General features: G+C 37.8%; 2 protein-coding genes and 1 long non-coding RNA gene across 4 annotated transcripts; 1 reads left to right on the forward strand and 2 right to left on the reverse strand.

Annotated features, from left to right (window-relative positions):
• Positions 1-29435: 29435 nt before the first annotated feature.
• On the reverse strand, positions 29436-78760 carry MAPK9 (mitogen-activated protein kinase 9). 2 transcript variants are annotated; one of them, XM_081320990.1, is made up of 12 exons: positions 78670-78760; positions 53779-53949; positions 53476-53605; positions 52075-52133; positions 42936-43074; positions 41459-41624; positions 39939-40010; positions 36504-36686; positions 35306-35430; positions 34538-34601; positions 31232-31303; positions 29436-30775 (listed from the first exon to the last, which is right to left on the reverse strand). In XM_081320990.1, the coding sequence occupies exons 2-12, from the start codon at positions 53898-53900 to the stop codon at positions 30633-30635; spliced, it is 1275 nt and encodes a 424-aa protein (XP_081177116.1). In that variant the 5' UTR covers positions 53901-53949; positions 78670-78760; the 3' UTR covers positions 29436-30632. The 2 variants fall into 2 exon arrangements, with proteins under 2 accessions (XP_081177116.1, XP_081177117.1); XM_081320991.1 differs by having other exon boundaries at positions 29436-30780.
• A 6005-nt stretch (positions 78761-84765) lies between these two features.
• LOC308661110 lies at positions 84766-86155 on the forward strand. Its single transcript, XR_014024890.1, has 3 exons — positions 84766-84847; positions 85780-85902; positions 86120-86155. It is a non-coding gene; the product is annotated as an uncharacterized lncRNA (long non-coding RNA).
• On the reverse strand, positions 84840-109877 carry GFPT2 (glutamine-fructose-6-phosphate transaminase 2). The gene is made up of 19 exons (XM_081315875.1): positions 109720-109877; positions 104070-104177; positions 102763-102861; positions 101224-101349; positions 100302-100360; positions 99561-99695; positions 98870-98931; positions 98630-98709; positions 98154-98271; positions 96916-97079; positions 94336-94431; positions 94129-94226; positions 92877-92997; positions 92117-92274; positions 91658-91772; positions 90855-90982; positions 90154-90321; positions 86255-86416; positions 84840-85521 (listed from the first exon to the last, which is right to left on the reverse strand). Exons 1-19 carry the CDS (start codon positions 109724-109726, stop codon positions 85477-85479), a joined length of 2049 nt encoding a protein of 682 aa, XP_081172001.1. The 5' UTR covers positions 109727-109877; the 3' UTR covers positions 84840-85476.
• Between the last annotated feature and the right edge of the window lie 34302 nt (positions 109878-144179).

Consider the following 144179-nt stretch of genomic DNA (forward strand, 5'->3'; position numbering starts at 1 on the left):
AAATTCAGACTTGTAAGCTCTGATCAATACACTATCTACTACTATAGGCAAGACATTCCACAGAGAGATCTTTTTCAGAAATAGTTGCAGTAGTAACACTCTTTTGTTTGCATGGAGCAAATAGTCATACATCACTTTTTCCAGTGCCATTGTAACTTTAAATGGTCACTAAATGAAAAAGTTGTAAATTGAGGACTACCTGTATTAAATACTATGGATAAGCATATTTTTATGACTACTCTCATTGTTTTTTTTGTTTGCTTGCTTATTAAATTTGTATGCAGCTAACTCTTTTATACTTACAGTGGCTTACAATAACACAGGAACACGGTAAAAGGTCCATTGTAAAATAACAACGTGGACTACAATTTCACAAATCAAAACAAAATAGATACAATGTATAATACCAAATAAATAAACTGATTGATAACATTTCATTCCAGATGGTGCATTTCTCCCTTAAGATCTCTCAGAACAGCATGAAAGTCTATCAGTAAGACTGTTTGCTTTCTCATTTTTTATTCACCCAGATGAAGCCCTTTTGAACTTCGCTCTCACGTCTGCTACATGAAAGTGATGGAAATGTAGCCTTTTCTCGGGCGATGCACCATTTAAATCAACCATTTTGTTTCTCCAACACATTCAAGGTCTTTCTTCATTGCTGAAAAGATACTCAGACCATGCATTGTCTGGGTGTGAATTATTCAGCAAAGACTGCCTGCAAGATTAGAGCAGAAGCTCCACTAATTACTGATAAAAGAAAACAATTTTAAGTATTTGGTAAGTCTATAAAAGTAATTAACCTATTCACCTTGCCCCTAATCTTCCCCTGAATGAGAAGTATCAGCCTCTCTTTTCAGTATCACTAAGAGCTTCTCTGTAACAAAATCACTAGACATTCAATACTCTCTGTCCAAATTAATTAACCCAACAGGTCCTGCAGGAGGAAAACAAGAGTTAAGTGTCAGAAACAGAAGCAGAACAATGGAACTAAATCTATTTTTTAAAAAAGAAATATTTCTTTTCTATCCTTTTTCAGCCACATTTTTTATCTACCTTATTGTTTACTATTGTTCACATCTTGATTTTTTTCTCCTCTAATTTTTAACTCTAACAAAATCACTACAGATACAGTAAAATCTAACTTGGATCTTCTATTGATTTCATTTCCATACTCCATTTAAGTGAACAAGCTGTAGGGAACCTAAATGTTTGCTGGATGGTGTTTTGTATCTCCCCCACCTTTGCCTGCAGTATGTTGAAATCCCTCTTTTTCTTTCCAGATCAATTCATTCTCTTTCCCCATTACTTCTGAATTCTTTCCAGATTCTAGCTGCTTCTTTTATGTGTCTGAAGAGAAGGGATGTCCACAGAGAACCCCTGATTGCAGGAACTCCTTGATGCTCTCTTGCTAACCACTGATGATGTTACCTAGTTTGATAAAGAAAACCCCCAAGCTCAAAGCCCAATAAATTCAACCATGAGCTACAAATACTCTCTTCTGCTCCAATGCCTGATTTCCTGATGCTTCACAACCAACTGTGACTGGCATCTTCACCAGCATTAAACCCTGAAGCCCAATACTGCCCAACCTGAAGTTTAGTGATGAGTTGATGAGTTGCACAGTGGTGGACTCAAAATTATAATCTATTATGAACTGGTTACCCTATTCTCAAAGTCTTTTTTTTAAAAAAATACTCTAGATTGACCTCTTAGATGTTTCTGAATTTAATCTTTTCTTCCTATGTTATTTGATACCCTATGTACGGTTACCCACACCCTCGTCACTTCTCGCCTGGATTACTGCAATGCTCTCTACATGGGGCTGCCCTTGAAGAGCACCCGGAGGCTTTAACTGGTGCAAAATGCGGCCGCGTGGGTGCTTATGGGAGTATCTCGGTACTCCCATGTTACACCACTCCTGCGCGAACTGCATTGGCTTCCGGTTACCCTCCAAGTGCGATTCAAGGTGCTGGTAATAACCTTTAAAACCCTACATGGTTTAGGCCCAGGGTACTTGCGAGACCATCTGCTGCCATTGTCAACCTCCCATTGCCCAGTTCGCTCCCACAGAGTCGGCCTCCTCAGGGTTCCGTTGGCCAGGCAATGCTGGCTGGCGACCCCCAGGGGGAGAGCCTTCTCTGTGGGTGCGCCGACCCTCTGGAATGAGTTGCCTCCGGAGCTGCAGATGGCCCCTGACCTTCGGTCCTTCCGCCGTGACCTGAAGACGTGGTTGTTCCAACAAGCGGGCCTGGACTGACTCTGATTTTTAATTAGGCTTTTTATTGAGTTAAATTGTTTTGTAATTTTGCATTTATTGTTTAATTCTCTTTTAAATTTTTTACTCTATGTTTTTTAATTTTTATTGTTGTGAGCCACCCTGAGTCCTCAGGGAGAAGGGCGGCATATAAATTTAATAAAATGAAATGGAAAAAAAAGATACAATTTATTATTGTTCACTGGTGCTTTTTTACACTAGTTTCCTTTCTTTTTAGTGACCGTGTCGGTGTATTATTTGAATGTTAACTAGCTTAAAATTTTACAAAACATTGAAATACAGTAGTATTTTCTTGACTGTATGGCTGGAAACTTTGGGACCTGTAGTTCCATGCACATGAAAAATCACCATGTTTGTTTCCATGGAATAATATATTAAATTAATACAGTAAGTAGTTTTAGAGTTCCCATTCCTTCCCCTCCCAGCTACATCTTCCATTCTTTTGATATATTTACCACCTCATAGTTCATACTCTGATTAACCATGGATGTGTTTATTTCAATTGTACAAAATATCTATGCTCTGGTTGTACTGCAGTTGCCTTGTCATCCAATGGACAAAATAAAAAGGAACCAATCATCAATTATCTAAATTTGTTCACTTTATCAGATGTCACTTACCAATGGCCCACTCCACAGAGCAACTCTATTTTTTTCAAACTAGAGAAATAAATGCTTACAATTAAATCTTAAAGTGAAACTTCACAGGATTCTGTTCTTCCCCATTTTTACATGAGTACAAATCTACATATACATATACATGCACATGCACACACACAAAGGTGTTTGTGTGTGTACCTATGTGTTCAGAAGAATTTAAGCACCTGAAGGCAGGACAACAAGCAATGGATGGAAACTAATCAAGGAGAGAAGCAACCTAGAACTAAGGAGAAATTTCCTGACAGCTAGAACAATTAATCAGTGGAACGACTTGCCTCTAGGTTTTTAACACTGGAGGTTTTTAAGAAGAGAGTGGACAACCATTTGTCTCAAATGGTATAGGGCAGACATGTCAAACTCATGACGTCATGTGACATCACGCAACATATCAGAGCTTTTTCCCCATTGCCGGCAATGGGGTGGGCGTGGTTTTGTTGTGACGCATCCGGCCCGTGGGCCGGCAGTTTGACACCCCTGGTATAGGGTATCCTGCCTGAGCAAGTTTTGGACTGGAAGACCTCCAAGGTCCCTTCCAACTCTGTTATTCTGTCATAATTTCTCCATAATAATCTTAAACTTTTAAATATTTATGAAAGAATTTATAATATGGACAGTACATCATAATATTCAGCTAAGACATTCTCACGTTAAAAAGATCTCTGGTCCCATTTTATAGACTCAAGCAGGCTGTGTGTTCTACGGGTAGTTTCACAGAAAATTCATATATCTCTTAGACTAATCACTTCACAAAATAATGCCGCTGTGGTCAATTTGTTTACAAGATTGCCATATTCCATATAGGTTTATTTATTTATATATAGCCACCTTTATTACTTTTACAATTATTTCAAGGCAGCAAACATAGCCAATACACTTTGCTTCTATTTTCTCTACAACAATCCTGTGAGGTGGGTTAGGTAAATGGCCCAAGGTCACACAGCTGGCTTTCATGGTTACGGCAGGACTGCTTTCTAGCCCGTTGCCTTAACTATCAGACCAAACTGGCTCTCTTTCTATAGATGGATTCTTTTTCTTTCCCATAATAGAAACACACCAATTACTATGTCTTAATGAATTCTCAATACTCAACATGAGAAGTTTGCTAGATCTCCCTTTTCTACCTTAAAAAAAGCAATTTAGTTGGTCTAGGTGTAACTTGGGATTCAATCTCAAAAAGGTGTTTCAGAGCACGTGGAGAATAAACATAGCACCTGTCTCTGCCACACCTTAAAATTTTATTCATGTTAAAATTTTACATGACAAGATTGTACACTAATCACTATGGTCCAATTAAAAACACCCAGATATTTTATATAAAACTTTTCTTCATTTATTTTGGCCTGATGGTAATCATCAGTAGTTACTTTAATCAAAATTTGGATTTTTTTTTACTTGATCAGAGTACAGTTTCAGGTAAATGAGGTTCTCTTTTTCAATTGCAGAATCCTTATTTATTTAATGGAATTTGGTTTGTTAGATTCATGGCAATTTCTGAATGACCTCTCAGCATGAACACATAAGTATTCAAATTTGATAAATCAGTCATTTCTCATTGATTTAAAGGCATCAGGTGTGAAAATAAAATACGTTTTAACATTAAAAAGTCTCCGAAAGATCGCTCAGGATCAAGCAATGTATTTAGCTGCATTATTACAACTTCAAGAAGTAATGGATATTAATACATTAATGAATTTGGGTAAGAAAGCTGGTATAAATGTCTTTCCCATTGATTGGTACACGTTTTTACTGATATTCTCAGTCTTGTGCTTTTCTATCTTTTATTGACATTTTTACAACTGATTTTGAAAACTGATGAAGATATCCAAAATCTTTTTAATATGTGCTCAAGTTTTGGCTCAAAGTCTTTAAACCTCATTACCTTAAATAATTAATTCTGAATATCCTGGTTTTACAAAAAATAAGTCAACTCTTGGACAATATTAGAATATTAGTGGATATAATGATTATTTAGCCATATAATTGATTCAAAGTTGAATGTGGAGAAAGTCCACATTAATATGGCTGTCCTATGTAAGCCTTGGACTGCAAGCAGAAAGTAAGGCAATTACAAACCTTAAAACTTTAATTAGCATGTTATAAATCTTCCGTCATAGCCAAGACAGAGCTAAGAGCCGGTAATTTAAACAAGGTCTTGGAGAGTTGAAGAAAAGATTGCTTGCCTCATAAATTATATCAGAGGAACAAGCTGCTAGTCTGAAGAATTCAGAGGCAGGAATGTCAAGAGCAATCAAGACAGTCTATAAGTGCAAAACCAGAGAATTCCACAGAAGGGCTACAAGCAGGGGGAACATGGAATAGACCGGAAGCTGGAATGTTATTTCCAACAAGAAGAGGGTTCTGGAGCATGTTGTTATACAGCCAAAATGCACCCCATCTCTAAGCATTCCATCCTCTTCTGCTGCTGGCCTCCTCCCTCTTCAGCATTCTCCCAAGGACAAGCTATGACTTCTTACTATTGGGAATTGTTTATTTTTATTTATTTATTTTATTGAATTTATATACCGCCCTTTCCCGAAGGACTCAGGGTGGTTTACAGGGTACTTAAAACATTGATACAAAAATTAAAAACAATTAAATATAATTAAATTTAATCCCTGAAAAAGTATAAAAAACCCTAATTAAAAACTTTCAGCAATTAGTCACCAATTGCACTAAGTCAGTCACGTCACTTGAAGGAGGTCACTGACAGTCTGTTGTATTTTGAACTGCAGATAGAGTCTGCTTGTTCCTTCCTCCTCTTCAGCATTGGAGTCAGAAGATTCCCTAACAATGGTACAGGATTGTCTTTGGCTCACAGCTGGTCCTCGATTATACAACCACAATTGGCACTGGAACTTCTGTTACTAAGTGATGTGGACATTAAGTGAGCTGTGCCTAATTTTACAAAGAATACTTTTTGGTCATCATCAAGTAAACCACTGTGTTCATCTGGCCTCCCCCATTGACTTTGCTTGTCAGAAGTCCCCTGGGAAGGATTCAAATGGTGATCTCATGACCCTGGGATGCTGTAACTATTATAAATACATGCCGGTTGCCAAGCACCCAAATTTTCATCATATGATTGCCAGGACACTGCAGTGATTGAGGACCAGTCATAAGTTACTTCTTCAGTATCATCACAACTTTGAACTATGGTTAAACAAATGGTTGTAAGTAAGGTCTACCTGTAAAATTAGGTAGCTTACTCTACTCCCCAATGTTAACAAAATATAGAAAAAACACAAAAGCTCTTGACTTCTCTGGATCAAATCTGGTTGGTTTTGCTTGCTTGCTCTGCTTATCTTTGGCTTCGTCCAGCCCTCCAAGATAGTCACAAATTGGATGCCTTTCAAGATCTTGATAACTTGCTTTCTCTTGATCATCCAATCCAGTAAAGAAAGTTTGCCACTAGCCTTTTGCTGTTTATGGCACCAGCCCACTTTTCGTTAAGTATTTTGAAACTTGTTAGGTTGTCACGGCAACCATGAAACCCTGTATTTCTTTTGGATAGAGTAGCAGATGTTGAAGTCCTTCAGGGCTATCACTGTGGGAATCTTCAATGCTAAATCTGAGACAGCCTTAATCATGTTAGGCAGCAAACCTCCTGGGCCGCAGAAGGAGCTGCAGAATTCCAGCCTGCCCTGAATTTCAAACACAAGATACAAAACTTCCAAATTTGTATTTGTCCACATCAGTATCCAAGAGATGCCAAAGAAGAAGATGGAAATCCTATGGATGGTAGTGACCTATATAGCTGATCCTATATACCACCAATGTCCTAAGTACCTCCTTGAGCGCCGTGCACAATTCTTTCTCGGCTGTTGGTGACTATCTTGGAGGGCTGGATGACTATCTCAACAGTTCTTTTTTTCACATCCTCTCATGCATTTAAATCAACATTCAAATTTTATTCACTGTTCTTTCCCGCCCCCCCTTAGTTATTTGCAGAGCAGTGACTGAATTCCTCTAATCTTTATTCATGCTATCATGCACATTTATTAAACCTAGAACTAAAAACAACAGAGATAAATATGCCAAATAAATAAAGATTCCCAAAAGTAAATTCTGACCTATATGAATGGACCAAATATCAATTAGATCTGCCTTATGAAAGTGCCTACCTTAAATTATATCAGCTAAATAGTTAAAATAAACTCTGCTCAATACTTGCTATTTAACTTGTGTCTTGGAAGAGTGTCATGGTATTATATTCTTTTATTCTTTTGCTGCTAAAGTATTTTGGAATTTAAATAGGGAATAGCAGTGAGAAAGACTTAAGTGATTCCAAAGCACAGACCTCTGCCTATTTGTATGCTCTGCATTTTAACATGATCCTCCTCTTTGAATATATATAACTGCCCTGGAGAGGTGAAAAGAATTGAATAATTGTAATTATTGCACTATGTGCAGTGTGCTGTAAATATGTTCATCAAATGAGACTCGCACACAAAAGGCAGTTTATCTGTCTTATGGGCTGTAAATCCAGTTCAGTGATAACAAATTTTCCCAGCTCATATAAGAAACTGGAGATGCAGGGCTTGCCTGGTGTTTTAAGGCTTTGAAAGCCCAGTGTAAGCAGTTTTTGGCATCATCATAAAATCCCCAAACAGATGCATCTGTCAAAGAAGCAGTTGCTTTAAATTTCATCCTTACTGAAAAAGTTGGTAACTAACCTATTTGACTTTGAGAATTAGGTATATCCAAAGAATCCAAGCAGCAGTTTTGGACTGTGATCGGTGTAACATATGGAATACAAAAGAATGCCCATCCAGTGCTGTATATTGTACAGGTCGACTTTGAATTATGTTGGAGCACACCCATCACAATCATACTCATGACGGTGGCAAAGTGGTGACCATAGCAGTGATCATTAAGCAACCAATAGTTTCCTAAGGGTACAGTTTTACTGAAGCCTGGAAATAAAAGCTGGTTTTCAGCAAAACTGTTACAAAACCCAGTCACAAGACAGATGCTGCAAAAGGCTGTAAATGCAGCCCAATTGCCAAGTGCCCACAAAAAGAGGAGGGGGACTTGCACTATATGTAAGAGAACACTAGTTATCTACAGAAATGCACATGATCCAGGATCCAGTGTGCAGCAGCAGCCAAAAAAGCTAATACAATCCTGGGTTGTATAAACAGAGGCATAGAATCAAGATCACACGAAGTATTAGTACCGCTTTATAAAACCCTAGTAAGACCACACCTGGAATACTGCAGCCAATTCTGTCACAATATCACAAAAAAGATGTTGAGAGTTTGGAAAAAATTCAGAGAAGAGCAACTAAGATGATCAAATGCTTGGAGACTAAAACATACAAAGAAAGGCTGCAGGACTTGGGTTTGCCTACTCTAAAAAAAGAAGAACTAGGGGCGACATAATAGCAGTATTCCAGTATTTGAGGGACTGTCACAAAGAAGAGGGGGTCACGTTATTCTCCAAAGCACCAGAGGGCAGGACAAGAAACAATGGTTGAAAACTGATCAAAGAGAGAAACAATCTGGAATTAAGGAGAAACTTTCTGGCAGTGAGGACAATTAACCAGTGCAATAGCTTGCCCCCAGAAATCGTAGGCGCTCCATTACTGGAGATTTTTTAAAAAAGAGGCTAGACAGTCAGTTGTCTGACATGGTATAGGTTCTCCTGCTTGAGCGGGGGCTGGACTAGAAGACCTCCAAGGTCCCTTCCAGCTCTATTCTATTCTAATATTCTAAAAAGTGCAGTCATGTGTCTGTGTGGGGGAAACCATCAGAATTTCAAATGTCGGTCTACTTGGAAACTGCTTCTGGACTTTGTGCTTGAGGTAGAAAAAAATAAAACTTTGATTTTGGGTTTTACCAGTTAGGTAGGTTTGTTGTTATAGTAATGGCTAGTTTATATTATTATGTAAAAATAAAAAGTTGAGGTTTGATGCTATTATCTTGTTCTACTGCACCAAAGAGAATCGGAAGTCAACGCCTTTTCTTTCTTTTTTCCCTTTGCCCTACGCTTTTCTCTTCCCTTTTCGCTCTCTTATTTTCATACTATTTTCTTTTGTATTTTATATTATAAACAAATAAATAATAATATTAAAAAGAACTTATAATGTGGGTCATTAAGTACCTACCAAGTAGGTCTATCAGAACCTCCAACAAACTAAGCAACCATTTGTAAGTCAAGGACTACCTCTATTGGATGTTACAGCTACTGATAGGCTAATAAAAATATAACACTAGTGGAATCTCAGAAAATGTTGATTGTGGGAGGGATTATATTGATCACTTATTTCTTTACTTTGGGATTAGGTTAACATTTCCTGAGTTCCCCCTCAACAATCCTTTAACTCACATATCAAAGTTCTTGGTATGCAACACAAAACAACAAAAAGAAATCCCAGAGATGCTTTTTCATGAGGCAACTGGACTTTCTTGTTTTTCTTACACTTTAGAGTGTAAACCTTTCCATTCCCCACCATCCAGTCAGAGCTGAAGAAGCTTCTTGGATGAGAAGTGAAACGTCTTCAAAGAAAAACAAGAAAGTCCAGTTGCCTCTTGAAAAAGCATCTTTGGGATAAATATGACCTGGATGACTGAGAATCTCCATAGACAAACAAAAAGAAAAAACAACATTATAAGTACAGAATTTCTATTAAAAACATGCACATGTCTTTCAGAAAGAGTTATCCATTTTGACTGATCAAAAATTAGGAAGAGTCAAGATCCATTTTGGTCGGCCATTAGATGAGACCACTATCTACCGACCATTCTACTTAGATCAGTTTACATCTGGGTTGTTTTTTTCTTTAGTGATCCCTTCCACCTCTGTTGAGGCCCTCACTGAAACCAGAGCACAAAGTGGATGGAGCTGCAAATGTTGTATTGTGAGCTATCCAGACTGTGTTTAAGGTGGGCAGCCAGATAAATCTTTAAAGAAATAAATAGGTGATTCTAATCTTCATTGCAGCATACAGACCCCCATGGAGACATTTTCATACTAGAAATAAGAATAAATACAGTTATGGAATAACTGGCATTTAACATTGGTTGGAGAAAGAATTACAATATTAGTTTAAACATTAGCTTGGTTACAATCTACTTGGCACCATTAAAAATATAAACAAATAAATGAGAAATTAAAAAAGGCCATCCATTTTTCTTGCTTTGGGCAGTGTGGATTTCAACTTCAATAGGTTCTTTCCAAAACACTGCATTAGAGCAACCCCACAGCTCACCATAATGAAAACTGTAAGCCCCAAAGGTGCATTTCCAAAAGACTTTCTTGGTTTTTCCCTTGAAAACATTTTGCTTCTGATCTTCAGTCCTCAGCAATTGAATGAGAAGCAAAAAAAAAAAATTTTTGAGAGGAAAAAAACAAGAAAGTCCAGTTGCCTTTTGGAAAAGCATCTTTGGGACAACCATGACCTGGATGATTGAGAATCTCCCAGCCAAAACTGTAAGCCAGTGTTGCTCTTAAAAGCTGAATACTTGAATAAAGCTCTTACAATGAACAAGAATATCTTTGCTAAACTACATAATAGGAATCACATAGATGCTTATTCTGAAAATCCATAGGCTCCGGTCTCTCCTCAAGATCAAGCCACTGAAATCTAGCAGCAAAATGCCAAACATGTCCTGTTAATTTGGGGAGGAAAAGAAAGGAGGGACATGGGTTAAGAGTTTTACAGGCCTCCAGTACATACAAGACAAACCATCTCAGTGTATAAGGGGATTCACAAAAAGTGCTGCACAGTTCAGGAAAGGAAGGGGAGGCGTACGATTCAGTGGGGTGCACCAGAGGTCAATGCAAGAGGTACTGCATGGGATGGGGAAAGTGCTCAGACGTGACACAGGGAAGCATCAGTTGTGTGTGTGTGGCATAGGACAGAAAGGGTGCTTCTCTCTTCCCTTTCCTCTTTCTTCCCTCTGAGTGGATTCCTAAAATAACTCAGTAATTAACTTTCCCTTTGTTGGCCCTTCTTCTATGGACTCCATTTTGTGACATGCTGTAAGGCAGAGATTCTCATATTTCTTCTTTGAATCTTTCTTCACTTCATTCTTGAGACCCTACCTTTGTTTCTGGATGGTCGGAACGTGACATTTTTGTTTATACTTACTTAACTAGAAGAGTCACAGATCAAGCTTTAAAGGGTTGAAGTCAGAAAAGACCAAATAATGATATGTAAAAAAGATTTTTAAAAAGAGAACTATTGATTTCTTATTCTTCCAAAATAAACTCCAGTAGTGACACCTAGTGGCTACTCTCTAGCTATATAGTTTTCATTCGTTTTGATTTCAAGGTTTAAACCAATTGAAATGGCCGACAAATTGGTTCTTCTGGGCTTTTAGCAGAATAGCGTGGCATGAAAGTCATTTTATTCTGTCTACCTGCCTATTTCATGCTTCTCTACTGACATTGCATTTCCAGGTTCTTCTTGCTATTAATTGCAAAGATTTAACTGTGATTCATTTTGCAGTAGCTATCATGTACCATAGGCCTACAAGGGAGGGAGGAGGATTATATTTTGTGCTCTGCTGAATTCCTATGTTTTCCCAGAGATTGAATGAAATGGACATATTTAGCCCTGGGAAGAGAAAAACGTAGAGGGAAATGATAGCATTCTTCAAATATCTGAAAGAATGTCACATCAAAGGTCAAAACTTGTTCCCCATTATTCCAAAACAACAGGCTATGGAATAATCCATTTAATTTTATAGGAAGGCAGATTATAATTTTAATTGAATGTTAGGAGAAATATCCTAACAGTAAAAGCAGTGAGTGAACATATGTGGTAAAATAGAGGCTAGAGGAGCTTTAATCTAGATTAATCTGCTAGGAAAGCTTTAATCTGGATTCTTGCATAGTAATGTGCATAGTAATCCAATGTCTCCCTCCAACTTCTGTTATTCTCTTTTATGTTTATGTATATTTTTTCTCTATTGGAAGGCCAAATTGAATAAACAGAAATGTGTGAGGGAACCCAAGGTATATAAATAATTTATTAAATTACAGTTCAATCTAAGTCATCATTTCAATCTCATAACCCCTTTTTGTTTGTGAGTCTAATGCTGTTGTACATGTGTGCACATACACACACATACATAAACACACACCACCCTGCCTGTATACATTTAATCTGCAATCTGTTTTTCCTTAAACGAAATACTATTTAGAGTTATTTAATTGGCAATTTAGCCACAAAAGATATTTTTGAGTGTGCTTTTCACAAGCTCTCAAATTTCCAGATCTGTCCCTGGCCCAAAAAAGATGCTTATCCTATTCTTGTCAGCAGCCCACCTCTTGGTGCTAATGAAATACAGAAGTGCTTTTGAAGGAAATGATTATTTTCCAGTCTAGTTATATTTTAATAGCTACGGTAGTTGCTACTCCATTTTCTGGAGGTGAAGACCAGAATCTAGTCCCCTTGAGACACAACCTTGATGATCCTAAAAAGACTGGGCAAAGTGAAAACCTAGCCATCTGTCTCATTAATCAGAACCACGACACCGACTTTGTAACATACTCATTCTATGCAGCTAAGAGCGCACTGATCTAAACCTTTTGGCTATTGCCACTGCTCACACTCAGATTCACCCTAATTGCCTTCATCAGCAAGAGCAAGAGAGGAAATGTATTATGCAGCACATTAACTTCATATTTCTAATGCTTGGGTTGGGGATTATAACCTGCTAATGCGCTGGTGTATCTTGTCCATGCACATGTGTACAGATTCATAAGTTGATTCATAAATTGATGAGCTGAATTCCTCCCAAGCCTTTTCCCTCTGTAATTTTAATTCATAAGATGTAGCCCTTTGCCATCAGCCAGTGGTGGGATTCAAATATGTGAAAAACCGGTTCTCTAGCGAGAGGAATTAAAGTATCTGTCTGAGTTTGAACACATGGGATGGACAGAAGGATGATGCTATGTAGTGCTTTAGAGCAGAGGTCCCCAACCTTTTGGGCACCAGGGACCATTTCCGTGGAGAAAGGTTTTTCCACAGACTGGAGAGTGCATGGTTTTGTGTGCTGCCTGCATCCCACTGATGGGGCTTTGCTTGTTTGTCCAGACATACTGCAGCCTGGTACTGGTCCACAGACGGGGAGTTTGGGACCCCTGCTTTAGAGGTCAAAAACAGCATTTTGCTCTGAACACAGAAAATTATTGCCAGCACCCTTACTTCAGGGTGCACACTACTGAAGTGTTTCTCATTCATGTGTAAATAGGCTGTCACAATCTGTATCAACTAACATTTCCAGTTAGTCTCCAAAGGCAAAATGTCTAGCTACCATATAACAGTGGCACTTCATCCACCCTTACTGAAAATGGTATGGGTCATCTTAAAAAAAGACAACATTCAATTATTTAATGGAGAGCAGACAATTATTTGTCCCATACTGCAGTATAGGCATGAATCTGAAGTCATACTTGTATTCAGTCTTCACTTCTTATCTTTTACCATCAGTGTTCAATCATTCACTTTTTGCCCCATCATCTCCATGAGCTCCTAAGCAATTCAAGGGCTTGGTGAACAGAAAAAGGGTACTTGGGGGCAAGACCCTCATCATCTCTCCATTCAAGAGCTCATTGGGATGCATGTGAGGTTTACCTGCCAGACTACTTGGGAAATCTCCAAATGCACATTTGTATTATTTGTCAAGGTCAGTTTCAAGATTCAGTTTGAAAATTTATCCCTCATGATACATAGACAACAAGGGCAAGATAAGAATAGCCTCACTGCTACAACAAACTATGGACATTTGGTGCATGGCTTGAGGACACCTTCAGGACACAGAATTCATTTCAGAAGTATATTCCTATTCCAGCTTTCCAGCTTTCAGGCTCCAAAAAGACACAATACCTGAATGAGGTATTAATGTATTAATACAAATGGTTATGAATGAAGGCAAATATACGTGTTCCAGGATAATATTGCAGGATCCAATCTAGGTAGGTCATCTGGACCAGATGTTTAATCTTCCAGGCTTTCAGACTCCTGATGGTTACATTTATGTACACATACATGTCAGGGTTTACATCTCTGTGTGTACATATGCACACACACACACACATCAGCAAAAATGAAGTTTACATTGGAGCTGGAAAGTATTTTTTGAAGAGTACAAATAGGAGAACACTTATATTTTTCCAGTCTCATATTCTTGAATGGCTGGTGTAAGATTCTCCAGTTTTGTCCATATGGGAAAGGAAAGAATATTCAATAGTGAATGATTTGCCATAATATTCCTGTTAGAGTTTTTTTTTTACTTACAGGAAAATATATAGATCTCTTTCTTCAAGAAAAGCTATTTGCTTAAATAAGCAAAACACAGATGGCAAACCAGCAGGCAGGCATGTAACAGTAACAGATATTTCTTGAGTTTGAGAAAGCACATATCAAACTACTTTATTTCTACTACTCGCTGTTAAAACAGATGAATTATGTGAACGGATTCTTCAGCATTGCCAACAACTTCATAAAGATAGTGAGAAACAAACATAATCATATCTTAATCTTGCTTTCCCTATCCTAATGACCTTTAATTGTATTGCGCAACAGTTTTAATCTTCTCAACTACCCTGATGGGAATTGTCATATAATGGTGGCAGCAGGTTGTGAATGTTGTTTTGATATCAGCCACTGGCACTAGCATTACTAGCCTTTTACCCCAATTATTTATACCAGTGAATCTAAAGTAGACTGGATATATTTCTATTGTCTATACAAAAGACAGAAGGGAACTTGTACACTCCAGTTGTGCTGCTGCTGTTTCACAGCCAAGAGTAGCTTGGCAGATATTTGAACGGAAGCAAGTAACAAGCAATTCGTTGAAGAGAGTTCCTCCCACTGATGTCAGTCATGCTGCATATGAGAAAGGGAGGATAATGAAAGGGTGGTGGCAGATAGACCTAAGCCCTTGCTGCAAGAGGACATGGGAAGCATGGCAATGTGAGGGGCTTTCCATTCCTTATCAAGAACAAAGTTAGGGGTGAAACAAGATCCAGGATCCCATAAAAGTGGACTATTATTTCCAAGCATCTGAGAAGCTTCAGACAGCTGCAGCTGGGATAAGACCTCCATGTCCAGCATCAAATCGGAGAACAGGCAAACCCAAAAGCTATTTCTCACCTAGAAAAAAGCTGGATGCGCTTTTCAAATGAGCTTAAAGATTATCAACAATATTGCTGAGATCTAATCAAATAATTACCTAGATAATACGAAGCTTGGATTAAAACTGAAGTTTTGGCTTTTTTAATTAGGCATAAGCATAAAGAAGAATTTCCAGGGGCTAATAAGACGACAACAAACATTTGAGGGACTGCCAACAGCTTGGAACAAGGCCAGATGAACAACTGTAGCGAATGCTCCATTTCACACAACAACATTTCCACGTGTCAAAGTTTCTTGCGGTGCTACTTTGCCCATCTAAAGAAGCAGATGGCCCAACAGAGGGCAGAGTATGAAGCTATTATTTTAAGGTAAATATTCAAGTTCACAATATGTCAACAACTGGTACAGAGCTTACTGTATTTTATTTATTTCTTTATCAAATTTGTATGGCTGCCCATCTCGTACAAAGCAATTCTAGACAGCATAACATGCGTTTGAATATCCTGTGCATTGCTATTGTCAGAAATGTAGCAGAAATATTTGTTTGTGCAAAAATTTGTGGAATGGTTGGAATGAATACTGATAAATTAGCTTACAATCTACCAACAATGAGAATAACTATTTGTCTTGTGCTTTATATACTTCTAGCCATGCATTGTGAAAGACCAGCTAATATGGTTACACTTTGCATAGTAAACAGCAAGCTGCAAGCAGAAAAATAAATCACATATAATTTGCATGTATTGAGCGACCATCCTAATTCACATTTCATAGGGCAGTTTGTTTGTTTTTACTACTTTATTGAACTACAACTTTTCTATTCGGCGGTACAGTGTTTGGGCTACTAGTGTCAGATTCATTTTCTTCCTGTGAATAAGTGGAAGTAGTGATTTCAACACATGACAGGTAAAGGAGACAAAGATTTATTAAATAAATAAAATTTTATTAGATTTATATACCGCCCTTTCCCGAAGGACTCAGGGCGGTTTACAGGGTATTTAAAAACCAAACCAATACAAAATACAAAAGTTAAAAAAACAATTAAAAAAGATTAAATTATCCCTAAAAATAAAAACCCCAGTTAAAAATTCTCAGCCTGGGCCGGAAAGCTCAAAGAGCCAGGTCTTCAGGTCCCGGTGGAATGAACGAAGGTCAGGGGCAGTCCTAAGCTCCACAGGCAGCTGGTTCCAGAGGGCAGGCGCACCCACAGAGAAGGCCCTCCCCCTGGGTGTTATCCGCCAGCAATCTTTTACCGGCGGCACCCTGAGAAAACCCTCCCTGTGTGAGCGCACTGGACAAAGGGAACTTGATGCTGGCAGCAGGTGTTCCCTCAAATATCCCGGACCCAAGCCATTAAGGGCTTTATAGGTCATCACCAGCACCTTGATGAGTGCGATTATAATCTGAGGTGTTACTTTTTAGACCAAGTTATTACAACAATGACTGAGCACCCTTCTTTAGCTTGTGGCTCTTGATTTATATTACTGAGAATCTAGAATAAAACCTTTCAAGTACTTTCTACTTTCAAAATGAAAATAACTCGGAATAAAGCCAGAGAAATGAAGCACTTGTAAAATGAAAAACCATACTGTCTGTTTTTTTATGCCAACAGCCTGGAGCAACAGAATAAAGAAATGGACATAGAGGTTAAGGATCTACATTCAAAACTGGATCAGCAACGGCAGTGGCATTGTTTAATGGAAATTAAAATATGCAATGCAGAGAGGGCATGGAAAGATGCAGAGAGGAGAAATGAAACTCTTCAGAGAGAAATGGAAGAGTTTTTTTGTACTTTTGGAAAACTGACAAGTGAGGAAAAGCTGCTGGAGTAAATTACTCCAAGTTTTTAAATGCTATCTTATCCTAACTTCATCCGACAAAAAAAAACGACATTATCCAAATACTTAAAGGTAAAAAATACAAATAAAGATCCTCTTTATTGTATTTTTTAAAATACTAAATGTTTAGTAAATTTTTGTTTGAATGGTTAGAGAATTACATTTTTAAAACTGGGCCTGGAAAGATTTAAGTACTGGAAGAAAAAACTGAAGTATGCGTTTGTTAAGAGTAGAAAAAAGAATTTCTATAGCAAGCCCCATTCTTGCAAGAGAATGCAAGAGAAAAAAAAAGAAAGACTGAGAGTTGCTTTGAAATGGGAAATCTAGTTTACGGATCCTGAAATGAATCCAAACATCTCTCAAGATTCTACTTATTGTTAAAATGACTGATAAGACTATAATTATATGCTATCTGACTTCCGTTCAAAAAGATAGAAACACCTCTGTAAAAGTTACAGTAGATTCTAGGACAGGGCAACCAACCATTATTCTATAATTTTATTGTGTAACTCCATGCCATGAAGCATAGTGTACTAGAACTACTGTAAGCTAATTACAATGAGTAAGCAACGAGGAAAAAGAAAATGAATATTAAATATTAGATACAATTAGACATATTTTCTCTTATTCTAGCACTGAAAGTTACTTCAGATGATTTAACGGGAAAGATCCTCAAATTTCTACAACAATTTAGCTGATTGATACACAAGATACCCACAGTTTGGGGAGTCACAGTTTTGCTGCAAAGCAACTGGACAGTTTGGCTGCTTTTTTTGTGTAAGAGAATATTTCCCCTCCTACCATGCATTTTACAAGTACAGTTATGGCATCTAGTGGGTTACATATTTGGCATCTTGGTAAATGTCTTAGGAAATGTCAAGGTTCAAGACATTGAGGCTCACTCGTAGGAGTCATACAGTCGTGAGGAAATTTTGTATGAGCCTATTTTCCAGAAAATTTTTCCATTTTATAATAAAGTCCATCAGCTTTTTGTTTAGTGTTTTGTGTCTCTGTAATACAAAATCTTGGCATAGCAACAAAAAGAGAAAGAAAATGTTCTCTATTTTTCTGTTATATATTGGAAATACAGATGTTTACAGGTTCAGGCCAACAACATACTTTGGAATCTGTAAATGCATTAAAGTCAGTAGATCAACCAGTCCATTCCTTGAAATCATGGAAATGCATGTAATGATAAAATACAAATATTGTAAATTTTAAAAGATGTCCCTAATCCATAATTGCACTATCAGGTATTTGTTAACCGTGGCCTGACTCCAGTTTGCTATTTGGTGTAAACTGTTTGAGGTTTGTATAAATTTTGTTTTAATGACGTCCATATACTGTATATTCTTTTTTACTGACTGTTCTACGTCATCCAGAGATATGTCTCGTGAGATGCGTGGCTATTTAAGTCTAATTAATAAATAGTTTATAGCAATAAATATATTATTAAATCTAGTGTGTTGTGCTGTTCCTGAAGCTGCTGGATCTGCTAGTCATTATCTATACTTCTGTAAGTTATAGGAGACTACTGCAATGTGCTGTACATGCTCTTAAATAATATATAGAAGCTTCAAAAATAGTGCAAAAATGCAGGAGCAGGAGTAGGAGCATCTAAGTTTGATTTTTAACCTTTAAACCCTAGCTAGCTTAGAGGCCAATTGCCTGACAAAACACCTTTATTTTTATGAATTTTCTATGCACTAAAAATATTATTGAGGGCCTCTCTTAAAACACATTATGACTTCGAAGGTGCCTCATTTCCAAGCATTAGCATGCATTCTCTTTGACATTGCACTTAGCCCCACTATGTTCTTAGGAAAGGCTATGAATTAGACCAGTGATTATTTTAGCTGCTGTTCTAAACAAGGTTGTAACTAATTTATATTTTGTAGGGGATGTGTTTTGAAAATTTTTCAGGGGAGATGTTTTGGAACACATGACTGCAGTACCACTTTTAGAATCCCATTTTTTCAAGATTCCATGAGATGTTGCAAAATCACATGGCTTTTTTAATAAGCTGCAGCAGACTCATTAAACCTGCAGAACCTTTTCTCAGGCTTGTGCAGAAACCTGAAGAAGTATAGTAATAATTTACTGTAAAGGTTTGTAACTTCTGAAGCACCTTTTTCAAATTATTTTCAAAGCATTCACAACAGAGGGTACAGAGAAGAGCAACAAAGATGATTGGGGGACTGGAGGCTAAAACATATAGGGAACGGTTGCTGGAATTGTGTATGTGTAGTTTAACGAAGAGAAGAGTGAGGGGTGACATGATAGCAGTGTTCCAATATCTCAGGGGCTACCACAAAGAAGAGGGAGTCAAGCTATTCTCCAAAGCACCTGAAAGCAGGACAAGAAGCAACGGATGGAAACTAGTCAAGGAGAGAAGCAACCTAGAACTAAGGAGAAACTTCCTGACAGTTAGAGCAACTAACCAGTGGAACAACCTGCCTCCAGAAGTGGTGAATGCTCCAACACTGGAAGTTTTTAAGAAGAGACTGGACAGCCATTTGTCTGAAATGGTATAGGGTTTCCTGCCTGAGCAGGGGGTTGGACTAGATGACCTCCAAGGTCCCTTCCAACTACTACTACTTCTTCTTCTTCTTCTTCTTCTTCTTCTTCTTCTTCTTCTTCTTCTTCTTCTTCTTCTTCTTCTTCTTCTTCTTCATCATCATCATCATCATCATCATCATTATTATTATTATTATTATTATTATTATTATTATTATTATTATTATTATTATTATTATTATTATTATTATTATTATTATTATTATTATTATTATAACAGAATGCCTTAGTCTGCTTTAATCTCAGAAATGGAATAAGGGGTAGAAATTTAAATAAAATAATGGGAAAAATTGTATTATCCCCACCCATTCCAACAATATAGGGTATTTATTTCAAGAGACAAGGCTCAGTGAGTGATTGTATACATATTTCATCAACATTTAACTTTTAGAGTAGCTTTAAAATTGAATAGAGTTCAGTGTGACAAGATTATGGGTGTGGGGGTGGGAATCCAGTTTAAAATATATTACCAAAAGTTACCTTGCCAAAAGTTGAGTTTTTTAATCTTTTTGAAAATAATAATAATAATAATAATAATAATAATAATAATAATAATAATAATAATAATAATAATAATAATTTTTATTATTATTATTATTATTATTATTATTATTATTATTATTATTATTATTATTATTATTATTATTATTATTATTATTATTATTATTATTATTATTATTATTATTATTATTATTATTATTATTATTGGAAGGGACCTTGGAGGTTTTCTAGTCTAAGCCCCTGCTAAGACAGGAAACCCCATACCATTTCAGACAAATGGTTGTCAGTCTCTTCTTAAAAACTTCCAGTATTGGAGCATTCACACCTTCTTATTCCACTGATTAATTGTTCTGCCAGGAAGTTTCTCCTTAGTCCTAGGTTGCTTCTCTCTTTGATTAGTTTCCATCCATTCCTTCTTGTCCTGTCTTCAGGTGCTTTGGAGAATAGCTTGACTCCCTCTACTTTGTGGCAGCCCGAGATATTGGAACACTGCTATCATGTCACCCCTCATCCTTCTCTTCATTAAACTAGACATACCCAATACCAACAACTGTTCTTTATATATTTTAGCCTTCAGTCCCCTAATCATTTTTGTTGCTCGTCTGTACTCTTTCTAGTCTCAACATCTTTTTTACATCGTGGTGACCAAAACTGGATGCAGTATTCCAAGAGTGGCCTTACCAAGGCATTGTAAAGTGGCATTAACACTTCATGTGATCATGATTCTATCCCTGTTAATGCAGCCTAGCACTGTGTTGGCTTTTTTGGCAGCTGCAGCACATTGCTGGCTCATATTTAAGTGACTGTCCACTAGGAATCTGAGATCCCTCTCACAGTTACTACTATTGAGCAAGATACCACCTATATGGTACCTGTGCATTTGGTTTTTCTTGCCTAAATGTACCTTTTTTCACCATCGAATTTCATTTTGTTAGATAGTGCCCAATGTTCAAGTCTGTAAAGATCATTCTGTATCTTAAGCCTAAGTTAGTTTTTGGTTATGACTTTATTTGCTTCTAGGTGTTCTCTGATTCGTTGCTTCTTTTCCAGAATCTTCCTAGATATTGAGGTCAGGCTGATAGGTCTCTAATTTTCTGGATACATTTTTTTTCCTTTTTTGAAGATGGGAACTACATCAGCTCTTTTCCAGTCCTCTGGTGGTTCTCCAGTGCTCCAGGATCTTTGAAAGATCTAGTTCGGTGGTTCTGAGATCATATCTACCAGTTCCTTCAGAACCTTGGGGTGTAATCCATCTGGTCCTGGTGATTTGAACTCGTCTAGGGTGGACAATGCTCACTTACCATTTTCTTGCCTATTTTAACTTGTGTTTCTAATCATTTTTTTACGGTACTGTTTTTGATAGGTTGGACTATTTTTTCCCTTTGTGTAAAGACGGATGCAAAAAAACAAGTTTAGTTCTGCTTTCTCCGTTGCTTGTCACCTTCCTGCCATTTTATCACATTAGTGGACCAATCATTTCCTTTTTTCTTGTTTTTTACATGATGAAAGAAGTTTTTGTTATTTTTTACTTTTGTCACAAGCCTTAGTTCATTTTGAGCCTAAGCTTTCCTCACTTCAACTTTGCAGGCTCGGGCTATTTGCTGATATTCTGCCTTAGTTATGTGCCCCTCTTTCCACTTTTTATACTTGTCCTTTTTGTCTTTCAATTTATCAGAGTTCTTTATGCAGCCATGCTGGTTTCGAGAGCTGTTATTTTTCTTCTTTGTTGGTATTCTGCTAGACTAGGCTTTTATAATCTCAGTTTTCAAAATTTCCCAAGCTTCTTGAGTTCTTTTCCCCTTGAGGAAGTTTATTGAAATTAGCTCTCTTAAAATCCAAGACTCTAGTTTGACTATGTTCTATTGCTTGTGCTTGCATAACGTTGAATTTTAATATTGCATGATCATTCCCCCCCAAGGTCCCTGTAGTTTCAACACCTTCTATCATTTCATCTTCTGTTAATGAGAATTAAGTCCAATATGGCTGATCCCCTAGTTCCCTTCTCTATTTTTTGGGAGACAAAGTTGTCTGCTAGATTTGTCAGGAATCTTCCACTTCACATTAAAGGAAAGAAAGCTCTCCTTCATTTATATTTCAGTCTAGGGCACAAAATCCAATAGTAGGGTTCTATAACAACAATAATTTCTATTAATTAAGAGCGCAGTATTACTAGCATGATTAGGATTAGCATAATGGTTCAGAGGTTAAAGAGGCTGAGCTTCTCAGCTGCAAAGCTAACAGCCTGGGTTTGAGAACTGAGCGTTGCTTGACAGAGTAAGCTCCTGTTACTTGCCCCAGCTCCTGCTCACCTAACAGTTCAAAAGCATGCAAATGCAAGTAGATAAAACAGTAGATAAACCACTTTGATGACAAGGTAATAGCATTCCGTGTGCCTCAGCTAAGAAACAGAGATGAGAATTGCCCTCTAGAGTTAAGACACAACTGGGCAGGAGAAATCTTTACCTTTAGGATTTTCTTACCAAAGGGTTTGTGTGTGTGTGTGTGTGTATGTGAGACAGAGATATACTTAAAGTACACTATAAAAAATGTAATTTTTATACTATTACAATGCACTATAAAAATGTTTATATTATAAATATAAAAAAGCAAATCTATGATAAATTGCTAAAGTAATCTTTTATTGTAAAATCTTAAGAAATGAACTGATTGCTAATATTGGTATCTTTAAATCTAAGAAAGAAAGATGCACTTAGGTCACTCTGAAATCAGCCTAACAAATGTTTAAATGCAGATTGGGGAAAAATAGTGAATACTTCACTCACTGAACTTTAACCATGGATTTTTAAAGTTACTGCTCCATTACTAGGCCATAAGTCTGAAGTCATAATGAAAGGTGTAAACTTAGTAATTTTCTAACTGAAGTTAGTGGAAAATAAATATACCAAGAAAATTTGTTAAGCTAGGACCTCATGGCGAAGACGACTTCCTACAGGTTTTCCCATTGACTTTGCCTGTGGGAAGTTGGCAGAGAAGGTTGCAAAGTGCAATTACATGACTATGGGATGCTGCAATTGCAAGATGGGCACTAGCACCTGGATCAGGGGTTTAGGACTGCATTAATCTCAATTGTAATATACAAAATGTTATAAATGATTTACCAATAAAGACAGTAGGCATGAATATACTGAGAAGAATTAACATGCTTAAATTTTTTAAAAAAATTACTGGAGTGCAAAAAGTGAACAGCAGCATGACAACATGAACATTAAGATTTTAAATAACACAATGTAAATCTTAAACGCATTTTAAACATTTATTTCTCAATTTTCAAAAGAATTCATTTCTTAATTTTAGAACCAATTAAACTTGGGGTTTAATTAAATGTTACTACTTCCAAGACATTATTTTTTTTAAATTGTGTAAGTATTGAAATATAGGACCCAAGCTTATCTACAATATCCACAATGAGTTAGTGGCAGTGAAATTCACAATCAAAATTACAATTATAAAAATAAAATATAATTTTATAATTCAAAAATGAGAATGATTTTTTTTGTTTTGTACATATAAGGAGTAGATGGCTTGCAATTCTTCAATACAAAGTTCTTATCATGCACAGTTCATATAACATGAGACTTGTTACATAATGGCATTAAAAAGATTCTAAGCAAATTATGTAAATATTTGGCAAATTTTCATGTCCCAATGTATAAAATATGATCTCAGAAGTATACATGATGGAAGAAAGACATAAAATATCAGTGAGTCTTCTGAGAGAAATGAATTTGGGGCTCATGTTCTAGACTTAGGAATCGGTGAAACATACACGAACTTCAATTAAGTTCTACAAATACATTCATCACCAGGAAGAAACTCCGCTCCAATAGAGTAGCTAAATTTATATGCCGATTAGTTTTATACATCACAACTTCAACCAGCTTTACAGGCACTATTGATTTTAGATTCATAAAATTTAATCAAGGTTCTTAATATGCATTTCTTCAGTTCTGGATTTTGCAGTTCAACTATTTATTATACATAGACCTCATTACTGCAAAATGTATCTGCACTTAGAAACAGGATTTGGCCATTTTAGGAATTTTTATCCGGCAAGCAATTCTCAAACTGTAAGGGTCACCAATTCTGTTTTGGAACTCAGAATCTCTGAGATTCAGACATTATTAACTTGGCAATTTGCAGTACAGCCTAGCACAAATATTTGTAGACTGCATATATGCATTTTCCTTAATTCATGGAGCACTACATAATGGCCCAAAGATCATTACTATTACATCCTATTACTTTAGCCTTAATCCAACAAACGTTATACTTAATTCTATACATCAAAGGAGCTTTCAAAATAATATCCCAAGTTCAGCAGACGACAAGCATCTTGTGAAGCTAACAGAGTTTCAAAAACATATTTGTGATATGACCTGTGATCTGCCATTCAAAGGAAAAAGAGAGTCAAGGCACACCGGGCACATCCAGGCCTAAATTAGGAATATGATCTAAGCCCTTCTCTCTAAATTCATGTTTTTTAATAAAAAAAAATCATGTAAACATGATGTAACAGCAACAAGACTTCAGCATACCGTGTTGCAGAAAAGGTTTTAGATAGAATGGATCAGTGAAGGTGTTACAATTTTTAAACCAACTCTGAACCATAATGTAAACAGACGCTGAAGTCATCTGAAAAGTAAACATTTGGATGCATAAATATTCCCTTATAATTACATTTAATTACTGTAGTCTACATTTCTGACAATTTAATCTATACTAAAACAGCTTTATTTAACTTTCTTTAGGCCTTTGGCACACGTTGGAAGCAGCAGGAAGCACTACTGATTTCTGTCTTCACTTTTAAACTGTACTGCAGTATTAACAAAAGGTCATTTCATCCATTTTCCTATTAAGCCACTCTTTTCACTTCCTTTGTTGCTGGATCATGAACTGTACCTCTTGGCTTTAAAAAAAAATGATATGCACAGACATGTGCCTCTCTTCATATAATTTCATCATAAATAGGCAGTTTGTGTAAACTCATTTCCTTAAAGCACTTTCCAAACAATCCAGACTGTAATGTTTCTGAACAAAGAAGAGGGCACGTACAAAAATAATTTGTAAAACCATTCTATCTCTGCAATGCCATTCAGCTACCCAGTATATTTAAAATAATATGTATAGTACAGAAACGGAACATTTGCTAGCCAATTTGCTTCATTCTCCCTTTTTTTTTCAGGTGAGCAGTTAAATACAGGAAGTACACACACATTATGCCTATTAAAACATTTCACAGTAATGTCAGCGCATGCTACAGCAGACAAGTGCATGGCAGGATTTTCACAAAAAGACTTGCACATTTAGAAATACACACTTGGCTTTTGGAAAAGTAACGCTGAACTACGGTAATTTGGACATGTCAAACTACAGGTGACCGAAAGTATTTAGTAAATTATATACTATTTGATCTAAATTGGTAAGAAATGACTCTACTGAAATGTAGGATTCATCATCAAACTTATAAACAAAAAATGGAAAACAATCCATGTCACATCCTTCTTACATTCTTTTGTAGAAAGAAAACAAGTTGTGCAAATGTATGCTTCAGGCTTAGAACTCTGTCCTTATACTTAAAACTTGGACTAGTTTTATCTTTTCAACTCAATGAATAAATGTTAGAACTGTGTCACACTTAGGCTGGTGCCGGTATAATGCTAGCCAAACATTACCAATAGTTAAGATATGGAAAATGGCCATTGAATCATAAAGTTCAATTCATTGTTCCTTCCTTCGCATACTTGGAGTTGTCCATGTTTTTCTTAATGAATTAATGCCACATCCATTGCTCAAAAGAATACTGTCAACTAATTTATAACAAGGACATTATCTATGTCCTCCAATCAATTTATAATCTGTTATAAAACTCTATGGAGTGATGTAGAAGAAAAAAAATCTAGGCAAGTGAGGTTAAATATTTCTCTCCATCACTTAAATTTTGTATGTGTGTCTGTGTGTGTCATTTAATGGGACAGTGATATTTACTATTATTAATTCTATGTCATGATTTTTTGCAAAGCAGGAAAGAAATATAGAGAACTATCGTATTAATATTTCAATGGCTGCTATAAAAGCTGCATCTATTTGACCCTCTGTATGCATGGATGCAGTGCACTTCACTGGTTGTCCCAGTGCAACTACATGTACATACAACCACATATTTCTGTCTCCTCAGATACATAAAACAAAAAAGCTATAATATATACTTAGACCATACGTTATTCCCCATTAAATGATAATCCATTCATTTATCATTTTACACTTTCTTTAGCACACCCAGGATTTAGCCGACGATACTTCTCAATTTAGTTGTAGCCGAGATACTCTTATGCCGTATGCCTTCAGAATTCAGAAACAGCTGAATTGTTTCATAGGTTACCACTTTTCAAAAAAATAAATAAAATAAAGTGAAGAAAAATCAAGAGAGATTTTTCAAGGTGGAAAGCATAGAAATTCTAATCTAAACTGGCCTCAGACTATTACAGTACAAACTTTAAAGTCCTCTGGATTCATTCCATAGAAACAATGGGCATTTCAATTCCAAACCCCTCTTTTCTTCTCCAAAATGGAAATATCCTATATGTGATATGCCTATACCAATGCTTAAGAAATAATAAGATTCCTCTTATGTCTAGGGTTGAGTATGTAAATGCCACTTTCTACTACTGCTGAACAATATATTGTAGAGGCAGACACATTTTTTAAATATTCAATGTGCCTATAGATGAATGAATGCCCATATTTACAAATAAAATAGTCCAAACACAAAATTATTTTCACAGTACTTCTGAAAGTACAATGCAAACTCTTAAAGAGTTATGTCATGCAACCTTACATTATTTAGCTTTATTTAAAGTTACGTAACTCTTATGTAAGTTCATAATTTCAAAACTCATTAAAGCTCTTTTTGGAGGAAAGTTCTTTTACAGGAACACAAAGCAAAGCCTACATTGTCAGGCACTGTTAAGACCTCGACAGTTGAAAAACGTGTGAATGTATCATCTCTACCTCCTCTAACTCCAACATGGAATGGGAAAGGCTGCAAAGAAATTCTGATCGTACAGTTAGCTTCAGCTATACCCCCTAAATCCAAATAATTTGCTATGAATGATGTAGCAGTATTTTACATTTGCTGCTCATAGAACAAGCTATGAAAACAAAGGAATTAGCATGAAGTACAAATAGTTGAAGGGATCATGCTACAAAGCCTGAATTTCTCTGAAGATTGCGTATGTGCCTTCTAGTCCTTCTTGGCTAGATTTTGAAAGTAGTTCACCACTGTCTGCTGAGAGTCAGTGACTGGCCCAAGGTCACTCAGCTGGCTTTGTACCTAAGCTGAGACTAGAACTTACAGTCTCCTGGTTAGCCTGTGCATTAACCACTATACCAAACTGTCTTTCTTTATGAAATTTAGCTTGAATTTAAACTTTTAAATTATAATTGACTTGTCCTTTCTTTTCTTTCCTTCTTTGTCTAGAAACTCTTCCCATCACCTAATCTCCAGCCAGTTTGCTCCCACCCATTCTCTTTCTTTCCATTCTTACTGCAAGCATCGCTTCATCTTATTCTATATCCATCCTGTTCTATTGTTGGCTTCTGCTGGAAAAAAGGGGGAAAATACATCTGTATACTTGAATGATTCTGTATGCAATGGGGTGGTGGTGGTTTGTATGGATGAGTGAATGTTGGTATATGAAGATGGGGATCAATTAATATTGTGAACAAGGGACCTACGTTTTACAGGCAATGAGTTTTCATTAGTAGTTATTAGTTCAATCAATATACATCCATATCTTGTCAAATTCCTATCCTCATCTTCTTTTTGGTTAAATACAGTCCCAACTAGGATCCTGATCCTACGTGAATTTCAAAGAGTTTAATCTCCCCAGTGTAGCCTAAGTAAAATATAACTGTGGCTTTATGGTTGTTTGGCAGAATGGGATGAATTCAAAAGCAAGTCTGCAAATCTATCTTTTTACAATGTGCTAAATGTGATTGATAGTATGGGGGAAAGTGATTATTTTGGACACAATATTACATTTCAAAGTAGATAGCATTTACAGTGAGAAATGCTCTTCCCAAATTTCATGCAAGTAAATTGAGTGGGTTTTGTGCAAAAGAAGGGGCTGTACAGTTATTTCAAAACAGTTTGGTGGAATGCTTTATAACTTTATGAATTAAGCTTTAGTGGATATGGTTAAACACCTTTCTTTGTTCTTCACTTCAATCTTTTTTTCATTTCCTATGTTTATTTAATGAGCAATGAGATATGTTTTATTTAATTTTATTCATTAATATTGTCTTCTGAAATATTTTACTAGGGCAAATAATAGATTTTATGTCTGTACATCATATAATTTATATTTATATTCATTTGCCTTTTGGTACTGTCCATAGGGTAGAGGACAGGAAGGCCTGGAGGAACGTTGTCCATAGGGTCGCGATGGGTCGGACACAACTTCGCAGCTAACAACAACAACAATATTCATTTAAGGATAAATATGAACGTGGATTTTTCTGTTAATTGCTCACATGTAATGTAAGCTCTCACAGGCATTTCATGTGATCTCATATCTGAAGCAGAATGTTTAAGGAAGGCAATATGTTCAGTTGCAACTTAGTAACTGAACTTTATCAAGTGATAAAATTTCATGAATATCTTATAGCTATAATATCTGATAACAAATTCTATCTGGAGAAATCAGGAGTATAGGGCTCATTCTGAAAGCGTGTTTTGAAGAAGATACTGCTAAAAAGTGTTCTCTCTAAAAACAATGAATTTATGCTGTCATTCCATATCACATTTATTAAACTTAATAGTACTTGTTCCCAGTCATATGTTTGTGCTGCTAGTAAAGTGCTGGTGCCTGAAAAAAAGGCGGTAATACACAATATGCCTTTCCCAGTCTCTTCTAAGGGAACTGCCCCTCCTCCAGCCTGGAAATCTGCAATAACTGTAACACCCAGCTTTGATGCACAACTCAGTTCCATCCACCATACCTTCCCTCAAACACATTGCTCACCAGCCAATGCACCTACGTAGTCACATAAATATTTTCCTGTTATATAAACTTTGCTCATGCTCAGAGCTAGGGAGAAATTGAACCAAAGCAAATATACTCAAGATTGGGTATTTTTATTTTTTTTACAAAACTCATCCTTACATATTTGGTATGCTATTATATAAGTAGTCCTCACAGAATTGCCATTTATTCAGCAACCATTTGAAATTATGCTGTCACTGAACAAATGGTAGTTACAGCTCAAAGTTATGGCTGCTGTAGCACACCCACAGTCATGTGACCAAAATTCAGGCACTTGGCAGCCACCCACATTTATGACTGCAGGGTGCCTTGTCAGCAGTGGGAGAAAGAAGATGGCGAAGGTCAGCTGGGGACGGTAAGGGGTAGGTGGCAGCGGTGGAATGCAAGGCAGCCAAGAGTCCAGATAGGTGCGTGAGGGAAATTGAAGCGGAAATGAGTGTGGCAAGGCAGGAGAAGGGCGAGGTCCTTGACTAACGCATGCAAATGAGGCTACCAGAACGTCAGTCACTAAGTGGGGTAGCCATGTCATGTTTTGCCTAATGACTGCTTTGCTTACCAATGAAAAGCCCAGTCCCAGTTAGTGTTGCTAAGCAAGGATTACCTGAAATTCTTACCTCTGTGTTTTAGTTCCAAAAATGGTTCCTTTCACTTTTTATAATGTATTTCAATTTTTTCTATATGTGAATTTTGAAAAGTAATCATAAGCCATATAATGGTCCCGTATAACCTACCAAAAGCAACTAAAGGTATATCTATTAAGAGGCTCAAAGGAAGCTCCAATTTGATGTCAACATTGGATTCTCTATGTTAATACCAGGAAAAGGCAAGGGAGACATAATTCCTACAAGTGTTTAGTATCTTCTTAAAAACAGGTGCCAATATTGTTATTTTAAAAACAAACCCTAATTTTGATAAGTATTAAGACTTATCTTTACTTATCCCACCTACTCCTCTAAGAAAAGCACTGAAAGAATACATTCATAAATACATTTAGATGTAAAATATGAAGCAAAAATTCACACATTTGCTTCTTCTATGGGAAGGGGTACAATATTATTTGGTGATGGAGAGAAAAAGGCCTCAAAAAAGTGCTATACATAAAAACAATTGCGTCTATATTATACAATACTGAGAATACCAGCAAGGTATATTAAGAATGGCATATGACTGCAATTGAATAATTAATAAACAGATTTTACATCTTCTTTCCTTCCTTCCTTCCTTCCTTCCTTCCTTCCTTCCTTCCTTCCTTCCTTCCTTCCTTCCTTTCTCTCTCTCTCTCTCTCTCACACACACACACGTATTTGTTTTATAAACATGTTTTTTAAAAAAATCTGTGAGAATGCCCATGGATTTGTTTGATCTTGTTATTTTAACTGCTCACCTGATATAGCTCAAAACAGAACAGGTTATATTAATGTTTATATTTCATTTGCCTTGAGATACAAAGTTGCTTTCACTCTACAATATTAAGCAGACAGTTTTACTGCAACTGAGTAAAATCACAGGCATTATTTTAGAGGAACATGCAGAACATGAAGTTTTCTATTTGGCTCCATGAACTTACAAGCAATAGAGGCCCAACAGAAGCAAAGATTCTTTGCTAATCTTAATCTTCGAAGCTGATCACCGACATCCTTCAAGTGTTCCTGTCAAAGCATCAAGGCTGCTGTCTGTATCTGAAGCCAATGTTTGTTCTGTTGACATGGATGAAATGTCGTTGACTGATGATGACTGAGAAGGGCTGGTATTGCTGTTCACTGCTGCATCTGTGCTAAGTAAACCAAGCATAAGAAAATCTGAGGCAAGATATGGTTGAAAGCATAGGTGTTTTATGTGGCATAAAGATATGTGCACTTAAAAACATGTGCATGGAAAAACAATGTCAGCCTGAAAATTTTCCCTTCAAAGGTAGCCTCTACGGTAACAAAACCAGGCACAATGTAGGGAAGACACATAATCAATATAGAAACGAATGTGGTTTCAATAAAAAAAAATTGTGAGTTTTTTTTTAAAAAAGCATTTTAAAACAGGTTCGCTTATTTTTGCAAATTATCCATATCCTGTCAAAAAACTTTTTATCTTGTTTCTAGTCATGTGTGTATATTACCCATTGCAAGACATATAACTTATTTAGTACACATCCTTTGTTAGCAATCGGGTATAAAACAACCTACCATAAAAAATGTAAAAGGAAAAAATAATCTATTATATCAATGACTAACCTGAAGACTGTTCTTTTACCAAACCATTCTTATTTCTTTCTTCCCAATCCATTACTTCCTTATATATTAACTCTGCATATAAAGAAGAGAATAAACATGGACATAAGACACAATAATACACTTGTTGCTTTCATTGCCTTTCATAATCTTGAAATGTTTAAAACAATCTTTAACAAGATGTTCATTGTTCTCATCACAAAATTATATATATATCATCATCATTTTAGCCGTTGTCTATCCATTGCAGAATGAAGACCTCTTCTGCATGTTTCCAACCTTTATGGTCCTGAGCTTTCTTTTGCCAATTGGGCCTGCAATACTTGCTGAATATATATATATATATATATGAACATTACAGACCAAAATGAACCAATAGTCAAAAACATCCCTTGAATCTACTACATCTATAGCACCACCAGAAAAACACTTTGTACAATCAAAAATCTCTGGTGAAAGTATTGATTTAATGGAAAAATGACAGACTGAAGAATACCAGAAGTTTCACTAATAAACTCGAGTATGCTGAACTTTGCAATACCATAAGAAAATGTATCCAAGAAGAAACACATCAGTTTAACATGAAGCTTGTGAAAAAGGCAATTGAAGAAAACAAAGGAATTAACAGAGCAAAATGCAAGCTTATAAATATAAGACAGAAGGTTTTTGCATTAAAACGTGAATATGGCTCTCTGTGTAGAACAAGACAGGAAATGTTAGAAATAATTAGAAAATTCCATTTAGAGCTATACAAATATCAAGATCACTTAAAAGTAACAACACCCACAAAAGAGGAAGTGCCAGATATACTAGTGGAAGAAGTACCAAGTGCTATAAAATCAATGAAAAATGGCAAAGCTTCAGGAAATTACTGTGTTATGGTTGAAATGCTGAAAGCTATTGATCACAGTTTACACAAGATACTAGCAAAACTATACTTGAGATGCCTCATAGAAGAAAAAATACCTGATGCATCAAAAAACGGTAGTGATTCTTATACACAAGAAAGGGGTCCAAGATGATTTAAAGAACTATCACCCAATAAGCCTTCTTTCACTTATCTACAAGGTTTTCACCACTAGTAAAAAGAATATTGAGAACATTAAATGATGCACAGCCAAAAGAGCAGGCAGTGTTCAGAAGTGGCTACAGCACAATGGATCACATCCAGGTTGTTCAGCATATCATTGAAAGGCACAATGGGTACACCATGCCTCTGTGCAGGGCTTCATTGACTACGAAAAGGCATTTGACTCAGTATTCCAGCAAGCAATAATTAATGCATTGCTCAACCAAGGCGTAGACACTGCTTACATAAATTTACTACAATCAATATATAAAAAACAATGACAATTTGCCTTAATGATCTTACAGTGGAAATCAACATAGAATGAGGTGTATGATAAGGAAATACAATATCATCTATCCTTTTCTCAGCATGCCTGGAAGAAGTATTTCACAAACAAGCCTGGGCAAAAGATGGAATAAAAATCAATGGCGCCTATTTAAATTCCTTAAGAGTTGCAGATGATGATGTTCTCTTCTCACAAGACCCAGAAGAGCTACAAAGATACCCACAAGAGCTGCACAAAGCATGAGAATCATTTAGCTTAAAAATAAACCTGAAGAAGAGCCAGGATATGTTTAATAAATTCACCAAAGAAAGAATTTTTTTTTATATCTGGACGAGAACTAGACGTAGTAAACCACTACATATACCTTGACCAATAGATCACAATGGAAGGTGATATAGCAAAAAAAATTGAACAGCTTGTTAAATGTGTGTTGTGATTCAGGGTCAGCCTGTGGGTTCGGCAGTTGGGTCGGATGATTCAGAGGAGGAGGGGGGTGTTGGAGAGGTTGCTAAGGGTGTTGGAGAGCTTGCTGATGAGAGCCCTCAGCCAGGCCCCTCCCACCTGGTTACGACGCAGACCCAGCTGTGTGAGCCTGACAGCGTGGATGAAGATGACCCACAGCTGGCCCTGTTCAAGGACGCCCGACACAGGAGGCAGTCAATCAGGAGTAAACAGAGGAAGGCAATGGGGCACCTCGGAAGGAGGCAGAGAGAAGCCACGCCCTGAACTGTTTAAAAGGGGAATGCGTGGGAGGGCTGGTTTGCTGAAGGAAATCGTTTGAATAGCTCCTGTTTCATGGTTCGTGTCTTGTTTTTGCTCTGTTTGCTTTTGTGTCCATAAATTTGGCAGGCTTAGTTCCAGCCTCTTGCCTTCTTGTAAAGGGGTTGTCCCTGCCTTATCTGCAGGGCCGGTAGTAGGCTGGTACAGAACAATGTGATTGGCAGGCATTCAGCAAGCTAAGCATAATTTTCAAGAACAACCTCCTCCTCTGCCTGAAAAGTTTTCGGTCAGTGTGTGCTACCTGCTCTAACCTATGCTGGTGAAACACGGACACTAACCTCACTATCGATATAAAAGCTATGAGTGACGCAAACAGCCATGGAAAGATACACGCTCGACATTACAAGAAAAGATAGAAAGACCTGCACATGGATTAGAGAACAAACTAAAGTATATGTTGCCATCAAGAGAGTAAGATAATTGAAATGAAAATGATCACCTAGCAAGAATAACTGATGGTAGGTGGAGCAAGGCAGTCATAGAATGGGTGCCACTTGATAAAAAGCGTCCACGAAAAGAGACCTAAAACAAGATGGATCAACGACATCAGCAAGTATTGGCAAAAGAAAGCTCAGGATCATATTGGTTGGAAACATATGGAAGAGGCCTTCATCCTGCAGTGGATAAACAATGGCTAAAATGATTACACACACACATACACAAAGAGAGTGAGCGCATGTGCACATGAGAGAGAGCGCATATGATTAGTCGCTTTTTTACATATATAAAAAGAGATGCAGTACCAAAGCTGAAGACCTGCATCCACTTAGGCTTATTTTGAATAATCCTTTAAGAAAATTTGACAGCATATAATAAAGTAGTTATTTTTAATTCATTTTTAGATACTGTTGAGAATACTTTTCAGTATTTCCAAGAGAAAAAGAATGATACAATAAAATCAGAGTAAGTTTTGCTTGGACAAAATCTTTAAAGTTCTAAATTTTATTGCAGATGAAAATGTTTTTATTGTTGATGAAAACATGACATTTAAATTAAAACAAACCAATTTTAAATATCAACATTGATATTTAGTAGAATATAAATTTGCTTAGCAGGAACATGCACTATGATTTATGCAAAAGGATATATTCACTTTATCTCTATTCCAGTTCCTTATGGGATATCCACACAATATTTTATCAAAGTTCCTTAATATATTGCAACTTTTACTTACCTTTCCATTCTTCAATGGCATGTTCTCTTTCTTCCAACTGCGCATCATAGATTTGGGGAGGTGGCTATAAACACAGAAACAGTGCTACTTTACCTTTTGATAAATACAGCTATAAATATTACAGTTAAAAATGAAACCATTGCTTATGGAGCTAGGAACAGTATTTTGGTGCACTCTTGAGGGGGTAGTGATTGTGATGATGATATGCCTGTATGTTGTCATTTGAACTGGAATTTATTAAGTTTTCAAGTCCAATTCAAATGTTGGAATTAATATTTTTTTATATAGACCCAAAGACTATCTATAAATATCCCATATGCAGAATCCTTACTAAATGACTTATCAATGACTTATCAAGGTGAAATGCAAGAGTTATCTATTCTTATTGGTCTTTCCAATATTAAAATCTTTTAGTGATTTTTGAATTATTACTTTTAATTTTTTAAGAAGAGACTGGACAGCCATTTGTCTGAAATAGTATAGGCTTTCCTGCCTGAGCAGGGGGTTGGACTAGATGACCTTCATGGTCCCTTCCAAATACTACTACTACTATTACTTTATTATTATTATTATTATTATTATTATTATTATTATTATTATTATTATTATTATTATTATTATTATTATTATTATTATGCTATCTTCAGATGATTTATCTCTTCCTTATATGTTATGTAAATTATAGTAAAATGTTAAATTCATGAAAAGACAAAGCAATATTTGTTACTGAGTGTTATATACATAAAAATAAAAAGACCTTAAACTTACTGCTTCTGCTTCAGCTGGGTCATACCAAACTGTGATATATGGATGTCGCAAAGCTTCATCTACTGAAATTCGTTTGTCTGGATCTACTACTAGCATTTTTGATAGTAAATCTCTAGCTTGACTCGCTAGAAAACAGGAATAGAAAAAATGTCTTGCAATTAAAATTTTGATGCATAAAGATAAAATTCTATCTGTCTGTCTGTCTGTCTGTCTATCTATCTATCGTGTTAAAGGCATTTCATTGTTAAAAATAATTTATTCTTTTGTTTGTTTATTAATATTAGGTAGTAAGTAATATCAGAACCTGGGATATTCACAATATCAGATGATGAAACTGATAAGAGCACTACTTGTAAATATAATCAGACAATTAAAAACAGATACCCACAATTTCTTAGAGACAGTATTAAGAATATGTATAGAACAGAACGGAATGAAAACTTTGCCACTTTAAATGTACATTAAAATGAAATTTCATTCCATTCAGCTCTCAAAAAACACCATTATGCAAATATATATATTTGTGAGTTTCTTATAATCTTCTCGGCTGTCCTTACCACTCTCTGTATGGACTTTCTACCTGAGGCACTGCTGCCACCAAACCAGACAGCAATGCATTTTGTGAAAATGCTCTCAATCGTGCCTTTGTAAAAAGTGGCCAGGACAGGAGAAAGATGTGCTCTCCTCATCTGAAGCAAGAAATGCAAATGCTGCACGCTTCACTAAGGATAATGTATGAAGAGACCAAGTCAGTTTGTTATCTGAAACCTCCAGGTACTTAATACTACTGACCACTTCCACAGCTGCAGCCTTGATACAAGGTGGAGTATGACTCTGACGGCTCTTTCTAAAATCAACAATGATCTCCTTTGTTTTATTAACATTCAAAGCCAGGTTATTTTTATTTTTATGTATCAACTAGAATAAGTATTGTACTTTTCTTCAGCAGTTAAACTATCATTCAAAGTGCTGAATTTCAGTTTGATCTTGGAGCTTGATATCTGAATTTTCATAAATTAAATTACTTCACTGGAATCTCAGACTGAGTTGGAAAAATAATAAATCAATAATATTCATTATAAAATCAAGTTAGCATGATAGATTCTGACTGTAACCTGACAAATACAATGTATACAAAATTGTAGCAAAACGAAACAACAATCCTAGATCTTTACTAAACCTATACACATACACTTACTTTTTAGCTTATCACGATCAGACTCTGATGGAAATATCCAGTCTGGGAAGAGTTCTTCAAATTTGATACCTGGATATTTCGGCCTGTTTTCTACATAATTCCGTACAGTGGGCTGTAGTTTTTTCATGAAATCTGCTGATGGTGTACCTAATTGTTCAATAACTTTATTCCACTGATCAATATCTGCAAAATTTTCATTTAGGAAAATAATATTTTTCCCTCCAACTTTATATTGTAAATATGTGGAACTTTGGAAAACTTAGGTGCTATTTTAAATAACATCTTTATTTTACAAAACAGATTCTTACAGAAATTGTGGTAAAAAAAACCCCAAAATCTCAAGACAATTAATTTCAATGAACAAAGTTCACAAGACTAATGCTGCTATAATTCATAGGGTATATGAACTAGGCTTGTTTTTAGCTTCTGCTTCACTCTGAACCCATTCTCTTCAATATGGTTTCATAATATCTTGAATACTTTTTAAAAAGCCTGAAAATCAAATAGTTAAAGCACATTGACCACCAGGAGGCAGTAGGTGACCAGTTTCATCCTTAGTGGGAACTGTCAGATATAAGCAATGCAGATCTTATTTTATGGGATTCAAACCTCCTACTGGGTTCAGTATTCATAGCCCATTGCACTTTAGATGACTATATACAAAGCATTAGCTTTAAAAGCTATCCAGGTCCTGTTGCTTAGTAGAGTTTCAGAAAGAGATTGGTAGCTGTATAAATAAGCTAGAAAACTAGAAAGCTAGACAGGCAAAAATATAAGACTGTCAAAACGGCATATATGATCCACCTTCTCTGTAGCTCTTAATATACTATCAATAGAGTAAGATCTAGCTACATACTACTGAAGATTCCCAGTAAGAATGAAACCAATTACGTAGTGCCTCCTGGTAGTTAATATATTTCATATACTGTACATCCTGTTTGCCTCTAGCTACCCTAATCATGTGACAATTTGCATAAGAATGAGTGTCAGCTGAATTAACATATTACATAGAAGATTCAAAGTGAAGCTTCCTTCTTTGACACATGGTCAAGAAGTTCTCTTTGGGGGGAGATGGCTATATAAATTTTATAGACAACATTTAGTACTATAAAATATCAAAACAATCAGATAGTAAACTGTGCAAATTAAGCCAGTTGTTGATCTATATAGGTAAATATTTTTGTTAAAGGATTTCATCAGTCTGGAGCAAAAAAAGTTTGTGTGTGTGTCTGTGTGCATAAACTTACTTAAAATATTAATATAATGATTATTTATTTTCTCGGCTTTACTCAAGAGTATAAAATAACAGTCTGTACAATGATCAGTATGATCAGATACTCACCACTAACATAATTATATCAGATTCTGAAAGGAATCAATAGGACAGATAAAGAAATCATTACATCAACCTGACAACCCAACAGGAAAAAAGTACTTAGAAAAATATATTGAAGAAGCATGGCTGCAGAGCAAGACGTATAAAGGGGGGGGGGGGAAACAAACCCAATATAACAGGCTCACATTATAAAGATAAGAATTTTCAACATAAATATGGAAGGAAATTGTTGCACATTTCAAAAGTAATGCTAATGTTTTAAAAACTGTGCCTTTCATGTTGGAGATATGAAGTTATCAACATAATCTTTCTGAGCTTTTATATTCCATCCACTGATGAGACTAATCTCATGGCTTGCTCTCTATGAATGCAAGTTTTTATACTTCTGAAGAACATCAGATTAGGGAATTAATAGCACAGTTAAAGTTAAAATGTAGATTCTCCTAGATCATGGGTCGGCAACCCGCGGCTCTGGAGCCACATGCAGCTCTTTCATCCTTCTGCTGCGGCTCCCAGCCATTTGCAGAGAGAGAGACAGAGAGAGGCACTTGCACTTCCCTTCCCTCTCTCTCTTCGTGTGTGTGTGTGTAACTCACACTGTTCTCCAAGAAGCTGACAAGCTCATTGGGTGGGGCTCCTGCCTTTGCTGCGTCTCCACAGGAAACAGGAAGCAGCAAAAAGCAGCAGTTCTCAAGGGCAGGAGGGCCAGCCCAATAAGAATGTGTGTCAGCTTGTCCAGAACAACGTGAAGCCAGCTTGCCAAGTGAACAGAAGATCGGAGAGAGGGAGAGAGGAGGGGGAGAGAGAAAGAGACGGGGAGGGAGGGAGGGAGGGGGGAGAGAGAGAGAGAGAGAGAGAGAGAACTCATGCATAGCAGCCTCTATTTCTTTTTAATTAAACTCTTCAATCAAGTTTCCCCCCTTGTGTGTGTGCGACTTTCATGGTTCTCAGTGTTTTTTTCCTCTGGGAAACAGATCCAAGTGGCTCTTTGAGTGTTTAACGTTGCCGTCCCCTGTCCTAGATGATAGGAAGGGAAAGAAAGGGCACAAATCTGAAGATGAGATTTGTAGCAATATGCTTCCTAGGGCAATATGCATCAATATAAATACCCCTTCCCCCCGCTGCCAAATATAACAAAGGCAAAAAAAGAAAATCAATCACATCTCACTGCATCACTAGTCCTGCAAGTCAAGAAGGCCAAGTTACAGCCTTCACCTTAACATGTTATCCACTCTTGACCTAAAACATTAATATGTGAAGACCACTGCTTTCTCTGGAACTGTTCCTGTTCAATCATAAACAGAAACAACACTTCTGAAGAAACTGCAATTATTTCTGCAACTTATGTTCAACTCAATGCAACTTCAGTAATAAAAAGTAACAGCAAGGGTACTAGGTTGGCAAGATTCTCATAACTAAGATATATTTATTGCAAAGGGTTTTACTAAGCATGAAAGACACACATATGAAGACAGCAAATATGAAAATCAGCATTAACATGAAATCCACAGGAGACACAGCATTCATGAAGAATTGTGTTAGGTTGGTCATAAGGCTTTAGAGAATAGAAGAACACAGGGGAGAAATTAAAAAAAAATGAAAATTAAGCTTCCTCTCTTTTATCGTGTCAATAGGTTAATACATAATCAACCATAAAAATACCTAAAATTAAGCATTTGTAATTATACTTTTCTAACCTTCATGCCTTCTTTAGGTATGTAGCGGAATAAGAAGTGACAAGATAAAACCATAGTTGAGTCCATTTCCATCATACAGAAAAATGAAAAAAAAGCAATCCGTTTAAATTTTGAGCAACAGTTTGCAGAATTTTCAGTTTAAATAAATGTGTTGCGTTATTAAAACTGCAAAAATATAAAATTCCTGTAATGGACAATTAATGTTCAAAAACTACAGTTAATGCAATTAATATGAGAATAAAAGTTTAGCTGTTTTATTGAAACAACAAATTTCACAAATTTGGTTCATACAGGAAAGAACTGTTCCACTGAGTATATGGGATTAGCATCTTTTATACCCATAAATCAAATAACGTGTTGCTAAATATGAATTAGGATTCAAATATTATTAGGGAAGGATACGATCAGTGCCTTGGAATATCACACAACCTTTCACCAATTCTCCCATGATGCAACCAACTGACCAGATATCAACTGAAAGTAAAAGTGAAATGATAAAAATTATGAAGTGTTATGAACTAAAGCAGAAAACAAAAAACATTTTTACATTTAAAACATAACAATGCATAAAGTAAAACAGCTAACATGTTTTGGAACAATATGGACAGGAATAATGATCTAATTACAAATTTAAAATACCAGAACACCATTAAAAGTAAATTTTATGTATACCCGTATATATATAAAACAGGCATACAAGAAATTTGCTTTACACATACTCACACATACACAGCACACAACACACACACACACGTCAGTCTTATTTTGAATAATCTGAACTCCCTGAAAGAGCTGCAAAGGATACAATCTCTTCCAGGAAACAGGACCTTATGAAGAACCATTTCGGCCATTATGCACCCAACAGACCAGATATCCACTATTAAATGTTAAGTGTAATGGGGATAAAATTAAACATTTTTAAAAACTCTATACATATATTTTCATAAAATTGTATTGTAAAGGAGTCATTAACAAATTTACTGCATATATTCGTGAATAAGCCAAGAATTTTAAATGCCAAAATAAAAAGGTAAAGGTTCCCCCGCACATGCATGCTAGTCGTTTCCGACTCTAGGGGCCAGTGCTCATCTCCGTTTCAAAGCCGAAGAGCCAGCGCTTGTCCGAGGACGTCTCCGTGGTCATGTGGCCAAAATACACCCATAGAATTGAGTTTGGCTCACCCACAGATGGGCTGTTCTGCAAATATATATTGTAATACTTTTTAAAAGTACCCACATATCCTATATAATTCTACCAATAGAGCCAACCATGGATAAGCTGTATTTTCAAGCAAAATACTGTGAAAGATGCACCCATCTGTGGATAAGCCAATTGTGAAAATTAAAAAACACTTGGCTTATTCACAAGTGGCACTTTTTATCATTAACATTCCAATTTAGCATTTCAGAAAGTCAATTTTATCATTAGTTTTCATTCTGTACTCATGAAGATATTGCAGAAAGTTTCTGTCAACTATCACGGGTACAATAATCAAGGATAGAAGTCCCACTTTTACTGTAAGGAAGACGCAGGTACTTCCCAGAAAGTGTTGAGAACTAAAGTTGCATAATTGAGCAGCTGGGTCAAGTGTGGAACTGCTACTGGCCAAAACATTATCTCCTGTTACTAAAGCTACTTCCTACACTAGGCCAAAGCATGAAATCCTCTTCATTCCAGAGGGCTATTTAGTATCAATCGGTGAGTTGTCTCGCTTGCTATTATATTATGCCATCTCCATCTTCAAAAGAAAGACTCCTCCTCTGAACAAGCCTAGTAAAACTGACTCAGGTAATTACCTCACAGGGCAAGAAAACTAAGTTACAGTCTGAAACTAGTAGGCTTATGGTGAGACAGTGAAAAAACAGACAAATCTAATCATTGATCAAGTACTCCAAACATGTCACTTCTATCATGTAACTTACCATTCTCTTTGTATCCCATGCCAAGAATAACTTCTGGTGCTCTATAATATCGTGTTACTACATATGGGGTCATCATGAAATTAGTACATGCTGTTCTTGCAAGTCCAAAGTCAAGGATTTTGAGAGTACAATCTGATTTTACTACTATATTGCTGGGTTTTAAATCCTAAGGACAAAAAATGCATTCAGTTAAATGCTGAAAAAGTAGTGTAATCCTTAAAAGTCAGCACATTGTGCCAAATTATTAGTCTGCCATACATGACAAGCAAAACCTATTGATCAATTAATCACACTGAACAGGTGATGAAAGATGTCATGGATGCTTTCCAGCTGACTGAAAATTCCAATGAATCCTGCTCTCAGTTACCTCTATGCAAAAAGTTATTTGGAACTGAAACTTTAATCCCATTTTGCCTTAGCAGTGGCATATTTTCGACAGCTGGAAAAGTGCTTACACTTCTTTGTAAATTTATCTGGTGTTTAATGTTTACTAATAATACTGACAGCGTAGCCCACATTGAGTAACTCCCAAGTGAACACATTATTTTAAAAATAAATGTAAAAATAAGTGAGACATCCAGGTAGGCTATACAATCTTAAAATTATTAATCCTAATTCTGAATAAAATGACAGGTAACAGCTAAAAACATGCAGTAGTGGGTAGAGGCTAATTTGGGGGGGAGGGAAGACATTCTCTAAATTTCATCTTAAGAATTGGATGCCTTCAGAGATGGCTCCTATACCAGTACAATCAAAAAGCACCACCATCTTTTTCTACTTAGTGGATTCCCCTTTTCTGGAAGGAAAAAAGTAACTTATGGTGAGAAAATAGAGAGAGGGGTTACAGCAAATCAAACACGACAACATTTAGCTGTTGGTACATTTCTGTAAGGCGTGCTGATTCCATAATATTAGCATTATAAGCATACAACCATTATGAATTTAAATGCAGGTATCTAACAATATGTTTAAACTTCAAATATTTTCACTCTAGGGACATAACAGGAGGATGGACATATGTGACAATTAATGGACACAAGGTGGTGCTGCTTGCCATGAAGAAAAGAAAACAATGCAGACTCTCCTCAAGAAGCAAATAATTTGACTCTTATTATATATTTTAATATTACTCCTATAAGCTGTTGAGAGCCACATTTGGTTGGAGAACAGAATAAATAAATTGGGCAAAATACCTGTGCATTCTTCACCCTGATGTCAAAATCCAGAGATGAATAGCAAAGCAACAATATAGCTCTAAAAAAATCTTACCCAATTATATATTTTCATAAAACCATGGCAGATAAGATTCTTAGTAACAGTGCATCTAAGTAATCCCTGAAAATTAATGTCATTTTATACACTTTTGGTTTTTTGCATGGGAATATAAAATGATCTAGAGAAAGATTTTTAGAAGATATAGTCACAACAATGCAAAATAAAAGTCAATTAATAGTGTGATTATAACAGCACTACCTACTCTGTGGATGATACCAGCTGAATGAAGATGTTTGATCCCACACAACATCTGGTATAAAAGATAGGACATTCTTTCATGATCCAGCTCCATATGAATAACTTGGCATAAATTAGCATCCATCAATTCCATAACCAAATACCTGAAATATTTTTTTAAAAAAATAATTATCATCCATTCTATTTCATACACATTTTAAGCCATCAGTGTAATTTTTTCAACATAAAATAACTCCAGTACAATAAGTGAGAACACAGGCTTAAAATTATAGTATAGGTAGCCCTTGTTTAATTAACACAATTGAGACCAGCAACTCAGTCACTAAATGATGTGGTCTCTAAGTGAAATATCACATGACCATGACAGATTTCTGACATCATTTCCCATTTTTATCATTAAGTGAGAAAACACATGACCATGACCTGCAATTTTCCTTCTGGCTTCTCCATTGACTTTCCTTATTGGAAGCTGGCTGTGAAGCACACAAATTGCAAAAACATGACTGGAAAATGCTACCATATGACTTTCTAAGCCCCTGCTGATTGTAAGTGCAGGAATCTTGATCATATGATTACAGGGACCTTGTGATGGCCGTAGGTGTGAGGACTGATTGTACTTTTTCAGCAGCACAGTAACTTTGAATCATCGCTCTACAGGGTAGTCATTAAGCAAGGACTACCTGCATGCTTATGCAAAATCATTTTAATGAAGGATTGTCATAGAGTTTAACAGTCAGATATACACCTTTTTATTTTATTTTAAAATCAAATACAAAACATTTAGTAAAATGGAACAAAGAACAGAATATTACAATTAAAATGAAACAGTTGATTAAAGTGTTAAACTTTAAACCATTTAAACTTGAATCATTGAATTATTAATTTTTTTCCATAGCAACAACTCTGTTAGGTCAGGTGGGTCAAGAAATAAAGACTAGCCAAACTCACCCAATAAGCTTGAGTAGGCTAGCAGCTGGAACTTCCCAGTACCCATCCAATACCTTAACTATATGACATTAGCTTAAAATTTAATAAACCAGGAAAACAAAGTGGCAATAGAAGAGCGTATTGTAGCCCAGGTTTGAAGGGGGTCCTTGGTGATATCTGAGCATGGTTGTTTTCTTTCAGACCAAAACTAAATAACACCATCAGTGCTAGTAGGGAGGGCGGTTAGTATATACACTGAGAGCATATATACACTTCCCACTAGCACTGATGATGTTACTAGTTTGGATAATGAAACATCTGCAAGAAAACAACCAAGCTCAGAGGAAACAAGCTGAATTAAAAAAGCAACATATAATTCATGTGTAGCATAGCAAAATGCATTGTATCACAATAGCTCAATCAATTTTTCTGGGGTAAGGAAAATGGGGATCCAAAATGTCTTTTATAGTACTTTTGTGGACTAGTCTCCCACTAAAGACTGGAGTGACACCTATAGCATTAGCATTTCTGAAATAGGACAAGTCTTTTCTGGACAATGTTGAGAGAATTATTGGAGAGGTGCTGTCTGCTGTTACAGCTAAATTTATTATTGTTAGTTTCTGTTATACTCTGTATTTTTATTGTGGGTTTTTATTTTTATTTAATATGAGATAAGATAACCTTTATTGTCATTTTTTACTGTGGGTACACTGGCACATATTAAAAATGAAATTTTGTTGCCTGCTCTCAAAAGTGTACACATACATAACACACATATAAACATGCTATATACAACATATGTATATACAGTGGGACAAAAAAGTATTTAGTCAGCCACCAATTGTGCAAGTTCTCCCACTTTAAAAGATGAGAGAGGCCTGTAATTTTCATCATAGGTATACCTCAACTATGAGAGACAAAATGGGGGGAAAGAATCCAGGAAATCACATTGTAGGATTTCTAACGAATTTATTTGCAAATTATGGTGGAAAATAAATATTTGGTCAATAACAAAAGTTCATCTCAATACTTTGTTATATACCCTTTGTTGGCAATGACAGAGGTCAAACGTTTTCTGTAAGTCTTCACAAGGTTTGCACACACTGTTGCTGGTATTTTGGCCCATTCCTCCATGCAGATCTCCTCTAGAGCAGTGATGTTTTGGGGCTGTCGCTGGGCAACACGGACTTTCAATTCCCTCCAAAGGTTTTCTATGGGGTTGAGATCTAGAGACTGGCTAGGCCACTCCAGGACCTTGAAATGCTTCTTACGAAGCCACTCCTTTGTTGCCCGGGCGGTGTGTTTGGGATCATTGTCATGCTGAAAGACCCAGCCACGTTTCATCTTCAATGCCCTTGCTGATGGAAGGAGGTTTTCACTCAAAATCTCACGATACATGGCCCCATTCATTCTTTCCTTAAACGGATCAGTTGTCCTGGTCCCTTTGCAGAAAAACAGCCCCAAAGCATGATGTTTCCACCCCCATGCTTCACAGTAGGTATGGTGTTCTTTGGATGCAACTCAGCATTCTTTCTCCTCCAAACACGACAAGTTGAGTTTTTACCAAAAAGTTCTACTTTGGTTTCATCTGACCATATGACATTCTCCCAATCCTGTTCTGGATCATCCAAATGCTCTCTAGCAAACTTCAGACGGGCCCGGACATGTACTGGCTTAAGCAGGGGGACATGTCTGGCACTGCAGGATTTGAGTCCCTGGCAGCGTAGTGTGTTACTGATGGTAGCCTTTGTTACTTTGGTCCCAGCTCTCTGCAGGTCCCCCCGTGTGGTTCTGGGATTTTTGCTCACTGTTCTTGTGATCATTTTGACCCCACGGGGTGAGATCTTGCGTGGAGCCCAAGAACGAGGGAGATTATCAGTGGTCTTGTATGTCTTCCATTTTCTAATAATTGCTCCCACAGTTGATTTCTTCACACCAAGCTGCTTGCCTATTGCAAATTCAGTCTTCCCAGCATGGTGCAGGTCTACAATTTTGTTTCTGATGTCCTTCGACAGCTCTTTGGTCTTGGCCATAGTGGAGTTTGGAGTGTGACTGTTTGAGGTTGTGGACTGGTGACTTTTATACTGATAACAAGTTCAACCAGGTGCCATTCATACAGGTAACGAATGGAGGACAGAGGAGCCTCTTAAAGAAGAAGTTACAGGTCTGTGAGAGCCAGAAATCTTGCTTGTTTGTAGGTGACCAAATACTTATTTTACTGAGGAATGTACGAATTAATTCATTAGAAATCCTACAATGTGATTTCCTGGATTCTTTCCCCCCATTTTATCTCTCATAGTTGAGGTATACCTATGATAAAAATTACAGGCCTCTCTCATCTTTTTAAGTGGGAGAACTTGCACAATTGGTGGCTGACTGAATACTTTTTTGTCCCACTGTACCTACACCTTTACATATAAGTACATATAAACATTAATCACTGTCCATCTTGAATACATAGCGAAAAGAGGAAGCTTGAGAGTTCACAAAGTTAATACTGTATGGAACAAAACTGTGACTGAATCTGGATATTCTGCTTCGGATACCACGAAGCCTCCTCCCACAAGGTAACAAGGAAAACAGATCTGTAGCATCCCAGACAATCCTGCGGACCCAGCTTAAGCAACATTTATATGCTAAGTCGTGGATAGAAGGGAGGGAATTACGAATAATCTTTTCTGCCATCCTCACCACTCTCTGCACCACCTTCCTGTATGAAGCAGTGATGCTTCCAAACCAGACTGTGATGCAATATGATAGGATGCTCTCGATCGTTCCTCTATAGAAAGTGGTAGGGAGAGGGGAAGGAAGATGCACTTTTCACATGGTATGCATGTGAGGAGCTGCTGTCCCCGCTTCACCAGTGTCTCGCTGTTGAGTGACCAAACCAGCCTACTCGTTAGCTCCACACCCAGAAATATGAAGCTGTTAACCATCTCCACAAGTCAATCATTTATACATAGAGGAGTGGGGTTGTGCCTTCCTTTTCTGAAATGAACAATTATCTCTTTAGTTTTTCCAACGTTTAAAACTAGGCTGTTTTTCTTACACCAGTTCAGTCCTCCTTGTCATCTTGAATATGGCCCACTACTGTTGTATCGTTCACATACTTAATATGAGAGTTCTTTGGATAACAACTACAGAAGATTAGATAGATAGATAGATAGATGATAGATAGATAGATAGATAGATAGATAGATAGATAGATAGATAGATAGATAGATAGATAGATAGATAGGACAGACAGACAGACAGACATAGACAGATAGACAGACATATTTTTAAAATTGGCATGTTGTCCATAACAAAGTAGAGTATAGTTAAAACAAGAATGTGAACTATATAGGACTTCCGGGTGGCAAGGCTCCATTGATGGCGGTCATTTTTGACCGTCAGCCTCGCTGTTCCGTTTAAACTGCGAAAACAGCAACAATCAGCTGTTTCGCGGTTTGGGAATCCCCCCTTCGGGAGAAGAGGGGGATGAGCATTCAGGTAGAGGTAGAGCTCCCCTAGACCCCCAGAACTTAATCTGGGGGTTGAAGGGTAAGAGCTCCCTCGGAGCCTGAATTAACTCCGGACTCGGGGACTCTTCTGTTTCAAGGGTTGAAACAGAACAGGACGCTGCAACCATCCCTGCTTTCAACATTGTACTTTGGATTACTTGGACGCAGGCAGAGCTGAGTGGAAGAATACAGAAACAGCAAGTATATGATCTTTAACTTCGGTTTAACTTAAAAGAAGGGGAGGAAGATGGCGCCGGAATAACTTCTGAGAGAAAGCGTGAAGAACAAAAGAATAAGTAAAATAAAATAAAAGCAAGGGGGAAGACAGAAAGTGTATTTTTAAAAGTTGTAAAAGACTTTGTTTAAAACATCTGAAGTTGGCTTAAAAGTGATTTAAAAGACTTTGCTATTTGACAGTGAAGCAACAGTTGCAATTAGTGCGGAAAAGTGAAAGTGAGAAACGAAAGTTAATTGGGTGTTAATATACAGAAGATATTTAAGAAAAAGATAAGGTTATTCTTATTGGGTATTATTACTCCCCTTCATGGATTACTGCCTTGTCGTGGCGAAGGGGCTTGCGTAATTCAATGAAGCTATGAGCTATGCCGTGCAGGGCCACCCAAGACAGACAGGTCATAGCAGAGAGTTCTGACAAAACGTGATCCACTGGAGAAGGAAATGGCAAACCACTCCAGTATCTTTGCCATGAAAACCCTATGGACAGTACCAAAAGGCAAAACGATATGACGCTGGAAGATGAGCCCCTCAGGTCGGAAGGCGTCCAATATGCTACTGGGGAAGAGCAGAGGGCTAGTACTAGTAGCGCCAGAAAGAATGAAGCGACTGGGCCAAAGCCGAAAGGACGCTCAGCTGTGGATATGTCTGGTGGTGAAAGGAAAGTCCGATGCTGTAAAGATTTTTTCTCCATAGGAACCTGGAATGTAAGATCCATGAATCAAGGAAAACTGGACGTGGTCAAACAAGAGATGACAAGACTGAACATTGACATCTTAGGTATCAGCGAACTAAAATGGACAGGAATGGGTGAATTTAATTCAGATGACCATCAGGTATACTACTGTGGGCAAGAATCCTTCAGAAGAAATGGAGTAGCCTTCATAGTCAATAAAAGAGTAGGAAAAGCAATACTGGGATACAATCCTCAAAATGACAGAATGATCTCAGTTCGAATCCAAGGCAAACCATTCAATATCACAGTAGTCCAGGTCTGTGCCCCAACCACCAGTGCTGAAGAGGATGAAATTGACCAGTTCTATGAAGCACTACAGCACCTTACAGAACTAACACCAAAAAATGATGTTCTTATCATCATGGGGGATTGGAATGCTAAAGTAGGAAGCCAAAAGATAACTGGAATAACAGGCAAGTTTGGCCTTGGAGTGCAAAATGAAGCAGGGCACAGGCTGATAGAATTCTGTCAAGAGAATACGATGGTCATAGCAAACACTCTTTTCCAACAACCCAAGAGACGGCTTTACACATGGACATCACCAGACGGTCAACACAGAAATCAGATTGACTATATGCTCTGCAGCCAAAGATGGAGAAGCTCTATACAGTCAGTAAAAACAAGACCAGGAGCTGACTGTGGCTCAGACCATGAGCTTCTCCTTGCAAAGTTTAGGCTTAAACTGAAGAAAGTAGGGAAAAGCACTAGGCCACTCAGGTATGAATTAAATCATATCCCTGTTGAATATACAGTAGAGGTGACAAATAGATTTAAGGAATTAGATCTGATAGACAGAGTGCCTGAAGAACTATGGACAGAGGTTCGCGACATTGTACAACAGGTAGCAACCAAAACCATCCCAAAGAAAAAGAAATGCAAGAAAGCAAAATGGCTGTCTGAGGAAGCTTTGCAAATAGCTGAGGAAAGGAGGGAAGCGAAAGGCAAGGGAGAAAAAGAAAGATACACCCAATTGAATGCAGAATTCCAGAGAATAGCTAGAAGAGATAAGAATGCCTTCTTAAATGAACAGTGCAAAGAAATAGAAGAAAATAATAGAATAGGGAGGACCAGAGATCTTTTCAAGAAAATTGGAGAAATGAAGGGAACGTTTAATGCAAAAATGGGCATGATAAAGGACCAAAATGGCAGGGACCTAACAGAGGCAGAAGAGATTAAGAAGAGGTGGCAAAATTACACAGAAGAACTATACAAGAATGAGCTTAACGTCCCTGATAATCACAATGAGGTGGTCACTGACCTCGAGCCAGACATCCTAGAATGTGAAGTGAAGTGGGCCTTAGAAAAGCTGAGCAACAACAAAGCTAGTGGAAGTGACAGTATTCCAGCTGAGCTATTCAAAATCTTAAAAGACAATGCAGTAAAAGTGCTACACTCAATTTGCCAGCAAATTTGGAAAACTCAACAATGGCCACAGGATTGGAAAAGATCAGTTTACATTCCAATTCCAAAGAAAGGCAGTGCCAAAGAATGTTCAAACTATCGCACCATTGCACTCATTTCTCATGCTAGTAAAGTCATGCTTAAAATCCTACAAGCTAGACTTCAGCAGTATGTGGATCGAGAACTACCAGAAGTGCAGGCAGGATTTCGAAGAGGCAGAGGAACTAGAGATCAAATTGCCAACATACGCTGGATCATGGAGAAAGCTAGGGAGTTCCAGAAAAACATCTACTTCTGCTTCATTGACTATGCTAAAGCCTTTGATTGTGTGGATCATAACAAACTGTGGCAAGTTCTTAAAGAGATGGGAGTACCAGACCATCTTATTTCTCTCTTGAGAAACCTATATGCGGATCAAGAAGCAACAGTGAGAACTGGACACGGAACCACTGATTGGTTCAAAATTGGGAAAGGAGTCCGGCAAGGCTGTATACTGTCGCCCTGCCTATTTAACTTATATGCAGAGCACATCATGAGAAAGGCAGGGCTAGATGAATCAAAAGTTGGAATTAAGATTGCCGGAAGAAATATCAACAACCTAAGATACGCAGATGATACCATTCTAATGGCAGAAAGTGAAGAAGAACTAAAGAGCCTCTTGTTGCGGGTGAAGAAGGAGAGTGCAAAACTTGGGTTGAAACTTAACATTAAGAAAACCAAGATCATGGCATCTGGCCCTCTCAATTCCTGGCAAATAGATGGGGAAGAAATGGAGGTAGTGACAGATTTTATTTTCCTTGGCTCCAAGATCACTGCAGATGGGGACTGTAGCCAAGAAATTAAAAGACGCTTGCTCCTGGGGAGGAAAGCCATGGCAAATCTAGACAGCACACTAAAAAGCAGAGACATCACCCTGTCAACAAAAGTGCGTATAGTCAAGGCTATGGTCTTCCCAGTTGCAATGTATGGCAGTGAAAGTTGGACCATAAGAAAGGCTGAGCGCCAAAGAATTGAGGCCTTTGAACTGTGGTGCTGGAGAAGACTCCTGCGAGTCCCTTGGACTGCAAGGCGATCAAACCGGTCAGTCCTAGAGGAGATCAACCCTGACTGCTCTTTAGAAGGCCAGATCCTGAAGCTAAAACTCAAATACTTTGGCCACCTAATGAGAAGGAAGGACTCACTGGAGAAGAGCCTAATGCTGGGAAAGATCGAGGGCAATAGAAGAAGGGGACGACAGAGAATGAGGTGGCTGGATGGAGTCACTGAAGCAGTAGGCGTGAGCTTAAATGGACTCCAGAAGATGGTAGAGGACAGGAAGGCCTGGAGGAATGTTGTCCATAGGGTCGCGATGGGTCGGACACGACTTCGCAGCTAACAACAACATTATTACTGATTGTACTGTTATAGAAACTAAGTTGATGTTGAATTTAATAACGGCAGCAAGACTTTTGGTTTCGCAATATTGGAAGAAGGAGGAACTGCCTACTATAGAAGAGTGGACTTTAAAAGTTTCAAACTTGGCAGAAATGGCAAAAATTTCAGCATACCTGAAAGAACAATTGCAACAGAGATATATTTCGGAATGGAGAAGATGGATTGAATATATTCAGAATAAATATGGGATTAAAAAATTTCATCTAGCATATGAATGAATATTAGAATTATAAGATGTACTATTATTTACCTATGTATAAGGGGAGTTAAAGTGCGATAGGATTTAAAGTGTATTCACAGTTGGTTAGCATATTTTAGTTTAAGCCTGTTAGAGGCAATACCCTGCTTTCAGCTCTGGGAAGTCGCGGGGAAGGGGGGATGTGGGGGGGAGGGGGAGGGATGGAGTATACTTAAAACGTACTGTAAAACTTTTCAATTAAAAAAAAAGAATGTGAACTATATACCAAACAGGTTATTGTACCCCCAAAATCAGTTCCAATATGCACTTTAATGAGAAGAATCACTTGTCTTATTACTATTCTTAGCTGAAATTTATATAGACAGTGAAGAAATCTGGAATATATGGAAAAGCTAAAATATTTCATTTTGCCCAGTTTGTGTTAATGGAAATTTTTTCAGTGTCATTGCAACTTCGAATGGTCACTAAACGAGAACTACTTGTATCTTTAACAATTAGGTTTAATAAACATTAAAATAAAAATGAACAAATTAGATAGACAAATTAGACAGACAGACACACACACACACACATACACACACACATATACATTTCTCATATTTACTGAAAGATCATTAAGGGTACAGTAGGAAGCATCGTATGTTCAGGTAATTGTTGGTCAAAATGTATATTTATGAAAAAACAATAAATTAAAAAAAAATAAACTTACACATCTTGAAATTCTTCTAATGACTTCTGTGGTGTAAATACATTTAATAGACTAATTATCTGTAAAACCAGAAGTTAGAGAGAAATAAACAAAATTAGCACAATCACAAAATTGCACGATGATGATGTAATAACCAGATCATTCAGAATGTTAATATGAAACATTCTGGGAGTGCTAAGATCAAAGAATATTACAGTATAATTATTCTAAAATACTGAAGTAAAAATGCAGAATAATCAAGTATGTATGAGTTTGGGGGAGTAAGTGTCACAAAACCATAAAGAGCAGTGAAGATGTTATTGTCTAAACCTATTTTAATAAATTTATAGAAATATTGGTTGCAAATTTATGAAGCAAGTCAATGGACCATCATTCCACTTTCAGCAATGTCTGGCAAAATTAATATATATGGTAAATAGATTTTTATGAAAAATTTGAATGTTTTTAGTTTCTTCTAATATAATAATAGAACTTCTATGTTTTAACAATATTATCTCAATTTCTTATATATAGTTTTATATGGCTGCACTGAACATATAATTATATCTGAAATTTTACAGTTGAAGTACATATTAAAGAAAAAAAACATTTCAAACAGCTTTCACAGTAATTTATTACAAAGTGAAACAAAAGCTAAGGTAAATAAAATTATTTTCAGGATAATAAATTATACACATTTCTCACCTTAAAGAAAGCAATTTCTATAATCATCATATTTCCTTAATGTTGGTAAAAGGTTTTAATGCAAACTATTAAGATTTGCTCCATTACATTATCTTCAGACTGTAATGACAACTGACAGATACATTTACTCCAAAACTATAATCTGAATGTTTCCTGATATTCTACTAACAATCCAATCTACAAATATTATTAAGCATTAAACTTCTGTCCTTTTTTTTTCTTTGATGCTTTCAAGTCAGAGTTAACTCCTAGCAAGTGCATAGACAATCCCTGCAGTTTTTAGGGCAAGATTTCAGAAGTGGTTTGCCATTGCTTGCTTTCTAGGGTTGAGAGAGAACGACTAGCTCAAGCTTTTTATTAGCCACATATAAAAGCTTACTTGTATAATTTCACACATCAGTATAATCAATCTTTACAAAGGTACAGTAAACACGGTAAGCTATATGCTATTAAAAATATTAAAATAAATGAAAATTACCAACAATGTAATTCAAGCTGCTATACTAACATGCCGTATCAGTAATTATGCCAAATCAGCCTAATGCAAGAAATGGTTGAAAATTCTTCAATAAAAACATATGAAGGAAAATATTGACACTACTGTTAAATATTTACCACATTCCCAGATTATTTATCCATCCATAACATTATTTGGTAGTCATGTGATTTCAATATACAATACATATTTTCAATATACGCTATATTAAATTTACTCACATTTTTGTGATTCACACACTTCAGCAGCACTAGCTCTCTATAAGCTCGCTTTGCATGGGTTTGATTCTGAAAAGGGCGACTCAGCTTCTTTACAGCAACATTTATTCCAAGGACGGTATCAAATGCAGCACTGAAAGATTGAAGCAGCAACATTCTAACTCAGGTTCTTTGAAAATAAGGCTAATGTACACAGTGTTTGCTACAAATAAAAGATGATGGCTCCCCATACAAATAACTCTACTAGGTTTCTTAGGGATTATCCAAGAAAAGATAGGTGCTGCTGCCATTTCTTTGCTTACTCACCAAACAATGCCTTGAGCCCCAGATCCAATAGGTTTCAATTGCTGGTAGCGTTTTAGTACAGTGAATGTTGAATCTGCAACTTGAACACTGTAAAACTGTGTGTCACATTTATTCTCGCTCATGTTGTAGTGTCATGTAGTCTTTGTCTCAGAATTGGGCAGTTCTCAGGATCTGTGTGAAAAGAATTTTTGAAATGTGAAACATCTTTTAAGATAAATAAGATAACCTTTATTGTCATTTTTTACCGTGAGCATCCTGGCACACATTAAAAATGAAATTCTGTTGCCTGCTCTCAAAAGAAAGTATATATCTACCAAAACACATACATAACACACTTATAAACATGCTATAAACATACATTTATATACCTCACCCATACATATATATATTAATCACTATCCATTTTGAATTGCAACAGCACTTAGACTTATATACCGTTTCACAGTACTTTACAGCCCTCTCTAAGTGGTTTAGTCCACATATTGTCCCCAACAATCTGGGTCACCATTTAACCGACCTCAGAAGGATGGAAGGCTGAGTCAACCTTGAGCTGGTGAGAATCGAGCTGCCAAACTGCTGGCAATTGGCAATCAGCAGAATTAGCCTGCAATACTGCATTCTAACCACTGTACCATCACGGCTCTTAATGGAAAGAAGAAACTTGAGAGTTGACAAAGTTGATACTACAGTAGTGGCCAAAATTGTGGAAACCTTTAGTGAAAAGTCTACATTTAAGGTTTGATGTCTAATAACACCACTTTTTTGGAGTAGTACCATAAAATTATATATCAATGGAAAGATAATTTAATCAAGAATATAATGCAATAACTTTTATGAAGGATTTGCTATTAGAATAGCAATTATAAAGAAGAGAAATGAAACACATCCAAAAAACGAGATATACAAAAATTATCACCAGAGAAAAAATGAGATATACAAAAATTATCACCATAAAAAAACAAGACACACAAAAAATTATCACGTCAGTTAATACTTAGTTGGGTAACCTTTAACATGAATTAAGGGACACGATGGCTCAGTGGGTTAGGACGCTGAGCTTGTCGATCAGAAGGTCGGCAGTTTGGTGGGTCGAATCCCGAGTGACGCGTAACAGAGTGAGTGCCTGTTACTCGTCCCAGCTTCTGCCAACCTAGCAGTTCGAAAGCACGTAAAATGCAAGTAGAAAAATAGGGACCACTACGGTGGGAAGGTAACAGCATTACGTGCACCTTTGGCATCTAGTCATGCCGGGCACATGACCACAGAGACGTCCTCAGACAAGCGCTGCTCTTTGGCTTTGAAACGGAGATGAGCACCGGCCCCTAGAGTTGGAAACGACTAACACGCATGTGCACGGGAACCTTTACCTTTACCTAATATGAATTATGGCCTTACAACGTCTTCCCATGGAGTGAACCAAGACCTTTAGTTCTGCAGCTGTTATAATGTGAAACCAAGATTGAATGATTGCTTCTATTAACTGGATTTTATTGCTGGGTCGCTTCCGACTAATGTTAATTTAGTCAGCTCCATAGATTTTCAATTGGGTTAAGGTCTGGGCTATTCCCAGGCCATTCCAGCAGTGGAATATGGTTATCTTGAAACCACTTTTTGCACACAGCAGCAACATGACATGGAGCTGAATCCTATTGAAATATAAATGCTTTATTGTCTTGGAAATGATCATGTGCAGAAGGCTTCAGTTTGGGCTCAAATATTTCATTAATGTATTTTTGGCCATTTATATTCCCATTAATCACACAAATTCTGCCCACACCTTTTGATGTCGTACAACCTCAGATCATAACACAGACTGGGTGTTTCATGGTACATGTAATGCAATCAGGATGCAAATCTCCTATTCTTCTTATGTATTTTATCCAGGGCTTTTTTTCTCATAGAACGCTCAGAACTGCGTTCCGGCACCTTTTTTTTTTTGCAAAAAAAAAAAAAAAAGAAGCTCCCTCTATTGGCTTTCCTAAGCCTTTTGCAGGGCTAGGCAATCTTGGCTCTTTTTTATGATTCGTGGACTTCAGCTCCCAGAAATCCTGAGCCAGCCATGCTGAGGGGAAAGGGAAAGGTTTCCAAGCTGAGCCATACTGGCTCAGGAATTCTGGGAGTTGAAGTCCACGAGTCATAAAAGAGCCAAGGTTGCCTATCCCTGCACTAGAGGAGGACATTAAAATTATTTACAGGGTTACTTCTTTAGGAACTAAACTTTTAGAATCTAAAGCAGCTAATTCAAAAAAGCCAACAGGAAAGAACCTCAGATTTTTCATCTGCTTCTGTCTTTTGGAAGGTAAAATTAGATAACAAAATAATCTTTCCTATGTTAACATCTCTGCAATGATGATTTCATAAAGGTAACAGGAAAGAAATGAGAAACATTTTTCTCAATGTAATATGTCTAATTTAGTTGATGCTAGAAAAAAATAGTATCTTTTGTACTATTTTGTACTATTGAAAACTATTTTGAATCTAACCATCTATTACAACTAAACCACTTTAAATTAAACAATTCTTAAGAATGAAATATTCTTAATTTGGACTTTACTTTTACTGTTTGGACTGTTGACTGTTTTAAAAAATAGATTATTTAGAATCTAGTTATGTTGCACTTCAGTCTTTAAATAATTAACCTAGTATATACATAACAATATATGATGTTTTCCATGGTGAGCTTAACATCAATAACAACATTTATTGAAAAAGCTAAAATAATTTCTGGTGGTATTACCTGTACATTAAAATTTTGTTTAGTCACAATCTTTCACTTTTCACATTCTGGAAAAGCAGTGGTCATGTATTCTAGCAAAAGATGTTACATATGTGCATAAGCGTAGTCAGTAGCATATGCCTTTTTAAAAATATCAAACATGCAAAGAAACAAAAATAAGTCCAAAATATCTGTATTACATCCAGAAATGCCAACTTTGCAATCAATATTTCTCATCCATAACTATGGCACCCTAAGGATACCTGCATACATGCAAATGCTTCTCTGGGATCAGTAACGCAGCAGCGATTGCTTTTTCCTTCCAGTAACATATACCTAAAACCAGTTTATTGCATTTGGCAATTGTACTAAAAAAATCTCATTGTCAACCAATATAATTCATTTAATTTGAAATCAAGTGAAAAATTGATTTAAATTATTTTATTAAAACAAATTAATGGCAATTCTCTTATAAGAAGTTGCCTCAAACAAAATGAGTTTGACATGCCTGCTCTAGATAGTTGAATGCTCCAAAATAAATTCTAGACCAGGCCTGTACATTCAGCCTATCAAGGTCCCTTGGACAGAGCACAGACCTTTTTTTAAAAAAAAAGTAATAAAATCACCACCACTGCCCCAAAAGTCATGTTGCCTAGTGTCTCCATGGCTTACCATGACCACGAGCTCCAACACTGTAGATGCTCCTCTAGTCACCAAATCATTGATTAGCCCACCAGCATTCCTTTGCAGACCACAAAGATTTTTAATTTATCAGTGTGGGCCTTTCCCTTCTACAAGTTGCTGGACCTGTCCCACCGTCGCCTCGCCCTGCGTGCCTAAGTGGCCGCCCTGCATCGCCTGGCCCACCACGCCTCCGCTGCCTGCCCCGCACAGCCCCGCCATATAGAGCGGGCCCCGCTGCTCCCACTGCACCAGCCATGCCGGCTCCGGCCCCGGGGGACAGCCCGCCAACACCCCGCACGCCTGTGACCGCAGCAGTGCCACCACCCCCCACCTCCTGTGCCCGCCAAGATGAGAGTTCCGGCACTTTTTTTTTTAGAAAAAGAGCCCTGATTTTATCCCATCACTACCAAACAGGGAGATCTTGGTCTCATCATTCCAAATAACACTGTTCCATTGTTCCTCTGTCCAGGTAACATGGGTTTTAGCCCAGTTTAGTCTTTTCAACCTTTGTTTCAGAGATAAAAGTGGCTTTTTTCGTGGAATTCTAGATTTTAGGCCAAATTCCTGCAGTCTGCGCCAAACAGTCCTTGCACTCAACTTCACATTGCATTGTATACACCCAGATGATTTTCTTCTGTCATGTAGGCAGTCTCTTAATGCTTCTATCATCACTTCCTGTTGCTCACCTTTTCCTGCCTTTACCAGTGTGGTTTTGTAGTGACTGAGTCTCCTTAAAGATAAAGGTTCCCCTGCACATGAGTGCTAGTCGTTTCCGATTCTAGGGGCCGGTGCTCATCTCCGTTTCAAAGCCAACGAGCCAGCGCTTGTCCGAGGACATCTCCGTGGTCATGTGGCCGGCATGACTAGATGCCAGAGGTGCACGGAACGCTGTTACCTTCCCACTGTCGTGGTCCCTATTTTTCTACTTGCATTTTTACGTGCTTTCGAACTGCTAGGTTGGCAGAAGCTGGGACAAGTAACAGGTGCTCACTCTGTTATGCGGCACTCGGGATTTGACCTGCCAAACTGCCAACCTTCTGATCGACAAGCTCAGCATCCTAACCCACTGAGCCACCGCATCCCTCTGAGCCACCGCATCCTTATACCTCTTCAAAAACTTAGAAATGCCACCTTTGGTTAAGTTTCCACCAATTTTTCCTTCTAATTTCTTTATAACTATATATTTATATATATTTATATTTATTAAATTTTTATACCGCCCTTCTCCCGAAGGACTCAGGGCGGTGTACAGGGCAATAAATATTAAAAAGCAAAGTACAAAAGTTAAAAAACAATTAAATAATTTATGCCTGATCTATACAATAGTTAAAACCATATTAAAAACCCAACCCCAAACCCATCAGACCAGGCCGGATTGCTCAAATAAATAAGTTTTTAGATCCCGCCGGAAGGAGCGAAGGTCGGGGGCCATCCGGAGCTCAACCAGCAAGCGGTTCCACAGGTCTGGCGCGCCCACAGAGAATGCCCTCCCCCTGGGGGCCACCAGTCAACATTCTCTGATTGGAGGCACCCTGAGGAGGCCCTCTCTGTGGGAGCGCACTGGACGGAGGGAAGTTGACGCCGGCCGCAGGTGCTGCCGTAGGTAATCCGGACCCATGCCATGTAGGGCTTTGTAGGTCATTACCAGCACCTTGAATCTCAGCCAGAGGGCAACCGGCAGCCAATGCAGCTCGCGGAGCAAAGGTGTAACATGGGAGTATCGGGAGACTCCCAACACAACTCGCGCGGCTGCATTCTGCACCAGCTGGAGCCTCCGAGTGGTCTTCAAGGGCAGCCCCATGTAGAGAGCATATATAGCCTTGTTCACTTAATAATATTATTTTACATCGCTGTCTGGGCGACCAGTCAACTCTTTGCACCATTAATTTTATTACGTTTTACAAGCTCACTAAATGAAAGAACACAAAAAACCCAACCAACTTGATAGTGATCACCTAACACACTGACAAATGTCCTCCTCTCAGCTTCAATACATGACATCAATAACCGAATCCTACTGTGATCTGATTGGCTCATTGCCAAAACAAGATGACACCTGATTGGCTCTCTAAACACACACGCTCATCGGCTACAATCAGATGAAGGAAAGCTACCTGTTATCAACCTAAGCAAGTTCTTTTTCTGGTTATTTGGCTATAACCTTTCATAGAATACAGATAATTGAACAGGCTTTGTTGCATCACATTCTTTTTTAAATTATCTTTCCATTGATATACAATTTTATGGTAGTACTCCAAAGTGGTGTTATTATTAGCCATCAAACCTCAAATGTACACTTTCCCCAAAAGTTTTCACAATTTTGGTCACTACTGTATATGGAACAAAACTGGAACTGAATCTAGATGTTTTGCTTTGGATACCACGAAGTCTCATCTCAGAAGGTAATAGGGAAAAGAGGTCATGAAAAGGATGTGTAGTGTCCCAGACAATACTGCAGAACGTGCTTAAGCAATGCTTATATGCTATGTCCTGGATGGAAGGGAGTGAACTACCAATAATCTTTTCTGCCATTCTCACTACTCTCTGTACCGCCTTCCTATCCGAAACAGTAATCCTTCCAAACCAGAAGTAATGCCAGGATGCTCTCAATTATCAATCTACACAAAGTGGTAGGGACAGGGGAAGGAAGATGTATTTTTCTCATGCAATGCAGAAAATGCAAGGGCTGTTGAGCCCACTTCACCAGTGTCTCACTTTTGAGCAACCAAGCTAACCTACTCATTAGTTGCACAGCTAGAAACTTGATGCTGCTAACCACCTCCATAGGTGAATCATTAATACACAGAGGTGTATGATTATGCCTGCCTTTTCTGAAATCGACAATGATCTCTTTAGTTTTTCCTGTTTATGACGAGGCTGTTTTTATTACACCATCTCACCAAACCTTCTAGCTCCTTGCAGTAAGCACCCTCATTGTCATCCTGAATAAGGCTCACAACTGTTGTATCATCCGCATACTTCACAATATGGTTGGTGGCAAACCTTGTACAATAGTCATGTGTCAACAGAGAGACCAGTGGACTTAGGACATAGACCTGAGGAGAACCTGTGCTCAAGAAAACAGTGTTAAAAATATTAGTCCCAACTTGCACTGTTTTACAAGGTTTGCCACCAACCATATTGTGGTCTATCAATAAGAAAATCAAGAATCCAGTTGCACAAAGGAATATTAAAGCCTAAAAGGCCCAGTTTGTCTACTAGATGCTGAGGAATGGTTATATTAAATGCCAAACTGAAGTCGACAAACAGCATTCGCACATGAGTATTTCTTTCATCTAAGTGTGCCAAGCTCAGATGGAGAACAGAAGAAATAGCATCCTCAGTAGAGCAATTTGGACGGTAAACAAACTGAAGTGAGCCAAATGCTGTAGGGAGGCTGGATATAATAATGTCCTTTATCAGCCTCCCAAAACAATTTAATAATGATGGATGTAAGTGCAACTGGACAGTAATCATTAAGACACGTAATCATAGACTTTTTTGGCACTGGCAAAATAATGCAGTCTTAAAACACGATGGGCCCACTGCCTGCTGCAATGAAAGACTGAAAATATCTATAAGAACACAAGCCAACTCATCTGCACATTCCCTAAGAACATGCCCAGGGATATTATCTGGGCCTGCTACTTTCCGAATGTTAACTTTCAGCAATTTTAAAATCTCAAGTAAAATGTTTATAAGTACAATGAATCAACTAAAGCTAAACCCTTTCTCTTTAATGGGTATCACCTCTCCCCATACACTACGGTACTGTACATGTCATCCCATAAGGTGCCCCCATACATGTGAATTGCTTATTCAAATGCCCTTAAGAAAACATTTACAACAAGCTGAACTGCGCAAGTGGTGACAGAGATAAGACTCATTTAGGAACCTGTGGGCCAGTAAACCAAATTGTTTCTATTCACTGCCCACATCTCAAAGATTCTACTGTTTCTCCCCTTTCTTTGTTTTGCCATTGCCTTTCTGTTATGTAGTGGGCCAAAGATATATAAGCCCTGATTCTGCTTTTGTTCATGGCTGCACAGCAAAGTATCAAAGCTTTGCTAGGAGCCTGGTATAGACTGTATTATTGCTTGTAAGCATACAAATAAAATTATATTGTATCTTCAAAATGATATGATTGCTATAGGTGAACATACTCTGGCCACAATAATTTAATATTATGATTTGGATTGGAGTCAAGGTTGCTGTGAAAACACCATGTGAATTTGGATGACCATTCTAAAAGGTTGATCAGTATGACACAGTACTGAAGTGAAATTTTAGCATCAGTGTAACCACATGTTTTCCAGAATATAGCAAATTACCTGTTACGCATAAGGCTAATGTGCCCCTGAGCATTCTGGCTATTTGATATCATAACAAATCTATCATACCATAGTAATTATTATAACAAGTAAATGCTTCTGATGCCATTAACATGTGTGTGTGTGTGTGTGTGTGTGTGTGTGTGTGTGTGTGTGTGTGTGAGAGAGAGAGAGAGAGAGAGAGAGAGAGAGAGAGAGAGAGAGAGAGAGAGAGAGAAACAGAGACAGAGACAGAGTAATGATAAATTTTATTGTACCATTTTAATTCAAGGTTGGAAGGTATATGAATATTTAATTAATTGTTGTTAGGTGCGAAGTCGTGTCCGACCCATAACGACCCTATGGACAACTTTCCTCCAGGCCTTCCTGTCCTCTACCATCTTCTGGAGTCCATTTAAGCTCACGCCTACTGCTTCAGTGACTCCATCCAGCCACCTCATTCTCTGCCGTCCCCTTCTTCTCTTGCCTTCAATCTTTCCCAGCATTAGGCTCTTCTCCAGTGAGTCCTTCCTTCTCATTAGGTGGCCAAAGTATTTGAGTTTTAGCTTCAGGATCTGGCCTTCTAAAGAGCAGTCAGGGTTGATCTCCTCTAGGACTGACCGGTTTGATCGCCTTGCAGTCCAAGGGACTCGCAGGAGTCTTCTCCAGCACCATAGTTCAAAGGCCTCAATTCTTTGGCGCTCAGCCTTTTTTATGGTCCAACTTTCACTGCCATTTAATTAATACAGTACTGATATTGTTCTTGATCTGACTGAATGTACATACAGCAATTTTAAGGATAAGTGTGCTAAACCACAGAGATTATAGCTTTTCTCTAAGAATTTGCTATTACCCTCTATATAGTTATATCCATTTTCTGAAATATATGAAAACACTGGGCAGATGATGATGACCATGTTCTATTAACTAGGATCACACATAAGGCTGACAAGGGAGAAATTAAATCACAAAGCTCTCACAGGAGCAGAACTGATTCACAAAAGTAGATGAATGAATCACAACATTAACTATACATCTAGTTGATTGGCATCTGAAGGCAAATATGTTGATGTCAATTTGTTCCATCCCAGAGTGAAAGGTACTCTTAGTACTGGAGCTGTAACAGTTAAAAAGTAAATTTGGAAGAAGAATTTCTGCAAACTTCTAATTTCAGCATTAAGTTTTGAATGAAAAACATTAATCATCTATATAAAATATTTCTAGTTAAAATAAAATCTGGATCTATAAAGGTAATCTATTAAGAAAAAAAATCCGCTCATCTTGCATTAACAAGCCTGGAAGCCCAACAATAATCACTGAATCAATTCTTACTGCTCATTGCCATTATTATTAAGAAAGATGGGTAATAAACCAACATCAAGATTAGTTAATCAAATACTTTCACATGATTTTCCTCATTCGCTGAAGAACTTTCAAGCAAAAAACCAATGCCAAACTCTAAGTCAGCATTCTTACTAAAGATGGTAATACATGAAATACAGTGTGGGAAATTTACACAGTAATTACACAGTTTGGTGTAATTTTAGTATAGTATAACTGTAGTTCTCAAGTTTCTTTATAAATAATTTAGTATGACTTGTTGAAATATTTTAAAAATAATTATCACAAAAAGTTCTAATAATATTATAAAGTTTAAATCTCATATTCTTAACTTGAATATTTTAGGCTTTCAAGAGAAATATTACTGTACATCTATCCATCTATTTGGATATTTGCTTGTATTAGAAAAATTTTCTAATGGATAATAAGGTTAACATTCCCCAATAGTCTAGGAAGCCATTTTAGGACAGAAATCCAATATTATGAAGATTTTTTTACAAAGATAATTTAACATTACTTTATCATAAATAAAAATGTATGATAAATTAACTGAAAATAAATCTATACTTCTTTGCTGTTAAGACCATCCAGATTTTAGTAGTTCAAATCTGATAATGCTAGATAACCTTTTGCTATGGCTCCTAAATAAAACTTGTGAAATTATTGCTTTGGTCTGGAAGCATATTTGCCCCGAATTACAGTAAATATTAGCAAAAAATAAGTAAAAGCAATTCTCTAAACAGCAATAGCTCATTAAGCAAACATTTCCTGTTCTGTGCTTTATAAACAATAAGTGGTAATAATTAACAGAATTTAAAGTAACATTTATATTAAAGCTCAGATCCACTGTCAACTCTGCTAACATGGATGATTTTGCATTGACAACAGATGGAAATGTAGCCATTTTCTTCCTTTCGCTTTTAGAATTAAGATGGTGCTGGGGAGGGGGGATGTGAATGAGAGCCCAGCTAGACATAACAACACTGAGCCTAGCAAGAGAATTAAGGTTGTTGAAATCAGAGATGATAAAAAATTGGTGAGCTGGAGAGCAAGCCCGCGTTTCACGCTAATTAGGGAATGTGATTTATGACTGTAAATTGGAGGAGGGAATGGCGCTTTGATACTATATGCCCAGGGGAGGGGAATTCAGTTTTTGGCTTTGATTATGTAAGTGCCGTTATTATGCTACTCGAATAAAAGATTCTTTAAGGTAAACAATGCCTCGAGGTCCTTTTGAAGAGTTTCATCTGTCGGAACCATGACATTCACACTGTCAAAGTATTTTATTAGGGCAAATAGAGCTGCTAGTATTTTTTAATATTAATTATCAGCATGCTGTTCCACAAATGTATTGCCAATCTCTTGCTGCAGCAGTTTTTTTCCCAACTGACCAATATATTTACATGAAAAACTGCACACAAAGAATCTACATATTTCGACTGAATGGATAGATAACGGGTTCCTCTTGTTCTCCTGCACATCCCAGATTTCTTCCACAGAATGCAAGAGAGAGGATTGAGAAAACTGATCTGCCGGCAATGTCTGCAGACTTGATGGATGGACACAACTGGATATAAAGAAAGTATTTCCTTCATAAATACATAAGGTTCAGATATATTAATACAAATGAGCAGGAAGAGACTAGTGTGTCTCTACTTTGTTGACAATATTTGCATTGTATGTTATCATCTAGATCAGGATGCACATCATTTGAATATACAATTCAAATTACATATACAATTCAATCCCCCAACCTTACAGAGGGACCACGTAAAGTTATCCAATGGTATGGTGGTATCACTGAGGTGGGATTTATTTATTTTTTCAGTAATCTTTTCTGGGTTCTATTGCTTTATTTATTGGGAATCTTTTTCTGCAGATTTGGTTTTCTAAACAACATACAAGTCAAAAAACAAAATAAATCAACAATAAAGAAACAATAACATTTCATATGATTATAATTTGGGCAATTAAAGAATATTAAAACCCCACAATTTCTATTTTTTTGAGTTTGGGAAAACCCTCAAAGCCCAAAATATGACTACTTCGACACCAAATTTTGATTGTACAATGATATAACTGGAAGTTACAAGTCTTTAACTTATAACAGTTTGTTTAGTGACCATTCAAAATTACAGTCAAACCAAAACTCTGACTTATGACACCTGTATAACTTTTCACACTTATGACTGTTGCAGTCTCTCCATGGTCACACGTTTAAAATTCACACACTTGGCAAGTACAGTGTCTCATATTTATGATGGTTGCAGTGTCCTGGGGTCATGTGATCACTTTTTGCAACCTTCTGACAAGCAAAGTCAATGGGGAATCTATGTTGACTTAAAAATTCTGTTACCAACTTAACAAATGCAATGATTCACTTAACAACACTGTCAAAAAGTCTTAATGGGGCAAAACTCATTTAACAATTCAAACAACAGAAGCAAAAGAAATTTTGTATGATCCATAGATGCAGAAATCCTATGCACTAATAAAAACAATTTTAGAAACATTGATGATTTATAGCATTATGCTCTCATTCCATCACTAGAGGTAATAATAATAATAATAATAATAATAATAATAATAATAATAATAATAATAATAATAATAATAAGAAGAAGAAGAAGAAGAAGAAGAAGAAGAAGAAGTAGTAGTAGTAGTAGTAGTAGTAGTAGTTGGAAGGGACCTTGGAGGTCATCTAGTCCAACCCCCTGCTCAGGCAGGAAACCTTATACCATTTCAGGCAAATGGCTGTCCAGTCTCTTCTTAAAAACCTCCAGTGTTGGAGCATTCACCACCTCTGGAGGCAGGTTGTTCCACTGGTTAATTGTTCTAACTGTCAGGAAGTTTCTCCTTAGTTCTAGGTTGCTTCTCTCCTTGACTAGTTTCCATCCATTGCTTCTTGTCCTGCTTTCAGGTGCTTTGGAAAATAGCTTGACTCCCTCTTCTTTGTGGCAGCCCCTGAGATATTGGAACACTGCTATCATGTCACCCCTCACTCTTCTCTTCATTAAACTACACATACCCAATTCCAGCAACTGTTCCCTATATGTTTTAACCTCCAGCCCCCTAATCATCTTTGTTGCTCTTCTCTGTACCCTTTCTAGAGTCTCGACATCTTTTTTACATTGTGGTGACCAAAACTGGATGTAGTATTCCAGGTGTGGCCTTACCAAAGCATTGTAAAGTGGTATTAGTACTTCACTTGATCTGGTTATTATAGGCTGCCCTATAATCCTGATCTAAACTCAAATCCAGAACCAACTTTGAGTAGCAAGCCACTGAATCACAAGGAATACTTTTTAAATATGTTGCTAGCCATAGACCTATTTTTTGTTCTGTAGTAATAACAGTATTTGTATAGTTGCTTGCCAGGACAGGACAGGATAGAGCTGGAAGGGAACTTGGAGGTCTTCTAGTCCAGCCCCCTGCTCAAGCAGGAAAACCTATACCATCCCAGACAGGTGAATGTCCAGTCTCTTCTTAAAAATCTCGGGCCAGATGCATCCTGCCAAAACTACACCCACCCCATTGCCGGCAATGGGAAAAAAAATTGCGATATGTCATGTGACATTGCGAGTTTGACACTGTTGTAAAGAAATCTTACATAACACAAAGAATTTTTATAAATACTAATATAAAAATAGGAAGCTTAACTTTATATACCATATAGTTTTAATGGCTGCATTTTCTAGGGTACCAGCAAGTATATGTATTTAAAAGCCTTATTAGCAATGAAATGCTTGGTAAGTCATTCAACTAATATTTTAAGAAGGATTTTTACAGATCCGCAGAGATATTGCATGGACTCAAGCAATGGTAAGGGAACTCAATGCTTTAAAAATTATTGTTGTCACACTAATGGCTAGTTTAAAATAGCAGACTAGTTACTATAATTGTGCATATCTACAAAAGAATGCTTTGCTTCAGGTTTCAGGTTTCAAGTTTCAAGAAAAACACCCCCTTAGACCTGCTTTGCTGAGCAACATGAACCCTTCATTTTTAAGAGCAGAGAAAAACAGCTCAGTATTCTCCAGCACTTGCAAAATTCAAAAAAGACTCTTACAAACAACTGCACAGAAGCCTTTTCTGGATTGTGTGACTGCTACAGGCTCCTGCTTTTGAATATATTAGTGAATGCTAAGAGTAGGTAAGCTGCAAAGAAATACTTTCCTTTTAGCAGTTCCCAATGCTGTCCAAAGATGAAAAGGTTTCTGTGCTTTACTTCACAGATGCCTTTCTTGTAGCTTTGCAGATGACAGAAGAAAAAAACATAGAGAAGCTTTAAGATGCTAAAAAGTATTCCTTCAAGGTAAATATTACATCTTTATTACCTTGATAAAAAGAATCGCATCTTTCCTTTGCAGCATGAAACAGCTCACTGACATATGTAACTCATCATGTACATGTAGATATCCATGTATTATGAACCAGCCCTAATTTGTTTGGTAGACAGGATGTTTTAGAACCTAAACGTAGTCAATTATATGAATTCTGGTTGCTCTTTGAAAGTGTGTATTAACACTAGGCATATTCTTACCACTTTTTCAGCTATTCTGAATATTGGGCCTGAAATTGTGATGATCAACCTTCAAGAATTCAGGACTGTAATTTCCAAGCATCCAAAGATGAAAGTGACAGCTCTGAAAGAACCAAGAAGAAAACTGAAAACATGGAAATAAATGTGCGAGCAAACAGATATTTTTAAATGTGTCTAGCATTCTCCATCTGTCAATATCAAGAACATATCGTGTGTACTGTTTTCTATGCAATGAACAGGTGCCAAAATACTCTTTTGCATATTCTGTTTGTATTCCTTCCCTATTCCTTCCTGTTTTCCATCAACCAGCTTCCTGCATAGGCTGTAGACTTTTCTGGTACAACTGAATATAGACAACTAGTTTTTGAATATTACTGACATGAATTTGAATTTTATGCACAACTACATTAAATCAACATCAGAAAGTTTGTGATTTCATTTTTCTCCCTCTAAAAATTATATGAAATACTGTATTTTAATATTTTTGGCAATTCAAAGTATAGTATGGAAAGAAATTAAATCAAGAACCACATCTTGTATTAACAGGACATAATAATACTATGCAATTCATACTATTTTTGTTAAATAGGGAACTTCAAAGCAAAATCTTCTAATAGTGATTAACACCAAACTACAGCTGGTCATGTTTTAATCCAATGTCTAAATCAAAAGCGAAGTACTGTTCCACTGCAAATGCATCAAATAACTACTGTCACAAATCTGTTGTGAAAACAAAAGACTGTTTGAAGTTTATTTTATTATTTTATGAAATACTGTACAATAAAACTCTTTATATATTGATATATAAGTTTACCTAGTAAAGACAACTTTTCAATTTTATAGGAAAACCTTTCCCATAAAGACTGAAATCTTTCAATCTCTAATGTGTAAGAAGTAAAAGAAAGTGAGAATGATGAACACATGCGTAGAGCTTGCTGTGTTCCTTTTGGGGAATATGGGAAACAAAGAAACAGAAAAAGATATAATCAGCAAAAGAAATTAAAAGGCAAAAATTAATAAATAAGAGAAAAAATAGTCCAAAGATTACACCAACACTATTTGTAATATTTCTCCAAATGTTTCCAGTCTAGCAAATCATCTTTGCTTCCATCATGTTCATACACAACTTCATACAATTACTATTTTTAAGCTTCTCATCAACTCCATACAATCAATTTTCTGTTTTTCCCCTCTCTGTAAGCCATTCACTTTTTCTTCATATATTTGTTTTACAATTTGATTTTCATTGATCAATCTACCTTAATTTACTTATGTATGTGATACAGTTTTGTATTTAATTTACAACAGTACTTAAAATTTGTGTGGTAATGTTAGCTATACCGCACAAATTTCAAGTACTCTATTCTAGTACAAACAGATCAGCTTTATGTTTCTCCTGACAGACCCAACTACACTGACACACCCAACACAGAATGGGTAAAAACAGATTTTTTTTGTCCACAGACACTTTTGCTGCTTACAAATATTCCTCACAACAAGTTATATATAGTCTATTTATAAATATCAGCACTTGTACACATAAATTATATCTGTAGCCCTATCCCCATCTTTAATTTCCATTTTCTATGAAGGTACACAAATTCATCCACTTGCTCTAGTTTTTCATGCATATGAATCTTAAAAACATTCACTCCTCTTTAATTGACAACCGTATCTATCATGATTTTCCTTCAGTGAAATGGTCACTGTGAATCAAAATACTGTTTATTCAATCAATAACCAGCAATGTTTGAAAAAATACAACATCAAAGTAAAATAAATTTATTTAATCTAAAATAACAAATAAAAAATGCAGTATACACTACTAAAATGTGTGTTAATTCCTGTGTAAGTGTAAAATATTACTATCTATTAAGTAAAAGTATGTATCATCTAAAACAAGATAGTTAGAATGTATATTAACCTAAGTGACAAATAAAACAACTGGTCAGTTCTGTGACCAGTTATGCTTATTTTAATCGCAGCAACACAGAATTTGCTGCACATGAGAAAGTGTTCTAAATGTATTCTGAAGATAGTTCACATAGGTGTCCATCTGTCCTGAAAATTTAGATATTAAAGATAGAATATAAGCAAATCTGATACTCCTGTGGAATTTACAATGTAATAATACAGTGATCAAAATGGTTTTGATCTCCTTGTCACCACAGGGGCAGCTCTGCTCAGTTAATGGAATTTTGGAATATCTGCCTTGCAGCAGTATGGATGGTAAAATGTTATTTTTGCATTGAAAAAAAAATGCTATGCTCAGCTTGGCAAAAGTTAAGATTTTGCTGGTTCCTAAATGCCCTCATTTATCCAATTTCTGCCATGTTGGCAGCCTACTAGGTTCGGCCTGAAAGTTATTCCTGATCACTAAATTAGAGAAAGAGAGAGATGCTGTGAAGAATACCGTTTACTGTCATCTCATTCAGATAAAGATACAGTATCTCATTCAGAGATACAGATACAAAGCCTGAACCCTTTGTCTCCAAATGGAATAGACAATTACTAAAACAATCTCTTCTTGAACTGTTCCCCTACTACACACATGCAGTACCGCACTTCCTTAAAAAATGCTAACTATCGCTTAAGAAGTTCAGCTCTGTGCCTTAATTAGTTTTCTGCTGCTGCTGCTTTAAACTGTCTAGACCTTAATCAGCTTCACACTGAAGGCTTTTCTTGTCAGCTGCATAAAATTTGCTCTTAGTATGCATTGGTTGGAAAATTATTTATTTTTTTACTATCATTACCACCACATTTTTGAATGGTCCCTAACCAAGGTAGTGGATACACTGCAAATTACTCACATACAAATGTATACACACATTCATATCTCCAACAAACATATCTCCTTACTCAATGTTGAACTATGTAATATGCATTTATTCCATTGCATCACATGGTTTATTCCCATCATTCAACTGTCTTATTGCATTCAACAACCAAACTTCAAATTGCATTCACGTTACATACCTGAAGCCAATTATCACACACCTTTCCTATATCAACTATCATACAACAAACTTTTCATAACTATACATTTTTCAGTGAATATTATGTTATATGTGCCTTTTAAGGAACAATAAGAACAAAAATGCAAGGCCACATTATTAACAATTGGCTACCTCTAATGCAGAGAATATTAACCTTGATATTAGCAGTCTATAGTCTTGTATTAGTAATCAAATCACTATTTTAATCTTATTTTTATTAAAATTAGAAAGAGATGTTGAACTTAGTTGTAGCTCTAGGCTTAATTTTTTTTAATTTTCATATTACAGATAGTTCTTAACTTATGACTGGTCATTTAACGACTTCAAAGTTATGAGAATTTTAAAAAGCTACTTATGATGCATCCTCAAAGTTATGCTGCTCCCCAATCACATGGTCACATTTCAGGCACTAGACAACTAGTTCACATTTAAAACTGGTTGCAATGTCCCATGGTTATGTGACCATGATTTGCAAGGGGTTTTTTTGTGGGTTTCTGGCAAAAAAACACCCAATTTGCTTAACAACATGATTTCCATGGTGCCTTGATGCATGACCACAACAAGTTAGAACCAAAAATCCAGCCCCAATTGTAGTTGTAAGTTGAGGATTACCTATTGTTATTATATTTTAAAATGTTCATGCCTTAATATTTTAAGACCTGTGATTACAATAACATTCACTCATTCATTCAATGATCTTCTAAAGAGCAAAACTCTGGTCTCCACATCTTCTCCCCAGCAGAAAGTAAAATTGCACTTCTCAAATTTTGTTCATTGTCATCTCTAATAGACTTTCAAGTATGCTTGGCTGGCTCAGGAATTCTGGGAGTTGAAGTCCACGAGTCATAAAAGAGCGAAGGTTGCCTACTCCTGCCCTATACATTTAACAAGCTAAACTGCTAATGCTTCTGTAGTTTTTGCATTAATGCTTGTCATCATGTTAGAACAAACACAATTGTCACACATACATTAAACAAGTCAGATAGCCGCTCCATAAAAACACCAATAATTTAACATTTTCCAATTGCTGCACCAATTATCTGACTCACTGCCTTTTTCAATATTATTTCAGCATTTATGACTTCCCTTTCACCAATTTTCATTTGGACACTAGCATTTATTTCAATTATATTCTTCGATGTATCATTTCATTTCCATATAAATCTCTAAAAGCATCCTTCCAACATTCTCTCATTGAATTATCTCTCAAATGATTTCATCATTTCCATTCTCTGATGGAAGCTTCTTGTTTAGCCCATTTCATCAAAATCACTCTGTATTTTCTCTGCTTCTTTTAAACATTTCTGATCTTGTTTGATTATATTCTTTGCAGCTATAATTTCCATTATATTCACATTATACAGTATATATTAATTTTCTTTTCCTACAGCCATTCTATTTTGGTTCTACTGTACATTTAAACTTTTTTTTTCCTTTTCTCTGAATCAATATACCACAAGTGCAACCAAACCATACGTTTTTCTATGCAAGGATCTCTATTCTAAATACTATTTTGAAAGCCAATGTACTGTTGCTCATATTCCAAAAATGAAGTACAGAGAACTGATATATTCTGAATGTAATAATCCATTTTAATTAATTTTATTTAATTAATTTAGAATACAAAAAAAAACATATATTTTAATATTCCATTAAAGACATTTTCATATTTTAAATACTCTAGTAGATACATAGAAACATAGCAAAATTATTTGCTTTTGGTACATTTGTAGTCCTTATACAAGTAGTCCTTGACTTGCAGCCATTCATTTAGTGACCAAAGTTATAACTCCATTGAAAAAGCAACTTATGACTGGTCTTCACACTCACAATTGTTGCAGCATCCCCATAGTCACATGATCAAAATTAAGGCATTTGGCATGTATTAACAATGGTTTCAGTGTTCCAGTTATGTGATCACCATTTGTGACCTTCCCAGCTTAGCCTTGAGCAAGCAAAGTCAACAGGTGAAGCCAGAATTGCTTAATGATCATGTGATTTACTTAACTGCAGTGAATCACTTAAGAACCATGGCAAAAAAAGTTGTAAAATGGAGCATGGCTTATTTAACAACTGCCTTGCTTAGAAACTTTTGCACCCAATTGTGGTCGTAAGTTGAAGACCGTATATATTACAACCAAGACCAATTTATAAATCATACTTACCTGAAATACTAGAAATGATTTTCTTTCTGTGTGATCCTATGTATACCTCAAAGCAAATTTTACTGAACTTAGTGTGGTTTAGTTCTGAGTGATTTTTTTATAGGTTTGAGGTGTAATAGATTTGTTCCCAGAAAAGCATACATTTGAAGCTCCAGAATATATATCAGCTGCTTATAACACTATTATGAAGTTTTATTGGAAAATATATTGAGTTTGAATTTAATTTGTAACCTCACTTAAGCTATGCATTCATTGCATAGCCTTGAACAAATGAAATTTCTCAGAACAATGTTGACATTGCATAAATATTAGATTCAGTGACTAAGAACAGAAGAAAAAACTATAATTAATAAACTTTAAAAGTAGCAAGTAACATACTAATGGCCCATTCTATAAGATCATAGAAGATAAGGATGCTTCAGGTCTCTACTCTGTTGCAACAATGCCTAATTGGACCTTCTCTGTTGCTATGTCTGACCTTTGAAATGATGATCCTTTTAGCTTTCTATAGAGCCTGTAAAGATCTGGTTTTTCCCCTCCAAAGAATTTGTACTGTGACATGAACATGAGTTGTTTTTTTTATTATTTTTCTTGTTCTTTTCTGATATTTAGAATATCAGAGTCACCAACTATGACAGCTTAAATAAATGACTCAAATAAATAAAAAATAGAAGATAAATCTCTGTTACATAAATAATCCTATTTCCAAGTGAACTATTTAACATATCAATATTCTATACTATTTAAAAGACAGCTATAAATCTCACACAAGAGTGACTGCAAATATTGCCAGGCAGAGCAATAGATATGCTATTGCATTAAACAATTACTACAGCTTCAACGGTTTAATTTCTATCCTCTTTCTATGGATAAGTATTTTAAATAATACTTCATGGACGCAAAAGTGGCTACATAAAAGAAAGGTTGGGCAGAAGTTAACTCTTGAAAGTTAAAATCAATGAATTTCCTAAACGAACATATGGAGGAATCTGTTACTGAACAGTGAGATTTATGTCATAAATAATATTGTATTATTAATGAACTAACATTTAATACAAAACAGCACTTCAATACAAAGTAGATTAATGTATTTTTGATCCAAGAATATTGAAAAAGATGCCAGTGTTCTTTTGTTTTTGTTAATATTTTGTGGGGTGGTGTGTTTATATGAATGAAAAGCCCTTGTACATAACTGGAAGCATGGAAGTATATCAGCTTACATTGCTTTTTCACATTTTTAAAAATAGTACTCTGGAGGAATAAAAATAATTGTGATATGTCCGTACTGCACACCCGAAGACTTTCAGCATATATATATTTTTCTTTTATATCCCGTTTTATACTACTCGTTTTTCAAAATTACTTATTTGGTTTGCTATTTCATTTTGAAAGGGCTCTTTATAAAGCAGGAAAATAAAAGCTCTTCCTCTTTCCTCTGTGCCAAACTAGAGAGTACACTGAATACACAGGTATTTGGAAAGGCTATTTAATACTGCCCCTTTTATTATAAAGGAAACCCTGTGGTGAGAAGAGGTAATCAAACAATAATTAGCAATTGTTCCTCCTTTTCTTTGTCCCACAGCTGATGCTGAAAGAACACAAAAAAGCAGGAAGTTTCCAGCTCCTCCCCTCAACCATAACACTTTGCTACGGAAAATGAAAAAAAGTAGTGTGGAAACAAGAGAGGGCAGCACCAGCTTTTATTTATTCTTTCTTCCTTGGCCTCTATGGGTACTGCAGGGAGGAAAGATTTCACTCAGGAATCTGCTTAGTGAGAAAAGAGCCTTGGTGGAGCAGTGGGCTAATGCCTCCTTAAGTAACACCAGCTGCCTGCAATTAGTGCAGGTTCGAGTCCCACCAGGCTCAAGGTTGACTCAGCCTTCCATCCTTCCGAGGTAGGTAAAATGAGGACCCAGATTGTTGGGGGCAATTAAGCTGACTTTGTAATAATGCCACTTGGGGTGTGTGTGAAAGCCCTAACAAGCAAGCATATACATAGAATGAAGGCTACTGCTAAGCTTGTAAGCCGCCCTGAGTCTTAGGAGAAGGGCGGGATATAAATGGAATTAAAATAAAAAAATAAAAAGAAAAAGAAAAAACTCTGGTCACCGTCACCCTCTGAGCTAAGCAGCAGAGAGGGTTTCTGAATATGCCTTATACTGAGTCAGAGTATTGGTCCAATTAATTCCAATAGGGAGCACATCAACTGCGAGCAATTTTTAGTGGTTTAGAGGAGTGCTTTTCATCTTACCCGACCGAAAATATTCCAATGTAGTCCATATAGTCAATCACTAAACTACAGTACTATCCCCTCCCCGCTGCATCCAACTCAGTATAATTGAGCACTGCAGCCTAGGTTGCTTGCCTCCCGTGATGCTCCCAGATGTTTCTTCCATATCAGACATTCCAAACCAGTATCAGAAAATGTAGCAAGCTGGCAACGGGTCAGACTGCTGCTCAGCCTGGACTAAACCCACTGCAAGACTTGCCTGGTTCTTCACCTGCTAATTGCCCTTCCCATCCAGGCAGGGAAGGCAAACCTCACTGGTTGGTTTTGGTGTGGACCGGTCACCAATACCTGCCTTTTCCTTTTAGGAATTGCTGCTACCTCTTTCTTTTGATTTCCCAGAAATTTGGACACACAAATGACTTTACTTCCCCCTCCCAATTCTCTTCTATGACATTAACACAAGAGACTTTTTTTTATGGTATCATCATAGCTCTGGGGACACACTTCAGTTAGCTTTCGCTTATAACCATAACTGGGACCAGCAACTTCCTTGACAAGTAATGTGGTCATTATGTGAGATATTACATGACTGTGACTTGTGATTTTACTGCTGGCTTCTCCACCGACTCTGCTTGTAATCGTAAATGCTCACTAGATTGTGAAGCACCCAAATCTTGATCACAGGACCATGGGGATGCTGCAGCGGTTGTAAACATGAGTTTATAAAGTTCATAGTTACTTTTTCAGCCCTATAATTTTGAATGGTCACTAAACAGAGCAGTCATTAAACAAGGAGTACTTCTAATCAAAGCAATAGAGAAGTTGGTTTTCTTCCTCAGTAAGTTAATACAAACTCTGTAGCAGGAAACAACTCATGGTTCAGCTTCACAATATTAAAGCAGCTCATTCCTTAGTTACAAATTAAAGGGGGGAAGAAGAGAGGTAAAACTAAAATAACTAAATACAATAACATCATCAAAAAAGGAAACTGCAGTTCTGTGGGCTGGAATGCGAAAGCTAGGAATACCAGCATGGGAACAAAGAGGAAGAAGGTCCATGAAAGATGTAAAGATTGGTGTATAAGGGTGTGTCAAATATATGTTGGAAATGTAATCAGTGTGAAGGTATTTTTGGTGGACATGTAAGACAGCTATGCAAATATAGGGGTCAGATATGTACTTTAATTCAGAGAATTCTTACAATAAATGCACAATTGAAACCAGAGAGGGGTTTTTTTAGGTTTGATAAACAGAAAAAAAACCCCATGGGATTTTGTTTTATATATAACAGCAGCAGCAAGACTTTTGTATGGAGAGCGATGGAAGGATTTACAAATTCCTACAACAGAAGAATGAATGATAAAGTTAATGGAGTTGGCAGTGGGCAAAACTGATTGCTTTGGCTAAAGAAAAGAATTTAGTTTTGTTTCTACTTGAAAACCTCTTTTGGACTTTTTGCTTGAAACTGAAAGAAATAACTGTAAGATGTAAAGGAGGGGGTGGGTGTCAATTTTTAAAAAGAACTTTGCATAGGAAGGTACATTATGGGACTTCCACCTTTTACTTTAAGGAGACCAAAACTACACTCACATTATTAACATAAATACTACTCTGATCCTCAAATAAGATTGGGTGCAACCAAGTGAATCCTTCATAAAATCTGGACTGCTCTTGGAATAAGATATAATAAATAAATTCTTCTTGTAGCATTGACCAAGTTACAGAATGCAAAGCAGCATATTATACAAAAAAGAAAAGCTGAAGGATTGTATATAGAAGTAGTAACTACAGCTTTCTTTATCACGTTTCTCCTGTATAGCATAGCTGAAGGAATGAGTGTTAAGAACAGCATGTTAATTACATGAAAGAAATACCTTATCCTACCAATAATCCCTCTTGTTCATGTTTTCTGGGCCCTGTTCCTTCAGATAATAGCAATAACAGTATATTTTGTTCACTCACTCACCATTTTTTATTAACTGATGAAGCAACAGGATTGTGGCAGGAGCATAATTCTCTACCATGTAAATCTGGTACAGCTACAGCTCAGAAAACTGAATTTTCTTGGAGGGCAAGTAACTTGTCAGAGGCATGTAATCTACCAATTTCCTAAGATTTTCTGGACATGAAAAGCTACATAAATCATGGCTGCTGCTGTGTAATTTCTTGCTTGCCAGCTTAGCCTCACTTTGGGGGCAATATATGCGATGTTTAAAAGGGACACTGAGAGTGAGTCAACCAAAAAAATAAGGTAACTGTCTAGTTTCCTCATCTTACTATACAGAACAAAGAAGAGCAAACAAATAAGAGAAGGGTTATCGAGAGAAGACTTTATTTGGAGGAGGAACTGTCAACCTAACTTGTTCCTTAACCTTCTTTCCCTTGGTGATATGGACCTCTGAAGCGATTTAAGTGTAATCCTCCCAACATCATTCAAAATGATAGTACATCTGAATATATAGATAGTAAGTGACACCATCCTTCTGAGATTTCCCTGAATGCTGTCTAGGTAAAGAGAGCAACGACAACTACTCTTGCTTTCTCAATGGGCAGCACTGAGGCCAGCCCTCCTTTTCCTGTTATAACCAAAGCTGCACCCTGAAAAGACAGGAACAAGGAGTTACTGCTGCTTGCGCTTACCTATTTCTTAACTCTTAGAAGCAACAAAATATATGAAAAAAACTAAAAAACAAAACAAAAATCTCACCTTGGAGAGAGAGGACACTATGGGGAGGATTTCCTGCCAAGAGGTCCCTCATCACCCCTGTCAGTTTCTACTCTCTATAGAAAATAAAAAAGAAAATAAGATAAAGATTCTATTCACTCTGTAAATCTCTCTCATCTACGATTGGTTCAAAGTAGATGATGATGCCTGAAATATGTTTGACCTATCATGTAGTTCAGTTATCGGTTTATATTTTGCTCTACGGGTGACTGTTGGCAGAACAGAAAACATTGTGAATTCAAAAGCCTGGTTTCTTGATACGATGTGGGCAAAAACTATCCCCAAGTCAAGACTCGGAACTTATTTACTTCGGGATGCCTTTCCCCGCATAAGTCCCTGCTGAAACAGGTTTTTTTTTAAAAATGGGTGGAAAGGAATGCCTTTCCCTGCTTTGTCCTCATGATTTTGAAATGATTTTTTTTTAATCCCATTTATATCCCGCCCTTCTCCGAAGACTCAGGGCGGCTTACAATCTAAGCACAAACCAATGTGCTTAGCAATAAAATTTGCCCCTAAAAGTTGTTCAACCCACCCACCCGGCCACCCACTGGTAATGCCTCGCTCTACCCTCCGATCAATCACTCCAGTCGCCAGATAAGAAGAGCACCAGCAGCTACCAAGACCACCTCCAACGAGCTGCCCACAGTTGAAAGGACACAGCGCCAAGGGAGAGGCAGCGATGTCGACCGAACGGGCGTAACATATGCCGTTCGTTACCGAGTCAGAGCTCAGGTCCAGCCAGCCTGACGACAACCGACCGGGCAGGAGGGGAGGGGGGGGAGTTCCTGCGAGACGCCGGACTGGGCTCTGTCCCTACGGACCGAGACGGGGGTTTGCTTCAGGCGCGACGGGTTCTGTGCAAGGGCGAGCGAGGGCCCCCTTTTCCAGGCACCAGAGCGCAGAAGAGGCGCGCCGCGGCAACAGGGCGGGGGGAGCGCCAAGACAGGAAGCTTGCCTGGAGCCCCAAGCGGAGCCTCTGCGGTACCCGCGCCCAGCCGGGAGGCCGAAGAGGCGACGCGATGCCGGGGAAACTTTCCAGGCAAACCGCCGGGTGGGGGAGGGGAGGGGGGGGGCTAAAGCCCTATAGAGGGGGCGCTGCTCCTGCCGCTGTCATCGCCAAGCCCCTCGGCCGCCCCGCCTGCCCGCCCCGCCGAGAGCCTCACCCCTCCACTCCCGCCTCACCTCCTCTGGTGCCCCCGGGCGAGCCGCTTCGCGTCTTTATCGAGCTCTCATACACTCTCGAGCCGCAATGGCCTCCCTCAGCGCCTCACAGGCCGCACCAGAACCAGGCGTGCTGATGAGCACCCGTGCCACCCAATCACCGCAGAGGTTTGGCAGGTGTCTACCAACCAGCTTTCGGAGGCGAGTCCGAAGACCACTATATAAAGTAGGCGCGACAGGCGCCTTCCTCTTAAGAGGCTGGGGTTGGGGGTGGGGGGCTGATGTTCTGGTGGGCGAAGTTATCCGCGTCTGGGAGGGTGAAATGCTACACGCCTTGTGCGTGACTTTGGCTAAGACGAGTTTCCCGATTCGGTGCGCAGGTTGAAAATACATCATGACGAATGACTGCTCCCCGGTAACCGTCCACTTTTCACAACAACAGAAATGGTACATGTCAACGTAAGACTACAAGAAAAAATTGCTGTATTTAATGCAGTAATTTAATTATGGCATGAGGTAGGGTAAAGGCACGTAGGATAGGCAGAAATAGCCATTGTGAACTACTGTATTTACCTGTAGTTTTCTCAGCCCCCTTTTCTATAATGGATAATACGTATAAACTGATATACTCAGGCCAGGTTCACATAATAGTCTAGAATCTAGATTAAAATGTGATTGGATATATAGTGATATAGTGTGCTGTCTAATGTCAGATCTCATTGAAAAAAGTTGGCGTATATACCTCTTTTTAGGAAGTGTTGTCCAACTGATCATTAGACTAATACATTCTTTTTATTTACTTATTTTCCCACTCATCTTACAATAATTCTGGGTGGTTTATAGCAAAAACTTAAAAACAGAAACATAAGTTCAAACAAAGGTGAGGTTAGCGGCCTTCAATTGAACTCTCATGTTTTTGCTTCAATCTTTGGCAACAATCTTACTGGGCCAAACCCACATCTCCAAAACCATGAATACACTGAGGCTGTCTGACTCAGAACAGCACAAAAGGTATCTGTTGCAGCTACAGCCTTACCAACCATTTTTCTACATGAAACACAAACTAAGAATGTAACCCCATGAAAAATTTATTCCTTTGGGGAAATCTATACTTAATGCTACCTATAAAATAAAAATAAAAGCATCTGATTTAGTGAAACAGGATGGATAGAGAATGGTTTTTGCCAGCACTTGAAGCCCCTAGTTTCCCTCTGACAGTGCCACCTCTGCATTTGGCTATCTGGCAGTGGGCACAACATATTTTGGCAAGTAAGGCCATGGCTATTTGTACTACCTTTCTCTTACCACAACAGGAAGGACCTGCTGTGTGTACCACCCTACCCTCTCTTTGCAGGGCAAACGATTGGTCTTAGAAAGAACAGCTATCTCATCCTATTGCTCATCTGTGTTCTCTCTCCCCAGAGAAAAAAAACATTAGATAATGGTTACTTTTCTCTTGAAATGCTCATTTATCTTCTTTTACTTCAGAACATCTCCTTTACAGACAAGGCAGTGGAAACAATTGTGCCTGCCAGAAATGCTTGACATGGGGAATAAAAGGTGGTCTTCCCTGACATGAGGTAGAGAGGGAAGGAACAAATGAAAATGAGCAAGCACAATATGGTTGCTCATTTGAATAGCAGTCATCATCTCTTCTGATCACATACCCTCTTGCTAGTTGGTATGAAGAATTGGGCTAGCTGTTGCATTATCCTGAAACAGGTTGCTTAAGAGAGATAGGCATAACCACTTTCCCCAGTTGTACTAAGAAGCTGTAGGATTTAGTAGATGGGAGGTAAGACTGCAGAAGACTCTTGGCATCAGGAACCTCTGTGCCTTTTTTTCCCAGCAGAGTTTCAAGGTTGGATAAAGAAAGAGGAAGAGGAACTGATTTGTTTCAGTTCTGGGTATTAGCCCAGTATCAAGGTGGCACTATTATGTATGGTTTTTGAAATTTGGGTTGAAATTTATAATCTTCATAGAAAATTATACTTACATTTTTATGAAACCCAAGAATGTCTTTGGGAGGATCTACTGAATGAACTGAAAATACAAATTGGTGGTGAAGAAAAAAAGCAAGAGATTCTGAGAAGAATGGTATGGATCATACAGACACAAACCTCTTTGTTACCCTGCTCTATTGTACTATATTTAAAATATTGGCCTTCCTTCCTCCCTCCCTTCCCCCACCATCCTGAAGGAAGGTGCTGATTAAGGTAGCATTTGGGCAGAAAGATCTTCACCAGCTATGTTTTAAAGGGCTTTTCAAAACTAATGAGTGGCTGGTCTGAGGATTTGAAACTAGATGGCTGGTGGCATCATTTTTGTTAAGTAGAGAATGGAAGGAAATGTCTGTGAGATATTCTTGTACAGTAAAATTTGCCTCAGGGAACACAGTAAGAAAATCCTCAATCTCCCACTTACAAGTGTACTTTTTTAACAGCTGGACTTTCAGGGTTTAACCCCTCCCCCAATTACCGTACTTTACTGAATGAACCTTTATTATCAAAGTACAATATGTATACAGTGAGATTGGCTGAGCCTCCCTTCGTGCCCCCCACAACTCACAGTGACAACAAACCCACCATCTTGTTACACCACATATATGTTAAATTTTTAAGAAGCAACCCACCTTCTGATTAGGACTGTTATAAAATGTTAAGTTCTTGGTCTTGATTGTTGGTGCCTGTCAAGGTGTTTTTTTTATTGTTTTATTTTTAAGATGTATTTCTACTGGCTACAGAGGGTCATATTTTCAAAGACGTGGCTTATCCTTGATCCAAAGCCGAATATGAAAATCTATCAAACTTTTCTGCTTTTCTTTTTCATTTTAAATGATGAAAATAGTAGGGGTTTGTAACCTAATGTCATAGGCACCAGTACATTCAGCGATACTTCTTAGTTCCCACTACATATTGCAGAGAACTTTTAATTCTACGGTAGCCAAAAATTAGGAGATGCCTGATAGCACCCTTTCTGATTTAATATTTTTTTATTAAAACACATTAAATTTCTACAAGTTTTAGTTCACTTCATCAGATTTATGCAGTGGTTGATTGAAGTATGATTTTAAAATATTATTGGCAAAAGAAGTTGGGAGAAATGATGATTATAAAAGTTACATGTGAGACACATTACAAGTATCACATCATTTACTTAAGACCTAATATCCCAGGAGGCAGACCTCAAGGTCAGTATTTAAGAATAAAACTCATCAGGATTATCTAAGCTGGCAGGCATAGTCAATAACCCCAAAGACAGGCTCAAGATACAGAAGAATCTTGACATACCTGAACATTGGGCCCTATCTAACAAAATGAAATTCAAGGTGAGGAAAGTAAACTTACATTTAGGCAAGAAAAACCAAATGCACAGGTATAAAATAGGTGGTACCTGGCTCAATTGTAGTAACAGAGAGGGATCTTGGAGTCCTAGTGGACTCCAAATATTAGTCATTCAAATATGAACCAGCAGTGCACTGCAGCTGCCAAAAAGCCAATGTAGTCTGCATTAACAGAAGCGTAGAATCAAGATCATGTGAAGTATTAATACCACTTTATAATGCCTTGGTATTATTGCATTTGGTTTTGGTCACCACATTAAAAAGATGTTGAGACTAAAGAGTGCAGAGAAGAGCAACAAAGATGCTTAGGGGACTGGAAACTAAAACATATAAAAAACAGTTGCTGGAATTGGGTTTCTTGTTTAATGAAGAGAAGGACTAGGGGTGACATGATAGCAGTGTTCCAATATTTGAGGGCCTGCCACAAGGAAGAAGGGATCAACTATTCTATAAATGTCTAAAGTACCTGAAGGCAAGAGAAAAAGCAACGGATAGAAACTAATCGAGAGAACCAGCCTAGAACTAAGGAGAAATTTCCTGACAGAACAATTGATCAGTAGAACGACTTGTCTCCGGAAGTTGGGGATGTTCCATCACTGGAGATTTCAACTATTTGTCTGAAATGGTATAGGGATTCCTCTTGAGCAGAGGGTTGGACTAGAAGACCTCCAATGTCCCTTCCAACTGTGTTATTGTTATCTCAGATCTTAACACAATGGATTTTTAACAGATGCTACATGCTAATTGAAAAGTACTTGCAATCTCTCTAGTGTGCAACCTGCAACTGTATCATCACCATTTCTCTACCCATATGCTCCTGACTCATACCTTTTTTAAAACAAGGTGTAGTGGTTAAGATACTAAACTAGAAAATGGGAGATTGGGAGTTCTAGTCCTCTCCTATGCATCAAAGCCAGTCAGGTCACTTTGGGCCAGTCATTCTCTCTTAGTTCAACCTACCTCAAGTAGTTTTTGTGGGAAAAATGGGATTTGTATGTTGTTTTGAACTGCACAAAATAAAGATGGGCTATAAATCTGATTAGCGATCAAGCTACATCAATTCAACCACTGTACATTTGATTATGTTAGTTACAACTCAATAAAGTGTACATTTTTAAATAAAATTTGTGAATTGTAAAAGGTACTGTCAGACTCATTTTTAATCCCTATAAAGACTTGTTGTCCTAAAGTAGAAGGCTATATGAAACAAAAATGTCAGTCCCTAGCATCACCTATATTGTACTTATAAAGTATTTCAGCCTCAAACATATCTCTATGCATTTTTATATGGTACAATTTAAAATTGTTTTTACATGCAATAAAGCATCCTGGTAAGCTAAGGGCAACAGAAGGGATCAAAATAATCAACTCAACTTCTGATAAACAGGATTTTTGTGCCTGATCAGATTAAAACTAACTGGGGATTGAGGTTTGTGTTCAACAGTCCTCCTAAATTTTTGCTTACAACCTGACACTGATTCCAGACTTTAAAAATTAAATGTGATCCATTCTGCTTAGTTACAGAATATTGTTGACAGCTTTTATACATAACAGTTCTAGTAAAAAAAATAAACAGATGCAGCAAAATAGACATTTTTGTAATCAATGATTTCTTTAATTGGCATAGCATTTTGGTGTATGATAGATAAGTAGAAATACTCAAAATATGCAGTAAACTTATAGGGTTAAATAAAACTATTCAAGAAAATAAAAATAATCTGAGGCACGTATAATGTATTTTTTCTAAACACAACAGTTTAACAAAAAAAACCACAATCAAGTTTAAATGATGCTTGAGAAGTTTTCATTAATGATGGTACAGAAATATAAAAAGTCAGGTAAATGCAACAGAAATTCAGTTAAAAGTACAACTGCCCAAAGTAAAATAGTCAATATACAAATGACTGCATTTACATATGTTCAAACCAGATTCATTCGTGGTCTTTAAACACTTCTGCTTGGCTCTCCTATAGCTTCCAACTCTGGTTTGTAAGCAGGCAGAACAACTGAGAGGTCCTGATTTAGTTATGTTAACCAAACCACAGAATGGGATTCTATGGTTGTTTGAACTGCTCTGGCAGGAGGCTCAGGTGAGAGTGACTGCATCATTTATTCTGCCTTAGTGAGATGTGTAAATGTAACAAATCAATACAAACTTAATGAGCCTAGGATTAATTCTTAGGCATTATCTAGTAGTAGAGGTAATCCATAGGCTAAATAACTTAAATGCTATACATTTGTGTATATAAATAATTTGTATTTAAAAGCAAGGCAACCAGTGTATATACATGTACCCAGAAGCAAATCCTACCAACTTCATAAGGACTTAAATTTGGGTAAACATGTGTAGCATCAGGCTGCTCATAGTGTTGATTTATTCACAGTAACTCAGGAAAAAAGCTATGTACATATATTGCACAGTTGTAAAAAAACCCCAGTATTCATTAAACATATGTAAACGAGTTTTTTCTTTCTTTGGCAATTTGATTATTTAGTAACACTACAAACAAGAGCACTTAGTAAGGTATGTGACAAATATACCCTAAAGGCACATTAAGCAGTTTTTTTTTCAAAAGTAAGGACATCTTTCCAAATATTTTCTAGTTAACAGTATACTGGTTATCAGTTCATTACTTTCATGTTAAAAAAACTCACAGTACAAAAAAAAGTTATGGTTTGAAGTGAAGGGTCAGAGTAATTAGAATACTTGTTTGAAACCTAAAAAAGATAATTAAACAAACCAGAATCAATCTCTGTCAAAAAATAACCATGGGTTGTCTGGTGAACTACTGATTGCTTTCTCTACCATTTCCTAAGCATCCAGTCACATAAAGGATGGGACTGCCTGTAGCAATGGTAGGTGTGCACATATATTTTATATGGGTGGTTGTGCCTGTATTTCTAAAGTTGTTTGTATGTTTATTGTGGATTTTCCCTGTGTTCTTGTGGACAATGGGCTTCTTGTATGCGTTTTATACTTTTTGAAAAGGATTGTATATGCTTTGCTTCTGGATTGCTACATTTTAAACAAAAATGTACATAAGGTTTTGTGATTTTTATTAAGATGTGCTTTCCTAATGACATTTTACTGAGCCTTTTGACAAATGGATATTGAACTTTTAGGAAAATGAGATACTTGGTTTCTGCCTTACACATAGAAAGCTCACCTTGGAAAGAAAAATATTAACAGGAAAATTAAGGATTTGGGAAAGAAAAGAAGAGCAGTTTATTCTGATGAATGGTACCTTTTAAAACTACTCTTAAATTGCACTGACAAAGTTCAAAAACAAACCAGAAGTCTGAGTTTAGACATAACAAGTTGATTAAAATAAATCAGGATTTGAAAATCAATTTCAGATCATGGCTTCAAACTGCCAAGAAAAAGCCATGTGGTGAGTTTAGTCATTGAAACTAGCCAAAGTTAGGTTAAACAAAGCCTAACTTAGCATTATGACATGATCAGGCTATATTCTATAATACAATACTTATTCTACAGTCACAGATTTAGCCAAATTTCTTGGGAAATCCACCTGAAAAAGAAAAAAAAGTTTTCATCATACTACAATACAAATTATCCTATTTTAAAGGGGGAAAAAATGTCCTAATGGCTGTATGCCTTCCCAAACTATGTAAATATATGCCAAACCACTAACTTCCTTAGGAAGCTGGCTTACTTTGACTTCTGCTTGACTCTAACTTGTCTTTGTTTCATTTCATTTGTACCATAATCCCAGACCCTACCTTCTCTGTCAACTTTTCATCTGTTTGTGATCTTTTTATATGCTAAGAAAATGACAGTGAAGATTCTACAGTATTCAACAGTGGTGATTCTGCAAGTACTCTCATCACAATCACTGCTTGGCTTTTATTCTTATATTTTGGATAATAGGAATTACACACCGAGCAAGATGGTTAGTTTTATCTTTACTAAAGTTTCTGGTTCAAGTTAAAACACTGGTGTCAAACTTGTTGCGTCATGTGACATGTCGCGACATATGGTGACTTTTTTGCATTGCCGGAGCTGGAGTAGGCACGGCCTCTGCATGATGCAACTGGTCTGTGGGCCGGCAGTTTGACACCCCTGAGTTAAAAGATGCCTAAACTCTAATCATTTCTTAATCTTTATAGAGACTACAATTATTTATAGCTATTTGTATAAAGCCTATCACTCATTCTTGTCACCAATTTGAAGAAACCAAGAAGTATCCAACTGTGCTTGCAGCCGTGCTTTAATTGGAATTACTAAAGATGGAAGTAACTTACATCATATCCTCTGAGAACAGCCAGGTGGAATGAAAGCAGCTGTAGAGGGATCACACTCAAAACTCCCTGTAGACAATCGACTGTCTGTGGTAACTCAATTGTTTTGTAAGCAAATTTGGAGCTCTCTGTATCTTCTCTAGAACATAAAATAATAGGGCGGCCCTAAGAAACAAGTCAAGTAGTGTGGATTAATATTAATGATTAATCAATTATTGATTGTACATAGTTTTAATGTATTTTGCAAACACATTTCCAACATTAGCAGGCTATTTTTAGTGATTTAATTAATTTTTTATGCCGCCCATCTCCCCCCTTCGAGTTCAGTTTTTAAGTCACCCAAAGTACCTGAGTGTGAGTTGGGTGGCCATATAAATTTTCATAAATAAATAAATGTAGCAAGATTATTAATAAAACAACACTGAAAATACCATTGTATTTAAACTAAAAGAATGCATATTTGGTAGGTACTGATCATTTTGGCTTCAATCTAAAATGCAGCATTCTAAATGCTTTAGTATCGTTACTGGTAAATGTTACAGCTACAGTAACTCAATATAATATTACATGTAGTCCTCAGGTTACAATGAAAATTGAGACCCAGATTAAGTGATGCAATTGCAAAGTGTAATGTTGATTGCACTGATTAGTGATAGCAATCCTGACAGTCCCGATTGCCATCATAACTTCAAGATGTGTGTGTCATTAAGCACAAGTGGCGAGATCCCGAGGTAAGGAGCTTGGGGTGCCGCACTGGGGTGGGGAAAGACGGGGAAGGCTTGGGAGGCCTCATGGAAATCAAGGGAGAGCTTAGAAGACCCAGTGCAGGCCTCACAAGAGCCAAGGGGAAGGTGGGTGTGTAGGCTGAAACAATTTACCAGAATGACTTGAGACTTTTCCTGCCAGGTTCCCCATTTACTTTGCTTGTGGGAAGCTGACAGGAAAAGTCACAAATGGCAATCACATGATCTTGGAATGTCATAATTTTGAGCTGGATGCCCTAGCACAGGGGTAGGCAACCTCGACTCTTTTATGACTCATGGACTTCAACTCCCAGAATTCCTGAGTCAGCTATGCTGGGAGTTGAAGTCCATGAGTCATAAAAGAGCCAGGGGTTGCCTAGCACCTGGATTGCAATTACTTGATGGTGGCTGGTTTGCTACATATAGCTGAAACTTTAGACACTGCTTATACATCCATTTCTTTCAGTGCTGCTGTAACTTTAAACCGTCACTGAATAAATTTACATAAGCCAAGGAGTGTATTACTATTATTACTATTTTATCAAACAGAAAACATTGTACTTTAACAAAAGACTTTTCTGTTGTCATTTGCCCCGCCCCAAAACTTTCAACAAATTACAATTTTTAGAAACTAAAAGCATGTACCTAGCTAATATGGCAAATTAAAACTATGTATAATGGAAAATATAAAATATATTGTTTGAGATCCAGTGCAATGTGATCACAATAATGTCTAAAAAGGGTTTCTTGGGGGGGGGGGGGAAGGCGGAATAAAAAAGTACAGAGAGATATTACATGCTCAATTTATCAAAAATTAAAGCCTGGAGAGAAAAGAGAATTCCTTGTAAAAGCCACAAAAGCAGAAAATGCACTGTTACTGAAAGAGCAAAAAAGGAGAATCAACATTCAAGAAATGCAACATCTCACTTTCTCCAAGAGGAATAAGTAAATTTAATGAAGGAGAAGTAGTGATGGAGATCTTCTTAACGTAACTTATAACTTTATAGACAATACAGAACAAATGGGAATATTTTTTCGCATTTTCCTCTTGTAACTCTGCTAATTTGAAGTCACCCATTCAGAACGGATAAAATCTATATATATATGAAATGACAAAATAGGACAGCTAGGTTTGTTGACTTCAAAAAGAGATTGTATTCATTATCCATTAATTTATTATTAATTATTAAAAGCAGTTTTAATGAGAACAATTTCATCATGTCCACTATCAGAAGCACACCAGTCAAGGAAACTAGAATGCTTTTTGGCTAGTCCCAAACTCTAATACTCCTTTGTGAAGAGAGATCATACTAGCTTGACTTCCAGTTCTCTCCTTTCTTTGACAGCTATTGACTTACAACTTTGGCTCAGCAGTTTGACACCCCTGAGGTAAAACTTTGGCTGTTTTAGGATGCCTTTAAGAGATAAAATCTCCTTTGAGTAAAATTCCGTTCTTGGCAAGTTCATGGAAATATCTACATAGTTTCTTGCAAGTAATTTGCCATTGCCTTTTTGAGAATATTTTTTTCAACTTTTTGATTTAGCTAACAGCACTGAAATTCCCAGATTCTAGCTAATTAAATATAGATGACTGAAACAATAACCAAGAGGAAGGGATTTTTTTTCTCTAATGGGGATTTATCTTGTTTTTATATTGGAAGAGAAAGAATCATTAGGTATTTTCTACTTCTGTTATAAAAATATAAACTCTTGGAAAACATAGCATCGGAATACGGCTTGCAGCTCCTTACCAGTTAGAATTAGTTAGCATTTGAAGATTTTAAGGATTTAAGAAGCAATAATATGTTCCTCTTCAAAAGGTAGTTTTTACAAAATTGTCTTTTTTTTCTCCCACTCTAAGCTGTTTACTGAATCCATTTCAGCTGAAAATTACATATTCCCAGTGATCTTCCAGATAACAATAGTATGACAAAATTATTCAATTCTTAATGTATTATTAAATTATTAATATTGTACACATTGGGTCTCAATAGTTTTAGTGATTCAAGTGATTTTTATGAAATTAAAACATGTAAGAAAGCTTACATGTAAGATTAATCCTATCCCTGAAACAACAAACTCTGAACTTACAAACCCTGTATTTGCATTGTCTTAATTAATTCAGCAAAAATTTACTTTGATTGCTTTTGGAGTCAAACTTGTTATAACCTGGCATTCAGACAAAACTCAGGTCCATCAAATTTTGGCTTTTAAATCAAAGACTGCAAAATTTGTGTTTTGCTATATGAGGAATTTTAATACATTACTTTATCAGATGTTTATGTTTATACTTATGCAGTGTTTAATCTCCCCAATTATCAATTATATAGTTCAGGCCTTCAATAATAAATTTTATTTAAAGTATAAACTCTTTTCTGAGAATTAAGATTTATAGTGTATTACTGTTTCATCCAAACATTAAGGTTTGCAGCACTTCATTCTTCAAACAATCTTTCAAATTTAAATGTTTTTTTAAAGGCTTTTTTAAAGATTCAATTCACAGATATTCCCCAGATGATCTTGCTCATGTATGTTCAGTTAGTTTAATATTATTTTGGTCTTTGCTTAAGTGCAACTTCTCGTCTAGCTAGCTTTACAAGTCTCAGTAGACTTCTTAAGAATTCTAATAAAGTTAAAATTATTCTTTTGACATCTGTGATAAGCAAGTAAAAGCATTTCTGTTTAGACAGTCTTTTGACCCTGCATCTTATTGCTGCTGAAATATGGTAAGTTATTAGTGGAATTTTTATTAAATGAATTCTAATGATTTAATTATAATTTTATCAGCATTATACATTATATAGTTAGCCATCTGCCACCACTGCTGTGGTGATGCAGTGGTTAGAATGCATTATTGCAGGCTGATTCTGCATTCCACTGCCAGCAGTTCGATCCTGACTCAGCATTCCATCCCTCTGAGGTGGGTAAAATGAGGACCCAGACTGTTGGGGGCAATATGCTAACTCTGTAAACCGCATAGAGAGAGCTTTAAAGCACTGTGAAGCGATATATAAATCTAAGTCATATTGCTATTGAAGGAGCAAGTATAGTGAAAAAGCATGAAATATATTTCATTAATAAATATTCTTTATTGTATTTTATTCTTGCAAGAAATGTACAGATTAAACATAAAGATGAAATACAAATTACAGCGTTTACCTGTCGGGCAGTGACCTGCTGTAAAGCATTCTGGCACTTGGTAAAGCAGGGATCCTTCATAATTATCATAATAACAGGCATTTGTTTATCTATGAGAGCCAATGGCCCATGCTTCAATTCCCCAGCCAGAATGCCTTCAGAATGCATATATGTAATCTCTTTGATTTTCTGCAAAGCAAATGAAAGAAAATCAGGAAGGACAAAATAAAAATGTATTATATTGCTGATAACGATTAAGCACAGATAAATGACACTAAAGTCAGAACCCCAAAGCTGCTTTTTGCATGCCCAAATTTTAATTAGTGATCATTGCTACGATATGCAATTTTTTTGAATTGCCTAGGTACTGTACATATACAGTACTAATTCTTAAATGCAAGCTAACATCAAACATGTATTGAGTCTAAGATGAAGAATCACAATAATCATCCATTAAAACATTAATCATGTATCTTTTCAGTATGCTTTAAAATTTATTCTATGTATTTTTCTCTATACGTTTCAGTTTAAGGAACAGAAGTTGCAAAGCATCAATAGTTTTGTATAATTTGGCATTGTAGATGTACTGGTGAACAAATAAATCCTGATCTGAAAGACATATCAATCTTTTTACTTTCTCCAAAGCATTATTTACAAATATTTTTTACCTATAGCTATAACATTTAGTTGTACTTTTGAAAAACTCAGTTAAGGATTCATACCAGCGCCCCTTCCAAGCAAGTGGCATAATTGTATCCTCGACCCATAACCAAAAGTGATCGTTGTTTATATAGTTCAAGCGCCAGATCATGTATTTTCTCATCCAAAGACAGTACTTCTTTAATCATCTCTACCAACAAATTAAAATTGAGAATTTCATTCTTGCAATACTATCAAATTTCAAAATTTGAAATATTTCAAAATATTAGTTGCAGATTTAGACAGAATACATCAATTGATTTCTCTGCTTTACAGTATAAAAATATTATTTTACCCTTTGATAGCACATAAAATTTTCATGAAATTTTACAGAGATACAACAGTTTTTTTATCCTAAAGCCCTGAATAATATTTAGCCTTCACTAAGGGCTCACATTTTCCTTAGTCTCAACTGGAGTGCTAAATAAGCTCTTATTTAATGTAGTTACCAAGCAGTTTTTTAAATTATTTGTCAGTTTTTAAGTTTTGAATTCTGCTACTGCTATACAATTTGAAAGAGAGAGACAGAGAGATTTTAATTTAAAAGGCAGAGCTCTTAGCTTAATGTGCATAAGTGTAAATTTGCCCATCTATTAATAGTATGTCATACATTTATCCTCAAAGCATGATTCTATTTTATAAGACTGAAGTCCAGTTTTGTTCTCTTACCTTTTTCTCAACAGAGAAATTAAAAGTGCAAGCAAATAATAAGAATCCTATAATGGAATACCTTTCAAAATTACAAAACCGAAAATTGATTTACAAGTTTGTGACAATATTTTTTTTTCCTTTTCACAACAAACTTTAATTCCCCATATGAACATACCAGGTAATGACTTTAAACTACTTATGATCTCCTCTCTTCTTTTTTGCAAGGATATCCTGTCTTCCGCCATCATCAGACCAAACAGCACAAGAGAAATGAACTGGCTGGTATAAGCCTGAAGATAAAAAATATATTAAAAAAATCCTTTATGTGGTTGTGTTATGATCCTAAGACTATCTATTAGCATCTGCTTTGGTGAAACAAGAAGGCTGTAGGTCTACAGTACAACACGTCTGTAGGTATCAGATCATGGCTCAGTCACTCATATCCATAGGTAAAACTGCAGAAAGGATGTTTTGAAATCCTAGAGTCTCTACAGGTTGATATAGATAGTATTGAAGTTTCCTGCAACACAATGCTTTCTTAACGAGTAAGATACTTTACTGCTGCTCCAGGCAATACCAAGGCTATGATTTGGTCCAAAAGAGAAAAAGGTCAATTACAAAAAAGGAAAGTTACCTTTGTACTTGCAACGCCAATTTCAGGTCCTGCATTGATATGTACACCACAATCTGTATCCCTGGATATTGAACTTCCCACCGTGTTTGTAATGCCAACAGTCAAAGCTCGACGATTCTTACAATACCGTAAAGCCATCAACGTATCAGCAGTTTCTCCTTTAACACATTACAAAAATGACATTATTAGATTAGAATGGCAGTCAAATTTAGAATGGTCTGACCTGCTCTATTCATCATGATACCGAACAGCTTTCCTGTTTTGTGAATTTGCCAAAGTGTTGTGTTTCTTGTTTTGGCTGTTTTAAATAGGAAGTGAGAATTATCCTCAAAATCTTTAAAAATGACTGCCATCCATTTATTTGGCTTTAGTAGGAGATACAAGTATCATAGAACATTCCTCGTCAGGAGAAGATTTGTGTTTTAGAGTGCAAAATCAAATCTTAAATTGGCTTCAGAAATAGGAGTAATATTTTCTTTAAAATACAGGCACTGGGAACCTTAATTTTGAAAAGCTTACATTTCAAAACTGCCAGATGCAGTTTTTGAGACACTCAGTGGAAAGCCCATTACACCAATAATAAAAACCAGTATGTGAATTATAGTAACAAGATCTTCCTCTTGATTCTGGGATACCAATGTAAGTATAATTAAAAGTTTACAGTAGGAATCTCGGTATAAATTAAGGTAATAATATATACCAATAAAGCACATTTATCAAATTCCTAGTATTTCCCAAATTAAAATGTAAGGCAATTTACCTGACTGGCTGATAAAAAAGCACACATCATCTCGGAATACAGGGGTATTCCGATCCAGAAAATCACTAGCCAGTTCCACCATGACAGGTAGCTCTGTCAGTTCTTCCAATACTTGTCGTGTCTGAATAAACAAAAACAATGCATCTGGCTTTAATACATCATGTGAGATTAGCATATTAGCAGAGTGAAGCAAAATTAATCAGAACAACAACAACAACAACAACAATAAAGTTGGAAGGGACCTTGGAGGTCATCTAGTCCAACCCCCTGCTCAGGCAGGAAACCCTATGCCATTTCAGACAGCTTTGTAGGACTAATGCAAATTACTGCTTTAATTCACACTAAAAGGTTCAAGGGTGAAACAGACTGCGTCCCGGTTGGCAAAAGAGTGAGGCAACTGTATACACTCTGCTTATTTATTCAACCTATATGCTGAATAGATTCCTCAGGTTATGACAGCAATTTGGACCATTAGTCAAGAAACATAGCACATACCAGCGTTTGATAGAACAGCCTTGAAGGTATTACATATTCAAGATGTGGCTGTACCTACAAAGTTCAGAATCATGCAGGTTTGTAAACAGTTCATGGAAGCAATATTTGCACTTTGAAGAATTAGCATAGAAAGAGTTTCAATGCTTTTGAACTCTGATGGTGGAGAAGATTCCTGAGAATACCATGGGTAGCCAAGAAAACAAACTAAAGGATAATCAAACAAATCAACCCAAAGTTTTCACTCAAGGCAAAAATGGCCAGATTCAAATTACCATACTTGTGACACATTATGCAAAGACAGTTCACTGTTTACAATGAGGGTTCCTTGGTGCTTTCTGATGGTTGTTTTCCTGCAGATGTTTCATTACCCAAACATCAGTGCTAGACTAGCAGTGATGATGTTACCTAGTTTAGATAATGTAACATCTGCAAGAAAATAACTAAACTCAGTGAGCACTAAGGACTCCTTTAAGAAATTTACAATGCTGGAAAAGATGGACTGAAAGAGAAAGAGGATAACGAATAATAAGTGGATAGATTCCATTACAGTGGTGATATAATTATGTACTATTGGAAAATCTGAAGAACCAAGTTGGGAATCAACAGCGACTGGATGTCATATAATCAAAAAGATTCATAGTTCTATGATTAATATCACTCCAAAAACTGGCTCTTTAAAACATAGAAAACTCCTATAAACATACTATGAAGAACTTTCTTACACGTGTTTTCATATGTTGAAGTATTTTAAACTTACAGCCACAGCAGCATGATAACTGGTTCCACATCCAATAATTATTAATCGACGGCATCTTCTTATTTCTTTCGAGTGATCTTTCAAGCCACCTAAAACAACTGTAATTTCCACAAAAACAGAAATGATATGAAAACTTTAGTCCTGGGCAAGTTCCTATCAGACATTAATGGTAACATTAAGAGAGGTTAGAATTTTCCTCAAATTTACCTTTGTTGGTTTCAAAGTTCACTCGTCCTCTCATAGTATTGAAAACAGATTCTGGTTGTTCAAATATTTCTTTCTGCATGAAAGCACTGAAATTCCCTTTTGTTTGAATAAAAATGGTCTGTTAGTATTATTATTTAATCAAGGAAATTTATAGCAAAATAATCTGGGACAGAATGGCAGTTTCACTCACAAGCCAAATTGCTTACACTTGGTTAAAGGAATGCCTATTCCCATATGATCTGACCATGATGAGAGACCTCCTTGGGGCCTTTTTGGCTATTATATTACCAAACAAAAGCTATACTTCCAAGGATTAGATTTTTACAAACATTTAATTTTTAGGACCAGTTAAAGAGTTTTTTTCATTAATAATGGAATCTGTAGATCAGGTAAGGATGATTGAAAATCTCTTTAAAAACATACTCAATAGAGCCTGGAATTTCCATTATATATCATGACAAAGTACCCATGTGACGAAACCCATTTTATGATATATTTGTACAGCATTGTCTGCAATGGGCGATTTTTGCCCGAAGCTGGAAGTTAATGCCAGTTTACAGCAAATACATCATGGCCATATGACTCTAAGACGCTGCAAACAGCCCTGAATGTGTACGAGTTGCTGAACACCTAAAATACAATCCTTTTGCAGTGGAGACATGTCTGTTGGAATTGCAAATCTAAGTACCTTTTGGGGGATTTGTTGTAATTTCATTGCAGACTCACTATAAGTGATTGATCATAAGTCAAGGACTACCTGTACCACTACTATGGTTTACCTCATTTTATGGCATTTCAAAATGATATTGTTCATATTTAGACATGAGATTGCATGTATAAAAAAACTTTGATAAAATACCATACAGCCTTACAGGAAAATAGAACGTGCTCCTTAAATATGTTTGCCAAATACCCACATTTTATTTACCGTATTTTCCGGCGTATAAGACGACTTTTTAACAAGAAAATCTAGCATGAAAATCTTCTCAAAAGTTGGGGGTCGTCTTATACGCCCAGTCGCCTTATACACCGGAAAATAGTAAATCCTCAGGAGCAGAGACGTTAGTGGAAACGGACAAATCCAGCGCTCGAGAATGGCGAAAGACGACCTCCTCATAAATAAACCGCCCACCCCACCCATACACGCCTACACCCGCCCACTCCCTTTTTCCACCCCACCCTTCCCTGACAATGCCTCCTGCCTCACCCCTGCCTCCCGGCGTCTTACGCTCACCAGGTAAACTTCCATTGTACCCCGGGACCACCTCCTCGCGGCCCGCCATTCCTCCCACCACGCCCATCACCCAACCGTGCATGGCCCCCTCCCAGCTCCAGTCCATGGACCCCTCTTCAGCCTTCACGGGCTCTGACGACGACGCGTTCCCAGCCAGGCTAGTAGGTGTAACGGGCGCAGCCTCTATCACCGCCGCTCAGCCAGACTGTCGCTGCCAAATGACCCCTCCCGGGCAAGGACGCCGCGGAGCCCACCGGCATCGGGTGAGTCCCGGCAGAGGCGTCCTGCGCATGCACACGCTGGCCAGCTGCCGGGCGATCTCTAAGGTGGCGTCGGATGGTCGGGAGATGCAGCCGACGCGCGGGAGAAGGCTGGCTCACGACAAGTCGAGGTGGGCCTACGTCAGTGGCATGCGGGGATGGTGGGGGTGGCTCCCGTAGTGAGGAAGGCGTGTCCGTGGGGAGACGGGCGAGGCCCGTGCGCCATGCTGCAAAGGGGCCCCGCTGAATGTCGCGCCCGTAGGCCGCGACATCTTCACCTAATTGAGAAGCAGCCCTGACTTCCTACTTACCCGTATTTTCCGGCGTATAAGACTTTAACCCATGAAAATCATCTCAAAAGTTGGGGGTCGTCTTATACGCCCAGTTGTCTTATACGCCGGAAAATACGGTATTATATATATATTATTTGACATTTATTACATGATTTGTTGACAAAGTAGGTTCAATTACTTTTTGTAATTTTTTTAGTTTTATAATAATAATAATACATAGACTATATTGGTGACCTTATAAATCTCCAATGCTACATAGGTAGAATATAAATAGTTTCAATGTTTACTTGTTTATATTTATATGCTATTCAACTCCCAACAGATTCCAGATGATATACACAAGGCTTAATAACTTTACAACCGATATTAAAACAAAACAATAAGCAGATCGTCTTCCAGAACAACACGTTATGGAAGAAGGTCCAAGAAAAAAAACCCAAGCCATCTTTCAAGCCCTTCCAAAAATGGAAGGGTAAAGGCAAAGTGTATTTCCAGAAGCAGTGAATTCAACAGTTGGGGCTATCTCCAAAAACTCACATCCTCCTCATGTAGATGAAATCCTTAACACAGATCTGTTCTGGGTTGCTCTAGACAGACTGGGCAGGATTATGTTGTAAATGCAAGATATTAACTTATTATTTGTTAAATATGTTTGCCGTCTATCTTGCCACAGGTCATAACTAACACTTTCAATACTTTTCCCCAATCAGTACCTTCTTTTTTGTGGCTAAGTCTGCATCTAAACTCTCATGGAAAAAGATTGATACTAGGAAAGCTTTTCTGCTGAGCTTACCCTTCATGATTTGGTGCAGCTCCAGTTGCAAAGTTTGAATGGCTCGAGATGGGTCATCAGTAGCAGCACGTTTTAGCCGATGAATGGAAAGCTTTCCATCAGCCACTGCTGCAATGTCATCATCTTCCAGAAAAATAACTCTGTTGGTGTGCTCAATTATGGCACTGCAAAAAAACAAAAACAAAACAAAGGTGTAAACTTTTAAGTGCAGCAAAGCTTTGTTCTGTGGGTGTAGGTAAAAGCTATAAATGACCAGAAGCAGGAATTATGCATCATCCAGTTCTTGACTGCAGCACATGCATGTCAGTTTATAGATCATCTGCAGAGTCTATAAAGAATCTGGAATCTGCATACAGCTACTAGAAACGGTTTGTATTCTTTGATATTATATTGTTTGACATTCACCCATCCCAAACCGTACTATATATGATCATGCAGAGCACACGTTTATGAATTACCATTTAGATTTAGGCACTCCCCCTCCTGACAATTTAGAACCTATTTCTCCTTGGATATGAGCTAGTAGCAGTTCACCAGTTTTTCCAGAACTGTTTTGCACCACTGGCTAACTAAGAATCAGGATCTAGGGCAGACATGTCAAACACAAGGCCCAGGGGCCGGATGCGGCCCGTGAAGTGGTTTCATGTGGCCCGCGAAGCCATCCTGGAAACAGTGAGGGAACGGCCCCCATTGCCTTGGCCCTGAGACCCTCCTTCTGCCAGACACCCTCAGATCTGTCCGACTCCTGCCCAGGCCCCCATAGGCACCCTTGATATGAACGATGTAGAGCTGGCCATGCCCACCCAATAGGCCATACGCACTCTAGCCACGCCCACCCAGTAGGCCATGCCCACCCTGGCCATACCCACCCGGCCCCGAGGGCAACCGCAATGCTGATGCGGCCCTCAATGAAATTGAGTTTGACACCCCTGATCTAGGGCTATACAAAGCAACTTTAAATGGTGCTTGACAAACTCAGCTGGCTTGAGCAAAGGACCCTTCCTCAAACAATGAAATAGCCTCATCACCCAGAAGAGTGAGCACCTCTGCTCCGTAGGCTTTCTCTAGTTCTTTGCATCTGCACACATAGACAGGACATCCTTTGAAAATGTCAACAAAGCAACTGGGGAACATTGCTGAAGCAGCTAGGTTCAGCCTCACAGAATCTGCCTCTATTTCACTTGGGCTTGCATGCTTTGCACCATTCTGCTAAGACTACACATTGCTGTATCTGTTACCTTGCATCTGAAGCAAAGAAAAATTCAACTGCTTTATCACCCACAGCATGAAGGCAGGTTGAACTGTCCAGTCTTTTCATTTGAGTTTTGCACATGTTCTTTACATTTTCTATATTACCTATCAATGAAGAAGCATGTAACATCTTTAAATCATCAGCAACGAGTACCCAGAGTTGAAAACAAATATATGAACTTTGTGAATTATACCAGAATCATTACTACACCTCATTGAAAATTACTAAGAAAATGAGGCAAGAATGTTATGCATACACACTATTTTAATTTCAATACATAAATATAAAATTTGGCAGAATTTTGAAATGAGAATTTATTTAACTTAGTTAATATTTCTAGTACCATGGATTTGTGATTAATAGACTGATAAGAAAGAATTCTGGCCAATATAATCCATTCCCTCTCTCCCACAACTCACAACCCTCCCAAAATACAGCGATTGTGATAGTACTATAACTTACATGTTCGATATAAAATGGGAATTTGTTCTGTGGAGAGCTTAGATACACTACGAACTCCAATAAGTAGAGGACTCCCCCTCCTGACAAATGATAAAACAACAATGAAAGTGGTTACATTCGTTTTAAGAAATACATTTAAATATTTTGCTTCAATGAAAGATCTAAAACTTGGGTGCAAGTTCTGTGCTGATATCTTATTTATTAAGCATCATAGCCCAATTTATAGTTTTATTTACTTACCTGGTAGCAACAGCTTCCCCTGGATAATGTATACTTTTGAATACCAGCGCAAATGCACCTTCCTACATAAGAGGAACATTAATATTAAAAAAGGAATGAATGGGATGCATATCAAAATTATCTAAAGAATGAGTAAGATAATATATTAGTCAAAATCCTCTTTTCATATTTTTAGTGATCCCTAAGGAAGGAGTAAATAAAAAAGTAGCAAATACACTTCATTCACTGACAACAATGTTGGCATAAACAATTAGGAAGACAATCCCCAATTAACTCCATTAGATATATTTCTAACGATGAACAAATTAGCTTCCTGATCATCAGTGAGAAGACTTGTATTTTTAATCCATGTCTAGGCATAGAATCCATATATTGAGCACTATTAAGTGATTATTTAGAGGCTGTGGCCTGACCCTTGATATCAGATTGATAGCTCGAAAGAAAAACAACTACAGATTCTTGGAATACATCTGGATTTCATTTGGGTTTACATCTCCTTTTTCACATATGCTCTGGACAAGTGAAAATAAGTTTTTGTGAAAAAGAAAATATAGCAAGGCATTTTAAAAAGGACCATCTCTTTTTAAAACACACTCACCAACCTCATTTGGTTAAACTAGGTACAAGAAAGATAAATTCAATATTATGTAAACGTTACTGATGCTAGGAAATAAAAGAATCTCCCACTCACCAGCTGCTGAATGACTCTCTCAACCAAGACAGAAAAACTCGTTTCTTCAGTTTCTTTATTATCATATAAATATTTGATCAATTTTGGAATTGTTTCAGTATCTGTTTCAGATTCAAATTCATAACCTTTGGTCTCCTAGAATATTTTAAACAAAATGTTAGATCTGAGTTTCTTACCTAAGGCTGTTTTCATTCATTTGTAATAGCGTCGAGGGACATCTAATGCCTTAATCACTACTGCGATAGTTCCCGCTCCACAGTACAATCACATTTCCAAGCTAGATTCTATTTATTTAGGATTTTATTTATTAGGACTTTATTAAACATGCCATGGAAACAGCATGAAACTAACATTGCCTGGCAACAATATAGAAACACAAGATTAATTCCTGCCAGAAACAACATTGTGTTATTCTCTAACTCAGTGTTCCTCACACTTAGCCATTTTAACGTCTGGGTTGAGGGATTCTGGGATCTGAACTCCACACATCTTAAAGGTGCCAAAGTTGAGAAATGCTGTTCTAGCTGATTTCCAGACTGCCCTATGCTAATACCGGGATCACATAGGGAGAGGAAAAAGCGGTAGACAACTACCTCTATAGTGGGGGACTGAATCTGGAACTCATCATCTGGTGTTAAATCTAATGGCAGGCAAGGACAGATCTTTCTACATATAAAAATAAATCCTGTCAGTTTGGAGTGACACAATTTTACTATATGCTTTAGATTACTATCGGCTTACCAAAAACTTCCGTAGATCTTTGTAATTTGTAATGATTCCATTATGGATAACAACAAACTCTGAAAGGAATATATATGGAAATAAATAAGTAGGTAAGAGTAAACAATGAGACCTTAATTCAAAAAGTGGGTTGAAGCTGTGTATTTATTAAATTGGCAGTAGTAAAGTGTTTCATAGAATTCTAGTTTTTCTGTGTTCTTTCAGCAATACGTCATGGCCAGCTTGGACTCTGTCAAGAGACTGACAATGAACAGCCACCTCCAGAGTTGCCAGATGAACTGCTAAGCAGCTGCAGGGAGAGGCGACTGCACCACCCAGTAACCAGGAGACTTAGCTGTCTCCTGACTCATAAAATGAGGAGTCTGAGTTGCTACCCACTTCTAGTCCAAGGGCTTGTCATGCGATGACCAGAGCAAAGGCATTCTGCAAAGCTCCTTGCCCTTCCAAATGAGCAATCCTGGGCTGAGTTGGATTTGGGACTCTCTCATGGCAAGGTTGCTTGACTTTAGTTGACTTGATTTTTCTAGTGTGCATGTGCATTTGCACTCACATTTCCTTTGCTGCTCATTTGCTTCAGAAACTTCTCCACAAACTTTGCAACCACCTATCTGTGTTTGTGAGTGCATAGCTTGAGACAGAGCATGGTAGAGGTCAAGCAGTATCACTAAACCACTAAAGTTTTGGTTTAAAAATCAGAGGGTATTGGTTGTTTGGAGAATACCTTGATCTGTTAACACAGGATACTCTAATTCAGGTTTCAGGTCCCTGTCTTTCATGTGTCCTGAATACTAAATATGCAAAATTGCTTTCTGAATCAACTATCTCATTTAACACACACCAATACGTGAAGATGGTTCATTGGTTTCAACAACTACATCGAAGGATTTCTGTTTGATTTTTCCCCCTCCCAGAAATTACCTACCGTTACTTTTATCTGATCGTTGGGGATGACTGTTGACAGCATTTGGTGCCCCGTGAGTAGCCCACCGAGTGTGAGCGATGCCAAAATGTGTCTCAAAATCTGCCTTTAAATCCAAGCCTTCTTGCTCTGTACAGGACAAATGTATAATAATTTATATTCAAAAAGATAGGCAATTCTAAATTTCCAACTTTTCAATAATGGTTTGTGGCTCTAAAGGTTTTTTTTTGCATTATGACCATAATTGAGCCCATAATTGTAAGTCATTGTGGTATTTAAGAGGGTATATGTGATCATGCCCCATTTTATGACCATGCTTGTGATGGTCATTAAACACTGCGGCCATTAAGCAAACACAGTAGCTGTTAAGCAAATCCATTTTATCCAATGGGTGGTTTTTGCCAGACACCATGAGGATAAAAGGATAAAAATTATTTTCATGTAATCACGAGATGTTACAAATGGTCCTTGAACTGGTTGCCAAGCATGCAACATGCAAGCATGTGACCGTAGTGTGTGAATGTGTGCAGTTATTGGAACTTTAAAATTAGGTCATAAGTATCTTTTGGGGGAGGGTCCATTGTTACTTTGAACAGTCACTAAATGACTGGTTGTTAAGTGAGGACTACTTGCATACAGGTATATTCTAACAATATCACAAATACTACTGTAAACATATTCCATGCAGAAATCATTATATACAAACACACACAGTTAATTTCTCAATACAAAATACACTACTTCCAACACTGAGCAAATTCAAAATCCAAATGAAAATGTCTAATACTGATGGGGGGGGGGTCTGCAATAATTTATTTCTATTTTGGTAGAATAATTTGTTTTAAAGCCCTTTTATTAAATTATAGCCAAAAATGATTTAATGTTTTGTTAATGAAATACATAACTTGTATGGCTTGCTTTTTATGATTTAGGTGTTTCTTCTGTTACAGTTAATTAGATCTCAAATGAAACTAAAATTTACATCATCCTCCACTGGTAGATTTAACTTCGCAAAGTAGAAAGTACGTATATTTCCATTTGTCTTTCCTAGGATTTCCTAGGAGCCACGGTGACACAGTGGTTAGAATGCAGTATTGCAGGCATTATATAAGTGCTACTGCTACTATATTCTTACTCCTATCAGAGGTTTAGATTCAACATGACATTGAAATATTAGGGAAAGGCTTGGCTTGTGGGATTGTACACACTTTCTTAAACAAAAGTGTCACATGTACACAGAATTCATATTGAATATTACTCAACAATCCCATGTTGCATCATAACTGCCATTATATACGTATGAATAAGACTTATAGAAGAAAGATAGCAAAATGTTCAAAATGTGTTTGAGAGTAAAATGTAGTATTAGGACAGATGACATTTTTGTTTAAGAAAGTGTAATTGTAACTCCATCAATTGCTAGATGATTAATCAATACAACAAGGTTCTTAGTCTCCCACTGAAATACTACTTCTAAATAAACGTGCTATATTAAACATTGGCCATAAATATACCAAAATGCAGATGTTTTGTTATACTTACTTTGCAATTCCTCATCAAGAGCCTTTACTTTTCCTCTTTTTTTCACTAATTTGATGTACCGTTCTTTATCTTTATTATTATTCCCATCAATTGCAACACCTGTAAAATAGAATATTGTATAGTTTTTCTGATTATTTAACATACTATAACTTCCACTTTCACAGTGGATCATGGGGAATACCAAGGCTTGAACATCATGACATTTGAATATCTTTTCCATGGCTTTCATCACTACTCTACCAAATGCTAGTCAGTGAAGCATTTCTTGCCTGCTTGTTCCTTTACTGTTGAAAGTTGATCCAAAGATATCCTCTGATATCTTCATTGATAATTCTAAGGCTGGTTGCCCTACCTATTGCCATTTATAGTCTTTGTTATATTTAATTTTAGTCCCATGTTCATTGTGCTCCATGATCTTAGTACTAGGGCTTGCAGATTCTTTGCATTTTTGGCTATGTATCATCAACCTAGCACAAATTATTGCTGTTTCTTCCTCCAGTTTTAAAACCACACTCATATTCTTCCAATCCAGCTTTCCTTAATATGTATTCCATATATAGGTTGAATAAATAAGGGGAGAGAGTGCAGCCCTGTCGCACACAACTGCCAACTTAGACCCGGTCTATTTCATCATGTTCTCTCCATACTGTGGTTTCCTGGCTTGTATATATAAGTTGACCCAACCTATTATAAGTGATCCTATAGATCAGACATGTCAAACACAAGGCCCGGGGGCCAGATCCGGCCCGCGAAGTGGTTTCATGTGGCCCGCGAAGCCATGCTGGAAACAGTGAGGGAACGGCCCCCACTGCCTTGGCCCTGGCCCAGAGACCTTCCTTCTGCCAGAGACCCTCAGATCTGTCCCACTCCTGCCCGGGCCCCCATAGGCACCCTAGGTGCGAACGATGTAGAGCTGGCCACGCCCACCCAGTAGGCCACGCCCACCCTGGCCATACCCACCCGGCCCCCTGAGGGCAACCGCAATGCTGATGCAGCCCTCAGTGAAATTGAGTTTGACACCCCTGCTATGGATTAAAGTTATTAAAAAATAAATAAAACTCTATCTAAGACTGTCTTATAAGTTTATTTGTATCTCATGTCAATGGTTCAGCAGTTTATTTTTAAACATTGTCCAAGAACCAAATACATCTCACAAAATGAAGCTGTGGCTGGGTTAATTACAATATGGGAGCCCAATCAATATCTAGTCTATTCAGAGCCTGTTTCTAACATGCTTTGGGAAAAGCAATAGAAGCAAGCAAGATAAGACAACAATTGTCAGTGTCCATGTAAGACATTTTACACACCTGCGGAATCATACCCTCTGTATTCTAGTCTTTGCAGTCCTTTTATCAGTGTTTCAAATATCTCTTTCCTTGTCCGAGGTACCTTGTAGTTCAAATAAGCAAAGATACCTGTTGAAGAGAGGACAGTGAAAAAAAATGAAATACCAATATGCTAATATTTTGTCATTCATAAGTTAATCTGAATTCCTTCTTCCCTAATTATCCCATTTTACAATACAGGTGATCCTCGACATGACCCCATTTGAATCCCAAATTTCCATTGCTAAGTAAGACAGTTAAGTGAGTTTTGCCCCATTTTACAATATTTTTTCCACGCTTGTTAAGTGAATCACAGCAGTTAAATTAGTAATGTGGTTGTTAAATGAATCTGGCTTCCCCATTGACTTTGCTTGGCAGAAGGTCGCAAAAGGTGATCACATGACCCCGGGCGGCCACTGTCATAAATAGTTGACAAGTGTCTGAATGTTGATCTCTCTCTATCTCCACCTCTCCCTCTCTCCATGCAAAAAAGTTTGCCAATTGAGATAAAATCTTATCAGTTATTCTATCATGATAGTATTTCTTGTAAAGAAGATAGATTTATGGTTTACTTGCTGTACGTAGTTTCATTAACAAAAAGGATAATTAAAATACTATTGACTGATAATCTTAGCTATTTTAATTTGGACAATTATTTGATTATATCTGATCAATTTATTTTGGTTGACTGCTTATTTCTGTTTTACCTCATTTAAAACAAGATAACACGAATCTTTTACTAATCAGATCTTGAGCTACAGATGGCAATATATGTTATCTAGCACCAAAAAGTTGTACTTTTTGAACCACAGTTAAGCAGCTTATTATTCTCTGCCTTCCTAAAAATAGATTCACAAGACTAAGTCAGAATTTAGCCAAGAACTGATCTGGACAACTCTAGATTATAGCTAGTATTTCACAAATCTATTAGGGAGATTTCTAGTAAAACTTATTAAATCCTGTTTGCTGGCATGAATCACAGCAGAAAAGTTGCCCCAGTCTAGCACAAAAATCTCCTGAGGCTTAGGGCTGTTAACAATTTTCTCATGGATTTAACTCAAGTTCTTTTCTATTTTTCCAGAGCAATGTTTAAAATACTTCTAACATTTTTGCACGTTCTCAGTAGTTTTATATCCTCAAAAGACCGAGATGTACATATACACATACATTCATACATACACATATAAAAGATCTTACAGAGTTTTCATTTGAGGCAATATTTTTATGCTTTGGTCTCTCCAGGAAAGGCCTTTTTGAGGGATCTATCCACAATGGAGCCAGTGTGTTGAGCTTGGTAAAGATTCCTTGTTTATACTGAATTCTAGCAATGCTCCTATTTAAGCATACAAAGAGACTCAGAGGCCACTAGAGACTTTTCATTGAAAATGATAGCAGCAGTCTAGACTGCCAAGGAATATATTACAGTTATTTAGGCCTGAGGAAAGAAAGTTTAGTTTCAATATATACACCCCCTTGTGCCTCCCAATAAACGCACCAACTGTTCACTTTTAAAACATAAAGGCCACAATCCAACACAAAGTTAAAGTTCAGACCACAGAACTGATTCTTAAGTCCATGGTTTAATAGTAGGTGTGACTAATAGCATCCCCCTCCTCATTTTCCTTCTTCCATAAACAGATGGGCCTCTCTTGTTTTAGTACTGCTCAGGCTGGTTTAGAAATAGCTTGGATTATACGATAAACCATCCTGAAGTTCCAAGAGATTAAAAAAAAAACCTGAACAATCTGAAGTCTACATTCACAATGAATAAACTTCTGTGTCAGTCTGCATTTTTCCTTATTGAAATGAAAGTCACAAATGTTAATCATAGTTGAAAATACCCTATTTCTTCCCTAACGTGAAGGATCCTTTTTTTTTATTCTTGCAATTCCATTTGGAAATTGATATGTCAATTTTGTCTTTTAAATGCTATTATGTTTATAAGCAATAACATTACACTTAAAAACACTTTAAAATTAGACACTTTAAAAAGATATAGGCATCATTTTATTGTGGCACAAATAAGCTATGGCAAATGCACAAACATGAATAACACGTAGTACAAATATTATCCAGAGGATAAAGTTCTATTGTTAACTAGACCACTTCCCCTTTGACCTCATAATCTTTTCTCTTCAGCATGTTATTCTTTTCATTATTCAAGAGATAAGAAAGGGCTTTAAGTACTTCTACTTACAGAAGACCTAATCATTGGGTTTGATAAAAACAGAATGGATAGAGTTGTTTTAAAATGATTACAAAGAAATAATGTCACAGGAAAGGGCCTTAGTCTCCATAAATGAATGAAGCACCTCTGCTATGACATTAAAAAAAATAGTTCAAACACAGTTAGCTAGCAGTCATACAAGCTAACCTTTGTCTTGAGATTCTTCCTTTAATATCCTAAAAAAGACTTTGAAGCTCTTGATTCCTTTTTCAGGAATGCAACTGGTTGGTAAAGAAAAGGCCCATGGGGAAATTCCACAAGAATGTCAACGTTCATTTAACCAGAATCAAGCTAGGATCCTTTTATATTTTATTCATAACAAGTAAGCTCAGCAGCCTTTCCCTTACCTTTGTGGCTTAGCTATGTACTGAAGCTTCTTCAAACAAGTTGCCTTTCACATGTGTTTGGACTGAAGCTCTCAGAATTTCTCAGCTATTGTCTACACTGGCTAGGAATCTTAGGTGTTTTAATCCAAGCAAATCTAGGAGATGCCACTTTAGGGAAAAATGATGCATTGCTCACTATGTTAAAGTTCACCTCCTCACCAAGAAATCTATTTTCCATGATGAAAACAATATGTTGAGTGGATTCATCTCTAGCTGTAATTAGGTTTCCTTGTAACTATTTTGCTTCCTCTTTCCTCTTACGAAACATTCCATTTTTAAAATGTATTGAATTCCCTCCTCCATTCTACAAACAGTGATCCTGTATTCTCATGCAGTTAGTCAAATGTGAAATGTACCTATTGATCATCTTTACATACTTGACAGAAAATTATCCTTTAAAACAGTTGAAAGTCATCATAAAAAGAATCCATCCCAACCATCATTGGTCAGGAAGGCATCTTCAAAGGTATACAAGGTTGGAAATGGAGAGTTAGGCTTGTTCACTGAAAAATGGAGGGCCATGCTCAGCACCTTGAACTGTTGGAGTAAATAACAGTGGCCAACTTTGTAACCCCTGATATTGTTGGATTCCTATCAGCTATGCCCATTGGTTATGGTAGCTGGGAATAATAGGAATATAGGGCAATCACATCTTGGGATCCTGTTGATATGAAATTCTGGAAGTGGTAGCTCCAAAACATCTAGGGATCTCCTTTGGTTGAAGAAGACTGTACTAGTATTAGACTTTTGCTTAACCAAGCACTACAGTTCTAATGTGCTAGAAATCCCTCCATTTAAAATAACGTACCAACTTAGAAACCTAACCTTTTGCTTAATGACCTCACTGGTAAAGTTATTAAGCTCACTGATATTTCTACATATGGAGTAAAATATTGGCACAAAAAAGGTCAGCCTGGCTTATTATTTATAATGCTAATTATACACACCTAGATTGCTACATATAACAACATATGAAAAGGTGAAACATCACACAAACTTTACATTTCTTACATAGCTTTTGTTTGGGTGGGATATTTTAAAGACCTTTTCATCTCAAAGTAGGAAGCTTCCCTTCACTTCAGGCAACATTTTTGCAACAGTTTTGATTTATATCTTATTTTAACCTCACCAAACTTTTCTACAACAATAATGGAAAGTGCTTTAAAATCACACCAGACCCTTCACCTAGTATTCTGACTCAGCCATACAATCTCTTGATTAGCATTTGGTTGAGCAGTGGAACATCCCTATTTCTGAGTCAAAGCACAGATGTCTCACTCAGATAAAGTGATCTCAGTATATTTGTTGATATGTCTTGAATGGGTAACCAAGACATTCCTTATCAGCTTGAGCACAATAAACTAATTTTGAACAATCTAGATATAACAGGTTCTCTGGAACAAAATAATCTTTTAGAACTCAAAGCCGTAACTTGTTCACCTTGCAAAGAAAATACATGGCTTAATTGTCTGAAAGGAAGCAGATTTCCTGTTCTAATATACAAATTTAAAACAAGTTTTATTTGATATTCTCACTCCAAAACTTTATTTATGGTTCAGTTGTATAATCCATACCTACTGTCAAACAATCCACTTTATTATAGTTATGGACACCGGTCCCCTTTTTCTCTGTATTATGCCACTATCATAGCTATGCCTTTTTCAGATGCTTAAAAGTGCATGAAAAAACAGGCATTGCAAGGAATTGGGGGGGGGGACTCCCCACCGCATCCCAGCATAATACATGCAGAGAAACTGCATGTAGGGAAGGCTTTATCTGCACTTAACAGAAACTACGGCCCTGTACATGTATAGTTCAAACACCTTTTTCACATTTGACAAGGCTTATACTGTTTCTGGTAAAATGCAGTTTGAGCAATAATGTGCTAAAAGTTCACTTATCTTAGCACAAGGACCTATTTGCCATCAATACACTGCAGTCCTGGAAGGAAACTACATACTTGAACTGTCCCAACCACAGGATTTGCCTCCACTAAAATAATTCCTGAAGCTAACTCTCACTGTAGTTTTACTTCCCTGTTGTAGGCAAAAATAATTTTAAATGTGTACTTTGCTGGTGATCCAGTAAAAAGCATTTTAAAAAAGTAGTATTCAAATATGCCATACGCTAAATAAATAAATCACCAAGTAGTATTCCCCAAGTGTGGAACTTGAAAAAGAACCCTGGATGAAAATTTAGCACTAGCAAATAACCCTGGAGGAGCACATTCGCTTATCAACATTCACTTTCATTAAAGATTGGTCCTGCTAATAATCAGAAGTTTTTCTACTATAGTATCCACTGCTTCACAATTACATTTCAGGCCAAAAGGCTAGAAGGAAGCAGCTCGTTCTTGCCCCGACTGCTTTCATGCCCTTGCCACGTATATCCCCTCTCATTCAGAGACTTCAACCCAATGGGGCTGGCTCCCTTTGAGAAGATGCAGCAGCCCAATGGGGCAAAACTTGAGTTTGGCTTTAAACTACTGTCCTCCATCAAAAACTATGAGGAGGAGGAGGATGCTGGAGGAGCAAAGCCAAGCAAGCACATGGCCAGGTCGCCCTCTTCCAATGGCCACCCGCGGGAAGGAGGGGCAGTGGAAGGAAGAAAAAAGAAAGGGAAATGAGGAGGGGGAATGGGAAGGGAAAACAGAGGGAAGCGTGGCTCAGAAGCACGTCTCCTCCTGTGCCTTTTCATGGGCGGGCGGGGGAAGGAAGAGTGCCGGAGGGATAAAGCATCCAGCTTCCATTTCCTTTCCGGCCACCACGCGCACCCTTAGGGAGAAAGAAGGTCGATCTTACTGCTCGGTTGGAACGGCGGAGCTTCTCCATGGCAGACGTTCTTTCTCTTCTTCTTCTCCCGCCCTTTCCCCCTCCCGCAGTCCGAACAACTGCACCCCTGCTCTGGGCCCACACGTGCAGCCTTTCCGCCGCTGCTCTAACTGCGCGGAGAAGCAGGCAACCAGCCAACTCCGCTCCTTCCTTCCTTCCTTCCTTCCTTCCTTCCCTCCCTCACTCACCGCACATGGTTGGTGCCCGACCGCCGACGCAGCCCCCGTTCAGTCGCTGAGATGCCTGGAACCCCCGCGCGCCTCCCTGTCACCTCCTCTTTCCCCTTCGCCTGCCTCTTTATAACGTGCCTTGGACCAACCCCCTTGGGTGGTTCATTGGTTGAAAGCGAGAGCGCGGGGAGATGGAGGCGGGGGGGGGGGCGCAGGAAAGAAGAAGGTTGCTCTCAGCTTCTTGCTGGCTCCAGCCGTCGTCGCCCTGACTCACGAGATGGAACCAAGACGGGATGGGGAGGGCTAGGAGGTCGAAGGAAAGAGGGCGACTTTTTGCCCCGGGGAGGAGCCGCCTACGTCCCGGGATGGGGGTCCGGGTCTGCCTCCAGATGTTCCCGAACTCCAATTCCCAGCAACCCCGACCAGCGTGGTCAACGAGAGGTGGGGTTTTGGAATGTCTAGACCAGGGGTCGGCAACCTCGGCTCTTTTATGACTCGTGGACTTCAACTCCCAGAATTCCTGAGCCAGCTACGCTGGCTCAGGAATTCTGGGAGTTGAAGTCCACGAGTCATAAAAGAGCCGAGGTTGCCGACCCCTGGTCTAGACTCAGGTTCCTCCTCCCTAACTAGCGGCTGAAGAGTAGCAAACGAGCTTCATCTTTTCTACCTGGACGCATCGATCAGCTTCATAATAAGCATTGTCCATCCTTTACCTCTCACAATACTTAGGGCATGCTGCGGGAAAAGGGCGGGGGAGTATTAAAGTCCAAGGCATCAGGAGAATTATCACGCTGGGGAGGAATTTGTTTTTTTTTTAATCTTTCTTCCAAGAGATTATTACTGTTTATCAAAAGAATCCCATAGGGCAAATGAGAAAGGTTTGAAATCCTGTCCCAGCCCACAGGATTTCAAACAGTGTTGTTTCCCAACCCAACTTACGGAGGCCAGAAATGGCACCTGTAGGCAAAGGGTATGGCTGTCTTTTTCAATAGGCTGATCTGGAAAACCCGTGAGCTTCTGGCAAACTAAAGATTTAAAGATGCAAGTGCTGTTGCGTAACTTTTGTGGACTACAGACATGATCACATCCGTGGGGTATGGTCCTACAAAGGAAGGGATGAATAATAAAGATCAGAGAAAAACAGTGTAATGTTTTTGGGTGTTGGGTGTGACTTAACATCTTTTCGCATGGGTGAGCTAAAACCAGATGTGCAATCAAAAATTTTGGCGCTCTGTTTAATGCTTGAAAAATGCTTGTTGACTTTTCAGGTGGTTACAAGCATTTCTTTTTGCTGGTTCCTGGAATGTTTACTGTTCAGACAACTTGGCAGCCATGTCTGCTGATCCTATTTAACTGACTGCTGGAACATTCAGTCTACTCAAACTGTACCTAAAAGAAAAAGCTGCACAATTTCTAACTATGCAGGAAATAATATACCACTGCATTTTGAAACTTTTCTTTTTAGAATAAATAAGAGTTCAAAAGATTTCCACTTCAGGCTTAGAATACCTGTCTTCATGAGGATTTTAGTCAAGGAAGTTCTGTGAGTTCCTGCAGACATATTCTATTTATGGTATTTCTAAATGACTAAATTCTTCAATCAGCATAATTGATAAAGATGAGAGAATTTGCATATTTAATACTAATTTTACATATCAGCAATATTGCTTTTCTAATTCTCAGAAGACAATTTGCTACCTCAGCATAAAGGGATGGCCTCCCGCTTGAATGTCCTAAATATATAATTTATTTAATTTTTTGTTTACATTGTTATTTATCATATTGATATTTTTATCTATTCCTGTCCAGTCACTTGTGCAAGATATATTATAATTTGAATTTATTTATAGATTATAGGGAATTATCTTAGGCATAATCAAATTGAAAGGAACATTTTACTCTATAATTCAATAAAATGTTATAAAAAGAAAACAAAGAAAGGACAATTTCAGTCAGAAAATCATGTTGTTGTTGTTAGTTGCATAGTCATGTCCAACCCATCGCGACCAATGGACAATGTTCCTCCAGGCCTTCCTGTCCTCTACCATCTTCTGGAGTCCATTTAGGCTCACGCCTACTGCTTCAGTGACTCCATCCAGCCACCTCATTCTCTGTCGTCCTCTTCTTCTATTGCCCTCAATCTTTCCCAGCATTAGGCTCTTCTCCAGTGAGTCCTTCCTTCTCATTAGGTGGCCAAAGTATTTGAGTTTCAACTTCAGGATCTGGCCTTCTAAAGAGAAGTCAGGGTTGATCTCTAGGACTGACCGGTTTGAATGCCTTGCAGTCCAAGGGACTCACAGGACTCTTCTCCAGCACCATAGTTCAAAGGCCTCAATTCTTTGCTGCTCAGCCTTTCTTTTTTTACATACAAATTTTATTGATTTTCTGATATTACATTCACATATTTGAAAAGCAAAATGGTGGCTGGGTAGTAGTAATTCAATTACATACAGATATCATTAGTACAGATTTCAAATTGCTACCATAAACATTTCCTCTCTTTTTCCCTTCATATATACTGTCTATTTGTAAATTAAAAGACAAATTTTATTCTATCCATCACATAGAAAATAACTTTCTTACATATATCCATAGTTTTTATTTTAAAGGTAAAGGTAAAGGTTCCCCCGCACATGCGTTCTAGTCGTTTCCAACTCTAGGGGCCGGTGCTCATCTCCGTTTCAAAGCCGAAGAGCCAGCGTTTGTCCGAGGACGTCTCTGTGGTCATGTGGCCGGCATGACTAGATGCCAAAGGTGCACGGAATGCTGTTACCTTCCCACCGTAGTGGTCCCTATATTTCTACTTGAATTTTTACGTGCTTTCGAACTGCTAGGTTGGCAGAAGCTGGGACGAGTAACAGGCACTCACTCTGCTACGCGGCACTCAGGATTCGACCCGCCAAACTGCCAACCTTCTGATCGACAAGCTCAGCATCCTAACCCACTGGGCCACCGCGTCCCTTAGTTTACACATATTCTAATTGTTTTAACACACAATCTTTTAGACAATAACCTAATAGATTTTTCAGTTTTAATTTCCAATAACATTTAGATTTAACGTTTGATATTTATCATTCCCAAGATTTTTAGTATACTCCCAATTCATCTATCACCATTCCTCACAAAATCTAATATTCAAAATACACATCCTGTTTACTTAACTTCTTACCCTCTATGTCAACAAATTAAGGATACAATATGATATCCTTCCTTTTTGCTAATTTTCAGTTGTTTCTTTTTTTAAGTAGTAATCAAAATTTCTTTTTATTTCAATATTTAATGCTTCCTGTCTTCCTCTTTATATCTGCTATCTCTTGCTTAAACTGATAATTTTCATTTTTAACATTCCATATAGACCTATTTATTACTTTCAACAATAAGTTTTTAGCTTATCTACATTATTCACATTTACATGACCTTTATGCACATATCAATATTCAAATTAGCTATTAGTATTTATACTGCTAAATTTTAATGACCAATTTTTTTTCTTTATCTCAGTTCATAACAATGTCTTGTGTTCAACATACACATCTTATCTAAGTACATTCTGTTTCAGATTTCAATAAGATGGTCGAAACTCCATTCTTCTTTAGTCTTATTCTAGCTTTTTTCCTTTGCCAAATCATCTTCCATGTCCTTGTTTTTGGGTCATCAAACCAATCTCCTTGTAATATGTATATTAAATGATATTGGCAAAACCATCCGATCACCATTTTTTTGAGAGGAATTGTAGGTCTAGTGGGTCGTCTCTTTATTCTTCCATGTTGACATAGTTGTTCTGAATTGTTTGTCTTCTCATCCAACTGTTCTTTTTCTGGATCCTCTAGTTCCTTCTGACTTGTATAAGAAACCTTTTCCTTTTTCCAGGTTGTCAATGTCTTTTATGGATTTTCAAATATCAATATTTGTTTAATAGTAGTTTCTTCTGTCATGGTACTTGAATGTTTCCTTTTTTCTATTGTATTTTGTATAGATAGTTCTTTAATTGTGGTCAAAGTTTGGGCTTTCATATCTGGGCTGTCTTCTTGTTCCTTCCCATAGCCTCTTAATATTTCATTGGTTGCGGTAAGAGTTTGAATTAGTGTTTTCAACATAGCAAGAGTTTGTTGATCTTTATCTATAAATAAATTTTGTTCCTGGTATTGTTGGTATTTTAAACTAAATGATTTACACTTAGAAAATCCAAAAGAAAGATTTTTTTTCTAGATAGGGAACAGAAAACCTTTCACAGCTGTTGTTTCAAAGTTCTCAAGGTTATGTATCTTATCTATTTCCCTGGCCAGGCCCCTTTTAAAGTTTCCCTTTGCCCCAAAGTTGTCTTAAACTTTTCAGTTTTTCTTTCTTTTTTTCATAAGAAAGAATCCAGCTTTCCAACAGGAGTAGACAATGAACAATAGGAAATAAAAAATTTCAGCCTTTCTCATGGTCCAACTTTCACAGCCATGCATTGCAACTGGGAAGACCATACCCTTGACTATACACACTTTTGTTGGCAGAGGTGATGTCTCTGCTTTTTAGTGTGCTGTCTAGATTTGCCATGGCTTTCCTCCCCAGGAGCAAGCATCTTTTAATTTCTTGGCTACAGTCCCCATCTGCAGTGATCTTGGAGCCCAGGAAAATAAAATTTGTCACTACCTCCATTTCTTCCCCATCTATTTGCCAGGAATTGAGAGGGCCGGATACCATGATCTTGGTTTTCTTGATGTTAAGTTTCAAGCCAAGTTTTGCACTCTCCTTCTTCACCCGCAACAAGAGGCTCTTTAGTTCCTCTTCACTTTCTGCCATTAGTGTGGTATCATCTGCATATTTTAGGTTGTTGATATTTCTCCCGGCAATCTTAATTCCAGCTTTTGATTCATCTAGCCCTGCCTTTCTCATGATGTGCTCTGCATATAAGTTAAACAGGCAGGGCGAGAGTATACAGCCTTGCCAGACTCCTTTCCCAATTTTGAACCAATCAGTGGTTCTGTGTCCAGTTCTCACTGTTGCTTCTTGACCCGCATATAGGTTTCTCAAGAGACAAATAAGATGGTCTGAGAAATGAGTGCAATGGTGCGATAGTATGAACCTTCTTTGGCATTGCCTTTTTTCGGATTTGGAAGGTAAACTGATCTTTTCCAATCCTGTGGCCACTGTTGAGTTTTCCAAATATGCTGGTAAATTGAGTGTAGCACTTTTACTACATCGTCTTTTAAGATTTTGAATAGCTCAGCTGGAATACTGTCACCTCCACTAGCTTTGTTGTTGCTCAGATTTCCTAAGGCCCACTTCACTTCACATTCTACGATGTCTCGAGGCTCAAGGTCAGTGACCATCTCATCGTGGTTATCAGGGACGTTAAGCTCATTCTTGTATAGTTCTTCTGTGTAATTTTACCATCTCTTCTTAATCTCTTCTGCCTCTGTTAAGTCCTTGCCATTTTGGTCCTTTATCATGCCCATTTTTGCATTAAACGTTCCCTTCATCTCTCCAATTTTCTTGAAGAGATCTCTGATTCTCCCTATTCTATTGTTTTCTTCTATTTCTTTGCACTGTTCATTTAAGAAGGCATTCTTATCTCTTCTAGATATTCTCTGGAATTCTGCATTCAATTGGGTGATCTTTCTTTTTCTCCCTTGCCTTTTGCTTCCCTTCTTTCCTCAGCTATTTGCAAAGCTTCCTCAGACAGCCATTTTACTTTCTTGCATTTCTTTTTCTTTGGTATGGTTTTAGTTGCTACCTGTTGTACAATGTCGCGAACCTCTGTCCATAGTTCTTCAGGCACTTTGTCTGTCAGATCTAATTCCTTAAATCTATTTGTCACCTCTACCGTATGTTCATCAGGGATATGATTTAGTTCATACCTGAGTAGTCTAGTGCTTTTCCCTAGTTTCTTCAGTTTAAGCCTAAATTTTGCAACAAGAAGCTCATGGTCTGAGCCACAGTCAGCTCCTGGTCTTGTTTTTACTGACTGTATAGAGCTTCTCCATCTTTGGCTGCAAAGCACATAGTCAATCTGGTTTCTGTGTTGACCATCTGGTAATGTCCATGTGTACAGCTGTCTCTTGGATAGTTGGAAAAGAGTGTTTGCTATGACCATCATATTCTCTTTACAAAAATCTATCAGCCTGTGCCCTGCTTCATTTTGTACTCCAAGGCCAAACTTGTCTGTTATTCCAGTTATGTTTTGGTTTCCCCCATGATGATAATGACATTATTTTTTGGTGTTAGTTCTATAAAGTGCTATAGGGCTTCATAGAACCGGTCAATTTCATCCTCTTCAGCACTGGTGGTTGGGGCATAGACTTGGACTACTGTGATATTGAATGGTTTGCCTTGGATTCGAACTGAGATCATTCTGTCATTTTGGGGATTGTATCCCAGTATTGCTTTTCCTACTCTTTTATTGACTATGAAGGCTACTCCATTTCTTCTGAGGGATTCTTGCCCGCAGTAGTATACCTGATAGTCATCTGAATTAAATTCACCCATTCCTGACCATTTTAGTTCGCTGATTCCTAAGATGTTGATGTTCAGTCTTGTCATCTCTTGTTTGACCACATCCAGCTTACCTTGGGTCATGGATCTTACATTCCAGGTTCCTATGGAGAAAAAGTCTTTACAGCATCGGACTTTCTTTTCACCACCAGATGCATCCATAGCTGAGCGTCCTTTCGGCTTTGGCCCAGTTGCTTCATTCTTTCTGGCGCTACTAGTACTAGCCCTCTGCTCTTCTCCAGTAGCATATTGGACACCTTCTGACCTGAGGGGCTCATCTTCCAGCGTCATATCTTTTTGCCTTTTGGTACTATCCATGGGGTTTTCATGGCAAAGATACTGGAGTGGGTTGACATTTCCTTCTCCAGTGGATCACATTTTGTCAGAACTCTCTGCTATCACTTGTCCATCTTGGGTGGCCCTGCACGATATAGCTCATAGCTTCATTGAATTACACAAGCCCCATCGCCATGACAAGGCAGTAATCCATGAAGAAGCAGAAAATCATATTGTTTACTATTTAGGATATGAAATTACAGAGAAGGAATACCATCTCATTCATGGTTAGGAAAAATACAGTATAACAAAGTACTTGAGTACAATGTGGTCAATGACTAAATAAGATTAAATACACTTTGCTGACAATCTTCAAATGTGACATTTATTCAGGTTTATGCTCCAATCACTGATGCAGAAAAAGAGGAGGTTGTTGAGTTTTATTTGAGTCTTCATTCACAAACAGCAGATCTTGCTCGCATGTTTTGTTGATACTAGAGAGTATCAACAAAATGTGCAAGTAAGATGTGCCGTTTGTGAATGAAGACTCAAAGGCCAAGTTAAAAATAGTAAGGAGGAAAATGTCATTGGATTGTATGACCTAGTACAGGATCCCTAAACCCAGGGCTGCGGACCAGCACTAGTCTATGGGCCATCAGGAACCAGGCCGCACAAGCGACAGAAGCCCTATCCATTCATGCACAGGATGCAGGCAGTATGTGAAACCATGCCCTCTCCCATCTGTGAAAAAAACCATTCTCCATGAAATCTGGCACCCAAAAGGGCTAGGAAACAGAAATGAAGCTGGAGAATAAAATTTCAGGAAAATCTCTCTAGTGTTAAAAAAAATGAAGCCAGTAATCAGTACTCTAATCATTACTGTATTGGAAAGCTATCGGAATCAACAATATTGGAAGATCAGAAGGACTAGGTTGGGGACAGATCATTCTGGAAAATATTTATGTGGGTATTTATTTAATCATATTTGTATAGTTGCTCATCTCACATGGTGACTCTAGGCGACATATAATAATAATAATAAAGTTGGAAGGGACCTTGGAGGTCATCTAGTCCAACCCCCTGCTCAGGCAGGAAACCCTATACCATTTCAGACAAATGGCTGTCCATTTAAAAACTTAAAAACTTCCAGCGTTGGAGCATTCACCACTTCTGGAGGCAGGTTGTTCCACTGGTTAATTGTTCTAACTGTCAGGAAGTTTCTCCTTAGTTCTAGGTTGCTTTTCTCCTTGACTAGTTTCCATCCATTGCTTCTTGTCCTGCTTTCAGGTGCTTTGGAGAATAGCTTGACTCCCTCTTCTTTGTGGCAGCCCTGAGATATTGGAACACTGCTATCATGTCACCCCTCGCCCTTCTCTTCGTTAAACTACACATACCCAATTCCAGCAACTGTTCCTTATATGTTTTAGCCTCCAGTCTCCTAATCATCTTTGTTGCTCTTCTCTATACTCTTTCTAGAGTCTCAACATCTTTTTTACATCGTGGTGACCAAAACTGGTTGCAGTATTCCAGGTGTGGCCTTACCAAGGCATTGTAAAGTGGTATTAATACTTCACGTGATCTTGATTCTATCTGTTAATGCAGCCAAGCACTGTGTTGGCTTTTTTGGCAGCTGCAGCACACTGGTGGCTCATATTTAAGTGATTGTCCACTAGGACTCCAAGATCCTGCTTATAGTAACTATTCTGGATCGAAGCTGTTGTACTTTAATTAATCTCTTGTTAAGACTTCTATAGTCTATATAAGCAGATGTCATTAACATTAACAGATCTCTCCAGATAGCTTGAACTCGTAGAAACACCTTTCATATAGAAATACCTTTATTGCGTGTAGAATCGAATACAATAGGTGGATGCATTCAGATGGTGTTTGTACAGCATTTCCAAGATATTCCCAAGGTGTCCCCAAGGTTAGAAAATGGTAATATTCCTAGGATCTGCATATTGAGTTTGCTTGGTATCACATGTCTACTCTAATGGAGAATAAACTCTCTCGGGACCAAGGAGGAGGAAGTCCATCCCAGAAAGGGGAGGGGAAAGGAATACATCATAGGGTAGGAGGGTCTGACTGCCCACATTGTGATTTCTCCACACAGCCATGTGGTGGCAGCACACTCTTCGTCTGGTATTACATAATACCACCATATAAAGACGTATAACAGTAGTTATACAAATGCAAATACATGTTTGTGGTTTGCTGTTGTCATAAACACCTGAGTGATATAAGTAATAAACCTGAGAAATATAAAAAAAATAAACATGCATACATATAAGACATAAAACCTGAAAGATATAAAAATAAACATGAGATATATGAGACATAGAAACCTGAGATTTAAGAAGTAAACATGCGTCCATATAGGACATAAAACCTGAGATATATAGAAGTAAACATATGTCCATACAGGACATAAAACCTGAGATATATAAAATGAACATGCATACATATTGCAATAATAAAAACTGCCATTTCAGGCTGAGGTTTTGCTTGTTGTGTTCAAGACCTGAAAGATATAAAAGAACATGCATATATATTGCAATAATAACAATTGCCTTTTCAGGCCTCAATAGTCTGGATCAAGTTGAAGGCACTTTTCTTCTTGAAGGCAGGATTCAACGAGGAAAACAACGAGTTCAGTCTTCAAGAGGTAAAAGCAGAACAAGTTCTGTGATGGATCTGATGAAGGTTTTTGGTGCCCTTCAATTCTTGAGGTCATTGGTCCTTAAACAGAACAAGGTCTCTAACTTGAAGATAGGAGTTAAGATGAGACCTTTGTGACTGGAGCGTGACTCTGATGCTCCCCGCTGTGTTGCTCCCCGCCATAATTTGAAGCAGGGTTGGATACAGGTGGTTGCTGTGGATTGCCTAGAAGTGGAGCAGGATGCATAGCTGTATTATGTTTGTCGCTACCACATTCTGTGCACTTGATGAAGGCTTTACAATTTTTAGCAAAATGGTCATATGAAGCACAGCACCTGTAGCATATTCCAAGTTTTTGGAGGACCTCTTTCCGCTCTTTTACAGTATTGTTCTAAGCTGATGACATTTCCTGAGAGGGTGAGATTTTTTGTGAATAGGACACTGATGATTAGGATCATCATTCCCACCACCTGAATCATTCCATTGAGGAGGAAATGGTGCAGAATGTGAGATGCCACCACCTGAATCACTCCATTTAGGAGGAGATGGTACAGGAGGTGAAATGTCCGTCTTTCTTGTGGACACAGCTCCACGTACAGCATTTCCAAGATATTCCCAAGGTGTCCCCAAGGTTAGAAAATGATAATATTCCCAGGATCTGCATATTGAGTTTGCTTGGTATCACATGTCTACTCTAACGGAGAATGAACTCTCTCGGGACCAAGGACGAGGAAGTCCATCCCAGAAAGGGGAGGGGAAAGGAAATACATCATAGGGTAGGAGGGTCTGACTGCCCACATTGTGATTTCTCCAAACAGCCACGTGGTGGCAGCACAGTAACTACTATTGAGCAAGGTACCACCTATACTATACCTGTGCATTTGGTTTTTCCTGCCTAAATGTAGAACTCATTTCACGTGCTAGTAAAGTTATGCTTAAAATTCTACAAGCTAGACTTCAGCAGTATGTGGATCAAGAACTACCAGAAGTACAGGCAGGATTTCGAAGAGGCAGAGGAACTAGAGATCAAATTGCTAACATACGCTGGATCATGGAGAAAGCTAGAGAGTTCCAGAAAAACATCTACTTCTGCTTCATTGACTATGCTAAAGCCTTTGATTGTGTGGATCATAACAAACTGTGGCAAGTCCTTAAAGAGATGGGCATACCAGACCATCTTATTTGTCTCTTGAGAAACCTATATGCAGGCCAAGAAGCAACAGTGAGAACTGGACACGGAACCACTGATTGGTTCCAAATTGGGAAAGGAGTCCGGCAAGGCTGTATACTGTCGCCTTGCCTATTTAACTTATATGCAGAGCACATCGTGAGAAAGGCAGGGCTAGATGAATCAAAAGTTGGAATTAAGATTGCCAGAAGAAACATCAACAACCTAAGATATGCAGATGATACAACTCTAATGGCAGAAAGTGAAGAGGAACTAAAGAGCCTCTTGTTGCGAGTGAAGAAGGAGAGTGCAAAACGTGGGTTGAAACTAAACATTAAGAAAACCAAGATCATGGCATCTGGCCCTCTCAATTCCTGGCAAATAGATGGGGAAGAAATGGAGGTAGTGACAGATTTTATTTTCCTGGGCTCCAAGATCACTGCAGATGGGGACTGTAGCCAAGAAATTAAAAGACGCTTGCTCCTGGGGAGGAAAGCCATGGCAAATCTAGACAGCACACTAAAAAGCAGAGACATCACCCTGTCAACAAAAGTGTGTATAGTCAAGGGTATGGTCTTCCCAGTTGCAATGTATGGCAGTGAAAGCTGGACCATAAGAAAGGCTGAGCGCCAAAGAATTGAAGCCTTTGAACTCTGGTGCTGGAGAAGACTCCTGCGAGTCCCTTGGACTGCAAGGCGATCAAACCGGTCAGTCCTAGAGGAGATCAACCCTGACTGCTCTTTAGAAGGCCAGATCCTGAAGCTAAAACTCAAATACTTTGGCCACCTAATGAGAAGGAAGGACTCACTGGAGAAGAGCCTAATGCTGGGAAAGATTGAGGGCAATAGAAGAAGGGGACGACAGAGAATGAGGTGGCTGGATGGAGTCACTGAAGCAGTAGGCGTGAGCTTAAATGGACTCCAGAAGATGGTAAAGGACAGGAAGGCCTGGAGGAACCTTGTCCATAGGGTCGGACATGACTTCGCAACTAACAACAACAACAACAACAACAACAACAAATGTAGAACCTTACTTTTTTCACCATTGAATTTCATTTTGTTAGGTAGTGCCCAGTGTTCGAGTCTGTCCAGATCCTCCTGTATCTTAAGCCTATCTTCTGGAGTATTGGCTATTCCTGCCAGCTTGGTGTCATCTGCAAATTTGATGAGTTCCCCATCTATCCCCTCGTCCAAATCATTGATGAAGATGTTGAAGAGCACTGGGCCCAGAACAGGGCCCTGGGGAACCCACTACACACTTCCCTCCATGTAGATGCAGTTCCACTGAGGACCACATGCTGATTATATGTTATAATCAAAATATATAAAAAACATTAAAACAACCAATTTAAATTAAAAAATAAACAAGTAAAAAGCAGAAAAAAAGTGGTGACAAAATAGAGAGTGTATTCTATTAATTGTCATATATCTAAAAGTACCCATTCCATCATGGGATCTCCAACTAGTTGAAAGGACCATGTTTTAAGGGCCAGCAGGATTGGGACCACCCTCACCTCTGGGGAAATGATTTTACCACAGGGCAGGGACCACAGCAGAAAGACTTTTTTCCTAGGCCCTGCTCAACAAACTCTTTGGCTGATAGGACCCATAATATGCCTCTCCCACTGGATAACCATCTGATAGCACAGAATTAATCAAAATCACAAAAACCCATCTAGTTCTATTACATCAGTTTCAAACTATTTGATAAAGCATTTGATAAAGTAGACCACAACCTACTCCTTGGTAAGCTAGAAAAAGGTGGAATAGACAAAATCACCACCAGATGGATCTGTAACTGGCTGGCAAACCATACTCAATGAGTAGTCCTCAACGGCACTACATCCACATGGAGAGAAGTAAGCAGTGGGGTACTACAAGGTTTCGTCTTAAGCCCAGTACTCTTCAATATCTTCATCAATGACTTAGATGAGAGAATTGAAGGGGAACTCATCATATTTGCAGATGACACCAAACTGGCAGGAGTAGCCAACACCCCAGAAGACAAACTCAGGATCCAAAAATATCTTGACAAACTTGCACAATGGGCCTTATCCAGTGGTGGGATTCAGCCAGTTTGTACCAGTTCGGTAGAACTGGTAGCTAATTTTTTGTTGCCCAGGCCCAGTATGGACTTCCAGAATCCCACCACTGGCCCTATCCAACAAAATGAGTTTCAATGTGGAGAAAAGCAAAGTTTTACATTTAAGCAGGAAAAATCAAAGGTACAAGTACAGATTGGGCGAGACCTGGCTTAAAAACAGTAACTGTGAGAGGGACCTTGGAGTCGTAGTGGACAATCACTTAACTATGAGCCAGCAGTGTGCAGCAGCAACCAACTAATACAATCCTGGGTTGTATAAACAGTGGCATAGAATCAAGATCACACAAGATATTAGTTGTTGTTGTTGTTGTTGTTGTTAGTTGCGAAGTCGTGTCCGACCCATCGCGACCCCATGGACAAGGTTCCTCCAGGCCTTCCTGTCCTCTACCATCTTCTGGAGTCCATTTAGGCTCACGCCTACTGCTTCAGTGACTCCATCCAGCCACCTCATTCTCTGTCATCCCATTCTTCTCTTGCCCTCAACCTTTCCCAGCATTAGGCTCTTCTCCAGTGAGTCCTTCCTTCTCATTAGGTGGCCAAAGTGGCCAAAGTATTTAAGTTTCACTTTTAGTACCACTTTATAAAACCCTAGTAAGACCACAGCTGGAATACTGCAGCAATTTTGGTCAACATATCACAAAAAAGATGTTGAGAGTTTGGAAAAAAATCAGAGAAGACCAACTAAGATGATCAAAAGCCTGGAGGCTCAAACATATGAAGAATGGCTGCAGGACTTGGGTTTGGCTAAAGAAAAGAAGAAATAGGGGAGACATGATAGCAGTATTCCAGTATTTGAGGGGCTGCCACAAAGAAGAGGGGGTCATGTTATTCACAAAAGCACCAGAGGGAAGGATGAGAAACAATGGTTGGAAACTAATCAAAGAGAGAAGCAACCTGGAATTAAGGAGAAACTTCCTGACATTGAGGACAATTAACCAGTGGAACGGCTTGCCCCCAGAAATTGTGGGCAAAATCTCACTGGAGATTTTTTAAAAGAGGCTAGACAGTCACTTATCTGAGATGGTATAGATCTTCCTGCTTGAGCAGGGGGCTGGACTAGAAGGCCTCCAAGGTCCCTTCCAGCTCTATTCTATTCTACTGTGAATAATATTGTGAATAGGCCAACGATTATAGACAAGGTAATTACCTTTCTCCTATGTCTTTCCCTTCATCTCTTTTCAGTGGTCAAACATCTTCTTGTCAAGATACTGTAGCATGAATGGGAATAGCATGACTTCTGTGCAACTGGTTCCATCCCATAGAGTTGGAAAACTGAAATTGACAGATGATCAGTAAAAGCTTGTTATTTTCTGGTCACTGCATCAGCAAAAGTCAGGTTACTGCCTCTAAAAGGAAAAGACTCATAGATAACATTTCAGATTACAACTGAAAGAGCATTTAAAAACATCATTGCATCATTACGTCCCCTCTTTTTAATCTGTTGATTTATTTACATAATATGATATATTCCCCATCTCTCAAGATTCTGAACGGTTTTCCATAATAAAGATTAATGTGTATGAAAAATAAAATTATAGGTCTGCTCTCTTCCCTTTTACCTTAAAAGGTAAAAAAGGATAAAAAAAGATCTAAAAATATAGGGTGTGGAAGTTGATAGGAAACTCAGAAACTCAGAAAATGAAGTGCTGAATGAGAGGACAAAGGCTCAGAAAGAAATTCATACAATAAACATTTCTCAAAACCCTCTTCTGGCAATTACCTGGTTGCTTCCAAGGAAATGGGTGATAAAGATTGTACAAATGCTGAATGTTTTAGATATTGTAGGTTAAGAGGGAAAATACTGTTTTTATTATCAGTATATTTAGCAATGTCTTGTGGGATAAATTTGGGTTGTCGAGGTATGACTATCCTGTAATAAATTACAAGAACAAGACCATTATAATATATTTGAGGACAATTTGAGTTGCTAATGGATTTTGCATATGCATCTGGTTGATCGTTGTGGATCCAGGCAGGATGTCTGGATCAATGGGCTTTTTGTCCTGATTTAACTTTATTCATCTTGCGTTGTCTGGATAGTTTTCAATGAAAGAACATCCGTGTGTGTGTGTGTCAGTACATTGACTAGTGGGATCCAGTATGTTGGCAGTCTTTAGATCAGAAATACTATCTTACCTAGAAATCTGTAAGGTTACTAAATATATGACTTGGCTTTGGTTGGGCTTATGGCATACTGGTCAAAATTTGCCCAAACTGGAGATATTGTTCTTACTGTTAGCAGGAAATGTTGCATCTGGCACTGGTATGAGTAGGGCTAGGATCTATTTTACTAAAAAGGGATGTATAAAAGCTTCAATTGTCCAGAGCCGTGGCTTTTCAGATTGTATTTTTTACACATTTTTTTAGAATGGTAGAAACAGTACTTTTTTCTTTCATTTCTTCTAATTGCATAGTTATTCTACTAATAATAGTAATTAAAAATGACAATGAATGAAAGGATGTTAGAAAATAGGAACTGGGAAAATGTACATTGCCAGGGATGTGTATGAAAACAGAAATCCATAAGTTGATCATAACTGCATGTTATGTTCCAGGGAATAGTGATAATCAAAGGACCAGAGCTGTATTTTGGGTAAAATGGTACAACCAATTGTGAATTAATGCAATTCAGAAGAAAAAAATAATATTCTGCTCATGACAAATGCATGAGTGGGAAAAACATGAGAATGTACAGAAAGTTTAAGTGCTATATGAAAAACTATTAGAAGGTGGACTAATTTGATAACAGACTGATTTGAAGCTCATATAGGAAAAGAAGAATACAAGCTGCTTGTAATAGAGTGAAAAATATTATGTTAATAGTCAACTCATGACATGTTGAATCATCCTACTTTCCACCTATAATGTAAGCTTGCGCTGTTTCTGGGTCCCCAACTCTCAGGAGAGCCCTGATGAAGCTGACTTCCTCTGACCTGTGGAACTGCCTGCCATTTTGCTGGGAGGAGGGGGATCCAAGTAACCATGGATCACAAGGAAAAATACACCCCCCACTCTCCATTCCTCAAAGGTGCCCTACCCTCAAAGAGGAAGAGAGCTTACCCTTGAACTGCCAGTGCCCCCTGCTCTTTATCAGCATCCAATCACTCTTTTGCCCTTTCTCTGTCCACATAGAGGCTTATGCCATTTCCCCTCCATTCACAACCCTCTAATCCCTAGTAAAACTGCTCTTTTTTCTCTTCAGGTGACCCACAAAACTGCCTGCCACCCTTTGTGGGGAGGGGGAACAAAGGGGACTGTGGACTTCAAGGAAAATAATACCACTGCTCCCCATTTTGATATATTACCAAGGATTGCCACCCTCCAGGAGGAAGAAAACTCCCTCATTGACCTTTTATGCCCCAAGCTATCGCAAACTTGCCAGCAGGCATCCAGGTTGCTTCCTCATTCTTCCCTCACTAGTCACTGGCATTAAGAGATTTCAAATTTTGACCTCGGCCCCAAGGCCAATTGGGAACAGAAGCCAAGGGGAGGTGGGAAAGAGGATAGGGATATACCCCTCCAATCTTCCCTTCTGCCACACAATGTGCAAGTTTCTGGGAAACGTACTTGGGAAGTGTGGTGATCCTGCCAAATTTTAATCCCACAGGAATCATGGGCCCCAGAATTTGGATGCATTCTATCAGTTAGCCCGTTTGAGGCATGTTGATTCAAAAACTGTTGCTCTATGATGCACCATTTCACTCGATTGAAGGCTACAAAGTATTAAACAGGCACAACAGTTTTTGATGTATATAGATAGAATACCAGAGAAGTGCATGTAATTACACTAATGGGAAATGTGAAAAAGAAAGCTTAGTGGAATGATGAAGCTACAGAATCTATGGATAAAGAAAAAAAGGCTTTCAGGGGAATGATTACTGCAGAAAGGAAGGCTGAGATATTACATCATAGGCATAGAAAGAAAAACTGCAAAGAATGTAGTCAAAGAGAACAAGGAACAGTTAGATTAAAAAAAGGGGAGAGAAAATGAATTCTTGTGATGAAAATAAAAAGTTGTCAAGGGGGGGAGGTGAAGAAGGTTAACCAAGAAGCTTCCAGCCGAGCAAATGGAAATGAAAAATAAAAGTTATGAAATTGCTTGGAATGAAACTGAAGTGAGGGAATGCTGAAATGAGTGTTTTGGTAGATTGATATGGGAATGATAGTGATACGTTGAAAAATAGAACTGAAATGAATGTTATAAATGTTGGTGTTCAAAACAAAAAAAAAGATGAAAAGGAAGTAAGAAATTCTATTATAATATTGAAAAATTGTGAGTATGCATTGTAGAAGATGTTACTGAAGAACTGTTAAAATATAGGCTGTGATACGCTTATGGGTGGCTATGCAATTTATTTAAAATGAATGTGAAGACTGCCTCTGAGCCTGATAATTGAATAAACATTATTCTTCCTTTGTACAAAATGACAAGCATAAAAAGTGAAGGGGGTTATGTGCCCAGGAATTCAATCAAATTCTGATTGAAAGGGTAAAAAAGATGGCTATGATCAAAATGGTGGAAGCTTTAAGGCTTCTCTCAATAACACTAAAAATATAAGTAAGCATTATCAGCATTCAACTATGCAAACGTCTTATAGGATTTATGATAAGAAAACCAATGAAGCTATCATGAAAATATTCTAGCAGCTGCTATCTATTAAAAATAAGCCCTATTTATAATGAAATCAAGGTTCAGTTCCTGCTAATTTCTCTCTCTCTTATGAATGGTGCAAAAGACTTGAAAATCACTTTTAAATGGGAGGGATCATTTTTACCTGTCCCTTATTTGAGGAATGGACTTACCTGGTTTCAAACTTTTTGCTTCTAATGCTGTGAAAACTGGTTCTCACAGCAGTTTTCTGCCAGACAATGGATATGCTCACCAACTTTTAAGAGTCACTGAGAACTGTATTAATGTGAGTAGTGAAATGTTTTATATCTTTGAATAAGTGTATGATAAATTGAAGTGGCTTCACTTCTAGAATGTTTTACAAAAATATGAATTGAAACTTGAGAAGTATGATGAATGTAAAGGATTATCAAGTGCAAGAGGAATGGAATTCCCATGATTTAAAGACAAAGCCTGAATGAGGGAAGAAAAATAGCAAGTTATGACTATCACATCACACTCCCTCTGTAAACTTCCAGAAAACTCTTGGTTGGCATTTTTAGAGAAAGCAGGGTGATCTGTACAGAAATGATTGGATTCAGATTTCATATCTGTTCCTTCTTAGCCATTCTATTATTATTCCTGGGATTGATGGTGCTAATCAAGTAATAATTTGAAGCAGATTTTGCATAATACATTTTAACATACAATAATATTTCATTGTCTCTTACATAATTTGAAGAGAATATTCTCTAAGACCCCACCTTTTTAAAAGTTCTCCTTTTTCTGCCTTCATGTTGATAAAATCAAAATGACTTAAAATGTAGTATGTGGAATTGCATTTAAGAATCTTCTACTAAAACGGCATTTAAGAATCTTCTCCTAATTACATATAGTTAAAGGCTTCATGAAACATTTGGTAATTTTTATTGGTTAAGTAAAGTAAAAACTGACCCATCTGATCATGAGGTCTTATAAAAGCAAATAATGTTACCTTTCATTATTTAAAACATGTAAACTTACATTGGATTAAGGAATTGCCTTGCAAATAGTTGATTTTCTTAATTATAGACTTAGGTAAGATTGTGTTCGATAAATAGATAATATACGTAATAGAAACACTTCCATGTTAAAATAAATTTTAATTCAGTTTCAATGCCTTCTAAAAGAAAAGGACTAAAATGGTGACTTCATTAACAAAACGTAATATCCTCATATAATGACATAATATGAGAGCCACTTTGGTCTAACGGTTAAGGCACCAGGCTAGAAGCCAGGAGGTTGTGAATTCTAGTCCCAGCTTAGCTATGACAGCCAGGTGGGTGACTGAGTCAATTACTCCCTCTCAGCGCAATTCATGTCACAGGATTGTTGCTATGGAGAAAATAGGAGGAGGAAGGAATATTTTGTGTGTTCACCACCTTGAATTATTTATACAAATAATAAAGGTGGGATATAAATAAATATATCTGGATTATGCAGAAGCAATACAATACTGTATGCAAATCTTTTTTTAATAAACAGTAACTTTTACTGCCCTTGCTCTAAAAAACTGTTTTATTGTTGATATCACAAGTAATAATATATAAGAGAAACAGATTTTGAAGATGGGTCAAGAATTATACTAATTTTGGTTTAAAATTTATCTTTGCCTGAAACAAAAACAGTATTCAAAGAAATGAACAATAAAAATGTAAATTAAACCATGTTTAAAGGATAAATAAATACTTGCACACAAAATAATCATTTAAAACTTATGAAGAATTATAAATGCTAAATTGGAAATAAATATATTGATGCTTTTTCTTGGGAACAACATAAGAAGTCCTTTTTTGCACGCTAAAAAGCAATCCTCTGAAAGTGAGGTCTTCTTAAGGTATAAACAATTCTATAACGTGTCAGACAGTGTCTCAGATAGCTAAGTCTTCAGCTGTCAAATGTGTTTAAATCTTAACACCAACAGAAAGCATGGCTAGGCAACACTGATTCAGCAATGAACATTCCATAGAACTCAGGAATACTATGTTCCATCTCTGAGGAGAATAGCAGTTCTAAGACACCTTGCAATATTTCCAGTCCTGATAAATTGCTTCTGGAAATTGGCAAACTGTCACTGAAATGTCATGGTTAGGAGGTTTGATATAGTCGAAAGGAAGAGCAAACTGCTATGGCATTTTTTACTGCATCCTGTTCCTAAATTGGTGAATTTTTTACATCTTTCTCAAAAAAGAAAAAAGGCAATCAAATGAGTTCATAGTACCATGCACTGTGTAGTTGCTACATTTTGCACCAATGATCTTAGCTGTAAACAGAATATGTACAATTGTTCCCATATTGAATTCATTCGGAAATAGCAACATAATGTAAATAACATAACATACAACATAACACGCAATAGAATATAGCATAAAACACAACAAACAGAACAACATAACATAATAAATATAACATAATATAACCTTCCCCATTTGTGAGCTGGTCAGGAGACAATTTTATTATTCTTTTCCTGGAACACCTAAGGAAGAAAAAGAGGAAGGCTAAAGCCATGTGAATCACATTCAACTCCTGCTTTATTAATGGAAGTAATAGCCTGCAATTTTAAATATTCATTAAAACAAATTGATATTTACCCTATGTTTCACCTTTATATTTATTTCTTAAAAAACTTTCTTTCAAAAACAGAGGTAAAAACATTGAACTTATAGGCTATGAAGCAATTTGGAATACTATTAATAATAATATGCAGAGCACTTTAATGTAATTAATGTAATTAAATTCCAAATATACATATGCATATGATACACTAGAAATTATGTATAGTGTAAAGTAGTTTAGCTGTGTAATACTGTATATATGTATGGTATTTACTGTGTGTGTGTGTGTACAGTGTATATACACACTGTATGTGTGTACACACACACACACACACACACACATAGAGTCAACAGTCCTTGTAACTTCCTGCCAGTTTCCAACAAATAAAGTTAATGGGGAAGTTCAAAGTGGCTTGCAGGCAAATAAGTGTGGGTGGCTATAGAAACTAAATTAAGTAAATAAAAAGAAGAGCAGGGGAGGGCATGGGAGGGTCTGGTGCAGTGCAAGCAGAGTGAGGTTTGTGGTGGCTGCCGCAAAGTGGGGGAAAGTGTGCGAGGGTACATGAGGGCTGTTGCACATGAGATTTGCCTGAGCAGCTTGCAACTTTCTTTCTAGCTTCCCCATTGAAATTGCTTGCAGGAAGTCAGCAGGAAAGGTTGAAAACCTATTCAGCACCATCATAACTTTGAAAGGTTGCTAAGCACTTGGTTGTTATCTGAAGACTAATTCTAATACAGTCATATCAAACTGCCGGCCCATGGACCGGATGCGTCATGCCAAAACCGCGCACACCCATTGCCAGCAATGGGGAAAAAGTTGCAATATGTCGTGTGATGTCACGTGATGTCGCGGGTTTGACATGCCTGTTCTAATACATTAGACTGGAAGATTTAGAATTAAAATGGAGTACATTGTGTATTGGCACTACAATCATGTGATTTTGTTCAATAATCATGAAATTGATGTCCACATTATTGGTCATCCTAAAACAGTTAAGCCAATATAATTGCATGAAAATTCCTGAAGGAATTCTTGAAAGAAAGAAAAAAAGTGCCATGATCTGCTAACCCTCTACTTCCATTATCCTTAAACAACATAACTGATGTCTGTGCTAGCTAGGAATTGTGGGAGTTAACATATTATACAACTGCAGGATTAATTGGGAAAGACTATGGTAGCTAATAGACATTTGAAGATACCCAGCTGGTCTGCCTGACAATCACATATGGAAAACAAATTAAGATAAAACAGATTTAAGAATGATCTGCCAAAATGAAGTGGTCAAAGGTGTCAGGCAGTCATCTATGTGCTAAGTTCTTTTCCAGTGACCTCACTTAAAAGGATTCACACATTTCCTTATATGTGATAACACTTGTGTACTTTGCAGGATATGTTAAATGAGACAAATAATTTTTCTTGAGCAAAAGAGGCAAAACAAACAGTGATGGGTGTCATCTGCTAAAGATGCAATTTGCGGGAAACAACATTTATTGGGAAAGGTTAAGCAATAGTATAAATTGCCAACAGTAACTTTTTACCACTGGCACTAAATACTAGACTTGGTATCCATGATACAGGGATTACATGCTGTTTCTTTTATGAAATATAGGATGAGTCAAGAATAGGTTCCTTCCAACCCAAACCGATTTGCCAGATCTTCCATCATATAAATGATGGAAAGATAGCCTAAATATTTGTAGTGGGGGAGGGGAGAAGGTTCATATATTAGCTAATCTCTCTAGGAGGAAACAAGACTGATAATTAAACCTCTTCCTTCTCCCCATCAATACTGTAGCCAGAACATCAGCATCCCCTCTGAAGGTCAAAGATGATGCACTGATATTCCTTAGCACATTTCCCCCTAAGCTTCGGCCATTTAATTGGGTCAATATACACCAGGGAATGGGAAGGGCAGATGACAGAAGAGGGTGGAAGTAATGGAAGTAGTTGTTCCAGCTGCTGCCCTTCCAAATGTCATGCTTGGTGTTTGTCTATCAACGGCCTGCTTTGTTTTTAGAAGTATGAAAAACAGCATGCTTTTATCATCTTTTTTCCCCCCCCTGAAGTCGGTTTCTAAAATGTCCTTAAAAAACAACTCGCTCTGGAGGAAATGCTCTGATTATTCCATCCCCACAGATTAATGCTTGTAAATGTATCTATATGGACGGTATATAGATCGTGTAATTTACTTTCCAAATCACAGATGTAGGGATAAAGTTCTTTTTCAACAACAGATAGTCCTCACTTAGCAACCATAACTGGGACTGGTAACTCTGTTAAGCTGTACGGTTGCTAAGTGAGACATTGCACAATCATGACACACTCACCATGTCTCTGATCATTTGGTGATTGAGTGAGTCACTGTGGGTTATTATGTGAGATATCACATGACCATGAATTGCAATTTTGCTGACAGCTTCTACATTAACTTGGCTTGTCAGGAGCTGGTTGTGAATCATGGAAATGACAATCATGTAAGCACGGGGACATTGTGACAGTTGTAAATGTCTGCTGGTTGCAAAGAGCCCTGGATGTCAATTATGTAATTGCAGGGATGTGGTGGCAGTCATAAGTACAAGGACTGCTCATAAAGCTTTTTTTTCAGGGCAGTCATTAACTACATCCAAGGTCCAAAGGATAAGTATGAAAAACACACACAGGAATCACTGAACAATATATACAGGAAGTTACTTTCCCACCTGGATGAATTCTATTCAGTAACATTCTGGAAAGGGCAACAGGAAGTATCACTGAGGAATAGATTTCAGTGCAGATGCTTTATAGAAACCTCAATTGACAACTATCTATTTTCCTTCCTGTTATGTATTGATGTAAATTACTTGGAAACCGTTAAGTAATAGTTAACTGCTGTGTCTGTTTAAACTCCAGACTGCTTGTCTCCAGAATTGTTAGCTTGTGTTTTGGGTGAGAAAGGCTGCTTTAATTCCATTGGCTGCCACCTAGTGGTGGTCCATATAAATAGAAGTTACATGCCAGTTAGTGCTGCTTCTGTGTTAACTTAATAAACGTGTTGCTGTTTCACTGTACTGCCTCATCAATGCCTCACCGATCACCGAACATAACAGTGGCAACGAAGGTGAGATGTGCTGCTAAGGAAGAGAGAGCCAGAAGTCACTAGGGGTAAGGCCAGGCATCAGTGCCCTGGCAGGAACCGTGTTCCCCCCTCTGTCTGCCAGCAAGCCATGCTGGAGGCAACCACGTCCTAAAGGACCTGTCCTTAGGACCAACACAGAAGCCGTTAGCAGCACAAGGCATTGAGAGGTCGGTGACAACTTACCATGGCCAAAGTCGGCAAGCTATCGGAGTTTGACGTGTCACATCTCGAGAGGTGGAACTCGTACATTTCTCGAGTTGATAACTATCTGAGAGCTAACCAAGTTAGCGAAGATGGCCTAAAGGCCACAACGCTGCTGTGCGTGTGTGGCCAGGCGACGTTCATCATAGCTAGTCGTTTCAGCTACACTAGAGTCGGTCGCCTACTCCAAGCTCAAGAAAAAGCTCAAGGAACATTTCGAGCCGAAGCTCTCCATCACTGCATGGAGACATGCATTTGAACAAAGGGAGCAGCAACCAGGTGAGTCTGCTACTGAGTTCATAGCCGCACTACGACAGGCATCACAGCTCTGCAACTTCACAGACCTTGAAGAGAGACTGAAAGACCATTTGGTATGCAGGTTGAGGAACAGGGACCTTCAGCAGAAGCTGTTTGCGAAGGAGACCCACAGGGGAGCTTTCAGGGTAAGGCGCCTACAATTCGGGGTCAGTGTAGCCCCAGGCTTTTCCAGAGCATGATGGAGCACACGCTCAAAAACATTCCAGGTGTGTGCCCTTATTTCAATGACATCCTCATAGCTGGGGAGTCAGTAGAAATATTGGCAAAACGGCTCAAAGTCGTCCTTTAGCGTTTCCGCGAAGCGGGGCTGAAACTGAAGAGGGAAAAATGCAAAATAGGGGTAGATTCAACTGAGTTTGTTGGTTTCCACATAGATGCCACAGGCATTCACCCGGCTGAATCCAAGCTTAAAGCAATTCAGGAGGCTCCCAGTCCTAAGTCAAAGGGGGAGCTTCAGGCATTCTTAGGGCTACTCAAGTTTTACCACGCCTTTCTTCCACACAAGGCCACAGTGGCAGAGCCCTTACACAGGCTCTTGGACAAAAAGGCACAGTGGCAGTGGACAAGCGTCCACGAGAAAAGTTTCTTGGCAGTCAAATCACTGCTATCTTCAAACTCAGTACTGACAAACTTAATGAAAAGCTGCCTATCAGCATTGCCTGTGATGCATCCCCGTATGGGGTAGTGGCCATGTTGAGTCATTTAACCGCTGATGGGAGACAAGCTCCCATAGCTTATTATTCAAGGACTCTGTCCTCAGCAGAACGCAACTATGCCCATATAGATAAAGAGGCATTGGCCATTGTGGCTGGTATCAAAAAATTTCATGACTATTTGTATGGTCTCCCATTCATGGTCTTTATGGACTACAAGCCACTTCTGAGTCTGTTCACTACGGACAAACAAACACCTCAGATCCTCTCCCCACGGATGCTGAGGTGGTCCATCTTTCCTTTAGCCTATACTTACAGGCCAATTCACAAACCAGGCAAGGAAATGGGCCACACGGACGGCCTCAGCAGGCTGCCCCTGCCACACTCAGAGCCAGACCCCACTCCAGCTGCTCGCATTCTGGCTATCCCCTTCATGCTGGGAATCTGGCTGCCGAGACAGCTTCTGACAAGACGCTGAGTCGTGTGTTGAACTGGGTGCTCACAGTATGGCTGGACATTAGTCCGGGGCCTAACTTCCAGAGCTTCAGTAGGAGGAAGGATGAGCTGTCGGCTCACAAAGGCTGCATTCTTTGGGGAAGTTGGGTCATAGTCCCAAATTCCTTGAGGCCCAGAGTTTAGAGTCTCTGCATGAGGGACATCTGGGAATAGACCAGATGAAGGCACTCGCGAGAAGCTACCTGTGGTGGCCAGGGTTGGATAAAGATATTAAGGCCCAAGTACACAGTTGCTACATTTGCCAGCAATCCAGGCCTGAAATGCCTCAAGCCCCAGTCCACCACTGGGAAACCACACAAGGCCCGTGGTCAAGAATCCACATTGACTTTGCGGGACCATTTCATGGACAGCTGCTCCTCATTGTGGTGGACAGTCACTCTAAGTGGTAAGAGGTTGCACCCATCCCAACTATGACTACTGCCAGAACCATCCAGGAACTGTGCAGGATCTTTGCCACGCCAGGGTTACCTGACATGCTAGTCTCAGACAATGGGGCTCAGTTTACCACTGTGGAATTCCAGTCCTTTTTGAGGGCTAACATGATCAGGCACGCCACTTTGGCCCCCTTTCACCTGGCCTCAAATGGCCAAGGAACGCAAGGTCCAGATGACCAAAGAATCCTTAAAGAGGATTGTAACCAGCAACTAGCAGCATAGGCTGGCAGACTTACTCTGCCAACGCAAAACTCCCTGCACTTCTATGGGCAGAAGCCCAGCAGAACTTAGATGGGGACAGCGCTTAATCACTAAGCTGGATCGTCTGCATCCAGACCAAGTTGCCTCAGACACAGCACAGCCAAAGCCACTGCGAACCTTGTAAGTTGGTGACCGGGTCTGGGCACAGAACTACGCTCAAGGGGCACTGTGGGTGGTAGCTGTGGTTGGTAAGGTGTCAGGGCCACTCTTGTACAAAGTGGTCCTGGAAGACGGTCGGGTGCTCCGATGGCACGTCGACCAACTGCACCGGAGGCTAGCGAACCAGTTGCTGGCTCAGGACTCACGGGAAAGCCAACCCCAGGGTTGGCATGACAGCGACCTAGCATCAGAATCTTCAAGCACTGACAAGACTCCCAGTCAAGGGGATGGGGCACTAGCGGTAGGCGAATCACCCCTGAATGTGGAGACTGCACCCACTGAGCGGAACCGGCAGATGGCCCCAAGTCCCAGCCCAGCTGAAACTGTTCCACCAATGGACTTTGGCCTTGGTCTATCGGGACAGACCAGCCAAAGGGACAAAGGTTGGCCTGTAGCAAACGGGTCTCAAAGTCCTGGTCTACCCAGCCTGGCAGGCGAGCTGGTAGATTGGGAACCACCAGCAGCTCCGAGATGTTCAGAGCAGTTGCGAAGGCCACCAAAGTATTTGCAGGACTATGTTCAATATTTAAAATTGTGAAATATCTAGGGGGAACGGGTGTTATGTATTGATGTAAATTACTTAGAAACCGTTAAGTAATAGTTAACTGCTGTGTCTGTTTAAACTCCAGACTGCTTGTCTCCAGAATTGTTAGCTTGTGTTTTGGATGGGAAAGACTGCTTTAATTCCATTGGCCGCCGCCTAGCGGTGGTCCGTATAAATAGAAGTTACGCGGCAGTTAGTGCTGCTTCTGTGTTAACTTAATTAACGTGTTGTTGTTTCACCATACTGCCTCGACAATGCCTCACCAATCACCAAACATAACACTTCCTTCCTCTCAGTCGAATAAAGGCAGACTTCAAGGGGCAGGAAAAAGAAGCTCAAAAGTTTTTTTTTGGATCAGACAAGATTAACAGGTGGAATAACTGGAATGTAACTTGGATTCCTATAAAAACTGAAGGTCCTCATCAGATCACTCTCCTAAGCCATCTTGATATTTTTCTTTGTAGAGGTTATCTCAGTATAAATAGAGAAACCACTGTTAGTTTTTGTCTTAACCAATTTATGAATAGAACATTTGGTCAAACTATGCCAGCTCAAAGGCTAACATTAGTACAGACTCATGTCTGTTGATTTTACTCTTTTATATATAAAGTCTTTACACAACATGAATATTAACTAATTGAGCTTGCCAGCCTCTTTTACTCCTAGCCCACAAAATTCTGAAACATATAAAGTTAATAAGCATAAGAATTATGTTTTACAAATAACACAGTATACTATTCTCTTTTCTTTTTCTTCCTAATCCTTGCATTACTCTGAAAATTACGCAGTGTACAATATTTTATTCATTAACAAAATGTCAAATATTCTCTTGATGAAAAATGTTGTACTTCCTGCAAAATGTCCAAGTAAATACAAAGGAATTTATGCTGACACACAAAAGCATTGCTTTATCTCAACATTAAATGAGCATATAAATTATGAAATATTGTTTCTGATATTAGTTGAGCCCTTGTTCTAATGACATATGCTGCCCTCACCGACAGACTAGTACAGTATTACACAATTGGGGGGATACTTCAGAGATTGTTTCCCAATCCACATTTTCTTGATGAATTCCTAACATCAAGCCCAGCTGTAATTTTACATGCCAAGATTGCTTCTCCCACAACTCATTAAATCAATTTCTTTTAGAGTGATCAATTTTGAATGCCAAATTTTTTCCAGCCGTAGTGCTAAAGAAAATAAAAGCAAGATTCCTTCCAAAATAAAACCTTCCCCCAAACCCAAGAAAATTAAACAGCAAAAAAGCCATTTGGGGTCATGTTCCTATTTCTTAAAAAAGATAGCAGGAGGCCTAGTTACCGGTCTGATATGCCTGTTTTTAAGCTATGAGTTCTGACAAATGTATCTTTTTCCACTGGCAGCATTCAGCCATAACACCAAACATCTCTTTCTATATTCTACCCCTTTATGCTTGCAGCCTGCTGCCCCATTCTAGTTTACCTTGTAAAGGATTTGTAATGCTTAACAGAAAATTATCTTGATGAATGACAGACATCCACAGATCAGTTTCTTGCTTAATCCAAAGATTCTTTGTCTGCCCTCTCTGCTGTGGTGTCTACCCTGTGGAACATCATTCCCCAAAGGTTTGGAAGATCCTTACCCTTCTGTCCATTATAAAATTTGGTTCTACCCCAGGGGATAGGATCAGATTATGGGCTGGCCATGTCTAGAATTAAAGACCAAGATTGAGATATCTATGAGGTGGCCTTGGTTAATTATTTTCCTGTTATTTCTATTACTTCATATCCTATTATTCATTTTTTCTGTCTGAAATGTATATTGTATTTAATTTTTATTCCATTTGGAATTCCTTGTCTTCATGTTTCTATAAACTATAAGTTGCTCAGAGTTGTTTGGTGAGTTGAGTGACCGTATTAACTGCATGCAGACTTGAATTCAATGGTCTCTTCTAATAGATAGATAACCTTTATAGTCATTTTCTTACTGTGGGCACACTGGCACAGATTAAAAATGAAATTCTGTCACCAGGTCTCGAAGGTGTACAGATACATAATACACATATAAACATGCTACATACAACATATGTATATACCTACACCCTTACATATAAACAACATATAAATATCAATCACTGTCCATCTTAAATACATTTTGAATACGTAGCAGAAAGAGAAAGCTTGAGAGTTCAGAAGGTTAATACTGTATGGAACAAAACTGACTGAATCTGGATGTTCTGCTTCGGATACCACAAAGCCTCCTCCCAGAAGGTAACAAGGAAAAGAGATGTGTAGCATCCCAGACAATCCTGCGGACCCTGTTCAAGCAACATATATATACTATATCCTGGATGGAAGGGAGTGAATGGCCAATATTATTATCTTTTCTGCCATCTTCACCACTCTCTGCATGTCCCATGCTTTTGGTACGGTAGCCTGGTAATACAGGTTGCTTCAAAACCAGTAAGCAGTGAGGCATTTATTAGACGTCTGAGTTGAAAACTCAGTTCAAATTCCAAGCAAGTGTTGTGATTCATTGTCAGCCTGTGCTCCCAGCAGCTGAGTCTGAGGAATCTGAGGAGGAGGAGGGGTTTGGAAAGCCTTCAGTGTCGGAGGGAGGCTCTGATGCACTGCAGGACTCTCAGCCTGGCCCCTCCAATCGTGTTCCTCATGAGGCTCAGCTGTGAGAGGAAGAGGTGTCGGACTCAGAGGAGTCACAGCTGAATCTGTTCAGAGACACTAGAAGCAGAAGGCAATCCAGCAGAGCAGAGCAGAGAAAATCTATGAGGCAACTCAGTGAAAGGAGGAGAAGGTATTGAGAAGCCACGCCTTGGGACAGATAATAAAAGGGGTAGGTGTGGGTGGTGCTGGTTACCGAAGGCAACCATTCGGAGACATTCAAAGAAAATCCTGGTCTGTTCTTGCTAATCTGTTTGACTCTTGTTTGTTGACTCTTGTTTGATGTTTTGAATCATTTATTGAAAATATTATGCTGCTTTTTTCTTTGAAAGACTTTATCATTTTTGAACTGTAAATAAATTTGGGTTGGTTTTTTCCCAGCCTATTAATTTGTCAAAAGGAAAAAGGGGTTGTCCCTGTCATACAAACAGGGCCGGTTGTAGGCTGGAACAGAAGAGCAACACACTTTAAAAATTTGTCAAGGAAGCTGTGTTTCTGGAACAACTCACTGGGACACTGTAATACTGTAGTAATAGCTGAATAATTTTTCCTTATAACAGAATGTTCTGTAATCCCTTTAATGCTGATTTATTACACTGGATTCTAAATGGGCTAGAGTTATTATCTTGAATTATTATATCAGGAAATTTCTAAGTCTTGGTCTCTGAAAATACAGAATTAACATTCATAGAAGAAAAATTTACCAGATAAACTATTTTAATACCTATTCATCTTCAGTAAATGAGATCTGTGAACCTCCTCCACATTTGTAGATTCCTGCATCATTTGCTTTAACTATTTCTTCTAAGTAAGCTTAAAGATTCCACCCCCCCAAAAAAATCCGCTAATGGACTCCAGAGCTTTGAACTCTTCAAACAGCTGTATTTTCTAAAGGCTCAGTTGCAAATGGAGTCCAGCTGCATGAATAAAATAATATGGACACAATTGTGATTGCTCTATGTTTATTCACTATAATGTATAAAGTAAAGTGACAAATGCAACATCTGAAGTGATCTAAACTAATGAGAATGTGTAAATGTGCAAACCAAAATCTTTATTATAGACCAGAATAATAAAAATAAAAAAAATAATTTTAGAAACTAAGAAATATAAGATACACAATGTCAAAAAACATTTAAAAAAACTAAGATACACACAAACACAGAAACTAACACAGAAAGACACACACACACACACACACACACAAATAACTCATACAAACTTATAAAAACATTAATTAAATAAAAAAGGACCTCATAAAATTAACACATGGCTAACTAATATATTACAATGCAAACATTCTTAACTAACTAGTTAAATAGTTGGTAAGACTAGTTTGTGTCAAAAATATTTCTTTTTCTCAAAATACAAATTAATTGTGACAACTGCATTTTTTCCTTAAATGTATATAAATTAAACAAATTACAATCATGATCCTATTAATTATTATAACTAATGACACTAGAACATTAATTAGTAGATATTAAACAATTTATGAGTTAGAATTAATGCTAATGAAAATACAGTAGAATAGTGAATAAGAAAAAATGTGCAATGTCTGACTTATAAAGCAGGATCAACTGTATTTAAAATGACTCACCTTAGAAGTAATACTACCATTTGGATTCAAACTTAGTAATGGATGAAGAAGCGCCCTTAAATCAATAGTACAAGTTAGATATTACTAACTTAATCTAATTTACTTCAGTGGAGCTTGCCTGAAACCATTCCTATATAAATTATAGAATTGGAAGTTTTTTTAAACACAAGTAAATACTGTTTCCCCCTGAAAATAAGACCTGGTCTTTTTTTCCCCTCCAAAACAGGCACCAGGTCTTATTTTCCCGGGGGGGGGGGGCCTGTTTTTTTTACTCACCTCTGGCACCAACAGCTCCCCCCAACCAGCCCACTTCTGCAGCTGAAGGAGCAGCTTCATTCTGCATCTGTGAATGGAGCTCTAGCCCTCACTTTCATACCTTGGTTCTCGGCTGCAGTGGCCTTCCGGAAAGGCCTCTGATGTGAAATGCAGGCCTGGGGACGCTGCAGAAGAAGTGAGCTGGCGAGGAGAGGCCAGGCTGCAAGGTAAGTGGGTGCAGGGCATGTGGGGCAGCTCCACATCCCCACCCCAACTTGATTTTTAGGTGTGTGCCTCGGTCCAAAACTAGAGCTTATTTTGGGGGTAGGGATTATATTAGAGGAAACACAGCACCTCAGAATTCATGAAAGAAAAGCTGGATCTAAATCCAATTAATCAATATATAAATAATTAAACTGCAATTTGATAAAATAGACCATTGTTTTCCAACCTTCATGGACACATATTAGCATGGTCCATATACCTCATTAGACATATACCTCATTTTATCTGAATATCTTCATACTATGGACAGAATAGTGTACATTTATTTCACCATTGTATTCAGCTTTGTGTATGCAAAACAAGTATTTCTTGGCAAGCAAAAATAAATATTTTCATAAAGGAAACATTTTTAAGGGAGAGAAGTGCAAAATGTGTAAATTTCATGGATTCCTTTTCCCAGATAGTATCAGTAATTATATAAACCTAGGATATTTCCATATAGACTGCAGGCCCAGTCTTTTAATATAAACGTTCTATGATAGATAGATCTATCTAGATTTATATCCACAAGAATATTTTTTTTTAAATTTCTGAAAATAATATGTTATTGAATATGCTAAGTGTGCTACGGAAAAGCTTTTGTGGGAATTTTTTTTTAATTTTAATTCCATTTATATCCCGCCCTTCTCCGAAGACTCAGGGCGGCTTACAAGCTTAGCAGTAGCCTTCATTCTATGTATATGCCTGCTTATTAGGGCTTTCACACACACCCCAAGCGGCATTATTACAAAGTCAGCTTAATTGCCCCCAACAATCTAGGTCCTCATTTTACCTACCTCGGAAGGATGGAAGGCTGAGTCAACCTTGAGCCTGGTGGGATGCGAACCTGCACTAATTGCAGGCAGCTGGTGTTACTTAGGGAGGCATTAGCCCACTGCTCCACCAAGGAATAGATAATGGTTTCAGTTTTCACAATAGAAACCAACAGTATTTTGTTTTTATTTCCATTGTAGACAAGATGGAGCAAAAATACATCCTGTCAGCATGTGTAACTAGCTGAACCCTACAGAAAATTACTCTTCTCCTTTGGGCAGGAGAAGGGGCAAAATAATGGATAGTACAGAGACACTGACAAACATTAAAATGCTGCCTCTTCCTTTCCAAATGAAACAATGGAGATCTGCCCTCTTCTCCACTTTTCTGCATATTGGGAGCTTCAAGTGAAGTTGGCATTCACAACAGAAAGTGTGGATAAAGGAGGTGAAAGGTAAAATGATTAGGATCATTATGTGCCATCAACTTAGTGACAGGAGAGAGATTTCTTCAGGATGATATGTCCCCAATATATTCTCCAGTCTCCCAACAGTGCACCTATTGCTGCCATAATTGAATCTATCACCTTGTCCAGAATGATACAGAGTCTCCTGCTTGAGCATGGGGTTGGACTAGAAGACCTCCAAGGTCCCTTCCAACTCTGTTATTCTGTATTTTACTGATGGCCACCTTCATATTCGCCCTTTGAGGTAGACCTGACAAGGAAACCAAAATTATGAATGCTACTATATATTTATTAAAGGGTTACAATAATAGAATTTTGCAAGTGATTCACTTAACTATTACAGGGAAATGATGTCATACGTCTGCTGTGGTCACATGAAGTTTCACTTAATAACCATGTTTCACTTAACAACCATGTTTCTTTCTTTGTCAACAAGTGATGGAGCTGCCAGTCCCAATAGTCTTTGTTAAGCAAGGACTATTTGTACCACTCTGTGTACACTCAGTATTGGAATTATGCCATGAACAACAGGATATTTTGGGGCTACCTTATCAAGATAGGGATTGGAGAGACAATTTTGCAGCAACTCTGGTACTTCCCAGAAAAAAAGTTTTAGAAAATGAAGTTGGAAAATATTTTGGGCTGTATGGTTCACTTCTAATTCATGTACTCTTTAATCTCTGGATATAAAATTGCTAAAAAACTGATGGAGTCTCACATTAACATGGAAAGCTGAGTTATGGTACTGTGCATGGTATTTCTTTGCCTCTCAAGCAAAGAAATAAAGGGTTATATAGTGAGAGTTTTAAAAGACAGTAGTGGGCTTTCCTCCGAGTTCAGTGATGATTAACTGTTCTGAGTACATTTGTTACCTAGCAACACAAAGGGGAGGGAAGCAAGTTTGCTATTTGCCCTATATACAAAGAGGTCAGCGGTATTTTTCTTCTGCTAAAATAGGGCTAGTCATGTTTAGACTGCAAAAAATACAGATGAGTACTAGACAGCAGCAGAGTTTCTATATATCATTTCCAAGAGATTGTCTAAATGTTTGTAATCCAAATATGGTAGCCTTTGTTGAGATAATGATTTGAGAACAATTTCAGTTGATGTATCATCAACTTGGTGTTGATTCTAGCAACCACATAGATCTGTGCTTCCCAAACTTCTTACTTCGTTACCCCAAAGCACTTATCATAAAATCCTTTTTACCCAATACACTTAAAGCACTTTAAATCAATGTAAATATCCCTGGTATGGCTAGGTTTATGTATGTACAGAAAAACCACTTTTACCCAGCTTTGAGAAATACTGGCAGAGATAAATCTTCTTCTGGTTCTTCAAGTCTTACTACGGTACACTCACCGCCACTAAAACTAAGTCAGCGGTGGGATTCAGCCAGTTCGCACCAGTTCGGCAGAACCGGTAGCTAATTTTTTGTTGCCCAGGCCCAGAATGAACTTCTGTAAGAGACATTCACACAGAGAACTGGTTGTTCACATATTTGAATCCCACCATTGAACTAAGTCCACCCACCTAGCTGCTGATCTTCATTTTTTCTTCTTTCCTTCTACTTTTCCCAGCACAGGACAATTTAACCCTGGTCACTTCTGCTTTGAAAGAGAACTCAAGGTTGCTTTCCTTAATGATCATTTGTCTGTTTTTCTTGGCAGTCCATCATATTCTCAGTTTTCTCCAACACCAAAATTCAGAAGTATCGATACTCTTTCTACTCAGCTTCTAAATAAACTGATGCACCTCCAATCTATTTTTACATCAGTAAAATTTGAGGAATTTGCTAAGCCCCATGAGTTTAATTTGGCCATGTCTGTTAGTAGTAGTACTGGATTGAGCTACACTCTGTTTAACAGATTAAGTTCGAGGTGTATTCCTAGACCTAACTGTAAACTAAAATGTTTTCACATAGTTTTTATGGAGTGCCAGCAATAAATACAGTGTCAATCTCAGATTATAAATCCTACAATTGTCAGCTAATATGATATAACCATTTTTAATAAAAACTTCATAAAATATATGATATTAATAGCATGAATCCATGGATATTTATTCTAAAAAGTACCAATATATATAGTCTCTCTTAATCCTTCTTAATAATTACTATCATAAACCAACAATATTGTTTCGATTATGGAGAGCTATTTAATTACTGAATAAATTATTCTCCATGCGTTTTCCTTTTATTCCTTGTTGCTGTTTCTGCCACTGGGAATTTAGGACAGGAGGTTTTAAATTCAATCATGCTTTGCATGAAAAGATAGAGATTCAGAAGAGAGAAGTGAGGAAAGGTCCCTTCCCTAATCCCAGCTGCCACTTTTTCTTAATACTCTCTATCTCATTTTTTTCACCATGGA

Source organism: Vipera berus (assembly GCF_964194415.1).
Source record: "Vipera berus genome assembly, chromosome: 2".
Classification (NCBI taxonomy): domain Eukaryota; kingdom Metazoa; phylum Chordata; class Lepidosauria; order Squamata; family Viperidae; genus Vipera; species Vipera berus.

Excerpts from the sequence above, each read along its gene's own strand:
- GFPT2 (XM_081315875.1), bottom strand. Across the intron at positions 102,862-104,069 it reads CAGAGGGTATGATTCCGCAG|GTGTTGCAATTGATGGGAAT; the intron begins GTGTGTAAAATG and ends TCTATTTTACAG. Across the intron at positions 99,696-100,301 it reads AAGATCTACGGAAGTTTTTG|GAGACCAAAGGTTATGAATT; the intron begins GTAAGCCGATAG and ends AAAATATTCTAG.
- MAPK9 (XM_081320990.1), bottom strand. The coding sequence starts at position 53,900 with ATGAGCGAGAATAAATGTGACACACAGTTTTACAGTGTTCAAGTTGCA. Across the intron at positions 52,134-53,475 it reads AGTGTGTGAATCACAAAAAT|ATAATTAGTCTATTAAATGT; the intron begins GTGAGTAAATTT and ends CTGGTTTTACAG. Across the intron at positions 43,075-52,074 it reads TTAGAAGAATTTCAAGATGT|GTATTTGGTTATGGAATTGA; the intron begins GTAAGTTTATTT and ends AAAATATTTCAG.